The following is a 143,077-nucleotide window of genomic DNA, read 5'->3' as shown; positions in this document are numbered from 1 at the left end:
TTATTTCAATCTTATCTCACACTTCATGTTTTGCATAAATCTTGTTTGATTGTTCTCTAGGTCCTTGTAGACGGGCATGTTTAAAGTACAATCTCTTGATATCTTGGAGTAATTCCAAGATAACATACACCTTAAGACGTACTTCTCTCACCTGAATGAACACATTTTAATCTTCGTATTCTCTATTGGATTATTTTATTTCCATATTTTTTTAAAAATATTTATTTATTCCATATTTGTACTTAATCACAAGTCCATTATCCTAAACTCACATGCCACTAATCTCTCTTCTCGAATATTTTACATGCCACTAATCTCTCGAATAAAGAATAAAGATATTAACAGAGAAGTTTGACTTCATGGAGCGCACATACTATATGCATGGCTGTTTTAGTTATGCAGTTTGTGAGCTGCATGAAGTAAAATTGTTATTTTAAAATTTTTATACCCCTCAATTAACCTCTTAGATCACCAAATGTGTATCCTCTCACGTATATGTAAGGTGGGGTCCACTAATTTACGGCTTAGATTAACTCAAAAACGGTGCCTATTAAGACAGAGCAGGACCAGTGTTACTTGTGCTGTGAGATTCGTGCAAAGTTAAAAGAACAATCTGAATCCACTAACTTTTCAACGGGTCTTCAATTTTGTTCAACTGGTCGGTGTATCATAAATTACGGGGTCCATGTTCCTCGTTATTTTTGCATTATTTCATGAAACTTATTATTGAAATATATAAAAAAGATTGATAAATAAAGTATTTATCAAATTCTTTGTCTATATACCATATTTCTTCCTCCATTTGCATCGTTCATTTTAAATTTAGTTCATGTATACATTATAATTTTTTTTCTCAAATAATTTATTTCCTACCGTATATTAAATGCTAATGGTTACAAGTTTAATTCCGTAACTTTCGTTAAATTGGTTCAGTCGAATTTGGAAAAATATGAAAAACATCAATTGGTTTTAAAATTCGAGAAGATTAGTTAATTATTCTAATGCCATTTACAAATAGCTAAGAGAATAATTAGAATATAGAATCAAGTTCTATAACCACCCTTTAAATCTTTGGATGGGAGCTAGAATAGCTAGAATAGCGAAATTTGAGAATAATAAATAAGATTAGAGAAAAAATATTGATTTTCATATTAGTGTGAAAATGGTACTATCCAAATTAGTAAAAATATTGTTTGCATTGTACATTTAAAATAGTGAATAGCTGTAAGTGAGAAATAATAGTGTTAACAGGGTAGGGGTGCAAATGGATCGGATAGTGGTAAAACCATATCCATATCCGTTTTTTTATTTTCCGGATACGGATACAGATCGAAAATTAACCGGATACGGATAGGGATATCAACATTTTATAATTGTAAATAACATTAATTTTTTCATAATATATATTAAACTATATTGTATATATCTACTATTCGGATACGGATAATTGAAATTTAAAACCATATCCGTATCCGTATCCGCACGGATATTCAGATATTGGATATCAGTATCAAATTTTCGGATACTGATTCGGATACGGTCGGATAATATCCGATCTATTTGCACCCCTATAACAAGGTGCTAATCAAGAAGAAATACAGACAATTGGAATCGCAAATGAATTAGCACAGTGTGAGATAACAAAAGTGGTGTCAACTTTATCATTTCAGAATTGTGTTGTTGGAAATTTGAGAAAGAAACATTTTTTTCTATCCCTTTACATTTCCAAATAACAACTATTTCAATATTTACAATGAATAGAGAATAGCAGCTATTTTACTTATTACGAATAACAAAAATGTTGTTTGAATGTACATTACTATTTTGAACAACTCCTATTCTATAATAGCCTCAATGCGGAAGGTCATTCATATGTATAAATACTTCGAAGTAGATGACTCTTTATTAGTCTTGTCTTAAAAAAGATAATTAAATGATAATGTTTGGATCATTGCAATGTTCTCTTTCAATTAGATTCAGATGCACATTCAGGGCGTGTTCAGCGGACGAAGTGGAATAGGAATATGAACCGGATTGCAAAAATTTTGAACTAAAAATTACTGTTCATGTGGGAAAAAAAATTTCAGTCTAAGTGAATTTTTTTCCCACGTGAACAGTAATTTTTGGGTTGCCGTCGAACAGGCCCTCAGTGTATGATAGTTAACTGATCTTCACTTAAAAAAATCGTACTTGTACGTAATTTTCTATATAATTTTGAGTAAAATACTATAGATATTATAATGTAAAATTGACGCAAACGAATAATTTATAATAGTGAGTTCATTCACGTTTAACATCTATAGTTTGAAGAATAATTATAACAAACCCCCCACTTCCATCCCCCCATTTTCCCCGCACTCTCTCTCTTTTCCTTAACTGCCATATATCCCCCCACTAATTTCCCTAAAAGTTTCATTTTATTCCCCCACTAATTTCCCTAAAAGTTTCCTTTTATCCCCCCACTAATTATAAGAACCCCCCACTCCCATCCCCGCATTAATTATGCATTCCTCTAATAACAATTCCCGCGTTAATTATTGCTTTAAAAACAATCTGCGCATTAATTATACTGTTATCTAATAACAATCACTGTTAATAAATGCTTATCTGTTAATTGATGTTCAAAAAAATATTTATCATTATTTCTGAAAAGTATTTACCCTTGTAACATAGAGTATTTATCCATGTAACATAGAGTATTTATCATTATGTCTGAAAGTATTTATCATTGATGTTTTACTGTAAGTTGCAATTATGTCTGAGAAATATTTATCTATGCAATACAAAGTATTTATTCATGTAACATAAAATATTTATCATTATACATGAGAGTATTTATCATTATGCATGAGAGTATTTATCATTGATGTTTTACTGAAAGTTGCAGGTATGCCTGAGAAATATTTATCCATGAAACATAAAGTATTTATCCATATAATGTCAAGTATTACCCATGTAACATAAAGTATTTATCATTATGTCTCAGAGTATTTATCATTGGGTGAGAGGATTTTTTATTTAATGGTCCCCAGTTGTGCGGGGACGATTCAAAAAAAAAAAGAAATTTTGTGCGGGAACAATTAATGGATTGATTTATTCTTTCATAAATAGAGATCATTGCATAGGGTTTAATACCTGACAAATTCAAGGTAAATACTTTAATGCTTCAAGTTAAATACCCGCAGTTTTTTAAACGCTCATTAATGATTGGGCGGTCCCCCCATGTTTTTTTTGGCAGTATCTGCGGGGATAAACCTGCGGGGATTGTTATCACTGTCCTAGTTTGAAAGACTGACTCTACTCCTGCTCAAAGTCCTCACTGAGTTTAATTCCTTGAAGTAACTCAAAATTTTAGTCTGGATCCGGATCAACTGATTATAATCCAAACCAATCTAGTTCGAAATAAAATGCATGAGGATGCTTTAATGCCCGTGTCAAAACAGATGCGACGGTTCAGATTCAAACTCAAAATTTGAGGTACCTTGGGGATGAGATTGAATCGTCTGTCCCCAGAGTCACTGTTGGTGGACCTTCTAAACCCTAAATCCGGCCCCACCCTGCAGTGACTGAGGGGGCAGGTGATCTGCTTCCCTTGGGGATATGAATTTAGTCCTCCACTCCTAACGTTCAATTCAATCATTTCATCATTTGTCTTACTTGCCATTGGCAAATGGCAAAGCGAAGTGGCCCGCCAACAGTTTTCTCAAACAAGAATGTTCCATTCCAATGCATTGTCACAATTCGTTTATTCAAATAGGAATTCAATTATGACTTTAATTATGACTTTGAAATATATTCGTCGATTTGGAGCAATCAAGCAAAACTGTGTGTAATCCTGTCTTGCATTTATTTTTCATTCGTTCGACATCTTCTAGACTCCAAAGGTCACATCATTATAATGAATGATATTTAATGTGCTAGAAAATTTTCCAATCGAATTTAAATAATTTAATCGTACTTAATTTTATTTTTATTTTTATAGACCTAACGACACTATCCAACAAATTTTTTTAAACCATAAATAAAAAAAATAATATTTTATCAAACTAATTTGATTGCTTTGGCTTTTACAAAAATCATTAGAACTGAAATATCTTTTCGGTCCGAGTTATTTTCACATATTTCGATAAAAAAATGATGATAATACTTGTGAAAAACTGAAAATACCTCGGACCGAAATGATATTTCGGACCAAATTTTTTTTTTCAGATCTAAATAACATTTCGGTTCTTATGATTTATGACCAAAACAATCGAGTTCATTTGATAAAATATTGTTTTTTATTTATAGTTTTTTTTTTTAAATCTATACAACAATAATTAGAGCTTAAGTGGAAGGGACTCAATCATCATGTCACTTAATTGACGGTGAATGCTCAATTGGCATGTTGTGATCTTTTGCTCGTCATTATCCCCTGGCAAAATGTTTTTTTTTTTTTTACCAAAATAATTTCAATAGCATCCATCTTTTATGGTAATAATAAAGTGTGAGCAATTTTTCTTATTAATGGACTCTGGTACATCCAGTATTTTTTAAAGATTATTTAAAAAAAAATGAATTTGTGGTTTTTCTGTAGAGAGACGGAACTCGTGTCACTATATTAAGTCCACAGTTCTAGTCTCGTGTGTCAGTTAAATCCCAGTCCGGCTGCAAATTAAGGAATAACGTTATATGGAAAAATTGTCCAGTGATTGACAAATGAAACAAAGTTAAAATTAATTAGATAGTAAATCGCTTTAAAATATTAACACTGTATAACAAAAAAAAATTCCAAATAAAAAGATAACATTGAATTCATGTAAAAACTAATGGTAAACAAAATATCAAAAGTTAAGTAATATGATAATTCTATTTCGCCTGTGAAAAATAAATTATGCCATCATGAACTTAAGCTTATTTACACAATTGATTAGTTTAACTCAAAAAAAATATTAAATCGGTTTCAAGAGACAAATTTAAATTGTTAAAACTTTCAAATTTAATAAATGATTTGTTTATATACTAAATTTAATATTTTTTAATTTTATTTAATATAAAGTTAAGCAGTCAAAAAATAATGAAATGTTAATACATTAAAATAACTTATAAATTTTTTTACTGTACTAAATAAATTTTTATAATTTATAATTTTAACGTATCTTCAATTCTTCGTGAAATATAACGATTTAATTTCATTGTGTGAAATTAATTCAATAAATTTTAAATTTAATTTCAAGATCTTAATAAGTTTAAATACATACTTCAATTTTATTTTATTTTAAAACACCTCAGAAGTTTCTAAGGCATAACTAATTCCCAGACTATTTCCATAGATTTAATTTTCATTTGGTAGCAAATATAAGGTTTGGGTGCTATGGATAGCATATGGTCATTCGTGCTACGGTTTCAAAAACCTATCGTAAAAACTGCAAACTTCAATTTAAGTAGCTTAATAAATTGTATAAAAAAATAAACTTGTAAAATACTAATTTTTACTATTTTTATGATTTATGAAAAATGACAAAAAATAACCTAAAAATAAAAGAAAATTGTCAATATTTTAGATCATTTTTTGCAATCTTTCATAAATCATAAAAAATAGTAAAAAATTTCAAAAATAGTGAAAATTAGTATTTTACAAGTTTATTGTATAACTAATTTATTGAGCTACTAAAATTAATATTTAAAATTTATACAATAATTTTTTAAAGCTGTAGCAACCTTATACTATCCATAACACCAAGTCTTACTTCAAATATAATGCAAATGTAACCCGTAGAAAAACCGTACGGGAACCATCTTGAACCGGACCGGATTCGATCCGGCCCAGAGAAGGCATCGGGGAACCGGTAGAAGCATATTCTATCTCGAGTGCGGAGACACGTGTCCCTTTGCTAAAGTCTCATCACCGCAAAGCTTTTATATAAAAACGCACCTTGTATTTCTCTATTGCATTATTATTCATTAGGGTTTTTTGCGCCGTCTAATACAAGAGAAAAAAAAGGAACTAAAGAAAAGAGCAGCTATGGAGACTACCTTTATCATGATCAAGCCCGATGGTGTGCAAAGAGGCCTCGTAAGCTCTATCTCTCGCTCTCTATTTTTATCTCTAGTTGGCATCTTCTATTAAATTGACTGGGATCGGGGGTGTTTTAGCTTTGAAGTGTTCTTTTTTTTTAATTTGTGATTGATTTATTGTTTATGTCACAGATCGGAGACATCATTTCTAGATTCGAGAAGAAGGGTTTCTACCTGAAAGGTATACATTAGGATTTTTTTTTTTTTTCATATTTGATTTTGCTTGTTGTCTGTAGATGTCGTAGATAAAATCTGTCAAAGTCTTTGCTATTGATTTGGTTCTGATTGCGAAAATTTTCATGTCTAATTTAATCTCTTTTTAGTTTACAAAAAATATTTAAGAAATGAAGATCATAGGAATCATCTTAGTTTTCAATAGTTCAAATTTTTTCACACGGCCCTTATTTATTGGTTTACACAAGGAAAATACAAATTTTATGGAATTAAGGAGGAGAAATTATTAAGAGTTGCGCCTTATCAGTTATCAGTGATTTGCTGAGGAAGAGTTACAGGTGGGTCCTGGCACCATTTTTTGTATCAGTAATTAGAGGGCTTTTATATATTAGTGGTCCAGTGGTTTTTTTTTCTCTGATTTAATTGTCAATGTGTACCCATCTAAGCAAATTAAGGTAGGTGAAATTGGGACCCTCAGTTCTAAGTTTGTAGGCCCAAATTGCATTAGGTGTCTCTTTACTCTGTGTATACAATTAAGTGATTTGTTTGCTGTGCAATAGGTTAAAATAAAATTGCCTCTATACACCTGTGCAATTAGAATATTTAAACTTTTATGGATTTGAAAAGATGCAAATGTAATACAATTACCTGTCAATGATTTCAGCAATGAAGCTCATTACCGTGGAGAGGTCCTTTGCCGAGAAGCACTACGCTGACCTGTCAAGCAAGCCGTTCTTTGGTGGTCTGGTAGAGTACATCGTTTCAGGACCTGTTGTAGCCATGGTTTGGGAGGGCAAGGGTGTTGTCACCACTGGCCGCCTCATGATTGGTGCTACCAAACCCTCGGAATCTGTGCCCGGCTCTATCCGTGGTGACTATGCCGTTGAGGTTGGCAGGTAATATGTTATTGTAGTATATTTGTCAAATGACTCCATGGTTTATGAAATTTTTGTGGACTATTTTGTGTCGTGTAAACTAACTCCTTAGAGCTGGTACATAACAGTTCAGAAAGCTGGTTAACTGGTGTGGTTTTATTGCATTCTAAATTGACATTTTTGCGCTGAATCTATTATTGCATCTATGTTCATTGATTGTGCAGTTTGTTACCTGGAATCCCATAGCATAAAGTTGCTTCTAATAATATTGCAATTTGTAGTTTTTCATCTTTTCGAAATTTTTTTTTTTTTTTTTTGAATTTGTAGTTTTTGCATCTCTTAGAAATCCATAGTTCTATTATCAAATGTGCTTAACATTTTGTACTTGTACAGAAATGTGATCCACGGCAGTGATTCAGTGGAGAGTGCCCGGAAGGAGATCGCTCTTTGGTTTCCCGAAGGACTTTCTGAATGGAGGAGCGAGATGCACCCTTGGATCTATGAGGCCTAAGATCTGAGATATTTATTTTATGAAAATTTATATTTTTGAAGTATGTTGTTGAGTTGTTTTTTTCTTCCCTTTTTTTATTTTTTTGACATGCGCCATGCTGTGTGTGTTGCGTTGTGCAAGGCTGCTGAATAACGGTTGAACCTTATTTTTGTTAGAATGCTATGTTTCCTAAAGTGTGTTAAAATGGTTGCTTTTGTTATAAATTTTTTTTTTGGTCTTTTAGGCTAATAATATCATCTTTTAGCTTCTGAGACTTGATAAATTTGTAGAATTTGACAGATTTTCACCTGTATTTTACCCCCTAGCTAGCAGATCGTGCTCTGAAATTTGGGACTCGTGTATAATTTCAGTGATTTTTCTCAGATTCTCACATTCAAATCCCGATTGTAGAGAAGGTATTTTTTTTTTTAGTTTTCCTCTCCTTTTAAACAGTCTTCATATCAGTGAATCCAAATAAATAATGAGAATTTTCACGGGAAAATACCAACTCTAGCTGTTTCAAATATGGCCATATGGGTGAGTTCTTTAGAGTTACATGTTTGCTTCTGCAAAACTGTCGCATCAGAATTCAGAAGTGGTCTCCGCGTAATGTTTTATCAGTCTGTGTTAGTTCTACATGGCAGAACGACAGAGCTGATCAAGTTCGAATAAAGAAATTCAGCTGCTATCTGAGTGTGCTGTTCTGGTGATGTTCAATATTAATTGTGTTGCTTGAATTGAACAACAGTCAACAACACATTGCATTAAAAAGATACACGGGACGTGAACCATATTTAATCGCTTACAGTTGGAAGTTGCAATAAGTCGCGCTGTATTATTATCAAATATCACGAGTTATTTTTCTTTAGCTTTTCTAGATAATAGGCCATCTTCACAGCTCAAATGCCTCCATCACACCTTCATTATTCAGATTTTTATAAAAATATGTAAATCTCAACGAGATAAATGGTGTGGAATGCAACATAAAACTTTATAACATTCTAACTTGAATCAATGGTGTGGAATGCAACATTAAAAATATATTCCACATTAAATAAAAAGGTCGTTAATTTGGTCATCTAGATCAAAATGAGAACGATCCATTTTAATGATTGTGCTTTGATATTCGAATTTTAGAATTCAAGCTACTAAATGTGTAAAAATGAAAAAACACAGACGGAGGCACAAAATGTGAAAACATTTGAAGCATTCTATCTACACATCAATTTGCCATATCATGCTTTGTCCTCCAGCTATTCTGATATCTACAAACAACAATCTACTTTTTTTCGGAGCTGAACTACTAACAAGTTTTTTTTGTTTTGTTTTTATAAACAGAAGTGGATAATACAAGCCACAAATCGGAACGCAATAACTCCAAGCTGTACTCTAATTCACATTCACAGAGCATATTTACTGTAGACACAATCATATAAAAACCCAATATTAACTAAGATTCTATAATGGTGCTCTTCTATGCTTAAGCGGTAACAGGAAGGAAAATGGTACTAGAGCCAATAACCCCATAAATTGTCTACGGTGTTACCAAACTCCCTCATTTGTTTATTATGATATACTTAACCATAGCACCGAATGGGGTCATTGCATCCCTTGGCAGTGGACTGCTTTAAGCCGAAGCGGCCACCTTTCGCAAGGTACTGCTGGTGGTACTCTTCAGCACGGTAGAATTTCTTTGCTGGAAGAATCTCAGTCACGATCTGGCGGTTGAGTGTCTTTTGGAACCTCTCCAGTGATTCCCTCACGGCTCTCTCCTGCTCCTCAGTGTAGTAGTATATCCCTGACCTGTACTGCGTCCCAACGTCATTTCCCTGCATGTGAATTATTGAACCTTAGTTCTCAACATATAAGATGGAAAAAGTTTGAAGTGGGGGCCTATAAAATCACAATATCCCTAAAATTGAGACATATTACGAGTGCCCCTCTGGATAGTTATTTTCAAAGTACAGAAAAACCGTATTTAACCCCCTTTATGTTTATTTTGTATAGAACAAAGTAGCACTATAACAGTAAGGGTGGTTTTTTTAAGAAGTGCCAATATACAAGGGTTATCTGGTATTCCATTTTTTTCAGGGTATCTAGTACATCTTTTTTAAGAAGGCACGGCTTCTATATGGAAGTTTTGTAAGTTTTGAATTCTCCCTTACCCCAATAGATGTAAAAAACATTATGGTTTAATCTGAGGCTATTCAACAGACACCACATACTCCGAATTTTTTTTAGTTACCACCCTAATAAATCTGAAATTAAATGATTACCACCCGGTTAGCCAGAATTTCAATTCTACCACCCTCGAGACTGGGTCCACGCACGGATCTCAATCGGTTTGCAGACTCTACGCACGGATTTTTTTTTTTTTTTTCTGTTTTACAATTTAGATTACTGAATTTATTACAAAACAGAAAACAAAATCCGTGCGCAGACTCGGTCTGCGAGGATGGTAGAAATGAAATTCTGGCTAACCAGGTGGTAATCATTTAATTTCAATTTATTAGGGTGGTAACTAAAAAAAAACGGTCACATACTTTCAAGAACGTGGCAAAAAATATCAAGAACTAACAAAATAAACCTTTTCAGTCGTCTGACAGATGGGTACCATCATAAACAAAATTAGGTAAATAAGGTTGGTTTCATATACAAAGTATCATCTGAACCATAAAAAAATATTAGATGCAATTTTCAAACAAGACATGGTAGCCCAAAGGGAAAGGTGTTGACTAGTTGACAGGAAATGTTGATTAGTTAGCTGTGACATAGTCAGAAACAAAGTGTACCAGGATAATATAAACATTATTCTGGGAACAACTAACATTTTCAAAATATTATAAATATATTACCACCAATATTTTTAATATATACATGATTAGACAAAACGCTATCGTATGTAGACAAGCCCAAATTGAATTTGACAAATTAGATTATTACCTAGTCCACCTATCATTGTCACAACACCCTATTTCTATTGCTTCTGAACGAGTTTTCTCTACCTCTTCAACTTACACTCAGATTAAAAAATTATATATAATTTTTGGTGTCTAACATAGCCGCAACGAGGATTATCAACAAGGAACATAATAAAACACTAAAATCCTGCAGGACCAATACAAAATATGCATTATGGAACCCTTTTGTCATGTCTAGACATGTTTGCCCCTGTAAAACTCTGAATACGTTTATAGAATACGAAATACATAAGAAATCAACTACGTTCTCATAAAATATAAAAATTATCCTGGTCACAACAGTAATTTTGTATATGGGCACTCTATATCCATATCAATAACAAACAATTATAGCAGCAATGTACATTTGACTTCTCTAGTGTTTATATAATTGCACAACCTCCCAAAAAATAAAGAATGCATGGAGACCTCTCATTACATCCCAGATTTCTCCTAGAGATTCCCAAACTTAAATGAAGGTTTGACAATAACAAGAAAACATTCTGACCTGGCGATTAGGCGTAGTGGGGTCATGCCGAGCCCAGAAAGCATCAAGCAAATCATCATATTTGCACTCGCTAGGATTGTACTGAACACGGACAATTTCATTGTGGTTCGTCATGCCAGTGCAGACATCCTCGTATGTTGGTTCGTGCAAGTTGCCCTGACTGTAACCAACTTCGGTCTTGGTCACACCAGGAACCCTTTGGAATACTAGCTCAACACCCCAGAAACAACCTTCAAGACCAAATCTTAGATTTAGGCACATTGCCACTTGAATTCATAGCTATGTAAAAATTTACAATAAGTTAAGGTGCATAAATGTCTAAAACATCAGTTCAAATAGATAACACTGCACACAAGCAAAAGGGAAACAAAATCAATTCCAGTTGAAGTTTTAGTTTAGCAACACTTTTTTGGAATTTCAGCATATATAAATCATTAATCTTTGATGTCCAAAAGTTATTTGAAATAATTTTTTTCACTAACTAATCACAAACTATTCTATAATTTTGGTTAAAAGCCTTAGAAGCCCGTTCCATTAACTTGAAACATAGAGTTAAGTTACACAAACTGTTCTATAATAACAAAACTAGAAGTTACATTATGAGATGTTCGATCTCCATGAAGCAAGAAGTATCATTACTGATACAGATACCTAACCATTAAAACTTATCATATCCAGGGGTTTAATTCACAACAGAAGGTCGTTAAAAAGTTAAAAACTTTAATCATATATTTCGTCTGAAATTCAACTTCACTACTACTACCCATACTATCTCGAATTGCAATTGCAGTAATAACTCGATAGCTAAAAATTATCAATCTGGAATCAAGATCCATACCAGCCCCGAATTGTGCGAACTCATTTCCTGGTGCTGGTACATCATCATCAGGTCCCTGAGCAATCGCAGCGGAGGCCTCGTCTGATATTCCGCTACGTGTTCCGAAGGAAAGGCCGAGCTTTCCAAGCCAGCTCATGGCAGCAAAGCGGGAGCCGTACAAGGGGGTAGTAAGGGTTTTTAGGGTTTTGTCGGATTTGGAAGGGAAAGGGAAACAACTAGAGCCTGATTTTGATTTTGATTTTGATAATAGACCTATGCGAGGGAAAGAGAGAGCAGAGAGGAAGGTAGTAGGAGGTGAAGTTAAGATAGGCATTGTTTTATTTTATTTGAGAGCAAGGAAAAAAGAGAGTTAGCGTGTGCGAGAAGGGTTTTTCCTCTCGACGGTTGTGTCTGTCTCTTGTTTGGTTGGTACTTGGTACGAGAGGATTAGATTGGAAAATAGGCAGGCTGTGGCGGTGACTTAAGTTTTGGTTACCAGGGGGTGAGCGTACTCCACTACTATTTATTTTACTTTCTTCAGTGATTGTTTTAACTCCAAAACTCGTTCTATTGTCCACTCAAACCTGGATTTTTTTTTTTTAAAACCATAAATAAAAAAATAAATTTTGCCAAATCAATTTGATTGCTTTGTTTTTTACAAAAATCATAACAATCGAGATGCCATATCTGTCCCCCTTTTTTTTCGGACCGAACTATCATTTCGGTCCCAGCCGTTTTCACAAATTTTGAGAAAAAAATACGTTAAAATATTGTGAAAATACCTGAGACCGAATTGTCATTTTGATCTCAAAAAAAAAATTCGGGACTGAAATATCATTTCAGTTCTTATGGTTTTTTGTAAAAAATAAATAAATAATCGTGTTGGTTCATCAAAATCTTTTATCTAATTATGGTTTATAAAAAATATTCCCCAGACTTCTGGGAACTTGTTTATTTATTTATTTCTTTCTTTCTTTTGAGAAAACAGAAAAATCAAAATTAATCTTCTGGAATTAAAGTTGATAACATATAAAAGGTACATCAGTGATTCTTTAACTGATTCAATTGGTAAAGGTATATAGGATATGATTTTTTTAACAACTTTGGCAACTTTAATAATATTTCTTATTATGTCAAAAAAATTTTAAAAAAGAAGAAGTTATAGACATACTTTTTTTAATAAATTAGATTCGTATCAGTTTCATGCAATTATTTTTATAATTCATAAATGTAGTTAAGTATAGACGATTACAAATTTAATATTATTCGATGAACGGTAAAATTTACATAGAATTTTATTATTTTTGTATATATAATGTGTATAAAATATAAATTATATCTCAGTAGTCGGATTTTAGAATTATAAATTATTTTTAACAATTATCGTCATTATGAAAGCTAAGCTAATGTCCATAAATCTCATCCATTTCTAAACAATGCTTCTGATTCTTTTTAAATCTGAATCTGCAATGAAGTTCATTGTACATGAAAAAATAACATTCATTTTAGACGAGGGTTCAAAAGCCTTTATTTTTTGTGCTTTCATCGTGCCTTCATTTTTAAGAACTTTAATAACTCAAAATTTTAAACTTAAAGGTCAAAATAAAACGGTTGAATATGATCTACAACATTTTATTTATGCGCATGTAAAAAATTGTGATATTTGAACTTTGTTTTGATTGTCATCAAGAGCTTGTAAAAACATACTAATGTGGATAAGTTATAAACATTGATTTTTCAAATGATCGATTCACATAAAAATGAAATCGAAATGTGATATTTTTTTTATGAACACAGAGAGAAAATAACATAAATTACATATGACGTTTTATTTTGTCGTTTATGATTTTAATTTTAATTTATTAACGTTTTTAAAAATGAAGGCATTTCAACCCTCTTTTTTTATGCATTCGTTATCAACATCTTATAAATATTTATACTTATCATAAAAATTAATAACATCTGAATTTCCATGCAGTTATATTTAATCATAAATATTAAACACATCTGAATTCATATGTACATATATTTTTTTACACAGACCTTTTGTAATGATCATAAGAAAATTCAAGTTAAAATTTTGTTTTCTCAATAAATCAAAATATAATATTTAGAATTTTCATTCTATTGATATAAAGGCACAAGTACTTTTGGAAAGAAACGCAAACACAAACACATTGAAGTGCAGTGTAGATAAGAAATTAAGGATGCGACAATATAAGACCCCCTGGCTTGAACTGTACCCCAAGCTTCAGTTGCGTTTTGTATCCTCTTATCTCACCCTGACCACGCTTTTCTTCGCTCATGATTCTCTCACCTCTCATCTCGCTCTGCGTGCTGTGTGCTTCTGATTAGCGTCACATGCAAATTCTCTTTTCTCTGTGATAATAGGTTTAACATAGAGTTTCAAATTAGATCAGCCTCATGTGACAACGCCGTTTTTTGCTTCACACAGCGCATGCTGTATAAACAAATTCAAAATGAAAAAAAATATATGACTCAGCGCTGTCAATACCTTCACCCAAAAAAGACTTTCTGATCTCAATTTACAGAAATTATTTAGCAACAACGGATTCCGTCTTAAAATGTATTTTAACATATTTTCAGAAAAGATTCCTAATGTGAATTACAAGGAATTTGGTCAAATGTTATTAACAAGTTTCTCCATCTTTTCTGATGTGCAAATATATTCGGAACCAACACCACGACAATGAAAAATAAAAGTGGGGACCTTGACTATCAATCAATGAAAATAACATACACATTCGTTTCACACAACGACAATATGGTCATAGTTTACTTGATAGCTCGCTTTTACACAACAGCTTAATACAGACTTTTATTCCTATATAAAAAAAGAGGAAGGTTCAAATGCCTTCATTTTTATTTTTAAAAACTTTAATAACTCAAAATTCAAATCTTAAAATTCAAAATAAAACCATTAGATATGAACTACATTTTATTTATGCACGTGAAAAAAATTATGGCATTTTAACTTTCTTTTGATTGTCATCTTGAACTTGTAAAATGTATACTAATGTGAATAATTTATAGATGTTGATTTTTTAACTTATTGATTCACATAAAAGCAAAATCAAAATGTAATTATTTTTATGAACACAGAGAGAAAATAACATAGATCACATCTAACGGTTTTATTTTGAATTTTAAGATTTAAATTTTGAGTTATTAAAGTTTTTAAAAATGGAGGCAATATAACGACACAAAAAATGAAAGCATTTGAACCCTCCTTTTTGAACCCTCCTAAAAAAAGAGAGAAGAGGCGCGAACTTCATCATGCAAACCCAAAAACTAGCGATTGAAACCCACCAAAACACAAGGATTAAAGATGCTTAACAATCTGTCTCGACCAAATCCCATAATTTTTTTAAGCTAACAGAATCCAATAGATATTTATAATACTTTGTAAGCACCATCAAAAGCAGAATGATAACAGCACAACTATTTGGAATGAAATCTGCAAAAGCACCAACCTGTTTCTCCTAATCCAACCATTGATGTTCATCGAGATTCAAGCATCAAAAAAATCGAATGGTTGGATGAGAAAAAGCAGGATTTGAAAAGCAACAGATTCTCTTCCCAACAATATGGCATGTCAAAACTTCTCTCAATCAAAAGTAAGGAATCCAAATGTCAAATACTATATTATCAAAGTTTACACCGAAAATTGCAGCCAATCAGCCTGTACTTCAACAATAGTTGTGCTTTTGATACCATTAAATGAAATCATCACTCATGCAAAGCAATGCATGTGATTGAAACACAATCACCATGTAACATAATAAAATCATAAGTAAATTCCACTAGTAAAGAGTCGCAAGCAGCACCAAGGGACAAGCTCATTGTCTAATCAAAACATACAGACTAACATTGCTAGGCATCACATCCAAGTTGCAGTAAATAAAAACATAAAATTAAATAACTGATCATGACTGGATGGGCTTTATCTTGAAGTGCAAAGAAATCAGAGAGAAAACGAAACACTTGAGGTCCTGCAAAACAGAAAACCAGATGTTAAGCGAAGGTACTCACCGCCATGTTCACCAATGAAAAGATGGGAGCCTCAAACTGGCTGAATTTATAAACTTCTGTATATAAAAAACCTATTTTTTTTCTAAAATTATGAAGAGAACCTCAATAGCATGATATAAACCAACCCATAAAGCTGAATTATAAGGTGGCAATCTGGCTATTTATTCATGAACTATTAACCAAAACAATTAACCAAACTTACAGAATCCAGAGTATGACCAAGTTTCCACAGAAACAAATACAAAATCAGGTCAATATTAAATTAATTATATACAGAAAAAGGAACGATTACCATCAGTTAGCTACTTGAACTCACTAAAACAAACAACTTCTCACTCAGCTTGTAAGGCAGAGACCATTGCAAACTCAGCCTAAAACTGGGAACCGACTAAAACTATGATTTAGACAGAAGAAAGAAAGAAACCTGGACGAGAAAGTAAAAGACACAAAGGCCCTCAGGGTCCTTGGAGGTCTGGACATCAACAAGGGACCCGATTTTCGAGGTGGTGAAGGAGATGTGCTCGTTTCCCATCACTATCTCCAGCTCCTGCCGACCGACTCTGTCAGGCTCTGGCCAGTTGTTGTCATCTTCCTTCAATATCTATATTATTTTTTTGAAAAAAAAACAAAAACAATCTCATTTGTTAGTTGTTCTCAGCATTTTCATTTGTTCACTGACTCGAGTGTTACTTTAGTTGACAAACTAATGGCGAACTCAACCAGATTTAAGGCTTCAAACCATCAGCTTGGGATCGAGCACCAATTTTGCAACCACATCAACTCATTTTAGCAAATAGTATCAGTTAGATTATACTGGTATTCGATTGACATATGCTGAAGCATAATCAACAGTTTTTTAAGTATCCATTAAATTGATTTGATCCTATTATCTTCAATTTTGCAGCTGAGAAAAAGCATGCTAAAAACTAAAAAATTTTGAATTCAAACAAACTAGCATAACAGTGACTGAATAATAGTGAAAGTGAAAGTGTGAAACTGAATGTGTTAATTCTTACACCTGGAAAAGGGCATCATAATTGAAACAAAAGATAATGAAACAAGCCTTTTCAGCTTTCTAACATATAATTTTCAGTTCTAGAAGCAATGATACTTAGTATGTGAGGTACTTTTGCAGAATTTTTTTCCTCAAGTGTTAAAAATATATGACATACATCAAAGGGGTTCAGAAAAATATCGAACTTCAAAGATAGTATGTCTGGGAAATCATGACCACTAACAGTTACATGTTTGATCAAACACTTGATTTATAAGTCTGTTATACTACTGTTTAACCAAGTCTTATTGGTTCTTAATTGCAGCCTTTATGGCAGAAACAACAAATTTGAGCTAGTCTACGAGAATCGAACCCTAAAAGCTCAACTGTCGGCTTAAGCGTCACTTAAGGACAAATAAATTATATTTTCTAATGGAATTAATAGGGCTTAGTTGGTCAGACTTGACAAATCAACTATACATTCTGAAATAAAATGTAAAAACCCCAAATAAAAAAATAGAAACCCTAGAAAGGCATGCAGGAAGTAGGTGGGATTAAATATTAGGGTTTCAACCTCGCTCTCAGTAATGATGCGGCGGCACTCGCGAAGAACGGAGGGGGAAACGAAAACCTCCTTGCGAATCATGGTGTCGTTTTTGTAGTTGGAGTTGTTCGCGTAGCGCAGCTTCCCGTCGGGGCGGAACTCGAATTCCAAGAACTCGTGGCCAAACTTCCCCTTGTGACCCACATAGTACCTCAGATAGAACTCCTCGCTTTCATTGCTACTCCCTGCCATTAGCTCGCCTCTTTCTCTCTTCCGATTCCTGCCTCTTTTATTTTTTCTCTCTTTTTTCCTTTCTCGGTCGGGGTTGGAGGGTTTTGAAACGATTGCGAAGAAACCTCATATACAAACCAGGTTTGGGTAAATATGTTAACAGAGCAGTTTATCTTCATGCAGCGCACTAACCATCTCCAGCTCTGTTTTGATTCTATACTCTGTGCGCTGCATGAAGCTAAAACGAATCTATTAAAATTCTTACCTAAAATCGGGCCGACATTGATAGGATATATACGGGCCGAGTGACTTGTGATGATAAATATAGTGATCGGCCCGGATAAAAGCCCTTTTCAAACCTGGGCCGATATATTTGGTGCATAGTAAATAAGCAGTATTTCTACATATGCGCTTTCTGTAAACCTCATGAAAATATTATGGTGACAAAAATCTTCTTGAGTGATATATAAGATTTTTTTGTTCACTAAATTTCTAAGAAACATTTTTAAGCATTCGTGGGATAGAAAACCGAGATATTTTTTTATAACACTTAAATCGATTGATATTGTTATTAAAAAAAAGGTTTGACGCTAATTATTTCAAAAGTACAAACAAATATGCTATTATATATTGGAAGTAGGGGTGTAAACGGATCGGATAATATCCGATTTCGTCTGAATCCGAATCCGGAAAAGTACTTAAATTATCCGATCCATATCCGTATCCGAGACTATCTGTATTTGTATCCGTATCCGAAAAATTATAACGGATACGGATACGGTAAGGCATTTTACTATCCGTATCCGACCATTTATACTTTAAACCACAACAAATGTGATATATATTTTTAAATTGATTTATTAAATTGCATATTGTACGAATAATTTATTAAATTGCATATAGATATATATTTTGATGAACAATATAACATTATGACATAATTAGTGACTAATATTTTAATAATATAATAGATGTTTTGTAACTAACAAGCTAATTATGAAAAATATCCGTATCCGTATCCGTATCCGAGACTATCCGTATCTGTATCCGTATCCGAAAAATTATAACGGATACGGATACGGTAAGACCACTATCCGATCCGTATCCGACCGTTTACATCCCTAATTGGAAGTCCCAATAACTATTATTGAATAAACAATACAATGGGTCCTCACCGTCAGTACTTCCTTCCAAATTGAAGAGCTTATTTATTCAACTCCACAGTTTCAGTGATGTGTCTTCTGATGTAAATAAGAGTTATATAGTCAATAAAAATAGTTATTTTGGATGTAATATGTTTGCTTATAAAAGGCCAGTGCTTTTATAAATGAAATAAACCATTTTTTTAGTTTTACTTTTCTTATCTTGTCACCACAATTTTTTTAGTTTTACTCCTCTTTCGAGCATGAGATCGAAAAAGTTTCAGTGTGATATATAAGATTATTTTGTTTGCAAAATTTCTAAGAAAGGTCTTAACTCTTAAGCATTCAGGGGATAGAAAATCGAGATGATTTATAACACTTAAATCAATTGATATTGTCACGTTAATTATCTCAAAATACAAACAAAGTATGCAGAAAATTGACAATACTTGCAATACGGATAGATTAATTAACTTGCATATACAAAATAATTTACTATTCGAAATAATGATATTCATTGTTATTCATAATTATTAACAAACTGAGAGGTTGGAGTATGCATACTTCAATATTTTCTCTTATTTATATTGTTAACTGATATAATATTGAAATTTTTATCCATTTTCTATTGCACTTGATTTAATTTAAAAATAAACAAAATTTGGTTTCAATTTATTGTTACTCCTTAATGCATACTCCAAATAATTAAAAAACCATTGAAAAAAAATATATTGTGTATTATCTCTTAAGAACAACTCATTTTTTTTTTAATCTAATAATTTCTCACTATTTTTTAGATTTTAGTCTAGGGCAAGAGAAGAGCAATTTTTTTTTCTATAAACAAGATCACAAGATCACAAGATCAAGTGTTAGAATGAAAAATTAAACTAATTATTTCAATTATATTCTATAACGAGATATAATGCGGAAGAGTTTGAGAGAATATATCACCTTGAACAAGAGTAGTTTGTTGACCATCACCAAAATTTGCTTTTCCCATCATGAATTGCCAAGGAGATGTGTTAAAAACAATGAAGAAAGTTAGGAGCAACTTGCTAATATTTTCATCAAAAGATTGGACTCGAGTTCATTCAAAAATATCACAAGCAAGGTAGGATTGATCGATATCTATAATTCTAGCTTGAAGTAGAGTGTTGAGAAATAGACTCATCATTGATCAAGGGTCACGGCTCTCTTTGTTCTCTCATCTCTTTACTATTGACTCAAAATTAAATAAAGAGTTGTAATTTATTAAAACAACCACATATTAGATTGATCCGAACAACAATTTTTTTTTTATTATTATTATTTTACAAATCACAGCAACTTTTTAAGATATAAGATTTATTAACAATTTCATTCAATTAATAAATGGAACAACTAAAAATTCATTTTATTAAATATAACAGTTAGATTACATTCATCTCATTAAATACAATTTATTTAGTTATAAGAATAAATATTTATATTTCATAAATAATAATTAATAAACATTTTTTTTCTAATTATATATTTTAAATGTTTGTTTTTATAAATGTTTATTTTTTTAAAGATTTTCCACAATTAATCCCATGATACAAACAAACACTCATTTTCTCATATTCTCATAGTTAATCCCGTGCATTCCGTTCCCGTGGGTTCCCCATTTTTCAAAAGTGAATTCACATTCCCATTCCGTAATCCCGTGACATCCGAACACGCCCTAAACGCAGAAGAGTAGGCGGTATAACTTTACCAATAAATACCATTAAGTGTAACAATACCAACGATACAAAAATTAGCCGTTAGACTTTGTAATATAAATAGAACTTAAAACTTATAAAGAAAAACTACAATACACATCATTACAGAAATGCATTTTCATCATAAATCATTCTCTTCCTCTTCTCTATTTTTCTCTAAAAATCAACAAGATGTGAGCCAATTAGAACAATCATGTTATGTTTGCTATAAGCACCAATTTTTTTTCTTTGATCTAGGCATTTACCGTTTTCAAATGTAGCATCCTAACATTTAAGGATGAAATACCAATGTCGATCTAATTAATAATAGCATAACATGCTATTAAATGCTCTTTTAAATATAACATCTCATGTTTATTGATATTCAATTAATTATTTTTTCTATTCCATTAATGACATCCAATATTATTAATTAATTCCAAATAATTTCTCCATAATTATTTTCTCATGTTTCTTCTTGTGATAAAATTTATAACATTTCATACATGATATAAATTTAATATAGTTCATCATTGTCATCTTCATTTTCATGATATTTATTTTAGTTTACTATTAGGTGTCATGTAAGTTTCATGTCATATTGGCAGCAGAATTTAAAAAAAAAAAAAAAAAATCAACAAAGGGAGGTGCTATTTTGAGAGCACAATTTTGATTATTTAGAACTGAGAGAATTTTCTTTTCTTTATAACCAATTTGTTCCTAGATTATCTGTTTCTTACCTTTGCACAATTAATAATGAATAATATACCTAATCAATAAAGAAAGATACAAGAGAAATATTGTAATGACATCTAAAAGGAAACTTCAAAAATATTTTATTTTTCCTTTTTCTCTGACTCATCCAATGTATATAAGATATTTGAATTATTTGCTCATCTTATCTATGAATACTCGGCGATCGTATATACTTGTGCTTTTGTCAATAGAGTTGTAGAAGAATGAAAAAAAAAAAAAGAATAAGAAAATTAAGGACAACTTGAATATTCCTAAATTTGGTTTTGAAAAACTTGATGATTTGAATGTATATAATATTGGATTTATGAGCTTTCAGTTTCTCTCTAAAAAAATATATATCTCTTATATAACAATTACTCTTACTTGTATATAACATATTGAAAATTTGAAATTTTTTAGTGATGATTAGCATCACGATTCTGTATCGGACAAAATTTCAATATAATTCTAAAAGAGAAACACATATTCCCACGCACACAGTAACAGACAGTTCAATTTGGCTCATATTCCAAGTCCGTTCTCAATTCCATGTGTCCGCCAAATAGGGCCTTATAATATATAATATATGTACTATTCACCGATGCAACACCATAAAAGAAGAACAATTGAATAACACAATTGAAACGGCCAAATCTTCACCATACAAATAGAGGTACATTTTTCACTAGCAAATATAGCAATACAAATAATTAAAGCACTGCCTCTTACCTAGCTAAGCATTAAGCAAAGTGATTACAACAAAAACAGCAAGCAGAAGGCCATAGAAGCCAATTCTGATGCCCGTACCGCTATTATAATATGGTCTGCCATAAGGCTGGTATGAGCTGTACGGCGTTGTTTGTGAGGGAGTCGTTGTTGTCGACCCCTCAGGTGTGGTTGGTGTAAATGAGCTACCAGGTGTGGTTGGTGTAAATGAACTGCCAGGAGTGGTGGAAGCAGAGGCAGAGACGGTGACAGCAAGCTTCATGCCTTCAGAGCAGTGGCCTGAGGTACCACAGATGAAGTACCGGGTGCCTGGAGCGGTCAAAGTGATTCTGGTATTTTGGTTCCCAAATGACTGTATGGCATTTGATGCTGAGCAAGCACTGTAGTCTGACTCACTCACCTCATTAACTGTGTGCAATCCACCATATTGGAACACTGCAGAAATCAGACATGATACAATATCATAAAAGAAACACAAAAATTAATTATGTGAGCTTATCTGTGCTCTACCTACATATATAAAAGCATGAGTCTGAATTTTGTTTTTTTTTCCAGTCTGGCTTAACTGATGCATGTTCTTGTATTTCCAAATGATACTCTTTATATTGTCAATAGTATATTATATGGAAATGTCAAGACTAAGGATAGATTGAGACTAATACCAAGTGTGTCGCCGACATTGAATGTACTGGAAGAAGCCCAGGAGCTGTAATCGACGCCAGTAGCCCACCCTCCGGACCCACCGACCACATATTCCTTCGCCTCAGCTGCCGCCACCAAGAGAAACACAAACAAAGCTGTGGCAAAACCCATGACTGATTTCCTTCACAGAATTTTAGATGTTGATTTTATCTCATTATATAGTACTGACTTAGTAAGCTAGACTTGGAGATTGCCATTAAACAAAGTTAAATTGACAGGAAATTCTCCAGTGACTATGTTCTCCATTTAACTTTATTAACTAAAACTATGTTTCTCCAGTACAACTACATGGAGGGAACAGTGTTCAACCTATACGTAAGCATGGTTGGGTTATCTAATTTAGCACTAATAATAAAATAGCATCTGGTATTGTTTGGCACACCAAATATGATCGTGCAAGATAAAATATTTGGGTTTGTTGTTCACAAATAGCGCTACAACACTAAAAAGCGATGAAACTCAAAGTAAAATTCCTGGTTGTTAGGTTAGGCTATCCAAAAGCAAAGTTGTAGCAGAAAAAAAACAAGGGACAGGAGTGATAGGGATTCTTTTTAGAAATTAAAAATCCAAATATTTGAGAAAAGAATTGATTGTTTTTTTCTTCTAAAAATCAAGGTTCTAAATAACGTGCTATAGTACTGGTACAGTGTTTTTGGACTATAAAAACTATGATGCTATCGACGCTATAGCGTGCTATTCCGCACTATAGCGACGCTATATGCGCATAGTGTCATTTTTTTTAGTCATTCCACTATGACGCAATAAACGCTATTTAAACATGTTCTAAAAATAGATGGAACCACAACAATTATATGGTTCCACTAGCTGAAGTTTTCGGGGACCTCATCATTGGTGTGGTTTCAATATTTTTCAAACATTAAACCCTATCTTGAGTTATTGACCACATATTTGTTCAAAAACTGCTAGGTTCATCTTTGGTGCAGTTCCATCTATTTTTCTAAGAAAAAAAAACAATCAATATCATTCCTGAAATTTGATTTTTTTTATTTCTAAAAAAATCAGTGATAGGTGTGCCAAAAGCTTTCTAAAACTGCTAAATTTCTGATTTTTCTGGATCTATAGCCACATAAAACTACACACAAAAAAAGTATTTGGACATTCTTTCAGTAAATAATTAATCTAACAACTCTCTTGAAGGAAAAAAAAAATCAAGAAACCACGGTAAACTAGTATTATCCAACGTCTTATCTTGGGGCCTTTCTAGTTCTTCTTCTACACTCAAAACAATCAGAACACGGCGTCTCATAAGCATATGAACTTTTCTTGTTTTTGGAGTATCCACGGAGTCTATGAGGTGAAACTTTCAAGTCTTCGATGAGTATCTCACGCAGTTTTTCATTTTCCTCCCTCAATTCTTCAATAACTTGCTGGTGCTTGAGTAGCTGGTGTTGTTTAAAAAGAATCAACACTTCAGTTTAACATGTAAATAAGGAAAACAGCTAAATCGTACCTATGCTGGCATAAACAAAGGATAAATTTGAAATAAGACTAAAGAAATAACTCACCATCTGAAGCATGTTGTTTTCTGATCGCAAATTTCCAGTCTGACAATGATTATTGAAGATTTAATTCAGTTAATAAGAAAAAGAACCGAAAGAGACAAGACAACGAGAGCACAACATGAAAATGCCCAAAATATGATCCAGAGAACATTAAATGACTTCATAATTGAAGACAGCACATAAATATCAAGTTCTCTGTTTAGCATATCGGAATTTCAGTGATGCAAATACCATAAATATCAAGTTCACTTACCTGCTTTTCTTTTTTTTAATTGTATAATTGAAGGTAAATTGGGTATGAACTAAGTCCCTGTTTAGCACATCCGATGGCCAAATTGGGGCCTGCAGGATTCTCAATTAGATTGAGGGCTAAATGCACAATTGAGGCTAATTGGGCTAAATTAAGATAAAAGGAACCAAGTTAGAGAACCATTGCCATGTTGTTCCAGCGCCTTATCAATCAAAAAGTTTACTCATATCATGCGCAATACACGTACCATTTCCCTGGGTCCCGCAGCACGCTCAGGTTGAATAAGGGGGTTTTGCAAAAAGCCGGAAATGACCTTATCTGTGCGACTTCCGGTCAATTCGGAAATTACCCCCGTTCTTTTTTCATATGACATTCCTGTAGAGTCTTTAACAACAGAGGTAGTTGATTTGATGGCATTCATACTGGGTGGTGTGCCTTGTTCCTGTGCAGCACCTTGTATAGTGCTTTCAGAAGAGGATAAACCGGGAACATCCTTCATTTTTGTCATGATCTTAGCAACCAGCTCCTAAAAAATGATAATCGACATAATTTAATTAAGAAAATTAGTACATAAATGTAAACTAATGTTAATAATGAGCAAAAAAAAAATAATGTGATGCAGTACTTCAAAGGAAGATTGAATTCCGCGAACTACTCCTGGTTTCAAAGCAAGCCCTATAGAGGAGTATAAGAGAAAAAAGAATTAATGATAAACAATGGAAAAGAAACACACACACATGGAACAATACTGTCAGAATCTGCAAACCAGTTCTGGTTAAAAATTGCAATTTACTTCAGTACCATACCAATTACCCTGATGTTTGACTCAAAAATCCCTACTTAGTCACAGTCAAGCCTCAAGTGCAAGTGAGCATTCAAATAGACCCAGTTTACTACAAAAAAATCTACGGATTTTGTAAAATAATAAGCATTCCAATAGAACAAAATGGAATGGGCAGACATAGAATACCAGTATTAGCAAAGCTGAAAATGCTGGTTTATGACAGTATCAAAATCTTCCATAATCATGGGACAAATCAAAGACCGCAACCGTGAATTATACCTACTCCAAAACCATGACCGATACCAACCCCACAACCAACTCCGGCTTGGACATTCGTCAATCCCAATTTCTTCATCTAAAAATTGAAAACAACAGTGTTAACAAGGTCAGATTTAAAGGACATCAAGAAGAGAACAATTTGCATACTGGTTTCAAACCAGGTCATGTTCAATATAAGTAATAGCCTATATTCACATCTCGAATTCCAAAAATGGTATTTTTTTTATTGCAATTCCAAAGTCACAGGAAGATTAAGGACAAATGAGGTTAAACTGTAGATTACCTGATGACTTGTTCACATTAGGTTAAACTGCAGATTACCTGACACAAATTCAAATGAGGCTTAATTTACTCAAATTGAACACTTGAAAGGACCTGTACACTACCATACTAGTCTGATACACTTACAGGAAAAATAATGTAATCTACTTACAGAGGCATGGACATGTCTTCCAACACCAGAAAAAATATCAGTTGCACCTCTTGTTGCCACCATCACTTGTTGAAGTGCTGGTATCGCCCCTAATCAAAATAAGCAAAGAAAAATAGTTAGCCCACAATAATTAACAATAACAGTTAATTATAAATAATTTGTTTTACCAAAGTTAATTGGACTTAATAGCACGCTGAACAGCAATCAAAATGCACAATGAGATCAACTTCTTGTATAATAAAAAAATTGACTAAGTAGTAGCAGTAATCTCCTAATGGGTTTTAGAATTTCTAACCAAATGTGAAACGCAGAATCAGACAATTAAAAATTAAACCAAGAAGTGTAGCATAAGAAGATTAATTTATTGTAAAAAAATACCAAAAACTATACACTAGACTAAAACAGCAATGAAAACATAATATACTTTGGTTTGCATTACCAAAGTAAATGGGATTCCCAATCCCGATGCCGACACCACAGCCTACACCAACGCCAGTGAAGATTTGACCGACCTTCAAGCTAAACGGGTTTTCAAATTGAAAGCCCTGCTTCTGCTTCTGCTGAAGGCTCCATGGTGGCGTCCCCATTAGAGAGGCAGGAGAGCAGGAAGAGGACAGTTGATCTGTTGATGTGAACTGTGAAGAGTTGGGCTTCAAATTCAGAAGCGTACAATGTCATGGTTTCGTGAGCAACCCTAGGGACTGGACCTACTGGACTGGATATGGGCCTATTAGGAAAGGCCCATATAAACAATCTGCTTGTTTCCGTGGTGAGTTCAAACTTCAAAGGGTCAATAAAAAGCTTGAGCCAGATCTCCATCGTCTGATTCGGATCGAACAGTTATCATTAGACCTCTCGATTTTAAATACCAAGTAGCTAAAGTCCCAAACAAAACGGAAGAGTATCCTATCAGGTAATGTAAAAGATTCTCCTCATTGGACTTTGAGATTCGTGTCTAGTTAAAAAGAACGGTTCAGATCCATTAATCGTAAAAGATTCCCTATTAGATACCGGGGAGGATCTGAATTCATTGATGGTCGTCAAGTTAATACTAAGGTTGCGGTTAACTAACTCAAATTCATTTAGTCCCAGGTCGAACTTCTTTTAGCACTCCCCGATTTTTCGGTCCTTCCCCATCTCTCCTTTGTCTCCAGTCGGACCCGTTCTTCCTCTCTTCGCCGCCTCTCCGTTTTGGGAAGCACGACGAGAAGCGGCGATGGAGGACGAAGAAGAGGTGCGGCTCGAGGTAGATGCGGTCCAGGCGGTTTACGGAGACGACTGTTGCGTCATCGATGAGTTCCCTCCACATCTCACCGTGCACATCGTGCCTCGAACTGCCGAGGATTCCTCTCAACAGGTTCTTCAATCCCACTAAAAAAAGAAAGCTGTTTTGTGCTTCTTTTGTTTCTTCTAGACTAAAGAATATCGCATATTTAGTTGGGTTGGTTGAAGTCAATAGGAAATTAAATTATTTAGTGCTGTATCTCATGGGATCAGATAAAGGAAGAATGGGAAACATAAAAAGTTGGTTTCTTTGTTGTTTATTTGGTTTTGTAGATTAGCGATAGAAAGACTCCTGTTCGATGATGTTCAAGTGTGCTGAAACCTTGCTACTGCCCAGCTAATAGGTTAGTTAGCCGGGTTCAGTAGCTAGTTTGGGATGCCGGGTGTGTGTGGCTGAGACAATAGGGCACCCAGGGGTTTTGGACCAATAGGGGTTTATGCAAAGAAGGTAGTTAGTTGTAAGAACTTTATATTAATAGATGGGCAGCTAAACAGGCTTTTTCTCCACAAAAAAAAAGAAAAAGAAAAGAAAGACTCCTTTTTTTTCTGGTTGCCATTTTCTAACAGCTGCTCATTTCCATTTATCCTTTTCCAGTTCGTGGAAGCCATTATCGGGATAAGAACATCAGCACAGGTGCACACTGATACCTATAGAAATATGTTCTTACTTATGAAATTGTGAGCTTTCCTTTGTATAAAGTTTTAATAATTTGGTCTTATATTTTGCTTATAGTATCCAAAGGAACCTGCTCAGGTGTATGTAATTGAATCGAAAGGCCTTGATGTATCTCGACAGAAATATTTAATTACTCGCATGCGTCAGAAAGCTCTTGAGCTTGATGGGTGCTTGATGATAGTAGCCTTGTGTGAGGTAAACTGTTAAACTAAGGGTCTGGATTCGTATGTCACCATATTGACTGGTAGAGTTTGATAACATTCAACCTGGGACTGTTGTGGTTAACTAACTCAAATAAAGCTAAATTCGTGCATAAGGTTAGAGTTTAAATTCAGTTTTCAATTAACCAACACCAGCAAGCTGCAATTCTATTTTGGCACAAACCTTCAAATTTACCCAATTTTCTCTTTAAATTCCTCCTCAGTGGTTCAAGAAAGTAATGACCATGTCAGGAACAATTAAAAAACAAAATTAATGATGCTCTTTGTCAAGTTTATGTTTATTTGCATCTATTGGTTATTTTAACTGTGTGAATTAATGAATAGGAAGCAGTTGAGATACTGTCAGGCATGAATCACCCAGAAGGTGATTGCCCCTTGTGCCTCTATCCTCTCTTCCCTGAAAATGCCAATTTAACCCTCCATCCTTTCATGAAGCTCATGTCATGTTACCACTGCTTTCACAGGTCTGACTCCCACAGACAAATTATTTCTCGTACTATGCAATGGTAAACCTATATTTTAATGTTACCATAGAGCTATGTGAATACCAGATTAAGGTAAATATTGATATCTCCAGAAACGCCTGCTTTGACATCAATTAGAAACAAGAGAAAACTGCAAATTTCAACCAGTAACCCACTTGAACTAGATCAGCACTGGGTCATGCTAGTAGGACACCAACCAAAATTTAGATGGGGTGTTGTTGGAAACTTTGACAGTTAATAAATGTACTTGCACCTCTTGTGTGTTAGAAGGTTGAAGCATATTATAGTTAGATCAGTAATACAATTTCCAAATATGTGCCCCATATGTTGCAGTGGACTTGCGGCGATCTCACCTTAAGATCCTAATCCCCCTTCCTCCTCACTTGGGGTGCATCCCACTTGAGCAGAACATTTCACTTTCAATTACAACAATGGCTGGAAAAAATCATGATCGAAGTAATAAATATTTGATATTGAGTATATAATGTGTAAATTGTTATATTTATCTGTTGGACCAAATAAATAACGCATATTTGTATATAATATTCTTAGAACGCAATACCTGGAGATAACGGTAGATGATAATTATATTATAGTGCTGACATCAAAAGTAGAATCCAGGTGATTAAATCGCTAATGTTACAAAAAAAGAAAGGGAAAATTGTTGGTACTAATAGGAGCTGATGCCTACCCATACATCACATCCTATGAATCACAGAACCTCAATTATTTCTTCTCAATATACATCACATCCTATGAATCACAGAACCTCAATTATTTCTTCTCAAAACATTAACAAAAATAAAGCATGTCCACATATTGAATTAAGTGGAGGGGTCACGTGACAGTGCAATTATTTTACATACTTATTACCCTTTTACTGAATTATTACACTACGCTGGACCTTTAGAAGGTTTTTAAAATGTTTAGTTACTATGATGTTTTATATTATAATAAATTTTCTAACAGGTATCAGCCTGCATTCATATTGATAATTATGATTATACAAATCTATGATTCTTTTACTGAATTGTTACATTTAGGGGTGCAAACAGTCGGATAATAGATGTTTTATATTATAATAAATTTCTAACAGGTATCAGCCTGCATTCATATTGATAATTATGATTTTACAAATCTATGATTCTTTTACTGAATTGTTACATTTAGGGGTGCAAACGGATCGGATATTATCCGACCATATCCGAAAATTAGATACGGATATCCGATATCCGAATACCCGTGTGGATACAGATATGAATATGGTTTTAAATATTTATTATATGTATCCGAATAGTAGATATATGTCATGTAGTTTAATATATGTTATGAAAAAATTTATATAATTCACTATTATAAAAAAGCAGATATCCGTATCTGTCTAATATCCGATCTGTATCCGTATCCGGAAAATTAAAACGGATACGGATATGGTTTTACCACTATCCGATCCGTTTGCACCCCTAGTTACATTAGATTGGGATATAAGATTGTTTTTCAAACTGTGGTTAGTCACCAATTTATCCTTTTGCAGTGAGTGCATAATCAGGTGGTGGAAATGGATTCATGAGCAGAAGAATGAAAATGAGGCCCATGGGACAAATTCTGTTGGAGCAAGAAGCCAGAGAGGTATCCTTATGTGCATCCTCTGTTGGGGTCTGGGTACCTGTTTGGTCACTAGGCACCTCTTTTGTACTGATTTTAGGATAAAGCTTTAATTTGGGTATTAAATTTGCAAGTACAAGCTGATTTACTTCTTCAATCATCTCTGGTACTGGTATTGGTAAATGTTGGTTGAAATTTCGGATCAACCCAATATAAAAAGTGTTCTTTTGTTGAGACTCTGCATTCTGCAGTTCCATTTTGAATCTTTCACCGACCCTTTAAACCTCGAATCCGCTAAAAATATTATGTATGTAGTTGTTTAATAATTTATTTACATGCAGTAAACAGAAAAACTTTTCTTGTCCAGCTCAGGTGGACAACCAACAGTAAATCGACATGAAGAAAATAAGGGAAACTGCCCAGTTTGTAGGAAGGAATTCGACAAAAAGGATATTGAGCATGTGCTTCATTACATGGGCTCAAACCCTACCATACAGGTATGAATGGATGGTGGTATACTGGTATTGGTTGGTCTCATGTTCATTTAGCAACAATTTAATATTTAGTTCAAATTGACCCACAATTGTCCTGCTGCTTGTATCTAGTACTATATTGTGCATTTCTGTTTTCTATTTGTTACTACAGGATTAATGCTTCATTAAACCTTGACCTAATTGTAGCCAATATTAAACACACAAACAACACAAATAATAAATAACACTCATATTGCTTTCCAGTTGGGTGAAGAAAGAGACCAAATAGAAGAAGCAGAAAAAGAGCTTCTCCAGTCAAAATCTGAAGATGACCGTAGAAAACAATTCGATGATTTACTAAAACTTCAACAAGAGAAAAAGGGTATAATCGAGCCCAAAAAAGACTTAGTCGTACAGCCTGGTATGTACATCACTCTTCCCACGCCCCAACCTGCTACAGATGCAGATGCAGCTGAAGAAGAAGAAGAAATTGGTGTGGTTGACAGCATGGCAAATGGCACAGAGCGAACCAATGAGGTTGCTGCACCTCACAACAAGCAAAAAAATGCAAATGTCAGAAGGAAGCACAGAATGCGCGGTTCAAGAAAACAACAGCACCACCCAAGAAAACAGTGGGTGCAAAAGGAAGTTGGCAACAGTAGTACTTCCGAGCAATAGCATGTATTGTATACTAATATTTTGGTTTATATTATAGTGGAATAACATATTAAGGTACATTTTTCATTGTTGTACCTTTTTATAATTTGATTTGTTTATTTTGTATTGCTCTCCTGCATGAAAGCTGATTATCCTTTTCTCCAGAAGAACATTTTACATCTATTTGACAAAAGTCACTTTGTAATATTTTGAAATTTTACATCTATCCGGTGTGTGCGGTGTGTTTTATTCAATTACAAATCAATTTATTATAACAACCTTTAATCCTAATTTTTTTCCCATCATCATAATTCAGTGTCTAAACTCTCCTATCCCTGTGTAGTTGATTCCCATTGGATTTTATTTCTAGTCTACTCCAATTTATTTGAGAATAAAGGCTTTGAAAAAAAAAAAAAAGACGCATGGACCTTTTCATGGGATTAACTCCAGCATTTCAAGTTCTATAAACTTTAAGATTCCAATATTTTACACACTGACGAGATCAGTGGATTCTGATTGTGGTTGCACCATTCAAAAGTTGTCTTCTTTCGCCTTTTTTTCCCACTTTTGATATCATATAATTAAAAGTTGGTATCCTAATTTACAAGTGATGTTATTTGCTATGTTGTTATCTACAAAGATGCTAGCATGATTCGATTTATGTGAAGCTCTTCTCTTCTCCACCAGCAAACCCCACTTAGAAAATTTTACTTGGTTTGTCTTTAATTTTGTATTGGATGGATCTGATAAAATAAAATAAAATAAACAAAGATCACATGTAAATTAAGCAAACACCTTATCAACCGCAGATGGATCTTTCTCTATAAAGCAAAGATAGCGACCGTTGCTTGCACCTCCATTTTCAAAGGTAGAGAAAATCTGTAATCATTTCGACCTACCGTTTTTTACAGCATATATAATTGGAAACAAACAAACAAACAATTGACTGCGATCGATGTTATCATGTTAATATATTTTTCACGTGTAAATAAACGAGATGTTGTAATAAATGGACTGCAGTAGTAATTATAATTTGTATCTAGCAACCGACTTATCTGTACAGATGCATTTTTTTTTTTACCTCACAATTTTACAAAAGATGCAGCGTTTCTTCATTGACGAAAATCATGAATCCGCCACTGATCCCAGGCTTATTAATCCGAAAGTAAGATTAAAAAAAAAACTATTTACATTCTTAATTTAAAACTTAATTATTATTCCTAGATATTATTCTAGAAGAGAGGGACCCAAACCCAACATCAAAATGGTCCGAACCGAAAAAGGACCACGAAACGTAAAACTCAATTAAAAAATGAAGTCCCAATCATTTTAAGACGGGGGAGAAGAGGCACAATCCGAGCCATACACATCTCTGTGGTCTCAACTCAATGTAGTTTCGAGTTTGGACAGGAACCAAAAAGACAAAACCCCATATTTATGTCATGTAAGAGACAACCTTACTTGCAACCTCTTACTCACAACTGACAACTGACAACTGACCACCACCTCTCTCTCTCTCTCAAATTTACAAATTAGCCCTTGTTTGCATTTTTGTCAAAGTATTTCTTTTTATTTTAGAAAATATTGTAGTTTAATTTTGAATGGGAAAACACAATTCCGGTATATGGTCACTTTTTCTGCATTGTTCCAACATAGTCAAAATAAACAAAAAATAATAATACGAGCACAAATCTATATTCAAATTAATATTTCAATAACTTATATTTCCTTGAATAGAAAAATCAATTAATATTCGGAGACTAGGCCGTTGGGCTAACTTAGCAAATTATTTTTGAAGGAGGGCTGTTTGGTAAATTTACCGTTCTATGTTCCTGTGGGACAGGAACTGGGACAGCTATTGACATACTGGGACAGCTATTGACATTCACTGCTTTGGCATCATTCAAGATTTTCTATCATAAAAATGAATCTTATCTCTTTATCCTTTTTCTTATCTAAGATCCTAGAGGTACTCAACTACTCAGAGAACTATATCAAACCTTCCATGCTTCTTTCTGTGGTTTATGTATCACCGAACTGAACCACCTTATATTCTTTTTTGACGGTTACTTTCAACAAATATCTGTACAGTATCATTTTTTTTTATTTTTAGCTATCCCTTAATTTGTAGGTTAATACTAATTGTTCCAATAAATCTTGTCAAGTAATGCATTAATTTTGAGACGTCACTATAGAGTTTACAGTGTACCTCATCATATAATTAGCCACAAACTTGTCTTTCCATGAGAAGTATCACTACCCCTAATTCCATTTTTAACAAATAGCTTTCAAAGACCCCTTTCTGAACCAATCATTTAATTATTATAGAATCAGAACCATACAAATGTACACATATTGTTCTCACTATTGCTGAATTAGAAACACCAAAACACAAAAACTGAAATTACTCATTTAGAACAGAAACTGCTACTATTTACTGATATGAAGTTCCTACTAGATAATAGCAGAGAGGATTGTGCTGGGCATGAAATTTACAATTTACAACTTACAAGGATACATATACTCATTTACAGGGAAATAAAAAGTAAATAGGAACAGAGGATAGCAGCTATTCCATACCACATCGTCAAGTTGACTTATACAGGCTACAATACACTTGTACATTATCCATCATTCCCTCTACCTAACCACTTGTTGCACAACATGCCTCACATATGGAGACAACATACATCATATAGCAGCATAGCATGATCTAGATATAATTCATCACATGATCTAGATATAATTCATCAGATAAGCTCATCAACATAGATTCTTTGATTAACTTGCATATTTAACAACTCAGCTATTAGCATAAAGATCAGAACCATCTAAACTTTGACATCAAAGAATCTAACATAAGACATACCTATACAAAACTATAATGCAAATATACTGCTTGTTCTTTCATAGAACTTTAATTGCACCAGTTGTGCTATGAGAAGACATTGTGGAGAGACTGAGTGAAATGCTGAGCTCTAAATTAGTGCTTTCAACTGTAGGATTGTCAAATTGGCGTGAGACTCTAACAGGTGGGGCCAGGGGTAGTGGTGGTCCTTTGTTCGCACTGGAGATGTCCTGCTAATATTTTGACAAAATCAGCAACAAATTGAACCTCATCATTTTCAATGTTATTGTACACATGACAGCAGGTAACTAATGGTCAAGATTTATAACTATTTCTGTAAGTTTCTTAGAATGTCTGAAATTAATTGCCAAATCAGGCTTAGGTAATAAATTGAAGATTGATTGCAGAATTCAAGGTTATATAGGAATAAATGCAGTATTAGTTGTTCAATAAGGTACGATTGATAAGTTTGGGCTCACACTATTTGGGAAATGCAATATAACAACCAGGTACGTACCAGTCACAATGCCAATATAATTGTTATCTACTGATCAAAATTGTATATAGCAATTACCTTTGACGAACTGCTATATAGTGATGGGCCGTTTCCAAAATTTGGGATTTGTATACCTCCAGATGCCACCTACAGAAATTTAAATGAGTGAGATAAGCGATGCTATTGTCATTCATACAGAAAAAAATAAATTAATATAGAAAGGAGATTTGAGGGTCAGATCTAATTTGCAACTATGGCACGATTTGAGTCACTCAATTCGAATCGCACAAATCAAAAGATGCCCCTATAAGCCACAGCTTTATCTGGCGAATTCGAATTGGTGGTTCACATTGCATGCCATGTTTGTGCCATAGTTGCCTGTAGCAGCAGATCCAGGCCCTAATTAGAATATACAATGAAATACCATATTATTGCAGGGACTGATTGGGAAGTTTTCTTCACGGATTATTTCACTGGGCTTCTTTGCAAATCCAGTTGATGCCTCAGGAACTGCCACCTAAAATATCAGAATAAAAAGATAGTAAAGCATTTAGTTTACACAGGAATAAGAAAATATATGACATATATCTAAAGTGTCAGATTCCAAAAATATAAAATTAAAAATAAAACAAGATATATCTAACATATCTCAAATTTATTTCTTATTTGATTAAAGATTCCAAACAAGCCCTTATTCTAAAGATATAATAAAATATGACAATATCAGAAAGAAAGAAAGAAAAAAATGATCAACCTTTCTGGTTAGTTGAACATCAAAAAGGCTGGATCGGCGCTTCTTCTTGGAGGGGTTGCTCTGCCTGAGAAAATATTTCTGCGCATGGCTGGCCACCTGAGTAGGCGTCCGTGTGGTCACAAAATTTCTAGAGATTCCTCTCCAGTCACCTTTACCCAACCTCTCCAGTCCAGCCAGAAACGTTCTGTGCTCTTCCTCTGTCCATGGAATCCCTTAATAAACAAATCAATTTCAATTTGTTAGAATTAAAACACAAATAAGTATGTCTTGCAACAGATGCCTACCAATATGATTTTAATAAATTTGTATTTAATTGTTCAAATACTTGACAATTAGATGTGCCAATTAAACAAAGAAATACAACTTTCAAATCTGAAACTAACAGATACCTAATCTCTACCAGTAAATAATGTGTTAAGTCATAAGTAAACAATATATAGGTAGATTATATGATTGCTTTATTACATGCATCAAATCAATATAGAAACCAGAGATTTTTGCTAATTAACCGAAGAAATATTTTGACGAATGATTATATGATTGCTTTATTACATGCATCAAATCAATATAGAAACCAGAGATTTTTGCTAATTAACCGAAGAAATATTTTGACGAATACAAAAAGCAAAAATAAATATATTTACTGGAGATGATCTATTGATCTACCTCTCTTCCTCTCCTGTCCAGCAGAACGCCGCTTCTTCGTAGAAGATTTGAGAAGACCTCCATCTGAATGATAACCGCTGTTCTCCCCACCACCGTTCTCTCCAGTTGATCCAACAGCACAAGACACGAGATTGCCCATACTGGCGCACTTTCTCATGACCTCCTCCTCTTCTCTTTCTTCGACTTCCTCAATTTCCTTGAAAATTTGCACACCAAACAGCTTCAACCCCTTCTCCATTGATAGAGGAAGCAAAGCTAGCAAGCACCTTCCTTTTTTTCTGTTTTCAGTTTACGGATATTTTTCGATAATTTAGTTTCTTGTTTGGTTGAATAGATAGAAAGTGGGTTGAGAGGATGTTGCGTTTTTTGTCTGGTTTTCGATTTGGTTTCTTCTTTATAAGGTTTTCTAGAAGGACGAAGAGGAAGAGCCACTGATGTTGGTAATAATAACGAGTTTGCCCTTGTGAGTACGGACAAGGCGGTTTGGATTGGATTCTGTCACCGGCTCACCGGATGGTGACAGTAAGCTTTTTTTTTTTATTATTATTCTTTGTGAGATAACAATTTTATTTCCTTTTTCAACGTATCTATAATAATTAATAAACGTTTTATAGAGCTATGTTATATAGAGACTTACCTCTTATAGAGTAAACTGAAATAGTATTAATGCACATTCCGTTTTTATGTATATCTAGTTAATATTTTGAAAATATTATTTAAATTTTAAAAAAAAAACTAAAATTATAAATTTTGTAATTCAACTTTTTTTAAATAGCACGTTTATCAAATTTTGGGTTGATTTGAAAGAAAGTTAATTATAGAGGTGAAAAAGGAGCGGATATTGGTAAAATTATATTCATATTTATTTTTTATTTTTCGGATACGAATATGGATCGGATATCAGTTGATTTATACGGATACGAATACAGATCGGATCGGATATAATTAAAATAGTATAAAAATATTAAAGTTCGTAATATTTATCTAATTATAATAGTGAATAACAATATTTTTTTCATAATATATATTAGAATATATGACATATATCTACTATTCGGATACAGATAATTAAAACGTAAAACCATATCAGTATTCATATCACACACGGATATTCAAATACGGATCGAATACAAATCGAATATTATCCATACTGTTTTCACCCCTACAATTAAAGATTCCATCAAACAATTATTTAAGTTCTTGTACAGTGGAGTTTGAATGACTTTATGGTGAATGATTAATAAAATCTTATCTTGACTCGAATTCGAAAAACACCTTATCTATATAATAGATAATAGGTAACAAATCTATAACTTAAAACTTAATTTAATAATTATTTTCAAAATATAAAGTGAATGTACCATAAAATTTTGATACGAGCTAGAATTGTTCAAGCATAGATTTCAATCACAATATTGTATCTGAAAAGAAAATAGTATATGTTCTCCTTGTTTTAAATGCATGCTCTGCCGGGAACTAATTTTCCATGCACAACATAAATATTGTACTAAAATTTTAATATGAATAGTACAAAATTTTGGTTACATTTATACAATCCTTTTAATTCATTATCATTAAAATCCAGACACATACAAAGATTATAACCCGACATTATATACAAAAAAATATCTTCAATAATTATTTCAACATTTAATTTATTTTTGAGTTGATCCTTAAATGTATCACATGTCTTTTTTTGGCCCTATCTATAACATTCAATTAAAAAAAAAAAAAAATCATCCATCCACAGTTAGTCTAGAGCAGTGTTGTAAAAAGCATTGTAAAAAACATCTGTTTAGGCTAATTAATCAGTCGATTAGTCATTGGCGGTAACCAAACTGTCATAGATTTTTCAAATGAATCAAATTATTCTATTGTCAAAGTTCGTATAATTAGATTTTTTAAGAAATATATTTATATGCATTTCATCATAAATATTATCACGTGGATGCTAAGGTAGATTTTCTCCGGTGTTCAAGATAGGATCAATTTGATACAGATAAAATAATTTATGGATGAAAAAAATATTTTAATATTTTAGAAACTAAAAGTAATAATAAGTGATATTTCGATGACATATCCATCAAATGAAGATTTTAGAAACTAAAAGTAATAATATTTTAATATTTTAGAAACTAAAAGTAATAATAATTTATGGATGAAAATAATAAGTGATAATAATTTATGGATAAAAACGTTAATAAATCAAAATTTAGATTATAAACGTTAAAATAAAACCGTTAGATGTGATCTATGTTATTTCCTCATTGTGGTAAAAAAATAAAAAAATATCACATTTCAATTTTGTTCTCATGTGAATCAATGATTTGAAAAATCAACGTCTATAAATTATCCACATTAGTACGTTTTTACAAGCTATTGATGACAACTAAAATAAATTTAAAATATCACAATTTTTTACACGTGCATAGATAAAATAATGTAGATCATATCCAACAGTTTTAATTTGACTTTTAAATTTTAAATCTTAAATTATTAAAGATCTTAAAAATAAAGATAAAACACAAAAAATTGAGACATTTGAACCTTCCTCTTATTTAAATTACTAATTTGTCTCTTGTCAAACAAGTAATTGTCAGTAATGGAAAAGAAATAGGGAATCCCATCCAAAATTTTACAGTTATATTTTTTTTCCATAAATTATCCACTTGGATTAACGGCTCTATATTTTATTCCTGGCGAACAAATCGGGTGCACAGATCTGACTTCATTAATCTCTAGCCACTATAATGGCCAAAAATAACGAAACTGCCATCAGTTCGCAGGAGTAGAACTGTAGAACGCAATGACATATCAACTGTCCTCCTATTTTAACTTATTTTACAAAAACCTTTGTATAATAAAAAGAGTGAGTCTATGGCACTATGCATATTACGATTTGGCACTGTGTTATGGTTCTATATTCGAGTTTTCAAATTCTAACGGTCGATCCGAACCGTTTATCTTGTTCTCCATATTAATATGTGTTTGGAGATCAAATTTTACATTTTTTGAAAATTTTTTTACTATTCTTTTTTATTAATTGAAAATCACTGTTTTTGTATGGTCCAGAATTTTCAGATCAAGTGATTTTCTAAATATCTAAAAAAATAGTAAAAAAATTTCAAAAAATGTAAAATTTGGTCTCCAAACACATATTAATATGGAGAACAAGATGAACGGTTCGGATCGACCGTTAGGATTTGAAAACTCGAATATAGAGCCGTAACACGGTAACAACCCGTGATATGCATAGTACCATAGACTCACTCTAATAAAAATCTAAGGACCCGCGTAGCAGTTTCCGGACTCTAGTTCTCCAGTCTCCGTACTATAATTATTTAAGAGCGTAATAACTTCATTATTATTATTTTTAAAATATTAATATCTATATACATAAAAATATTTATCTTTATGCTCAAAGATATTTATATTTATATTTATAAGTTAAATAATTTTTACATAAATAATGATCTTGCCAATCAAACTCTCCAAATGTCCTCGCAATGTCTCCACAACATAGCTACCATAACTGTCGGGAGACCCTGTCGGGAGACCACAAAATCTCCAGCGTCGAAATTTTTTCTTCTAAAATATTAATACATATGCATGAAAGTCTTTATGCTTATGCACGAAAGTATTTATACCTATTAGATGAACAAATAATTGTCTCCCCAATAAAATATCTCAAACATTCATGCACCATAAATATCTGTGGAGGGCGCTCAATGGGGGGGGGGGGGGGGGGGGGGGGGTGCATACACGTTTCTAAAAGTATTAATATTGCCATACCTATCTGTGGGGACCACAAAACTTGATTTTTTTTTTTTTTTTTTTTTTAACATATGGCGCTGGATGACGTCTAAAAATAATAAAATATTTATACCTATGCACTGAAATATTTATATGTATATATAATGCACAAAGTTTAACCTTCAAGCATTAGATCATATCAAGTATTAATATTTTATTTTTCAAGTACTAATATCTTATTTTGCAAATATTTATACCTATGCACTGAAGTATATATTCCTATGAGAGTAACTATTTTTTTTAGAAGAAGATTGACGCAGGGACTATTGGGAAGATTAATGTGGGAATACGGGGTCTCCACTACTTTATTAGAAGAAGATTGACATGGATACTATTGGAGAATTGAGAAAGAGATGGTTATAACAAGTTATGCATCAAAGTATTAATATCTTTTTTTTTTAAGTATTAATATTTTATCTTTTGAATATTTATACCTATGAATATTGACACGGAGATAAATGCAGAATTGAAAAAGAAGAACTATATAATTAGTGGGGACCATAGTACAACTTTTCTCTAATATTATTACCCAAACAAAGAGAGAACTAGAGTAGAGGGATTCATATAATTATTCTAAATCTAATAAGGTGATTATTGCCATATCGCATGGGTTCACCCTTTAAATGCTTCATATTAGTGTAAGAGTAGATTAAATTGCAAAATATTATTTTTATATTAAAATAATATGTGATTGGAGATCAAATTTTATATCTTTTGAAACATTTTACTATTTTTTAGATATATATAAAATAATTATTTTGGATGGTCCAAATCTTTCGAAAACAGTAATTTTGTATTTATCTAAAATATAGAAGAAGAAAATTCCAAAAAGAATATACAATTTATTGAAAGTGGAGGTTGGTTTGATCTAAACAGACTTGAAGAGTATAAAAAAAAAATGCCAAGTTCAACATCTAGTATCCTCTTTTTGCATTGAAGTAAAAAGAAAAAAGAAAAAAGAAAAAAAGAAAAAAAGAAAAAAAGAAAAAAAGGAACATTTTACAATTTCTTGGAAGATACTTGTCACAAAAAATAATAAATAATAATAATAATAATAATAAACAGGCTGTACAGAGCACAACATTTTGTGCTTGCCATGACAAATATGAAAGATAAAGAAACTTTACAAAGTAGAGCTTGACTTTAAAGAAACAGATAAAGAAATTAAAATAATATTTGAAGGATGCAAACTCAAACTCAAATCCTAACCACCGTCCATTTTTTTTTAAATTATTAACAAGTCATGAAGCAAAAGGGAATTCACGTGGGCAGACAGGGCAGCCAAATTAAAGACAATAAAAGGTGAATATTAATTATATGGTTCTCAAATAAAAATATTAATACAAATTGGCTAAGAAATTATGTCTTTTTTGTTGACCTCATTTTCATAAACTAAAGGATTTAATTAAAATAAACTTTTTATGAAATGTTTTTTTTTTATTCTCTCAGGTTATCAGAGTAGAATTACTAAATCTAAACCATTCTTAAGCTCTTACGAATCTTAAAGCGGACCCTCTATATCTAAATAGGCACCGTATTTTTTATTCGGCCGGAATTAAATCCAAGTCACTATTTTCCAATTGTACCCGGCTGGAATAAAAAAATAATTTTTTTTACAAGTTATTTTATGCATTCATTTTTTATTTTTTTTACCGCTTCACTTTGAATTAAATAGATTTTTAGATGAAAAATCTCTAAAGTTTATATTAATATATAATGTTTAAAAAAGGCGTAAAACCAATTAATATACATCAAAATTAAAAAAAAATCAGTCTTTGAAAAATCTTCAGACTTGTATATAAAAAGACTAGAAAATCACTAATTAAGATATTTTAGTGATGTACAGTACATGCCATTAAAATATAACAAATCAAGTTGTGCCACTAAAAAAGATGCACCTTTTTTCTTTTTTTTTCTTTCCATAATGCTGTAATGACGATGGTAGTAGATATTTGTATTAATTATTGAGAGGAATATGATCAAATCAGATGGTCCAAATTATATTAAAAAATATTCCTAAAAAATAACGGTGTTATCTGGAAATTGGATTTTTATCAAACCATTTAAACAATGACACAAGTTACCATATCACCAATAATTGATTTAAACCATCTAATTTAATCTACATATCAAAATAATATAAGAAATCAATTGTATATTCTCTAAGATTATTTTATTATATTTTCTGGATAAGGAGGAACTCGTATATTTTAAAAACGTTACAAAAATGTTATTTATATAAAAAATAGCGGATGAAATCCTGAAAATATATAATTTGATTTCATAAAAAAATTTCATACAAAATTAATCGATTGCGCCGAACTTTTTACTTGTAGCATAAAAAAAAATAAAAATAAACCAAAACACCCTAGATTTTGGAAATGAGGAGGGTTCCAATGCCTCATTTTTTTCATACCTCATCATACCTCATATTTTATATTTTCGTTTTCAAAGTCCAAATTGTTGATCCGAACCGTTCAACAAAATATTTATACTAAAATATGCATGGAGATGGAATTTTATATTTTTTGAAATTTTTTTGCTATTTTTTAAGATAGGTACAAAATCACTGTTTTTGAACCGTTCAAAAAATAGTGATTTTCTACATATCTTAAAAATTAGTAAAAAAATTTCATCCCTAACCATATTTTAGTATGGATATCATGTTGAACGGTTCGGATCGACAATTTAGACTTTGAATATGAAGAGAATGAAAATATAAAATATGAGGTATGATGATATATAACAAAAATGAGGCATTGGAACCCTCCTCTTTGGAAATTTCCATATTTACCCGGGCCACACAGCCAATCTGCGACCCCCGCCGCAGATTGGCTTAGAGATCCCCCGAAAACACAAAAAATGTACTATAATATTGAATATATTTAAGTTCTGGAGGACCTCTAAGTCAATCGGTGTCCCCCATTGTTGAAAATAAAGAAGAAACATAGAAGAATTGATCTCAGACACTCATCATAGATCAAGAGGCCAAGAATAAAGAAAATAGGAAATAGGCTTTTATAGAAATAAAATAAACGGTAACGTGTACCGTATAGACATAAATAGCAAAATAGTACAAACGGTAACTTAGATAGAATTTTAGTATAAATAGATGTAGGAACTGTTGTAATAAATATAACATATATATTCCAGAAATATAATCTCCTCAGAAATCATAAAATCAACATGGTATCAGAGCTACAGGCTCGATTCTGATAATATCCAATAATCCGACAAAGCTCCAAGCTTCCGATAACCCCTCAATCATACTCATAAGCAGAAATTCTCCACAAGCAGTGCACAAATGGATCAATGGGGGCAGCAATCTTACGAGGCTACCAACCCATCGAAACTCACTTCGCAATTGCTAAATGGTACGAATTATATATCATGGGCCAAATCAGTCTCTATTACCCTTAGTGGTAGGGACAAAATTGATTTCATCACAGGAGATAAGGCAAAACCAAAACCGTTAGACCCAAATAAACCAACTGAGGCCGAAAAACTAATAATCCGAAAATGGCAAAAAGAAGACCATACAGTTATGTCTCTGTTATACGGGTCCATGGAGCAACAAGTCATTGACTTGTTTCTCCAAGATTGTAACACCTCACAAGAACTATGGGAAGAAATTCGGGCTTTTTACGGGCAACAACAAAATCATTCTCATGTTTATCGCCTCCATCTAGAAATTCAACAAGAAAAAAAAGGAATCAGAACCCATATGGAATACCTAGCTTCTCACAAAAAGAAATACGATGAACTCAACGTTTATAGACAATTCACAACAAATGCTAAAGAACTCAAAAAACGAAAAGAGGAGGATCAAATCTTTTCATACCTCACCAGCCTTGATTCAAGCTACGAGGTCATTCGGTCACAAATCATTCGAGCACCCGAGCTCCCTACCTTCTCCGAGGTAGTCAACCAAATTCAGCGTGAGGATTCACTTCGGGAGGCTATGGGGGGTCCACAAGCCAGCCATGGCGAGGGACACGACCCCCACGGCCACGCCGTAAGATTTCCCCAAAATCACCGAAACCCTAGTTCTCAAAATCATCAAAATTGGTCGAATTCAAGAGGTGAGAAGTGCTCTCATTGCAAGAAGGAGGGTCACAAGGCCGAGAAGTGTTATTTTCTTCATCCAAACCTTCGGCCGAAGTGGTGGACGGAGATGGATTCGAAGAGAGGCGGAGGAGGAGGTTGGAACGAAGAGAAAAAGAAAGAGAAAGAAGGAGGCTTGCGTGGGGGCTTCTCTGCCTCAACCGAAATACCACATTTAATTAAACCAAATGAAAAGTTTAATAAACCAAATGATTTGAGTGAACCGGGTTCAAGCAAGCAAGGAGCTGGCGGGTCAAGCAGGTCAGGGGATCAAATGTAGCAGATTCTTCAACAATTATCCGCGTTGCTTGCTCAAAATTCTGCTAGCTCATGTGGTATTGTATCTCACTCAAATAATTTTAATTTATTTAACCAAATAATTGTTGATAGTGGTGCAACCGATCACATGTTTGGAAATGAAAATTTCCTTGAAAATTTGACAATACCAAAAAATGACCAATATGTGACCGTAGCAAATGGTATGAAAGAAAAAATCAATTGTTTAGGGGAAATTGTTTTGAGCAACAAAAAAATTAGTAACGTGTTATTTTTAAAAACATTTCCTATAAATTTACTTTCGGTTAGAAAATTAACACAAGAATTTAACTGTAATGTAATATTCTCGTATAAAAATGTAATATTTCAGGACCGGGTAACCGGGGACAAGATTGGTGAAGGATTTCTTAGAAATGGACATTATCTTTTGGACTTAGAAAAATTAAAATTTTGTGCTTCCGCAAGCTCAATTAATTATGATAGATGGCACAAGAGACTTGGGCATCCCTCCAACAAGATCTTAAATAGTGTTTTAAATTTTTCAAATTCTAGTTGTATTAATTGTGATATATGTAAGTTGGCAAAACAAACGAGACTTCCCTTTTCACTTTCCACTAGTAGAAGTGAAGCCTCGTTTGATTTAGTCCACTCCGATGTATGGGGTCCGGCCCCAATTAATTCGTATAATGGATTTAAGTATTTTGTGATATTTATTGATGATTTTTCTAAAGCTATATGGTTGTATTTACTTAAATCAAAAGATGAGGTTTTTTTGTGTTTTAGAGAATTTCTATGTCTTATAGAAACTTAATTCAACGCTAAACTTAAAATTTTTAGGTCGGATAATGGAACGGAATTTGTAAATAAAAATTTTATTAGTCTTTTTAAAGAAAAAAGAATTATACATCAAACAACTTGCATAAACACTCCCGAACAAAATGGAGTGTCGGAAAGAAAAAATAGACATTTATTAGAAATAACACGTGCATTACTATTTCAAAATAATGTTCCAAAAATATATTGGTCGGATGCCATCCTTTGTGCTACACATCTAATTAATAGATTACCTAGTGTTACTTTAGAAAATAAGAGTCCAACCGAAATTCTTTACCAACAAAAAAAGAATCTAGATCATTTAAGAGTTTTTGGTTGTGTATGTTTTGTTCACATTAAAAGAAAAGACAAGTTTGATTTTATGTCAACAAAAGCTATTTTTTTAGGGTATTCACCATATAAAAAAGGCTATAAGTGCTATGACCCAATTAATAAAAAAATATTTATATCTAGAGATGTGATATTTTGTGAAGATGAACCATATTTTAAAAAGAGTGAGATTAATGATAAACCACTTAAAAATGATCAAGTTAGACCAATAGCACCTCTCTTAGATGATTTAGATTTCATACCAAATGAGGACTACGAAAATGAATCAAATAATCATGAAGAAGCAATAAATAATAATAATAATAACAATAATGAGGAGGAAGAAAATAATAATAATAATAATAGTGAGGAAGAAGAAACTACAATGACAAGAAAATCCTCAAGAATAACTCAACCATCAACTAGACTTAGGGATTTTGTAACCTATACGGTACAATATCCGATAGAAGAATTTGTATCATACAAAAATATTTCATCCGAATACAATGCATTTCTTACTTCTATTGAAAAAGAAATTGAGCCAAATAATTACCAAGAAGCAATGACAAACCCGGTATGGTGCAAGGCCATGGAAGAAGAATTAAAAGCCCTTGAGAAAAATGAAACTTGGGTAATTGTTTCATTACCAAAAAATAAAAAACCCGTTGGATGCAAATGGGTATATAAAACCAAGTTCAATAGTGATGGTTCCATAGAACGGTATAAAGCAAGATTAGTGGCCAAAGGATATACTCAAACCTATGGTATAGATTATAACAAAACCTTTGCACCGGTAGCAAAAATGAATACCGTTAGAATTTTATTTTCTATTGCGGTAAACAATGATTGGAACCTATACCAAATGGATGTAAAAAATGCTTTTCTTCAAGGAACACTTGAAGAGGAGGTGTACATGATGTTACGTTATGAAATTTTTACAATTAAATTCGAATGATTTAAAAGAAAGAATCGATAAATCATGTTAATAAAATGGAAGTTTAAACCTTAATTAAGGTTCCCCTAAATAAGTAAGTTAATTGTGAATTGAAACCGCGTCGAAATTTCGAGATTTCGGAATTTTATAGCCCCAGTGCGGATTAGGTTGACCGCAGTGCGGGTGGAAGCCATCCGCAGTGGCTCAGGCTTTTTCTGGAATTTTGTCAAAAAAAATGACTAAGTAGTGAGTGCGGGTGAGGGATCCGCAGTGCGGATGAGTTTAGCCGCACTCATGAATTTCTGTATTGCACTGAATTTTCCTGAAATCGGCTAAGTAGTGAGTGCGGATGAGGGTGAACCGTAGTGCGGATCAGGTTCATCCGCAGTAGGCTCGGACTTTTCCTGGATTCGGCTGACAACCGACTAAGTCTCGAGTGCGGATTAGGTAACCCGCAGTGCGGATTGGCTAATCCGCATTCAGGGTAATTTTAACCCTAAAACCCAAATTAAACCTTCTCTCTCTCTCACTTCACCATTATCCCCATTTCTAAGTTATTTTCGGTTAAGAGAGAAGGAAAAGATCCCGTGAGTTTCCGTTTCTTCCAGACTCCCGATTGTTGCGAGAAATCGAGTTTGGAACCGAGAAAGCAGCCGAGGATCTCTCAGAACCCTTCTATTTGGTATTTCTTTCTCTCCTTTTTACTTTCGAAACCTCGAATTTTCTCGATTTCTCGGATTCTCGTTTTAAACCCGAGATTTGTGCTCGAATTGCTCGAGGACTAGTTCCTCTACACTTCTTACTAGTTTGTTTGTCATTCTTTTTCCCGATTTCTTCCGATTTATGAAATCTGATTTCTAGGGTTTCGTGCCAAAATTGAAAGTTGGCATAATCGTGATTTGATTTGCCTAACCCGACCAATTAGACTTGTAATCGGTAGGGTTGCCTCCTGATCGTGAATTTTTAGAACATTTAACGGCCGATTTGAGGTTTTGACCAAATTAGGGTTAACCAAACGGTGGATTGAATTGAACCGAGAACCAAAGTAGTGAAACGGTGATTGATGGTCACCAAATGGAGTTTGTATGGTCCCGAGGACCTAGATGAATTTTGTGTGGTTTTAGAGGATTTTGGTAAGAAATAATGAACCGAACGAATTGATACCAAAAACATCGAAATTGATTAGGGAAGGTATAAGCCCTAGAAGTAACTCGAGTAAACCTCTCGACCCTGAACCAATGTTAAACCTAGTATACGTATGATATAGGTGTAGGCTCGGTCGAGCAAGAACTTGCGAGACCATACGAGACGTCCGATCCTTAGCTTAAGCGGTACGCTCGTCAAAAAGGTGCGGGATTCTTGGACTTGTTTGATACTTTATTTTCAGGAATTAAACTGTTTATTCGTTTGTCATGTTGAATGATTAATTGTTGCATATTTTGGAATTCATACTGCATATTGATTCTTGCATAAATGAGAAGGATTGAATGGTTTTAGTTAAGGTTGATTGGCATGTTGGTACGGTTATTAATTGTTTAGTTCTATGAATTGTTCTTGTTGTGAATGAATTTGCCAGGCCGACCTGTTTAGGTGGCTGGTTAAGGTAACGGTGGCCTATCCGTTGACCGGTGTTTATGAATTTGCCAGGCCGACCTGTTTAGGTGGCTGGATAGGGTGACGCTGCTGACTTATGCGTTTGACCTGTTAGAATTTGCCAGACCGACCTGTTTAGGTGGCTGGATAGGGTGACGCTGCTGACTTATGCGTTTGACCTGTTATGGATTTGCCAGACCGACCTGTTAAGGTGGCTGGATAAGGTGACGGTGAGCTATCCGTTGACCATGTGTTATGATTTTGTGAGACTAACCTGTATGTGTGGCTTTGAGATATATTTGCTTGAGATTTAGCAAAGTTGACCTGTATAGGTAACTTTGATTCCGTGTGTTGCATTTGTGTCAAGTTGACCTGTATTGGTGACTTGTAACCGAACCTTAGGAAATGGTTAAGCCAAACAGCAATTGCAGATGGGTGTCCGATAAAGGTTCAGCTTGGTTGGCCATCTGTAGGCGCTTGTAACCCTACAGATGTGGGTTTGATAACGGTTCAGCTCGAAAGAACATCTGTAATTGCTACCAGCCCTAATGAACTGAGTTAGGAATCGAGTTAAGCCAAAATATATGTTGTGTGTTGAAAACCATCTTGGAAATTCCGTAAACTGTGTTTCAGGTTGATTAACTGTTGTCGAGTAGGGGCATTCTGTTATTTATGTTTTCTTATATACTGTTGCATTGTTATTGTTTGGGTTTCATTGTTGAATATAGAGTTTGATTGCAAGTCCAATAATTCATATGTGGCAAAATTCGCACTGAGAATTTATTCTCACCCCCACCTTCCCCGTTATTTTACAGGTATTGGTGCGATGGATTCCGGAGAGGCACGAGAGTAGTAGGCCTTAGTAGCTTACCAGTATACGACCCTAGATATGTTTTGTTGTATAGATTTAGGGTAGGCCTCGTGGTTGGTATCCGGATGAGATACTTATATTGTATTATTTACTGTCCAGACTGTGTACTCTGATTATATATATTAGAAACTTGTTTTGAATTGCGTGTTGTTGGTTTAAATTTTGATTAGCCTTGTAAGCATACACGGCGTTGTATGCTTACGGCGGGGGACTGTTACTACCCGTGGCCGCGGGGTGTGACACATGACACTACCACTCGGCCATAAAATGAAAAACAATTCTAATATAATTTGTAGGTTAAACAAATCAATCTACGGATTGAAGCAATCTCCTCGGGCATGGTATGGCAAACTTAGCTCATATTTAAATTCATGTAATTTTAAGATAAGTAGTGCCGACCACTCCTTGTTTACCAAAAATGAAGGAAAAAATATAACCCTTGTGTTGGTATATGTAGATGACCTAATAATTACCGGAAATAATTTAGAGGAAATTAGAAAAATCAAATCCCAACTAAAAGAAAAATTTGACATTAAAGATCTAGGATACTTAAAATATTTTTTAGGAATAGAAGTAGCATTTTCGGATAAAGGCATCTTCATTTCACAACGTAAATATACTTTAGACTTGCTAAAAGAAACTGGTAAACTAGGTTGCAAACCGGTCTCTACACCAATTGATACAAAATATAAATTAAATACCGAGGATGGTGAATCATTAGAAGACATAAACCAATTTCAAAGACTTGTAGGAAAATTAATTTATCTCACGGTAACACGTCCGGATATTTCCTTTTCCGTAAGTCAAATTAGTAAATTTATGCATTCACCAAGAACGCCTCATTTGGAGGCCGTAAATAGAATATTGAGATATTTAAAAAGAAATCCCGGAAAAGGCATAAAAATGAAAAAAATAATTCTAATGAAATATGTGGCTATTCCGATGCAGATTGGGCCGGTAGCTTTGATAGAAAATCCACCACCGGCTTTTGCACATTTGTAGGCGGAAATCTAGTCACATGGAAAAGTAAGAAACAAAATGTCGTGGCTCGATCTAGCGCGGAGGCGGAGTACCGAGCCATGGCATCCACCGCGAGTGAACTAATATGGATCAAACAACTACTTAGAGATATGAGCATCAAATTTGATCAACCTATGAAGATGTATTGCGACAATAATTCCGCTCGACATATTGCATCAAATCCGGTGTTTCATGAAATAACAAAACACATAGAAGTGGATTGCCACTTTATTAGAGAAAAAGTTCAAGCCAAAGAAATAGAAACACCGTTTGTGAGAAGTAAAGATCAATTAGCGGATGTTTTTACCAAAGGTTTGGATCCGACACATTTTGAGGTTATCACTAGCAAGCTCGGATTGTATGACATATACATTCCTAGCTTGAGGGGGAGTGTTGAAAATAAAGAAGAAACATAGAAGAATTGATCTCAGACACTCATCATAGATCAAGAGGTCAAGAATAAAGAAAATAGGAAATAGGCTTTTATAGAAATAAAATAAACGGTAACGTGTACCGTATAGACATAAATAGCAAAATAGTACAAACGGTAACTTAGATAGAATTTTAGTATAAATAGATGTAGGAACTGTTGTAATAAATATAACATATATATTGCAGAAATATAATCTCCTCAGAAATCATAAAATCAACACCCATAAATGGGCCACATATTAGTTGTGCGACCCGGATAAAATGAAAATCTCCGAAATCTAGAGTGTTTTTGTTTGTTTGTTATGCTATTAATAAAAATTTCAGTCGATTGCGGTATAACGTCACAACTTTCAATTATTTTGAAAAGATGCGCAACTTACTGAATCATTCCCCATCTAAAGAACTTGATTGTAAATTCGTTGCGTGTTGCAATTGAACTTAAAGGGACCATTGCAATTAGTCAGAAGGTCACAATTCCGATTGAAAGGGAATAAAAAAAAATGAGGATCATGTTTGGCTGGATTTTTATTTTTAGAAATTCATTAAAATTAATATAGATAAATGGATATATTGCCTCTTAAGGAACCAAATTAAATAATTAATGGTTCGTTTTTTTTGGGCATGTTTAAAGAGACCGAATTATTTATAATTCAGTTTCTTAGAAAATATACGCATAAATGTACTTCAATATAGAAATTCCAAATATTACAGAACCGAAGTAATTTGTATTTTACATTTTTTGTGATAATTTAATATTTTACAGTTTTATTTAAAACGTGAAGTGAGCAACCTTAATAAAAAATAAGTGGTATACCATTAATTGAAAAAAAATTAGGAGATGTAGAGTAACAAAATTAAATTCAAAGAAATAACAAAATAAATTAATTTGTTGTTGAGAACAATTAATTTATTTAAGTCAATATAAATTAATTTATAGACTGAAAAAATCCATCAAAAACCCACATAAAAATTCAGAATTTAAATATGCGGAACTTTTGATAGGATACACATACTTTTTATTATTTTTAAAATTTAGAAAATATGTGAGGAGATCTGTGAAGTTTTCAGGGTGAAACCAGAAAATTCTTTTCGGAACAAAAAAAAAAGATTGTTTCAAGTCTCAAAAGTTGAGTGAAGTCAACAACAACAACAACAACAATAATTAATAGTAATAATATTGAAAAGAATGTTATACATTTCAAAAAGTTTGGACCAAAATTAATAGTTAATTTATGAAATTAAATATGAACTAAACCATATTGGTTGCATAAAATATGGTTCAAAATTATGCACTCTCTTTGAAAGGGTTTGACTGAATTGGTGCCAACAAAGTGGTGCAACCAACAGGTGCTTTGGGTTATAAATATGTTTACAATAATTCATTTCGATTTGATTATTCTGCATTGTTGCACACTTACGTATCCCACAAATAGAGAGAGAGAGAGAGAGGATTGTCGGTTGACGCAAGCACTCCAATTCACATTTGTTTTTCAATTTGTTCGTGTGGATATTGATAAAGATGTAGTTATTATTATTGCATAAGTCTGTCACACAAAGAAGAAAAGAAGATCACGACCAATGCTTGAAGTCTTTGTTGCGCTACTAGTGGTAAACTCTATATTGAATTTAGTTTTACATATGAATTATGTTTTAGATAGTGATTAATTGATTGAATTGCAATTGAACTATACCCTTGTACTCTATCCGAAACCTTACAATAAAAACAAAAAAATACATAATAATACAATATTTATAGACTAATATATAAATATAAACATACCAAAACTTAAAATAAGTGCAATGTAAATTAACCGAATCAATAATTTAGGTTTTTTTTTTCTTTACATTTGTGTTATTTTTTATAAGACAAGAGAAGAGAATAAAGAAAACAACTTATTATTGTATTCTTATTCTGAGCTTTACATGTATCTCTATTTATAGAAGAAATTTAAAAACTAACCGTTATACTATTAATTACAACTACCAACCACTAACTACTAACCACTAACACTATCTCCTAACTTATTTATTATAAATTATAATACACTACTCCCTAAACTAGCCGTGTGGTCTACTATGTGTTGTGTGGCAGTCAATAAATCATTTTTTTTATTATGTTTTTTATATAATTGTCTAAAAAAACTCAGTCAATAATTATATTTTTTTCTATGGAATCTAAATTCTCATACAACCCATCTATTTTCTATATTATTTTTAGTGAATTTCTAAAAATAAAAAAATTCTAAAGTTTTGCAATTTTAAATCCAGTATTTCCTCAATAAATAAATCACATATTATAATTAAGCTAACAAACGATTCCCTTTCGCATGACGTGGTCGCAACAGAGTGAGACCAATGAGCTTAACAGATCTCATCATCCAAAGAAATTTAATAATGAATTAAAAATTATAGTGGATTAGTCCCTAATATTTTTTTAATCACTTGATAAGACGGTGGATTCGTCCTTTGATCTCGTCTTATTTTCAACTGTTTCTCTTTCTTTTCTTTTCTTTTCTTTTCTTTTGTTTCATATATTTTATTTTCTTGCAAATGGAAAATAATTACAAGTAAATTAATACAGTGTACCATTGACACTGTGACATAGAAAAGCACACCAGCCAATGGTCTTGTCTTTTTAATTTCTCTTGATTTTATTGGTTAAATGAAGCCAGTGGCGTCTTGGAATTAATTAATTAATATTTAATAATTTCATCTTTTAATCAATTGATGTGAAATTATTGGATGACAGAAATAAATTCGATAATTTCAATACAACTAGGTGGATTTTTGGTAACTTCTTGACGACAGGATGTAATATATAAATAATATAATTTTAAAGTAAAAAAAAGAGAATAAATTCGGGCAATTAGTTTCTCATCATCATTTGTTTTTTTTTTTTTTTGTTAATTGTACACAGTCATAGTTGCTTTTGAAAATAATTAATATTACAAAGTATGTTTTCAGCAAGTTTAATCTATCTTTTTGTCTATTTTTTTTTCACATTTACAATTTTTTTTTGGTGCTATATTTGAACCATCATAGCTTCAATTTGATATAACAAGATGTGTTCGGGCATAATATTAGTTTGTTTTGTCAATATATTATTTTTTTCACAATATTTAGATGAAAAACGTTAAGAAATATACTAAGTTGGCTTCTTCTATATTTAGAAAAAAAAAATTTATTAGATATTTAAAAAAAAAATAGTAATTTGTGTATATTTTGATCCTAATAAAAAAAATACTTCCAAAGCCTGCAAATTTCTAATATCAATCTTAAATCTCAAAGAAGCAAAAATTTAATATTGAACACACGAGAAACTTCAAAATTTTAAAATGGTTCCTTTGAATAATTAAATGTTTTCATAAAACCATTTGTTAGTAATCTATTTTTTTCTTCAAAAAGGGCGAATGTTGCATTTTATTTAATGAAGTAGATTTGAAGTAATACAGTTGACTAGAATAATTTTTTTAGAATTATTGGTTATTCAAATATTGATAATTTATTTCTCTTTCACAACTTTACAGCTTCTGTGAAGATTTTTTTTCTTAAAAAAATATATATATTTGAAATATAGTTTTGAGTATATAACCCACAGGTGTCAATCAAATAGTGTCCCAATGCCTGACAATTTTTTTTTTTTTTGATAACTATGTAGCGACTACCAGAAGTACAAGGAAAAATAGATGTATTTACAACTTCAGAAAAATAAAATAAAATAAAACATCAAATCTCCTTTCTCAACCAATTCCAACAGATCTTCGACAACACTTCAACCACATTTCGACGGACGACCAAAAATACGAGCATTCCGTTGTTTCCACACACCCTAGAGAACTGCCATAATTCGGGTCAACCATACCCGTTTAGACTCCCCAACCACCACCTTGTACCGGCTGACAAAAATTGATATTGTTATTTTTGACCTAGAAAAATCATTTGTTGCGGGAGACACTCGAATTGGTTTTATTGGTTTTTTTTTTAAATGAGGATATTATTTCGATAAGATAAAAGCTAGTTAAAAAGATCCCTCGTGTACTCCTTATTATGCGGTTCATGGATCTGCTATGGCAAATTCAATGATGCTACGCATGTTGTCAGGTGTTCTGTCATATCCATAGTAACATATGAATTATTCGTATTTGGTTTGGCGAGGTCAAATATTCGTAATTTGGAAATGATTCCAAATTATCCGGATCAGAGATCTCAGTTGGTCAGTCCTGTAAGAGAGCAAACAACAAAATAACAAAAAAAAAATGTTATGGAAATTTTTTTTTTGTAAAATTTGCAAATTATTTGAATTTAATTCGGTCAAAGTTTAACCAACCGAATAATTCGGCGTTTGGTTCGGCATTACCAAAAAAGATGAATTATTCAGATTTAATTCGCGAATCTTGTGACTATGGTCATATCAAAACAGAGTAACAAAATCGTCCCCTCTTTGCAAGAGTTCACACCACCTGATATATCTCAAAATTTGACTATTTGAGTTGATATGTGAAAAATTCAAACCGTTCACATTATTTAAAACATGAATTTTGATGCAACCCAGCTAAAAAATAGTGATATTATATCTATTTAAAATAATAGTAAAAAAATTCAAAAAAAATATAAAATTTGGTATCCAAGCACAGTTACTATCAAGATCATGTTAATTGATTTGAATTGACTGTTTAAACTTTAAAAACATAAATAAAAGATGTAAAACACGATGAAACTGAAAAATTAAGTTATTCAAAGAATATACACTCGCTTTACAACAGAGTTGCATAATAAATGTTGAGTTTGTTTCCGTATGATAATGATAAAATTTATATCTTGATGCTTATAACATAAAAAATATATAAAAATGTCTCTTATTAATCATGCAGGAGCGAATCTACCGAAATGTGCTTAGTCATTCTCATAATTAAAATTTTTTTAATCATATATATTTTGAAAGTAAATTGAATTTTTATTTTTTTTAAAGTTTTTATATAGTTTAGCCGCTCTCATATATTAACACATGTGTGGTTGTAGCACAGTGGTCATAATTCTAATTCTAATTTGTTATTGTGGAAATTGAAAGGAGTTTTCCAAATTTGGAGATGCATTTTGGACTTGTGTAGCAAAATATAAATAAGCATTGGGCTTGGTTTTGGTTTTCCTTTCTTAATTTACAGGCCTCGTTAGGTTTAGCGGACCCAATTAATGGATTTTTTTCTTTCTTTCTTTCTTTCTTTTTTCTTCTTGCTCCAATTCACACTACAGGATCGGTTGTAGATCCAATAAGATCCTGCCTCACATCCACATAATTGGATCTTGTCCACATTAGTCGATGCTGAATTCATAAATAATGGTCTTTCTTCTTGTCTTTTTATTTCTTTACTTTTCTTTTCACTTTTTACTTTGCAATTTAATTACATTTTTCTTGTTTAGCTCAACAATTTTGGGCACATGATCTTCTTCTTTCTTCTTTAGTTACAACTTACAACAACCCATGTATTTGCTTCAATCAAATCAAATCAAATATGAGCTCGATTTTTATTTTTCCTCAAAAAATCGAATTCGTTGAACAAAAATGAACCGTTCAATATTATTATCATATGAAAATATATCTGAAGACTAAATTTTATATTTTTTGGAACTTTTTTTTACTATTTTTTTGTAGGGCTGCAAACGAATCGAACCAAATCGAACTTATCCCAGTTTGAGTTTGAGTTTGAATAAGATTCGAACCGAACTGGTTTGATTTGTTTCAGAACGAACTAATTTTGAATCGAATTAATTACAAACTACAAAATTTTCGAATCGAAGTCAATTGAATTATGAACTACAATTTTTTTTGCCAACCCTAGTTATACCGGTGGTTTATGCATTAGTTTTCTTTGTGCGGAACAAAATTCACACGGTTTCCTTTTACCTTTTACGAATTCACACTGATGGATTATGGACCAGCTCAAGATTCTCTTACCTTTTACGCTGCTGGATTGATTAAAATTACGGCACATACCTAGTCAAATGAAACTTGTTCCATTGTTATTTTGTTACGCTGCTGAAACATTTTTTTATTATAAGTTACTATTATATTAACAATTTTTAGCTATGATATAAGTTGGGTTCCTGCATTATTAAAGATTGATGGTTGAATCCATTAGTTGCATTATTTAAGATTCGAATCTAAATAGTTCGCGAATCAATTTCGAACGAATCATACCCATTTTGAGTATGATTTGAATAAGATTCGAAACGAACTAGTTTGATTTGTTTTAGAACGAACTAATTTTGAATCAAATTAATTGTGCACTTTTTTTTAATCAAACTCAAATCGAATCATGAACTACGAACTTTTTGTGCAGTCCTATTTTTTTAAGACAATTAGAAAATCACTTGATCTAAAAATTCTGGACCATCCGAAAGTAGCGATTTTCTACGAACCTAAAAAAATAGTAAAAAAGTTCCAAAAAAAATAAAATTTAGTCTCCAAGTATATTTTCATATGATAATAATGTTGAGCGGTTCGGATTGACTATTTAGATTTTGAAGACGAAGATATGAATCCAATGCACAGAATAATTTGTGCATTGCAGAGTACTATAGCCTCAGTTTATATTGATTAAAATAAATTAGTTGTCACTAAATTAATTGTCAATAATTTAAATTATTTTCTTATTGAATTTTCAGTAAAAAATTAAGTTAGAATGTTGCATTATTTAGCTTGAAACGCTGAAGTGCTGAACTATAAATTCAACGTTCCTAAGCTGAATAAAACATTGAATTATGTAGAATTTGTGATATAAAATGAGTAGACCGTTGAAACAGAATTACTTCACACGTAATATGTTTACATGTAACATTTTTGAATTTTTAAATTAATATAGTATAAAGTCGAGAGGTATGAAAAAAATTATAAATAAATTTTGAAACATTTTTATACCTCATGTCTCACGGGCTGTTAAATTGGTTTTCTGTGGCGTCACCTGCTTAGATAACGCACATTAATTCGTTTTAAGCAATTTTTAAGATTATAAATTAAATGATCCATCACGCATTATGATAATGGTACACAGAAACTTCGTATTTATTAGCAATTGAGAAGCGAAGATTTCTAATTTCTTTCCACGTATTTTAATTTGGAGGGGTCTAAGGACTAGAAAGTTCAAGAAGCTTGCCACTAGGGTTCGAATCCCTCAAGTAACCCAAAATTTAAGTTTATATCCTGACCGTCCGATAAGAATCCGGGCCAATTCGATCCAAAGTGGAATGCATGAGTTTCTTCAATATTCGTGCCAAAGCAAATTGGACGGTTCAGATCCAAACTCAAAATTTAGATTACTTGATGTGAGATGAATTCTTGCTGCCATATCTCTCGGGAGTCATCCTTTCTTTAACTCTAGTAGGAGTTTATTTATTTACTTGCTGCCACCGCTATGGGAAGTTTCAAACTTTCAATATCACGGTAGAAGAGCTGTGAGATCTTCTGTATGTGTAAGTGATTCTCCATTTTTTTTTTCAATTTTTTTTGCTAGATCATACAAGAACTGTTGCCCTTCTGTATCGGTAAATGGAGATAATTTTGTTTTTACATACAAAGTGCTTAAAAATTAAATACCGTCCAATCGATTTCGCCCCAAATTCTTTTATTCATTTAATTAGCAGAAAACTAGAGATCACTTTGTGCTGAATTGTAATATTTAATGTACTTGCAAATTTGCATTCTTGGCTAGAGAAGTCTTTGAGTATGTAATGTGTTGCTAAATCTCCTCCATTATTACTTTCAAAAAAAAAAAAAAAAGATTTTGTGGGTTAATTTTTTTTTAAATTTTTTGAAAAGTGCAAGGAAAACGGGTAATATAAATCATATTAAAATGTGGGAATTTCATGTATATCCCTCAAAAACTTCAAAATTACATATTCCCCCCCCCCCTCTAAACTTTGAAATTATGTATTTTCTCTCTAAACTTTTAATACCCCCAAATTTACCCATTTATTGTCTTTTATAAACTCATTTTAAATATATGAAATACCCATTTTACTCTTAATTGAAAGCATAAAAAAATTGTGGCTTGTTTAAGAAAAATGTCTTTCTTATATTTTATCAGTCTTCGAGAGCAAAATGGGTATTTTATAATGGGTAAAGGGTACAATAGGTGTCCGTTTTTCGAGGGCAAAATGGGTACTTTATAAAGGGTAAAGGGTATAATGGGTTTCTTATAAGACCGTCATTTTTCTTAAACAAGATACAACTTTTATTATGCTTTTAATTAAGGGTAAAATGGGTATTTTATAAATATAAAATGATTTTTAATATAAAATGCAATAGAGTGTGTAAATTTGTGAGTTTTGAAAGTTTAGAGGGGCAAATACATAATTTTGAAGTTTTTGAGGGGTATGCATGAAATTCCCCCTATTAAAATATTGTGTGTTAAAATGCTCTGGAGAAATATATAGCACTGATCCTAATTATCATGATATTCATGTATTCACAGTACTTGTATGTCATTCTTCGACGGGTAACTCCGATAATTATATCTCACACACATTTCCTTTGAATCAATATATATCCACAAAAATCTAAAGAGAGAGATCAAAGAAAATACCTTTCTTTATTACTTGTTCTATTTAATCTGATTGGTTAGAACTTAGAACTTAGAACTTAGAACATATCTTTGTTTCCAAATGTTGTTAGATATTCATATGAGATATATACAAAATGAAATTATAACTATTTTGTTGAAATTTGAACTTTAATTGAAAGCATTCATCTGCCTGGCAACAAAATATGCAAAAATAACAGCAAGGAATGTGAATAGTATAATGTTTTCTTTTTATCTAGATATAGAAAGGTCGAGTACTAGTGCTAGAATAGTAACTCTAATGCGAGGGAAGTTCTGAGGTGCCTTTTTCAACTACAAATTTCATCACATCCTCCTCTGATAATATTCTGTACAATATCATCACACCTTTCCATTTGATTATTTTCTGAGGACTTTCTTTTCTCCTGTATTTTGACGCCATCTAATGTGGGTCTATTAGGTGTATGGTTTAAATGTTATCAAATCCGGTTACTCTTTGAGTTTCATTCTGGTTTGTTGTCCAATTATGAAATAAGTTGTCTCTAGTTTAATGCTCTATGGAAGACAAATTTGAGAAATAAGTTCTCTCTCTACATTTGCAAGGTTTTGTCAAAAAGTGGATCGTATTTGGACAAAACAATAAAACAGATTAAAACATATGGTGTTACCCAATCACTATGTCTGGTACAGTGGTACATGTCATACCAATTCATCTTTAATAAAAAGGAGCCATAACTAAATGTTGTCATATCATAGGCAACCAATTAACACTATAAATAATCTGTATGTTACATGCTCTACTGAAATCAATTAGAAAATGGAATAGGCAACCATTTATTACTACGATTAAGCTCTGGAGTATTATTTCCATCTAGAGAGCAGATTCAAACACATATTAAGCAATCCTAAGGCTCTTAACAAAGCTCTTTCCGCCAAAATTGCATCCAGTAGAGATGAATTCCAAGAAGTCTCTAAAGCTGCTCTCTCGGTACCTTTTTGGGTGTTGTTCGTCCACCAGCTCTTTCAAAGCTCCCACCTTCTCATCCATAGAGAATCCATGGATGCTTGCCATGGAGATCCTTTCCTCAGAACCAAGCACAGCTTGGTGCACCAAGCTTCTGTATGTCCCATTACTAAGCACCTCCATGTGGTCCCCCAAATGCACGTGCAATGCCCCAGATTGGATGTGCACTGGTTGCCACGTTGCACCATTGTTGTGGCTTATTTCTAGTCCGTCACAAGTTTGAAAAATGATGGTTATGAAGCCGTAATCAGAGTGTGCTGGTAGACCAAGTTTGAAATTCTGAGATGTGTTTTTATTGGGGTAGTAATTTAGGGCCATAAGTTGCATTCCGTTCTCTAATTTTTCAGTTTGATAATTCGAGCCCAGACCTAGACTCTCTAGAATTGCATCTAGTAATTGCACAGCTACTCGCTGTATTTCTTTTGAGTAAGCACCCATGTTTTCCCTGAAAAAAGAGAAGGAAGTATATATAACATTCATGTACACTGACACATAAGAACTATTAAATGAAAAAAAAAAAAAACAAACAGAAATATCAGGAGACAAATTATTACTGGCACAACACTGTGGTGACACATAAGAACTTTAATATGAAACTCGAAAAGAATTATCAGGAGATAACTAATTACTGGCACAACACTTCAGTAGCTAGTACAATTATCTGAAAATTATGAAATACCAACAAACTAAATTAGTACCTGTAATGGGGTGGATTTTGTGGCCAAAATGGAATCCAATCCTTGAGTGGGTTGGCATAGTGCTTCAAAAGAAGCCTTGACAAGTTGTTTCCTTGTAAGGCTGCTTCATATCTCACTGGCTTTGTTATATCAGAAGACTCAAACTCTGATTTCTTTTCAGCTGCCTGGTGGAAAAAGGCTGAAGCTGCCTCCAATGCACCACTAATAACTGATTTACTGATTCCATGGTTCACCACCTGCTTTCCATATACTGGGTTAGAATCAGGTAAAACATTGTTTCTTTTTAACTGAAATATGTACAGCTTTATGTTGTTTTTTTAATATGCATATTTTTGTGTGTTTTTTATTGGAGATTTTAATCGATATGTTTTGTTTGTCCTTATTTTCTGTTTGATGTCTCCAAGAAGATATGAAGGTTTCTCTTTTGTTTTTTATTTAAATATGTCTCCAAAGAGATTTGAAAGAGGTTGATGTATTTTTATTACCATTTTTTTAAGTAATATAAATATATTTCTATTATTAAATATGATAGGGGATGGTTGTTGATTTGTCTGTGTGTCGGGTCCATATATGCTGCTATTCATGCCCTGATAGTAGGGTCCTGCCATCATATATTAGGAAAGTAAAACAGTTAAAACAAAAAAGAACATAAATCTGTTGGGGCAGTCGGTGAGGTTTAGGGGGTTTGAGATTTATTGTTGGACACCTGAAGACATAATGCCACTGTCATTTTGTCAGATTTACCTATCTAAAAGTCAATTTCTCTCTACATTTGTCACAAGTGTAAAACATCTTTATTTTATTTCTGAACTTTTTTTTTTTTTCTGCGAAGATCAAAATTCCCCCCCTCTATTCTTGCTGAGCTAATTTAAATGAGTGAGAAAGATGACACTTTGGCATTCGGATAGAATTTAAGATTATGAAGGGATTTTTTTTTTCACATTTCACAGCAGTTGTGGTTATTTCTCCCTTCACAAGGATATTGCAATGATTTAAGACAAGCTTTTTTTGCAAGAGCTTGGTAGATAAGGACTGCCTAGTTTACACCTTATCCTTTCCAGATGTTACACCTTATCCTTCAGGTTTTAATTATTTCTTTATTTCATATGAAACCATCTCTTTTGTCAAAATAAAACTATCTACTCTGCTATGAACCTTTTGTCAAAATAACGAGTCTATTTTGGTGCTTGCAATAAATTTTAGAGTTGAAGGAGCATAAGTAACACAGAATAAAACCTACTCTAAAACATTGTTTTATCATCTATAACAGGAATCAAATATGGCTGATGATGATGCCGTATTTAAGATAAGAAGAAATGCATACGTGGAAGCAACCGAGCTTTTGACAAGCCTTCTTGATATCTTCAATTATTACCGACCTGGTGGGCAGAGTACTTTTCTGTTTGAGAAGACCGAAATCTATGACAGGTATTTGGTTCGTTACAGCTTCATTGGGAATGTCGGTGCTTCTCAGTTGCGCAACTGACATCCCACCAATCAATGAATTTACACTCATAGAAAGAGAGTTGTATACTGAGAGGTAGGTATGTTTCTATTCTTTGGTTTTTGACATCCACTTGTTGCTTGGAACTCATCTATTTATAGGCTACCTCTGGGGGGTTGAATTTGGTCCCATTGGGCCAAGTTGTCTAATATTTTGTCTGGAAACCTTAGAAAGGGGGTTCTCTGTTACAGTGAGTGTGGATTTCTGGGTATAGGCACAGCCTATGGTACCTGTGTGGGACAGGTTGTTCATTGTACAATTTAACTATCTTAAAAAAAAAAAAAATGATTTTTCGTAGGAGTTTAATTTGACTCGCCATGCAACTCCCGCAACTCGGCAATGCGCAAAGGATCTGGATTCCAACAGTGCAATTCAAAGAACCTGGCAGGTGATGCGTACCCAAGATTTATGTGATATTGTGATGTATACTGGTGGAAACTAGACCAGAAAATATGGTGTATACTTTAGAGTGTTGGGAGTGGGGGCCAAACTCCACCGGTGTGGTGTTTATGTCATGTGGTATCTATCTCAAATCTTCAGTAGTGTGTTGTCTGATTTGGGACTAGTTGATTTTGGTTTTTAACCTTTTTTTAATGGTTGTGGAGTTTAAATGTTTGACCAGGGTTAAGTTCTGCAATTTTTGTTATTGTACTGGCTAGCTATATGATTGTTTAAATTAAGTTTCAGTTTATAGTTGGAATATTCGCATGTTTGAGCTAGATCAAGATCATTTTTGGGCAAGATCTCTTAAAGTATTTACTGCATTTTGAAACATTTATGATTCTGATTCGGCTTGTCATTGATGAATTCATGCTTTCTTCAGCTTGGTTCGTGTTAATTCAATTCATTTTTTAACTCGTTTCAAGAAGAAGATGAAGTTGGAATAAGTATTTGGTCTACTGATAAAAGACAATGTCCACCGAGTGTGAAGTTATGATTTCAAAATTTGAATGCGAGAAATTATTTGTTGTAATAAAAAAGTTATGAGCCAACTCATAACTAAGTGTGAAGTTATGAGTTCAAAATTCAAAATTTGAATGCGAGAAATTCTAGATGGATTCTATTTTATTAATTTCTGATGATAAATATGAAGGCGCTATCTCTTCGTTTATTTTTTTGCGGCGGGTTCTGCACATGGCCCCATGCTCCTGAGAAAAATTATTTCTTTTTGTGGAAAGCGAAGTGCATGGGCATTAATGTATATTATTTCTTCTTGAGAAAAAAAATACCTAATTCTTCCTCTAAATTTTAAAAACTTACAAATTTACCCATTATATTTTCTTTTGTATTGAAACTCTTTCTAAATTTATAAAATATTCATTTTATCCTTTATTAAAAACATAAAAAAATTAGCCTATTTAAAAAAAAATACCGATCTTATATTTGATCAGTTTTCCAGACAAATGATTTATTTTTATTTTTTTTACTTTTGACGTATACACAATGACATTTAGTTATGCATAAGAAGTAAAGAAATGAACTATTTGTCCTCAAAAATCGATCAGTTATAAGACTGGTATTTTTTTTTAAACATGCTCCATATTTTTTATATTTTTAATAAAAGGTAAAATTAAATAGATATTTTATAAATTTAGAATGATTTTTAATATAAAGACAATAAAATGAGTAAATTTGTGAATTTTTGAAGTTTTGAAAGAAAATGCGTACCTTTCAAGTTAAGAGGGGTAAATATGTAATTTTGAAGTTGTTCCCCTCTTTTCTTCTCTCTTTTTTATCCTTTTCGATGCGTCTTAAAACCAACGAACCTAGATTTCCCTTTTGCTGCGGCTACCGGTGGTATTGTAAAACCACTTAGAATACCAGTTTTATTGTTTTAGATTTGAGATATGCTAAAGATAGCATACAGAAAAAACTAATCTGTTAGAGCTCTTCTGCCACGTGGCCCATGTACACTGATAATATAAGAATAAGATATTCTACTTAGAAGAAAAAAATTGTTATTTTATTATATATAATGTTAAGTTTAAGATGTATAAAATGAAGCAAGCAAGATATATTGAAATGTTAATATATACAATAAATTATCAAATTGAGTAATTACAGCGACAATTTTATGAATTTATGTATTCCAATATAAATCTAGATAAATAGAAATTATCAACTTGATTACAAAGGTTACTTCCAATATTTCGGGATTTCATTAAAAACTTGTCAGACAGGTATCTAATATGACTTTGGAAATCAACGGTCTTCTAAGTCTTGTATGTCCTCGGGTTATACAAAATAACTCAAACTCGTAATTCGCTCATAACTTACTTTAACTCGCTCACTTAGAACTCTGAGTCAGTTTCAATTCTAATTGATTGACTCATTTAATAAATAAGCTGAGTATCAGCAAACTCCAACTCGCTCATTAACAACTCGAGTTACACAAAATTCGTTGCAATAAATCCATACCCTTCTAAATGACTAATAAGCTGCTTTTTGGATTGTTTGTTTTGTTAGTTGTCTTATTAATTATGTTTTAATTGTTTGTGTTTAGATAAATTCTTATAAGCCATTTGAATTGTTTGTGTTTAGATAAATTCTTATAAGCCATTTGAATTGTTTGTGTTTAGATAAACTCTTACTAGTATATAACTATACTAAAGAAATTGATTGGTCAAACGAGTTACAAATGAGTTGTGAGCCAACTCGAGTTGGTAATGAGCTCAATTCGAGTTGGCTTTACAACTCGTTATCACCATCCCAACTCGAGTTGAATCGGTCGTTAACTAAATGAGCCGAGCACGAGTTGGGGATAACTCCCTCAAATTCGGCTCATTTACAGCCATGTGTCTTCTCACGGAATCAGTTTGATATTTGATTAGAGCCGTTCAATATGTATCAAGATTCGTATGAATCTTATCTGTAGATCGAACAGTGTTGATCAAACATCAAACCGCTCACCCCAGACCGTCTCTGTCCGAAGATTTCCCTTGCTCCAGAAGAGAAAAATTGGAGAGGGAGCGGAGGTGAAGAACTACTGTTCGGAGGGGAGAGTGGTACCGCGTAGCCTTGATTTTCTCCGAATTTTGTCACCCCAAATTGGGGTGTAGAAACTAAGGGTAGCCTCCCCTCTCGTCCTCTCCCATTTCTTCTCTTTAATGAGGGTTTCCCCTTCGTTACTGAAGCACAGCCTTAGCGGCAGAGGTAGAGTATAACAGGAGTAGGCAATCTTCCACTCTTGAAAAAAAAAAAATTAATTTGGATCTAGTTCTATAATGGACCTTGTCTATTCCTAAAATTTAATTTGTCTACACCTGGTTCAAACTAAATCCCAAGTTCCAATCCACTAGTTCTAAGTCCAAACCCACTAGAGTTCGAACCCGTCTCCTTTTAGTTTATGAAAAAAAAATCGCCAACTACGTGGAGAAAGAGAGAGAGAGAGAGAGAGAGAGAGAGACGAAACTAATGTGATATTGGCAGAGGAGAAAAGTAGCGCATAGAGGGAGGAGAAAAAGGGATTTTGGTGGAGGCCAAATTGTCGTGCTTACTGCTGAGACGATTTTGGCATATGTTTCTTTTGAATTCCAAATTGGTCCTATTATTTGACAAAACCTTGTTTTGTTTGTTACAAATTATTTTATTTTGCCCAAATTGTTTCTACTTCACTTCTGACAAATTCTTAAATAATTTGTTACAACTTTTGTACTAAACCGGTAAACTCACATATTGATTAAGTCCTAATTATTTTTACACCCCAATTGATATAATTTTTGTTGCATAATATTTACATGACAGAAATTATCATTATTATTCTGTATTTTCTATTGATTTTGATTATGATCCTTCATTCAAATTTGTTTTTTCTTATTACTATTTTTTTATAGACATTAGGCTAGTAATAATTCATATCCGGTATTTTTAAGAACAATACAAGTGGTATATTAAGAAATGCTTTCAGCCTAATTTGTTTTGATAAACTTGACTCAATTAGTAATTTGGAAATATAAATGACAATAAAATAATTAAATTTGTGAGTTTTTGAAGTTTCCAGAGAAAATATATATTTTGGAAGTTTAAAGGGGCAAATACGTAACTTTGAAGTTTTTGAGGGGTATACGTGAAATTTCTCCCGTTTTCCTTTCTTTCTTATCCTTTTCGATGCGTCTTAAAACCAAGAAACCTTAAATTCCCCTTTTGCTAGCAGTGGTATTGTAAAACCACTTAAAATACCAGTTTTACTGTTTTAGTTATATAGCATACATAGAGCTCATCTGCCACGTGGCCCATGTATACTGATGATATAAAAGCGTCTACTTAGAAGGAAAAAAATGTGTTAATTTTGTTTTTGGTGAGCCGTGAGTGGTCCATGTTTTTACTTTTTTTGAACAAAAATTAAAAGAGCCGTACTTGAGCGGTGGAATATGCAAGGCGAAACGAGGTGACAACAAAAGAGAAAATATGACGTCTCTAGATGAGCACGTTCTATTGTTCTGGGTGCCGGACTGAAGTAACGAATCAATTGCGGGTATTTTTTTCTCTTCGGTGATGGAAAGACGAGTAGTTTATCGTCTGTGTACAGTAGGTATATCTTATGTTTTTTACTTTGATGTTTGTGATTTGTTTTGTGCGGCTTCCTGCCTCCTCTTTTTCCTTCTCTCTATTTACTGGTGACTGTCCTGATCTGGTTGATTCAGTTCTTAGTCCAGTTTGATTCAGTACCTTGTCGGTTGACTGGTGACTGACTGGTCCAGTTTTGATTCAGTACCTGCTCAGCTGCGATATGTATACAGAGGAATCAATCACTAGGCTTCTATCATTCCAATCAAGTAAGGATGATCAAATATGTGCCCGCAAGATGCACATACTCCTTGTGTGTTTTTTGTTTGTTTACAGCTGTATGTTTTTACAGACACTCGTTGTCTAATATTATGTAACAGCTCGTTTGTATCTCTTTTAATCAATGCAATTACTTACGGACTTTTCACAAAAAAAAGGTGTTATTTATTATACATAATGTTAAGTTTAGATGTATAAAATAAAGTGAGCAATATATATTGAAATGTTAATATATATAATAAAAAATAAATTAACAAATTGAGTAAATAAAGCGACAACTTTATGAATTTATGTATTCCAATATAAAATAGAAAATTATCAACTTCATTAATGATTTCATAGGTTACTTCCAATCTTTCAGCATTTCATTAAAAATCTTGTCAGACATACATCTAATCTGACTTTGGAAATTAACGGTCTTCTAAATTTTGTATGTCTTCTGACGAAATTGGTCCTCCGATGTTTGATTGGAGTCGTTGCATAAATCTTTAATCGCACAGTGAGCAGTGTTGACCAGACATTAAACCCGCCCTCCCACGTCTCAATCCCCTAATGTAACTCAATTTTTGAGTTTTGGATTGGGACCATTTGATTCGAATTTATCGTTCGGAATCACTTCGGAATTCAGAATCGTCTCTCAGAATACGTGTGCTCCTTAGATAGATTGTCACGGATTCGAATCGGACGGTCTCAATCTAAAACCTAAAAATTGAATTACTTCACTAGATTTGAATCCAACTCCTTCCCTCTGACTTTAGATCCAGTGAAGTAACTCAATCTTTGAGTTTTACATCTGGTCCATCCGATTTGAATTTGCGATAATCTATCTGTAGTGGAGCGCACGCATACCGAGAGATAAGTCCGACTCACGAAACAATCTCGAGCGACGGATTCAAATCGAACGGTTCCGATAAAAAACTCAAAGATTGGATCCACCAACACCTCCACCTCCACTCCATCTGAAGTACATCTGTTCTTCTTGCTTTGAGAAATTTATTGCTTTAATTAGGTCCCTTTAATTATTCTCCTGTTAATGATGAGACAAACTAAATCTTATGGAAAGAAAGAAATCACAAGATTTTTCATAGTATTATGAGGACGTTTAGGAATCCTTTGAATATTATTCAAGAAACATATATAATTACACCAACAATTTTTCTCACTTTGACTTTTTCTTATATATTCTTTCTCCATCTTGTATAATTGTAAACGCTTTTTTTTCCAACAAAAGGCGAAAATAGCCATTGACTTAAGAAAATCAACTTTGATTAATTAAATTAATAACATAATTAGTTGCTTGAATATAATAATCCCCCCCACCCACCCACCCACCCACCCACCCACACACACATCCTATTGTTTTTTTTGGAAAAATTTGACAGTGGCGTTAGAAATTTAACAACAAAACTGAAGTATAATCTGATAATAACATAAAATAAATTATAATAAAACTTTGTTACTCGGGTCGTGCAAAGCACCGTTCTTAAGAAGCAACAAACTCGGATAATCTTGGTTGCAATTCCAGCAAATATATATATTTTGTAAAATATAATCTCAAATATATATATTATATTATTATTCGAAGGAATAATATGAGTGGATATACAGAGATGATAAGGAATATGTATTGTATAGGAATAATATTTTCCTTTGGATATTATGTAAGAGTCAATAGATGGGACAGTAAAGAGTATAGATTAGAAAAAGATAAGTTCAAACTGAAGAGTAGTAGATGCATTTATATATAGAGGTGTAAGTAACGGCTAATAGGAGGAAAGGATGTGAATATGCCAACCGGATTACAATTTTTCAAACATTGAGATAGGATGAGATAGGATAAGTCATAAGTGTAACATGTTAACAGTTGCTAAGTAAAAATAATTTGAGTAAAGGCTACGGTGCTATGGGTTGCATAGAGGGCTACAATGTTACAGCTCAATGTTCGAGTTTTTTTTTTTTTGGAAAAACTTTTACGTTTTGTTCATGTTCTTGTATGTCTTCTTTTATTCTCTTCTTCATTTCTCTCATCCTCCCTCTAGTTCTGGGGTAATCTATTTTATTTCTACTTATTATAAGAAAACTAGGAAATGAATAAATATTGTTTTTCTTATTGTTACTGGCTTAGTTTAATTTACACAATGTTTGTTGATCTATATGATTAATTTTATGCAATATTTATTTTTCTATATATATTAAATAATTTCTATACAAAAGTGCAAAACTTAATAAAAAATGAATAAGCAAAAATTATTAAAGAAATATAAAGTTCTAAATTAAACCTCTTAAAAAATATTAAGAAAAGTTTGGAATTTAGGACGACCGAATTTCGTTTATACTGGAGGTTTAATTTAAATATTAATTTCAGTGATCAAAATATTAGTTTGACATTATTGTTCAAAGGAATGTACTAATAAAAGATGAGGCGTAAGAAGATGGGCGTAGGTATATATATTTTTCTCCCTCATTTTGAACCCAAAATAAATCAAAGTAAGAATATATTCATATATTTAAGTTATACATAAAAAAAAAGCAAAACATTAATAAAATTAACTACGAAGTCGATAAGAACATAGATTACTTTCATATAGAAATATAGGAATATAGGGTGCACAAAGTCGAGGAATAACTGCCTCTTCTGAGTTTTGAATTTTTATAATAACAAACATACAAAACAATATGAAGGTCAGGAGCGGACCCACATAAGTCGAGGGGCAACTGCCTCTTCTAAATTTTGAATTTTTATAGAAATTTATAGGTCCGAAATGATTTTCTCTTTTATAATTTTTTTTGTCTCTTCTGGAATTCTAATTTGTAATTTTTATTAAATTTATAATTAAAATTAAAATATATTTTTTAAATTATGTTTGATAATTAAAATTAGATGTTAGAGCATTGAAAATTATAAGTTAGAACATTAAAAATTATAAGTTAGAGTATTGATTTTTTTTATCTAGCATTCAATTAGCTACTGATCTGAGTTTGAACCTAATTAGTTATTTAAACATGTTTCGTTACTTTCTTAACCCACGAAAAAAATCCTGAATCCAGTCTGATGAAGGCATCAAGGAAAGAAGAGTAGAGAATAAAGGACCCATAAAATTTTTTGTTTAATTTTTTTTAAGGAAAAGACAATTCATTTCAAAATAAATTATACTTTAGAAAAAAAAAGACATGTGAAATTTCTCTTTTTGTGAGCCAAATACAGTTCCTTGGGTATTCTCGCCGTACGGAATAAAAACCTAGGAATAGGAATAGAAATAGGAATAGAAATAAAAATAGGATCAAGTAATCAACGATCAGCACAAATTTCATTGGACCGTTTCAATATAAAAGTTCCTTCTTTTTTCTAAGTTTTTGAATTGCATCACATGTACCTGTACATGTACATCGAATACAGGGGGAATCTGTATCCTCTCCGGTATTGCAGAGGATCATCTTCACTTGAGAGATTAAATCTTAATTGGTTTAGGATTCGGGTCGTAACAGGAGGCAGTATTTTTTGACTTTGAGATCGTGCCAAGTTAAAAGAATGGTTCAGATCTAGTAATTGTAAAAGATTCCCTTGTCAGGTATTAGAGAGGATGTGTATGAAGTAATTGTAAAAGATTCCCTAATTAGGTATTGGAGAGGATGTGATTTCATACAGGGGCGGAGCTAATATGAGTCAGTTGTCTATCTCTGAATTTTAAAAAATACTTGTAAATCTGTATAAAATTTGATTATTGTCTACTTCTATTTCGGTCCATTGCCTACTCCTGTCATGATTCTCTCTAGATATAACTTGGTTCAACATTTTTTGTGCGTCAATTGAATTTATTAATTTTGTTGATTTGGAAAAAAAAAAAAAAAGAGAACGGAGATCTTTGGAGAAGAAAAGTTGTTTGGAGAAGAAAGTTAATTGAATACTTCTTCTGAAGTACATTTGGTGTATCGATCCATTGAGCATTAAAATTAAAAATAATAGTTGGTTCACATTGAACCAGAGTCATGAGAAGTTGTTTGGACCATAAAAAGTTATTTGAGTTGTCACATCAATCAAGATAATTATGCCTTGTTATTTTGACGTTTTTAACATGTAGTCAATTTATTTTTTTAAGTTATAAAGAAAATTATCTAAATCACAAATTATAGTGAAAATTTTAATTTTAATTTTTTTTCAGTTATGATTCAATAGGCAGATCAGCTAAATCATTCCACTGCAAGTGTGGCACCCATTAAAGAAGAAGAACTCCACTGAGTCGGTACTCGGTAGCTTAGTTCATAGTATTCTGATTTAGTAGGTGTTATGGTGTGTAATATATTAGTATTGCTATGCTTTTGAAATATGTATTTTGACATCGCAGTAGGTCTAGTGTTTGTCGAAATCGAATCGTCTGCCCCCTGGGGGCAGGAAATTCCTGCCTCTAGAGTCTCTGCTGGGTGGGACCGGTTACTGTTTAAGAGTTTAACTATTGTTACTGTTTTTAAATGGGCCCCACCCGCAGAGACTCTGGGGGCAGACGATTCGGTCTCGTGTTTGTCTACTATATATGCTTTTCAAAACTTTCCCAAGGTTTAAATGCATATCAGCATTTTTTTTTTCTTTTTGTTTGTAATCGGATATTATATTTCTTTAATAAAACAGGCTAACAAGTTTTTTTTATAAAAATAAAATAAAAAATAAAACCTCAACTAAGTTGAGGTACCACGATGGGTATGTTCATTTTGGTACCGGAAATTTTCTGATTCTATTAAAAGGTGATCAGATAAAAACAAAGATGCTGACAAAGGATCCAAACCTATGTTGCATGGATACGGATACGGGTGTCGTATCGGATACGATACAAATATGGCGATACGGAAATTTTCAAAAATCAAGGATACGATACGCTTATTATATTATTAATTCAACACTTGTATTATATAAATTAAAATATAAAAATTCTAGGTATACATTAAATATAATAGCTACTAGAATAAAACAACAAAGTTGATGTACTGCATATGTTTTATTATTTATTGTGTGATATATATTTGTGTGTTCTCATTAACGTATTATATATATTATACAGAATGTTGCAGCCATGCAACTTCATCCTTCTATATATGTACATATGTGTACAGAGACAGATTTAGGATTCTCGTCATGGGGACAAAAAATTATCGAATTGGGTTTAAATAGCTAATCGGATTTAAATCCATTAACTAACTAATTGGGTACTTGATAAAAAAAAATAATGGTTTGACTTATATTTTCCAATACACTGACTTGTAATTTCTGATACTCTAACTTATAATTCTAATTATCAATTATAATTCAATAAATTTATTTTGATTTTAACCCTAAATTTAACCCAAACTACAAATTAAACATCCAAAGGGAGACAAAAAATTTCTAGAAGGAACAAAGTCGATCAGAACCAATAAATCATTACTAAAACTCAAAATCCAGAGAAAGACGACTACCCCCTGGCTCCACATAGATCCGCCCTTGCACAGCACATAATTGTCAATGAATATTTCCCTGAAACATTTATTGCACTGACTTTATAAGTTTAACAGAATATTATTAACATACCAGCCTTAACTACACTATGTTCAATACATTTGATTGAAATGTTGAATTTACTATTTGTATTTTTTTAGAAAATATTTCCAAGTTTCAATCATATTACACCTACAAATTAATATCTCTATTTTTAAAGTTCAAATAGTTGATAGTTACTATAATGAAAATATACTTAAACGATCAAATTTGTATTTTTTAAATAAGTAGAAAATCACTGCTTTCCAAATGATCCAAAATATTTAATTTGGTGTGTGGGTGGGTTTGGGGGGGGGGGGGGGGGGGGGGGGGGGGGGGGGTGTTGATTCAGACATCCTCTCTAAAAAAAAAAATAGTAAGTTTCTTTTGGAAGTTGTTTGACAAACATGTTCAGATATAGATTGTATATGCATTCGTTTTTATTTTTCGCTTAAGAACACAAATCAAATATGAATGAATACATATTTAACTTAAATATTAAAAGAATATGAATTAATATACAAATATAATTAAAATATTAAAGAAAACTTGCAAAAATCTCAATGCATCTAAAATATTTAAATATGAAATATTATTTTTACTTACGTCTATAAACAAATAAAAATGTTATAAATAAACTAACATTCATATCAGATACCCAATCACAAGAGTGAACAACACAGCCTGGTAATTTGTTAACTGTAAGATACATACCTTACTAATCAAGTATTTTTATTTTGAAAAATGTGGCACAAATAATTATTCATATCTGTATCCATTTTTAAAATACATACCTTACTTATTCCATACGAATATATGATATGCACTTTATGCTCAATATTTTAATTTTTTTTTTTTTAAAAGGTTGACTAGTGGCACTTTATACACAAGTTGCGAGTCCATGGTTTGCTTGTTTTGCTGCACACAGAATATAAAGAGCTCGTCACATCATTTTCTAAAAAGGACATGCTGTTTTAAACTTATTCCTGATGGCTACAAAAGTCCTTAAAATTAAAGAGGGTGCAAAAAAATGAGAAAAAGAGAATCAGTTCCCTCCCAAATGCACTGCACAAATGAAAATCAGCTATGAACCCTCCTTTTTCATTATATTGCGCCATTTGTCCTTGAGATCAATCGGTAATCTAGTTTTATGAAATACATTTCGGTGACAATCTAAAATTGCGCTCCAAGGAATTCTCCCATCAGCTGTGACCCCAACTTTTTGCATCCCTTCCTGCATAATAACAGAATAGCCTCCTCAAATTTGATACAGACAAGAATATATTCTTTAACTTGAATAGTGCTCAAGATATATATATATATTTGGAGGTGGGGGAGGTTGCAATTCTTAATTCCTGATAAAGCCTCAAAACTTAACTTAGACAATATAAAGGTTTGTCTGGTACTGACATAGAAATCAAAGATTACAACCTGAAGGCACATAAATGTCAAACAAATAAGAAAAATGATTAATCTTAGTAGTGATGATTACAAAAACATACTCTAAGAGCTTTTTCCTCTTCAACTGACCAGGGAAGCATGTTACGTCTACGAGGAGCTACAACCTTATTTGAACTGAGATGGAACAGCAAAACATATCAACTTCAGTTACAAAAATTGTGTACTAAAAAATATTGAAATTGCACTAGAAGAATGAAAGAAAACAAAAATCAACTTCAGTTACATAAAGCGTGCTCATGTGGGTTCATCTTTTCTTTTTCACTTATACTATTCTCAGTTGAGGTTCTAAAGACTTGTTTGAACCAGCATTAATACTCCACCAGTATTGGTCACGACACACCAGAAAGTACCAGTCAGATTATAAGCTTCTTTGGTTAGGTCCAAGAATTGCAAATGTGGACAGGCATAACAGTATTGTAATTACAATTGTTGGCTTGGTCTACAATTAATGGAAGGTATTACAAGTAATCAAAGGTATCAACAAAAATGTTCAACTAAGACAAAAATTTTACTCAACAAACTACTTCAACAGTTAATATGATGAAAAAATAAAAGCAAAACAGGACTCTTACTAACGAGGTGTCGGTCTGTGCCTCTTTCTATTTGCATCTGCATTAATTTTATCTTCTCTTCTCTCATTCCCCGTCTCTTCATTCATCGGCACTGCTGCAGGGCTCCCAGACGTGGCCCCTGGACCTGACTTAACATACATATATTTATCTAGCTGTGAATATCCCGAGTCAGCCTCACGTTTCTTAGCGTCCTCGCGTCTCTTACAAAGCATATCCCTATCTTCTGACGCATTTCTGCCATTAGATTTGACCCGTTTCTCCTTCCTCTTACCATTTTTGTCCACTCTTCTTCTGCTGTCTCCGGAGTCCGATTCTGAGCTCGAAGAAGCATCCCCAGAGCCAACAAAAGTAGCATCACCATTTTCACCCTCCGCTGTATCATCATCACTAGATACAACCTTTTTGCCCTCTCTCTTACCAGTTATGTTCTTTTCAACTTTTTGTTTTCCTCTCTCGCCCTTTTCTTGGTTTTGATTTTCCTTCATTTTGAGGAAGGAGGAAAGACTCTTCCTAGCAAGGGAAAAGACCTTTTTAGCTCTAGCACATGCACAACAGGGGCAGTAAAACCGGCCTTCTTTGTCAAAGCTGCTTGGGGTGGTCATAATGCAGCTCTCATGCACAGTTATTCCACAGCCTTTTCTAGAACAAGTCAACAATTGACCTCCCTTGTTACATACAATGCACTGGTTCTGTTCTGAGAAGGGTATCGGAGAGCCCATAAATCTCTCATAATCACTCTGGTCATCTAGAAAATCGGCATTGGACCTCAAATTATTATTATTTTCATTGCTGGAGGGTTCAATTGGAATGCTTGTCTCTGGGATAGGTTCTTTAGGCTGTAATAATAGAACACTAGTATAATTACAGAAATAAGTAGCAAATAATTTATTATATCATGTATATAAGAAAGAAAACAGTTCATATGAGCTCCTAAAGATCCACACACCCCACCCCCCGAAAAAAAAAGGGGATCATGAATAACATAACTTTAAAGATCAAATCACCTAAACACCTTTGGAAAATATGATCTGAACCTCTCCTCTCATAAATTCTCTAAAATACCCAAATTAACCTTAACCCGTTGATGATGATAAATAAACACCTTTTGCATAAAATGGAGCAATTCAGCAAGCGGGGATACAGGGCATATCTCTTCTGCTTTGTCAGGACATAATGATATTGAAATTTTTATGTGCTACAAAATGCATGATTTACAGCTAAAAATAACATCAGAGTAGCATGTAAAGTACCTCTTCGACTGATGTCTTTGACACAGCATCTCTCCTCTTCAGAATAAACTGGTCAATGTCATCACTTAAAGGCTCACTCCTCGCTGCTTCTAAATCAGATACATTTCCTATCTGGCACAATAATTAATGCGTAAATAGAAGTAAAAAATATATGTAGCTCTCCTCTTCAAAATGTATGAAGCCTCTTTTTACATCAATCAAACAAATAAGCTGAAGTGATCCTTAAAAGCCACATTATGGCTAAATAACTAAATAAGTCCCCCAAGATATTTATTTGCTAATTTTGAGGTGTTCAACTTGAAAAGTAAAAGAACGAAGAAAAGAAAAAGAGTACCACTGTTGTGGGATTATTTTCTTGCAAAGGTTCAGTGGCTATCTTATCAGTATTAAGGGCATTCTGAGAAGGCAAGTTTTGTGAGGCATCATTATGCGTAGCCCCTGCCGTACCAGCTGACCTAGGGCTGGTAATCATCTCCTGTTCTTTGTCCACAATATTATCTTCTTGCCTATGACTTGAAGAAGAGCCGTTTTCCCTTGTGGAATGCAGTTTAGCATTAGCTCCTGAAACAGATTCTTTCAACTGAAATAAAAAGGAAAGAAGAATGAATGAAGCAAGGTTATAGTCAGAAGAAAAATTCATTTTGTCAACACAAGGTATTTACCTGGTACATGAATAAAGACCCACTATTTACGAACTAAAGCGGTGGATATGCTGGTCTAGATATCAATTTGACTTTTTTTAGGTTTAATTGCAGAAATGCGTATTACCCCAAACTAATCTCGGTTATTTTGATAGCACTTATGGTGGTGTGTTGAATCTCAACTTGTCTGACTTGTACATTAGATGTGGTCAAAACATTATTACTGCCTGTTACCGTGCATTCAGAAAAGGCACCAGTATATTTCACCTAACACAAAAAAACAGCTAACTTCATTACCAGATCAATAAAGGGTTTTGGCAATGCAGATCTCTTCTGTGAAATAAACTGTCTTATGTGATCGCTAACTGGTGCAATTCTACCTTCTGAGGGTTGACATGGATCTGTAGGCTGACAAATAACATAAGAAAAAAAAAAAAAAAAAAAATCAGCTATACCAAATAATCAGTTAAAGAATTACCCTTTTTAAATTTAATTTGCAATTGCAAGTAGCTCTTAAGATACGAGCCATGCTCTCACCTCTAACAACCCCCCCCCCGCAATTACTGATATTATAGTAGTTGGTTGGGGACATCTCATCCCTATTGTAATCGGTACGCCTAGAATACTCTCATGCACTCAATATAACATGAAAATTCTCCTTCTAGCTCTCTCTCTACCACTTTTTTAAGTCTTTTTCAAAATAAAAAAAATTCTTGGGCAGTTTTATTCTCTGTAATGAATGAATGAATGAATGAATGCTAAATAGATACAATTTTCAATGAACATGCAATGCTCATGATGTCAGGAAAGCTCAACATTCAGATACATCATTTTGGAATTTAGATTTTAATTTGAACTCAACAGTGCAGTTGGGACAGATACTAGACACAACAACTCTAATCATTATTGCTCTTAAACAAGAATGAATAAGAAAGAATATTAAATGAAATTGCCAAAAAAAAAAAAAAACAGTAAAAGGGTTTTTATTCATGTACCCATGTCAAGTTCTGACAAAGAAACTCCACACTGGATTGTGGTATCTCTGTAGTCCCGCTCGTATTATCCTTGGTACCTACAATACCTCTACTCGCTAATTCCTCAAGATATCTCAACGCAACTCTCTCTTGTACCTGTTCAGGAGCATTCGTGTAGAAATCGGGAACTCTATTGATCAACTCTGAAATAGAATCGAAGTCGAATAGAAAAAAAAAAATCAAAATCGAAAATCCGACCAAAATAAATAAAAGATGTATATATATTTCGAGTTAGGAAAACCTTTGAGGAGAGGAAGCTCAGCTTTGGAGTCGGCTAGGGTTTCAATGATGTAGTACCATCCGAGAGAATCGGGCGAAGTAGAAGAGGAAGAAGCCATGAACAGCGGGGGACTCGCGAGGAAAGGAACTTTGGAAATTGGAAGGGGTTTTTCGTTTTCTGAAATATGATTTTGCTCGCCGCATGTATTTTCACCACGGGCCGTATTGGGCCGGATTGGCCCAGATTATGATCGGACAGTGTGTATCTAAACAAAAATATTATGGATTCAGTTCGGATACCAAAGTAATTCAAAATTTGAGTTTGGCTCTGGACCGTCCGATCAGAATCTATATATATTTAGAAGCCGAACAGGGTCACAATTTTTATCGGACGGTTCTAATCCAAACTTAAATTTTGAGGGATTCAGATCCATTACGAATTCGAATCAAGGTCAAAATTAGATAGATCCAAACCATTCAACGTGAATTCATATGCATTTTGAAATGACACACTGACACAGCGACACTCCTTGTGTTATAATAACTCGGGTTGTAATCGGCTTGGATTTTGTTTAATTAGGTGAAAATTAATTCATTCCAATTGGTATGAGTTACAAACTTAAAATATATTAATCACAATTCTAATTTCATAAGTTTCTTTTTTTTTTTTAAACTCTGATAGTGGCTATCAGATTACATATTTGTACCGAATTACAACAACTACAGAAACTTCCGAACAAAAAGAAATATTAGTGAAACAACAACTAAAGAACTACTAGAATTCAACTAATATTTAATAGTAACAAAGCCATAACATTGCTTCTTTTCTCGCATGATCAGCAGCAACACCTGGGTCCATACCCCTTCGTTCAAATATATTGCAGTTCCTATTTTTCCAAATGAACCAACAACCCGCAAAGAAGATCACCCCCCACTTCTTGACCTTCTTTGAACCAGCATTAATACTCCACCAGTATTGGTCACGACAGACCAGAAAGTACCAGTCAGATTATAAGCTTCTTTGGTTAGGTCCAAGAATTGCAAATGTGGACAGGCATAACAGTATTGTAATTACAATTGTTGGCTTGGTCTACAATTAATGGAAGGTATTACAAGTAATCCAAGGTATCAACAAAAATGTCCAACTAAGACAAAAATTTTACTCAACAAACTACTTAACCGTTAATATGATGAAAAAATAAAAGCACAACAGGACCCTTACTAATGAGGTGTCGGTCTGTGCCTCTTTCTATTTGCATCTGCATTAATTTTATCTTCTCTTCTCTCATTCCCCGTCTCTTCATTCATCGGCACTGCTGCAGGGCTCCCAGACGTGGCCCCTGGACCTGACTTAACATACATATATTTATCTAGCTGTGAATATGCCGAGTCAGCCTCACGTTTCTTAGCGTCCTCGCGTCTCTTACAAAGCATATCCCTATCTTCTGACGCATTTCTGCCATTAGATTTGACCCGTTTCTCCTTCCTCTTACCATTTTTGTCCACTCTTCTTCTGCTGTCTCCGGAGTCCGATTCTGAGCTCGAAGAAGCATCCCCAGAGCCAACAAAAGTAGCATCACCATTTTCACCCTCCGCTGTATCATCATCACTAGATACAACCTTTTTGCCCTCTCTCTTACCAGTTATGTTCTTTTCAACTTTTTGTTTTCCTCTCTCGCCCTTTTCTTGGTTTTGATTTTCCTTCATTTTGAGGAAGGAGGAAAGACTCTTCCTAGCAAGGGAAAAGACCTTTGTAGCTCTGGCACATGCACAACAGGGGCAGTAAAACCGGCCTTCTTTGTCAAAGCTGCTTGGGGTGGTCATAATGCAGCTCTCATGCACAGTTATTCCACAGCCTTTTCTAGAACAAGTCAACAATTGACCTCCCTTGTTACATACAATGCACTGGTTCTGTTCTGAGAAGGGTATCGGAGAGCCCATAAATCTCTCATAATCACTCTGGTCATCTAGAAAATCGGCATTGGACCTCAAATTATTATTATTTTCATTGCTGGAGGGTTCAATTGGAATGCTTGTCTCTGGGATAGGTTCTTTAGGCTGTAATAATAGAACACTAGTATAATTACAGAAATAAGTAGCAAATAATTTATTATATCATGTATATAAGAAAGAAAACAGTTCATATGAGCTCCTAAAGATCCACACACCCCACCCCCCGAAAAAAAAAGGGGATCATGAATAACATAACTTTAAAGATCAAATCACCTAAACACCTTTGGAAAATATGATCTGAACCTCTCCTCTCATAAATTCTCTAAAATACCCAAATTAACCTTAACCCGTTGATGATGATAAATAAACACCTTTTGCATAAAATGGAGCAATTCAGCAAGCGGGGATACAGGGCATATCTCTTCTGCTTTGTCAGGACATAATGATATTGAAATTTTTATGTGCTACAAAATGCATGATTTACAGCTAAAAATAACATCAGAGTAGCATGTAAAGTACCTCTTCGACTGATGTCTTTGACACAGCATCTCTCCTCTTCAGAATAAACTGGTCAATGTCATCACTTAAAGGCTCACTCCTCGCTGCTTCTAAATCAGATACATTTCCTATCTGGCACAATAATTAATGCGTAAATAGAAGTAAAAAATATATGTAGCTCTCCTCTTCAAAATGTATGAAGCCTCTTTTTACATCAATCAAACAAATAAGCTGAAGTGATCCTTAAAAGCCACATTATGGCTAAATAACTAAATAAGTCCCCCAAGATATTTATTTGCTAATTTTGAGGTGTTCAACTTGAAAAGTAAAAGAACGAAGAAAAGAAAAAGAGTACCACTGTTGTGGGATTATTTTCTTGCAAAGGTTCAGTGGCTATCTTATCAGTATTAAGGGCATTCTGAGAAGGCAAGTTTTGTGAGGCATCATTATGCGTAGCCCCTGCCGTACCAGCTGACCTAGGGCTGGTAATCATCTCCTGTTCTTTGTCCACAATATTATCTTCTTGCCTATGACTTGAAGAAGAGCCGTTTTCCCTTGTGGAATGCAGTTTAGCATTAGCTCCTGAAACAGATTCTTTCAACTGAAATAAAAAGGAAAGAAGAATGAATGAAGCAAGGTTATAGTCAGAAGAAAAATTCATTTTGTCAACACAAGGTATTTACCTGGTACATGAATAAAGACCCACTATTTACGAACTAAAGCGGTGGATATGCTGGTCTAGATATCAATTTGACTTTTTTTAGGTTTAATTGCAGAAATGCGTATTACCCCAAACTAATCTCGGTTATTTTGATAGCACTTATGGTGGTGTGTTGAATCTCAACTTGTCTGACTTGTACATTAGATGTGGTCAAAACATTATTACTGCCTGTTACCGTGCATTCAGAAAAGGCACCAGTATATTTCACCTAACACAAAAAAACAGCTAACTTCATTACCAGATCAATAAAGGGTTTTGGCAATGCAGATCTCTTCTGTGAAATAAACTGTCTTATGTGATCGCTAACTGGTGCAATTCTACCTTCTGAGGGTTGACATGGATCTGTAGGCTGACAAATAACATAAGAAAAAAAAAAAAAAAAAAAATCAGCTATACCAACTAATCAGTTAAAGAATTACCCTTTTTAAATTTAATTTGCAATTGCAAGTAGCTCTTAAGATACGAGCCCTGCTCTCACCTCTAACAACCCCCCCCCCCCCCCCCCCCAAGTACTGATATTATAGTAGTTGGTGATAAATTATATGGGGACATCTCATCCCTATTGTAATCAGTACGCCTAGAATACTCTCATGCACTCAATATAACATGAAGATTCTCCTTCTAGCTCTCTCTCTACCACTTTTTTCAGTCTTTTTCAAAATAAAAAAAAAATTTCTTGGGCAGTTTTATTCTCTGTAATGAATGAATGCTAAATAGATACAATTTTCAATGAACATGCAATGCTCATGATGTCAGGAAAGCTCAACATTCAGATACATCATTTTGGAATTTAGATTTTAATTTGAACTCAACAGTGCAGTTGGGACAGATACTGGACACAACAACTCTAATCATTATTGCTCTTAAACAAGAATGAATAAGAAAGAATATTAAATGAAATTGCCAAAAAAAAAAAAAAAAAAAAAACAGGAAAAGGGTTTTTATCCATGTACCCTTGTCAAGTTCTGACAAAGAAACTCCACACTGGATTGTGGTATCTCTGTAGTCCCGCTCGTATTATCCTTGGTACCTACAATACCTCTACTCGCTAATTCCTCAAGATATCTCAACGCAACTCTCTCTTGTACCTGTTCAGGAGCATTCGTGTAGAAATTGGGAACTCTATTGATCAACTCTGAAATAGAATCGAAGTCGAATAGAAAAAAAAATCAAAATCGAAAATCCGACCAAAATAAATAAAAGATGTATATATATTTCCAGTTAGGAAAACCTTTGAGGAGAGGAAGCTCAGCTTTGGAGTCGGCTAGGGTTTCAATGATGTAGTACCATCCGAGAGAATCGGGCGAAGTAGAAGAGGAAGAAGCCATGAACAGCGGGGGACTCGCGAGGAAAGGAACTTTGGAAATTGGAAGGGGTTTTTCGTTTTCTGAAATATGATTTTGCTCGCCGCATGTATTTTTACCACGGGCCGTATTGGGCCGGTTGGGCCGGATTGGCCCAGATTATGATCGAACAGTCTCTATCTAAACAAAAATATTATGGACTCAGTTCCGATACCAAAGTAATTCAAAATTTGAGTTTGGCTCTGGACCGTCCGATCAGAATCTATATATATTTAGAAGCCGAACAGGGTCACAATTTTTATCGGACGGTCCTAATCCAAACTTAAATTTTGAGGGATTCAGATCCATTACGAACTCGAATCAAGGTCAAAATTAGTTAAATCCAAACCATTCAACGTGAATTCATATGCATTTTGAAATGACACGCCGACACGACGACACTCCTTATGTTATAATAACTCGGGTTGTAATCGTTAGATATGTATCATTAGAACATTCTTCTTCGTGACTAATTTTCTACAAGCTAAAAACTTATAATATTTTTTTGGGGACACACTTGCTTTGACCGAAACACCAATGTCTAATATAATGAAAGCAAAAAAATTCAATATGTATACAAACTTTATGTCCCAAAATAAAATTCCAAGTAGAATCAATATGTATACTAAATTTGCAACTTTTAAACATCTAATTGTTACTCTGTAAGTAAAAAGAAAATCAATGACATCTAAACCAATCTATAATATCTCGCCGGAGGAAAACATTACAAGGCATACTGGAACCCAAAAAATAAATTCAAAAAACTACATCAAAGTTAATCCAATCCAAAGAAACACAAAAAAAAACACAAAAAAGGGTAAAAAAAAAAATTGTGGCACAGTGTAGAATCACATGACTAAATTTTGTGCATTTGCCACAAGACCCAAAGCATTAGAACTCTTATTATTCCTCAAAAGCACCCTTAATTGAGCCCTTTGACACTCTAAATTAGATTCCAAATCAAACCTTGCTTCCTTTGCTTGAACCCTAATTGCCTTTGGAAATTCCACAAACCCCTTGATTCCTCTTTTAATATGAGGGTTCTCTGCTTCCTTCTCCTTCCTCTGATTCATGATCCTATCCTCTTGGCCACTCTGGTCAGTGGGGCCCACTTCCTCGGTTTTTCTCACCGCCTCTTCCAAGTAAATGAATTCTGTAATCTCTCTTATCTTCTCTTCCAGTAACAATTTAGCCTCTGAGAGCTTCAACTGCACTCTCTCTTCTCTCCATAATTCGGCAATTCTTAGCATCCTTCGTTCTTCATCGATGTCATTTAGCACTTTCTCGACTTCGACTCGGTTGCATGCAACTTCACCTTCAAGCAACTTCAACTGCTGCTCTGCCTCTTCTCTTGCCCTCCTCTCCTCTGTCAACTCCATAACTAGAACCTGGTTAAATGACTCGACTTTGCGCCTCATTTTACGCTCATATTCGAGCTCGGCTTTGAGACAATCGATCTCATTTTGGGTTCCTTTGTTCTGCATTGTTAGAGAGGAATGCACCTGGTGAGAAATGAATGGATTGTAGGAGAGAGATTGATCATTGTAATGTGGGTTGTTATAAAGCTTAAAGGAGGTGAAATCGGGCCCAAATTTAAGATTCGTTTGATGCATCAGAGAAGACATGTTTCCTCTTTGTGCATGCATGTATGATATATCAATAATAGTACAGAGATATGTTTTGCTTTTTCAGAATCCGCTCTTTTGGAAAGAAGAGGAAAGAGAGCAGCTACATGCTACAGTGAGGGATTACATTGGTAGTTTTGGTATCGGTTAGCAAATTATCTTATCAAATCCGACCCGATTAGCACTTCACAAACAAACGATGCGCTTAGTCACAGTCTGTAATGCCACTTAATATATATATATATATATATATATATGTATATATATATATATAGGAATATGCTAGCATGCTATGCATAGCATAGAGCCCTTCCATGCAACGGCTCGGATTTTGAGTTTTCAAAATCCTAACGGTCGATCCGAACCGTTCATCTTGTTCTCCATATTAATATGTGTTTGGAGACCAAATTTTATATTTTTTGAAAATTTTTTACTATTTCTTTAGATTTTTTGAAAATCACTGTTTTTTTATGGTTCAGATTTGCTGAAAACAGTGATTTTCAATAAATCTAAAGAAATAGTAAAAAAATTTCAAAAAATATAAAATTTGGTCTCCAAACACATATTAATATGGAGAACAAGATGAACGGTTCGGATCGACCGTTAGGATTTTGAAAACTCGAAATCCGAGCCGTTGCATGGAGGGGCTCAATGCTATGCATAGCATGCTAGCATATTCCTATATATATATATATGGTTACTTGCAATCTAAAAATGTGTCAGGACATCAGAACACAGAAAACTTGTAACAACGAAATTGAATTCAATTTAAGCAACTATCCAACAATCTCATACCACCCGTTTGAGATCCATTAGCTGAATGGTCCCGGTAAGAAGGGAACTTTTGGGTTGTAAAAGGTGGATAAGTACTAATGTGTTCACCCCTTCATTGCATGAGGTTAATCATTCCGGTAGCTTTTGCTTTTCATGTTTCTTTGCATGTGCCATTAAATCAGAACAAAAGTATTCATGCGCATGTTATCAAAGGTCGACACCACCTTTTCTCAGTTCTCCCGGTCTCATGTTAAGTTGAACAGTCTCGAAACCATCCGATTCACATCAACATTCACGCATTCACGCAGACAACTTCAAGATTTGTGCGCACGTCCACATAATGCAGATCGTGGTTCCGACCGAACATGTCAGACTCGTGCGGTCTCATGTTAAGTTGAACAGTCTCTAAACCGTCCGATTCACATCAATATTCACGCAGACAACTTCAAGATTCATGCGCACGTCCACACAATGCAGATCGTGGTTCCGACCGGACATGTCAGATTTGTGCGCACGTCATACAGACAACATCAAGATTCGCACGTTTGCACAATGCAGATCGGGGTTCCAACTGGACATGGACCGAATTTTATACCCATCAAAACTGCCTCCAACTCGACAAAGAAATGTCAAAAAAAAAAAAAAACTCGACAAAGAAAGATTGACAGAAATGGTTGCATGGTTGGTGGGTTAATTAGAAAATTTGTAACTAAAAAAAGAAAATCAAATGATAAGGTACTTCATATTGATTCGAGTGATTGTTATTTGATTAAAATCATTTTATTTAATTATAATTAGGAATGCTAAAAATATTTTAATCTTCAACAATGTAGATGATATAATATACTAACGCGCATGTTTCACAAAAAGAGCCAACCATCATCACCACCCAATTCTTAATTGCATAAAGCCTACGGGCAATTCCTCAAAAAAAAAAAAAAAAAAAAACTTAATTGCGTCCATATTAACCCAATATATTTAGCCAACAAAACCTAATTCTTAATTTCAGCTGTTCTCCATTTTGTGCAAAACTGGATTGCTCCAGTTGTGGTTTATCAAATTATTTACTAACCAACAGTCGACCATTACGAGGTAGCATTGAAACCTACACCACTTTTCTGGCATGTAAAAAACCTACATTGGATTTTATAAATGAAAATAGACTATATTTATTAACAAACATTGATGTAAACTCATGAACCAACAGTACAACACGATGCACACGAAAATAGCAACATAGCATACAACAAACAGAATACCAAGAAAGCACTAGAAATTTTATCTTAAAACAACCAACCCACAACAGATGCAATTCTCGAATCACATTCCGCAACCTATGACCCGGTCACCTGCTCGATCTTTTGTTGTGCCGACTCCTTAATATCCCGTGCCTTCGTCGCGAGCCTTTCCCTCGCATGATCAAGCTGGCCGGCACCAGGTGGGGATTTGCCAGTCAAATACCGGTACATCCATGTCAGTACCGACAAGGCTGCCAAACCAAATCCACCAGAGGAAGCAAAACCAAGCACAAGAAGCGTGACGGATATAGCAGCCGGTACCAGCACCGGACTGAAAATAACCAAGAGCGGTGTGGCGACTACTAGTGCTATTACTGTACCGGTCAGAGTCAAGCCCGATATTAACAGCATTGAGCCACCGATTATGCCGGCGGTTACGCCCTTCAAGGCGGATTTCATCATCGGCTCATTTTTGGGCAGTATTTGCTGCTGTTGGCCTAACCTATAGCTAAGAGGGTCTGCCATGTCTGAGCTTAGCTAGGTTTTTCCTTTTTTGAAGTGCTTTTGGGGATTTTGATCAACTTGGGCGAGGAAGATATTATAAGGGAAGAAGGGGTTTGACACGTCGAGAGATACGTGGCAAGGGAATACTGTGAAGAGGCGAGAAAGGGACACGTGTGTCGGTGTGTGTGTGTGTGAGAGAGAGAGAGAGGATCCAAGGCAGCAAATTTTGGATTGGTCTGCATGGAGGAACAGTGGTGCATGGTTTTTGTGTATATCGAATGCAAATAAATGACTGGTTAGAGCGATATGGGTTTGCCTTGGTTGGGCCTTAATTGGGCTGGGTTGTGCTGGGCTGGGCTTTTCGTTTAAGGTAAGAAATTGTCATAATGTTCTTGTTTCAAAGCCTTAGATAAAATAGGCTAACCAGGTAGCAATTTCGATCTTATTTTGGGCTTTATAAATAAGGGTGTGATATTTTGATGATATATAAGCTTAAGAATTTTTACAATTATAAAAATAATTTTAAATTTTAAATTTGACGTTTAGAAATATGATATATATAATATTTATATGATGTACTTAAAAATTTAGAGAATTTGATATAAGATTTATTGTTTATCAAATAACTTAAAATTATAAGAGTTTTTTTTTAACGGTATTTAATGGAATATTGAATGACACTAAAATTGTATGAAATTTAATACATAACGAAAATATGTCTATTATTTTATGTATTTTTAAAAGTTTGAAAATTAATATAGAAATATACAGTTAAAATTATTAAAATATTCGTTGTCAAGAAATTCTCTTGATATTTCCTTCTAATTGAATAATCTTTTTCTTTTTTTTTATATTAGACACTTGGAATTGAGAATTTGAAGAGATATGTATGGTGTAAATATTAATAATAACTACAAATAATAAATAATAAAAACAAAACCCCGAGAAAATAGTAAATAAGGCAAGGTTCTACAAATGATGTATCCCAAGGTTCTTCAAACTGAACTATAATAATACATGATGGATCTGCTTTGAGATTAGTGCCCAGTTAAAAGAACAGTCCGGGTTTACTTATTGCATCTCAGGTACATGAGGGATCCGAATTCTCTACCATTCCATAGCAAGGACAGAGCTAAATTTAATGCCATCCAATCTTCATCAAATAATTCCGAATCAACTCATGATGGACCGCTCGAAATGAAAAAAAAAGAAAAGAAAAAGAAAAGTAAAACACGTCCTATTATTTAGAGTATGTTTGGATGAAATGAAAATAGCTATAATAGAGAGCTATTCGGAATAGTTAGAATAACTACTATTTTTTATTCCTTGTAAATGTTGGAATAGCTACTATTCGAAAGTGCTTTCTTTTCGGATTTTCACTAATACAGTCTCAAAATTATAAAATTGACACCACTTCTATTATCTCCACGTCGTGACAATTCATTTGAGATCCCACTTGCATATTTTTCCTCTTAATTAGTATCTTGTTAACACTATTCTTCATCGATTACAGCTATTCACTATTCCAAATTTACAATACAAACAAAATTTTTACTAATCCAAATAGCATTATTTTTATACTAATTTGAAAATCACTATTTATTTTCTATTCTCATTTGCTATTCTTAAATTCCACTATTCTAGCTATTTTAACTTTCATCCAAAAGTACCCTAATCCACAACAATATTAAACCGTCTGATTTTTTATGGGCAGCGCATCATCCACTATTATTTTTCTAATAATTTTGAGATGTTACGCTACCATTCTACCGCTCTTTTTGGTTGTGAGGCCAAGAAGGAGATGGGTCCAATATTCCATGCATCAAAAGGCGATTGATAGTCTACCGGTACCATACTACCATAATTCCTGTCCAGCGTGAAAGATATTGGATTTGTTCGGCCATTAAATGCACAGTAGGAATTATCGGTATCGGGATCGGGATCGATTCCGGCCAATACCAATATGAAATCAGACTATCGGTTCAGGATCGGAATTTTTTTTTCTTTATAATTTGCTACGTGAAGATTGGCTCATGATTGGATCAGACTCGACCGATACCGATACGTATCAGCCGATCTGTATCGATATCGGCCGATATTTCCTACTATGATTAAATGGTGTCTCTGCCCCGTTTGAACACCCCTATTCCTGGCTGCCTTTAGATAGAATGCATTTTTGGTCCAGGGGTGGAAAGGTGAGGTGACATCGCTTACTACCATACAGCCTGTAAATATCATGCTGCATGCATCTATGGTGTATCGGATCCTAGTAGGGTGATTCACTCGAAAATCTAATGTACTCAGGAGCGGACTCAGCATAGACCCGGAGGTAGCCGCGTCTCCTCTCTTCTCGGATTTTGAGTTTTAGTGGTGATCTATTAATACTGATTGATTTTGTCCTCTCTGAATATTTGATTTATAATTCGGCTTAAATTTAGTGTTAAAATCAAAATAAATTTCTTAAATTATATAATTGGTAATTAAAATTATAAGTTAAATCATTATAAATTATAAGTCAAAACATTGAAAAATATAAGTCAAAGCAAAGTATTGTTTTTTTTTTATCGAGTAACCAAGTAGTTAATGGGTTTAAATCCGATAAGCTATTTAAATCCAATTTGATATTTTTTTACCCTGACGATCCTGATTGTACTATAGTCTGTAGATCGGCATACACTATGAACCCAAGAAAAACTATGGATACACTGGTAACAGTACAGAGTAATCGGCTACTTCAGTTCAGGTTATTCAGATATGCTCATAGATCTAATAAAATACCAAACCATGCATCTGTGATCAAATCCAGCTATAAGCCAAAAGGCCAAACAAGTGAAAAGGCTACTTAAACAGCTGGAGATGCAATTGGCATTTATTCTCCCACTCAAATTAGCTTGTCGTTGAGCTCATCTCTTCGCTTCTCAGCTACCCCTCACCTACCAAAAGTGAGAAAACAAAAACCTAATCTTCTACTCGTTTTTTCTTTATCTTCCTTTTGCTGACATGATTGGTGGCTGCTGTTGATTCTCTGCCACCGATATATCCCCATGTACTGCATGGCATTTAGTGCATGCTTGTCGTCTCTTCCGTCTCATAACGTTCATCAGTCGACAATACTGTCATTTTTGCATTTTTTTTTTTCCTCAAGGGGCCATCTGATCGGTGGTGCAACTTGTTAGATTTTTTAGTTAGATTTTTGCTTACTTGTTAGAAAGGCTTGTTTAATCTTTTCGGTTATCCATATGGTTCTTACACATTTCACAAATAAACAACCGTAGTTCGCACTAATCTCGCTAGAGACACTGTAAGAATACATCCAGAGTACCTATGTAGACCAAACCAAGCTTTCTATCTTTTCTCACAAAAACTCGAGACATGTTCACGACAAAAAGCAAAACTGATTTTATCTACAAATCAATCCCCCCTTCCAATTCTTACCTGAAATATAGCTAGCTATATATATTTTATATATTTTCATCTTATACAAAAAAAGGGTCAAAAACCCACTTTACCAATACAAAAAAATGACCTTTCTGCCAGTACACGTCAATTTTAATGAACCGACCCAGCCCGTCTACAAACAGTCTCCAGTACCTCCACAAACAAAGCTGAGAACCCAGTAATGGCCTGAAACACACCCGGCAGACCCGTTTGGATATTATTGAGGGTCATCGACCTAGTCACCTCTATAGCCTTAGAATGCCTTGTCATCTCATCCTCTACTTTCCTTCTAACCAGTGCAAGCTCAGCCTTTTTCTCGGCAAGCGGGTCCCGGGCATCAAAGACTTGCCCATCAACCTCACGCCCACTACCCGGTAGTGCAAGCCCAATCATAGAATATGAGTGGTAATACTTCTTTTCTATACCTCTTAGTGCCTTGGCCTTCTTCTCCAACTCTTTTGATAAATTATCTGCCCGTTTTTTCACCTTCAACTCCTCAGCTTGTTTACTGTAAATAACATGTATCACATTCATGAAGGATTTAATGGCCTCTGATGCGACAGTGTCAGGAAGACGATCCAGTGCTTGTTTCCACTCGTCACAAAATGCAGTTAGTTCAAGGGAAATAGGGGTTGAGTGGTCTTTCTTGGCATCGTCAGTGGTGACCTGAAACAGGGTTAGCTTGAGCCAGCTGTAAAGGGAGCGAATATACTCGCGCTGGTACTTGATCAAACGGCCAAAGGCAGAGTGCCAGCTGGCGACGGCAGCCTCAAGGTCACGAGTTGCCATGCGCTGGAGGTCAGAGGTTGGCTCGCCAGTTGCACAGTTTACCAGGCCGCGAACTTGTTGCACTATGTTGTTTTGTATCTCATGAAACTGGTGCATTGATCTCCACATCTTCAAAAGCCTAAGTAATCAGGATTATTATAAGCACTCACTTGGGTAATAAAGCATTGAATAGCCTGGAGTAACCATTAATAAACTTAATTTTTTTGTATCAGAAATTAAATTCTAGAAGGTCACAAGTTCTTCGAGGTTATTTTGGTAATTTACAAGCTCAGTTCTTCTTGCATTTACAATTGTCTAATTAACACAAACTTACCTCGGCACATTCACACAACCAAATCAAAAAAGAAGTCTTCCAACAGTACATCCTATAAATTTGGATAAGAAAAGGAAATTCGCATGGGCTGTAACAGTAAAAGGACATATAAAAACAACTTACGCATAACAGAGCTCAACAAGTTGAGGTGCCAGCTCATTGTCCCGAACAGTGAGGATGGCAGAAGAGGTGGTAGTAACAGCTTGAGATGTGACGATAATTAGGGATTGAAGCCTCTTTATGGCAGTTTTAGTTTTGTCCAGCTTGACATCATCTTTTCCTCTGTACTCCTGACTCTGTAGTGTAGATAACTTCTTCTCATGCTCTATCTTGACACTCTCTTTCGCCTGATTTAACATATTTGCATAAACTCATAAATTAATATGAAATAATCTATAAAAAAAACGTCTCACGGCATCTAATGTTTGGTACTAAAAACATATTGCAGGGTTTTCTTTATTTTAATAATAAAATATTTAGAGTCAGATGACATTTAAAAATCTCAAGGAAGATACAATTGTAATATTAAGTCCTAGCAAAGTTATCACAAACAGCCCCTCTTCAAAGCCCAAGTAAAAGAATAGTGCATCATGTTCAGAAGATGTACTGATATTGGTATGAAAAAACCACACAACTTGAGCACTTGTTGCTCCTACCCTTTTCATTAACTTATTCCACAGGATCAGATTCCTTCATGGTTAAAAGCAACCAAATCCAACTATCAATAACAAATTAGGTTGAGCTAACAACCTCAAACCCCACCCCTCCAAATCATTAAAAAAATCGATGGAGGACAAAAAAGAATTTCATTTTCATCTGCATAAACATGGAGCTTAATTCCTGGGGGCCACAGTAGCTAGTTCATTCAGCAATAAACCGTTTCTTGAAGAACAAAGAGAGACAGGTGGGGTGCCTTTATAGATCAATTGGATGGCCTACTTGTGAATAAATATTTGAAAGAATCCCATTTAAAGCATCCCCACCACACCACATGCATGCCTCATCTGTAGCCTCTGAGATATGAAGTAAATAAAATATAATAAAACTGTACACCTCTTTCTTCTAGTTGTAACTTTACCAATTAACTAAACCCAGAGCTCCTTGAAAGATAAAGAAAAATAAAACTTCCATGTATGAACGAATAAAATCCCAAATATCATCCATACTAAAACTTCATACTGAAGATTTGGACAGCTTAAAAAATAGAGAAATTCAAGCTTCAACGAAACTGAAAGTTTCAGTTTGATAATTCACCACAGACACTTCTGTGAATAATTACCAAAAAATTGTATTATCACAGCTAGATAACACCTAGAATGACAATATACTCCGTTTTCTACAGCATGTCCACATTTCATAAAAACCCAACCATCAATACAGTACGTCCTGCATGCCAGCTGCCACAACCAAACCAGCTAATGAGCTATACTGGTACATCCTCTGATGTTCATAGAAGTGCAGGATCGATTTAATGTATTACAATGCCAGCTAAAACCAACCAAGAGAAGCATACAAGCTAAAGGACGATATCAAGATGCCTATCCTTCTATTACTAATTTACTATAGTGAAATTAGACAAAAGGGACCCCACATTTCTGAAATTTTACACCAACAAAAGAAAAGATGCATGGAGACCATATACTCCACTTTCTTGATTACGGACAATAAAATTACCAGAAACAGAGCCAAGCTCAATTATTGTAAGACATCATGACCCAATCACTATATAGGAACTGATTCCATACTCTATACCAGCATTTTATTGACTTTACAAGACAATAAACAACATTGCATACCCTATGATTAAACAATACTAAATTTTCACTGTAATTGCAATTGAAACAAAAATGAGTTGTCTAGGATCTACATATAAAAAATTCATACCAAGCAGGGAATGAATTTCTGCAATAATAAATTATTATAAATATAAACATAAAATTTCTGTGAAAATAATATTAAAAATTTACCTTGACCTCCTCATAGAGCTTCTTCTCCCAAGCAAGGAGCCTCTCCAAGGTGGACCCATGACTTGTGCTGCCTCCCGAGTCCTGCATAGCGCCCGTATCAAGTTGGTACCTTACTGCCAATGGTGGTTTCGAGCTCCATGTAGATGATAATGCACTAAGCACACTATTTGAATGGTACACAGTCTCTGCAGCAAGAAACCGATCTTAACATGAGAAATCTATTTGTTTTCAGCTCGCTGATGCAGCACCACAAATAATTCCAGACACAAACATCACTTTGACAAATCCCAATCAAGCAAAAAATAACTATTACTCACTCTTGAGCTGACTAAAGCTCCGGTCAAGCTGAGCCCGACCCGTTTCTAGAAGCTCTGACACAGCACTGCCAGCCTCCGCCGCCTTGACGAAGTACTCCTCGATTGAGGCTGCAATCTCAGCCAACGTTCGGTGGTGCACAGCAGCACCAGGTCCAACGGTCAGTGCTGATGAAGGTGGCACAATTTCTGATGTAGGAGCTGATCTGCCCATCTCTTGTACAGATTGAACACCGTACCCGTATCCGTATCCATACGCCTCTGAGCGTGATCTCGTCTCATCATAGCCATCGGATCTAGATCTGGTGGAAGAGCTCGATGTGGACGTGTATCTCTCATCCCATTCCCGACACGACGTCATGTCGTCATTGTCTTCTTGTCGCTTGAGCTGATCATTGTACATGTATTGATCCTCTTGTTCTTCAAACTCGTCTTCTCCTTCTCCTTCTCCTTCTTCCTCTTCATGATCATCAGAGAACTCATCTTCTTCTCTGAGATCGTGTTGATACTGTTGCTGATGTTGATTTGCGGCTTCCATCTCGGCTTTTCTTCTCTCAAAGAACTCTGAATCAGGAGGAGAAGGTGGATAGAAGTTCTCCCAATCCCAAGACGACATTGACGGAGTTGAAGCGAGATTAGTTCGACTTGCGTAGTTGATATCTCCTCGTTTTCGTGTAGAAGGCGCGGGGCTTGAATCCGAGAGTATATGGGGTACTTTGAATGAATGAGGTGGTGGATTTCGATTTGGATTTGGATTTGTATTAGGCGGCTGGCGGGAAGAACTAGTAGTTTCAATTCGAATATGTGGGAGCTGGGTGGCGGAGATGGTAGGTGAAGCATTGGAGTAATGAGGTGCTAGAGGTGGCGGCGGTGGCTGAGGAGTGGGAGGAGGGAGTGAGGAGGAAGCAGAGATGGTGGTGGTAGCAGCTGTTTGGTGTTTGTGATTGAGGAGGAGGACAGGAGGGGTGGAGTCGGAGATGGAGAGGAAAGGTTCCCCAGCGGCGAAGCGGGAGAGGGAGGCGGCGGCGAGACGCATGGAACGAAGGTAGTCGGCGTGGGCGGAGGCGAGGAGCTGGCGAGAGTGCACTGCCTCTTTCATGAGGCGGCGGCGCTCCTTGCACCGTCGGACGGTGTCTTCGTTCTCGATCCGCGACGCTGCGCACCCCATTGGAGCAGAGTGGGGTGGTATGAGGAGTTAGGAGTGAGGAGAAATGGGAATATGGGGAAAGTGACGGGGATCCAAACGAGTGGGTTTAAAAAAGGAGGTTAAAAAGGCTTAAACCTCTCGCTCAACTCTAATCTCATCTTTGTTTTATTTATTTTCTTTTAAAATATACTTACTGGCTAGTTGCTGTTGCTCTCAGTTTCGACCATTTAAGGTCTCGTTCAATCGTACGGACAATGTTGAAGATCTGTAGTGAAGCGTAGATCTGGACTGTCCGTTCGGGTCGCAGATCCGGACTGTAGTCCTGCTCCTGTTGGAATGCGTATCCTCTGCCTTTCAAGTTTCACGCGCTTTGAATTTGTATTGTAAACGACCGCGCAGTTAAAATTTTAAATGTTTTAGTTACTTAGTTTGGCTTTTAGAGGTTATTTGTTTTCATGTTATATTTTTTTTTTTAAATTATGAGTTGGAGTCAAGTTATTCAACATATTTTTAAATTTTTATGTATATTATAAAAGATTTTCCCACTTTATAAATTTCGAATCTATGACTTTTCACATAGAAGTCATGTGTCTTTGTCATTAAACTAAAGACAAATTATTTCTTTCATGTTATATTGTTATGCATTATATTTATTTGGCTTTAGTTTCGCTTTGTTTCAGTTTATTTAACGAGTCAACTTGTGAGTTGTGACTCTAATTATTATATTTAAAGTTACAAGTATTTAGACCTAACCTAATGCATAAATGCTAATTATTTTATTATTATTTTTTAAATGATCATAAGAAAGTTTGAAGATTTTATTGAGTAAATAAATATACAATTTTAAGTTTTATTTCTTATATTGTTATACATTATATTTATTCGGCTTTAGTCTCGCTTTGTTTTAGTTTTTTTAATGAGTCATTTTTGTGACTATATTTAAAATTACAAGTATTTATACCTAATGAATAGAATGTTGATTATTTTTTTTTCTCTTGTTTTAAATGATCATAAGAAAGTTTGAAGATTTTATTTAGAAATAAATATACAATTTTAAGTTTTATAAATATAAATATTTTTATAAATATAAATATTTTTATAAATATACTATTTTATTTCTTACAATGTAAAATATAAATATTTTATTATAAACAAGTTTTAAAAATATATGAGTAAAGCTAGCGTGTGACATGCTCACCAAGAAAGTTTGGTGAGCATAACTCCAAAAGTATATCGGATCGACGTTAAATGTCAAATCCAAACCGTTGAAATCCATGAACTTCATGAGTGATGCATATATATGCAAAAAAATTTAAAGATTCAAGTTTATTTGTTACACGGTCAAGTGGTCAAAGAAATGAACATTTTATTATAAGTTATTTTATATATTCAATTTTTATTATTTCTTTGACCACTTGACCGTGTAGCAAATAAATTCGAAACTTTCAAAATTTTGCATGTATATGCATCACTCATGAAGTACATTGATTTCAACGGTTTGGATTTGGCATTTGACATCAATCCGATATACTTTTGGAGTTATGCTCACCAAACTTTCTTGGTGAGCATGTCACACGCTAGCTTTACTCAAAATATATATATAAACACGTTCGAAGTGATGTTAAAGAGTGCACATAAATTTATGCAGTTACAACTCTATTTTAAATATTACTTACTAACATCACCGGATATAACATAAGCAGCATCCATATTATTACTTGGGCAAAGTTAGGATGTGATGTGTTCATCAAAAGAGATTGATGAATACAACTTCAAAAGTTTATCAGATTTTTTTTCAAATGATGAATTCAAACTGTTAAAATTCATCTATTTCAATAGTAATACATGTACATACAAAATTTTAAAAGTTTCGAATGTATTTAATACAAAGACAAGCGGTAAAAAAATAATTAAAAATGAACATATAAAACAACTCATAAAATAACTTATAAAAGTTCACATAATTATGCATCACTTATGAACACAGTCACAAGATTTATGAATTATTCGTGAATTACTTGCGAACAATTAAATTTGTTGGTGATGGCGAACCGAACGCTGAATTATTCGCAAACTTTTTCTAAATTATTCCCGAATTTTTTTTTTGCCCCCTTGTGGGACTGAGATCTCTGATTCGGATAAAATTATATCTAAATTATTTCTGAATTGCGAATTTTGACTACGCCAAACTGAATCCAAACAATTCATTTGTCACTATGCTCCTGAAGTAGATATATTTTAACGATTTAAATTCGTCGTTTGAAGATAATCCGATAGACATTTAAAGTTGTGCTAACCAACATCTCTTGATAAACACATCACACCCTAACTTTGCTCAACTTTATAACCTCACTCGATGAACAAATCACACTCTAATTTTGCTCAACTTTATAACTTAAAAACACTTTTGTTCTATCAAGAAAGATAGCAAGCACATCAAAAAAATTATTCGCTAAAGAGGGATTGGCGATGGTTGGTGAATTGGAAGAAAAGGCGCATATTGAAAGAAAAGGCGCACAAACAAAAACACAAAAAAAAGGTTGAACAAAGCTATCTCTTAATTAAGCTACCAAAAAAGGTTATTGCAAATAGTATCTACTGTCTACCGTTGCGGTGAGATAACGACTAAAACTACCTCTTCTTAAAAAAATGGATTATCAGCGAACCCTATTTTGTAATCATCATCAGAAATAGGACTGAGAATTTAATCCACAGTTCGTAGTTTGCTTGTATTCGATACAAAAATTAACTCCAATTTGTCTCGATTAATAATTTTTTGCTAGGTAGAGTTTCAATTCGAATTAAAAAAAACAGTTGGATTTCCTTGGTCATTAAATCCCCTGCCAGGCTGCTGCTACCAAGACCGGTAGTGGTGAATTGTCATGAATTTAAGATCATTATTGTTCCAATTATTTCGGGCGGTGTTAGATAGTTGCTGATTAAGTTATGTATTCAATCTTATTTTTTATATTTTACATTTTGTCTGACAATTTAAGTTATGATTTAAATTAATCTGTCTAAAGAAATAAACTGTTGAAAATAAATCTCTATCTATGATAATGGACCCTACCGGCAGAATAAGTGTGAAATAAGTTAATTTACTTAGAGAATTAAAGTAACTTACACTAATTTAATTTAAATCAGATTCTATTCTATTTTACTCTTATTTTACTATAATTTAACAACTTAAGTACGTAATAAAATATTTACTTCACCTCTTATTCTATATTCAAATATGACTTAAGGTGTGCAAATAATGAATTTGCTTCTATCAAATTCTTTAATTTGCATTTTATTTTTTCACGTAAAGAATAAGGTTCGTAAAGTCCTATTTTTTTTTTAAAGTTTGATGGCATTGACCCATTCTGCCATTCAATGCAAGGAACGCGATTTTTTTTTTTTTAGAAAAAATCAAAATTAATTTTACTATAAACATAAATATTGTTTTCTTATAACTATATGTTCTTTTATATATATATATATATATATATATATATATATATATATATATATATATATATATATATATATATATATATATATATAGTATTGACAACTATTTTATGTCCGTAGAAGATATAAACTATATTTTGCCAACATGTTATTATGTTAATTAGGACTTTTTTTTTGATAAAGTCTGTAAAATCCCACTAGTTTTCATTGAAACTATTAGAGTTCATGTTGTTACACACTAAAAAAAAATAGAGAAAGTAACGACTACAAAAAGTACTATAACAGCACACAGAAGCCCCATCATAGCACATAACAACATGCTAGCATAATCAGTTTCTAAAATGATACACTGAAGCATAAAAAACTCACAGAGCAACAAAAAGCAAGATGAAATACATCATCACATCACAAAGCTAGACCATAAAACCATAAAATCAATTCATTCCAGAGCAAGTAGGAGCTCGATACCAAGCATCTCATCTTCCTTAGTTACCTCCTCTTCCACGTGCCAGATGTCTTCCTCAGCCCATATTAGACTCAAATTTGCCCCTGTAGGGCTCAAACCTGCCCCTAGAGTAATCAAAGCCTGACAAGGCATAGAAACAACATTCATTGGCATAATTAGGGGTAAAGAAGATAAAAGACCACTATTAAGTTTAGAACACCAAAAAGTTGCTAATGATATGACCTTAGAACCAACTGCCTGCAAAGATGGAATATTAGTATTTTGAAAACATAATTTATTTCTTTCTAACCATATTGTCGATAAAACAACTCCTCTAACAAGTTCTACTAAAAATGGTTCTTTTAGAGGAATAAAAGCCTCTATAAACCAGATATCTGACATAGTGGATCCAGAAAAGATAAAATTATTATGAGCTGCAATCCATGTCCATATATGTAAAGCAAAAGTGCATGAAATAAAGAGGTGATCTATTGTTACAAAAACACCACAAAAAGGACAAGAAGTATCTCCAGACCAACCTCATTTACAAATATTATATTTCGTAAGAATACTATTTCTTTTCACTAACTATAGAAACACCTTAATTTTAAGTGGCAATTTTGATGTTCAAATAGAAGCAAATTTAGTATTGACAATTCCACCATATTCTAGCCACTTATAAAAATAATGTACATAAAAGATATAACCTGAAGACCATCTCCACAACAAAGAATCGGTTGTAGAAGGATCAGGTGTATAATATTGGAGCTGAGTGTGAAGATCATTCCACTCAGTCCAAAGTACTCCTGTCCATTGTCTTGTAAATTGAATATGAAGAATCCCATTAGAGAGAGCCTCTATTACTAACATATTAGGATCACATATAATAAAAAATAGATAAGGATAAGAAAGAGAAAGAGGGAAGTCTGAAATCCACCTATCTTTTCAAAATAAAATAGTGGAACCATTGCCTAATTGTTTTAAAAAGCTCAAATTCACAATATGAGAACCTTTAAGAATTCCTTTCCATAAAGGTAAAGAAAGGGAAGAGTAATCTGTGGGACCATAGTTAATATGATATATTTTCAAAGACCCTTGATTTGAGGATCTTGAAATTGAACCCACCATTTTGCAAGTAAGAATTGACTAATTCTTGAAAGATTAAGGACACCCAAACCCTCTTGATTCTTACTGTTACAAACAGCATTCTAAGAAACCAAACAATATTTTTTTTCCTTACAGAATCACCTCCATACTAAAGGAATCTCTTTCTTATTTTGTCTATTCTCATTTTAATCTTAGAAGAAATTATAAACATAGATAACCAATAAATATGTATTGATGATAAAACAGAATTTAAAAGAGTAATTCTCCCTCCAACAGAGAGAAGTTTCTCTTTCCACCCTTGAATTCTATTTTCAATTTTATCAATAATAATTTGTCAATCAACAAGGGAAGGTTTTAACTAGGACTTAATACATTACATTTAGTGACAGATGCAAAAAGGTTTCAATAAAGATCAACACTATATTATGTAGATTGCATATGATAAATTTATTTCATATCTATAACTTTCAAATCAATTTTGATTTATCTTCACAATCTGTAACAAAAATTGGGAAAAAAAACAATACAATGCAAAGTTCATTTAGTTTAAAAAATAAAATAAAACTGTTTTAATTTTTTTTAACAAAACAAGCACTATATGTGGGGCTATAAAAAAAAACTCCACTGAGAATCGGGGGAGCAAAAAAGTTCACATTTATAATGGTTCAAAAATGGCTCCACCGATTTTAGTGGAAAAAAATGTTCTTTTGTGAGTGATTTTTTTTATAATTTTACCGCAAACTATACTTGTTCCATTAAAGAGATTAAAAACAATTATATTTTAAAAAATATCCTAGATCCGCCCCGTTACATTTGATTACAGAGGAAAAGCTTAACCCGTATCAAGTAAGAATTAAATAATGAGCCGACATGTGGCATTGATCTGTTTTCACACAGGCGATGCTTATTACTTTGGGGAAATTAGATCCATGCCACCCCAAAACTTCAAATTTAGAAATACGCCACTCCAAAGTTTTGATTTTGTTAAATGTCCCTCCAAATCTCACTTATTAAGATCCATGCCACCAATACAATATGAATGTATAATTTTAATTTAACAATTTACATAATACTTGAAGTTACCAAAATAACCTTGATCCAAAACCCTCCTCTCCACTCCGACGATTACTCTTCTTTCGACACAGACCAGTTCATTAGAGCAAACTGCATCAATTTGAGAACTACAATATACTCACAGGAACTACAATATACAACTATGGCTGCTATGATACACTATAGTTAGGCATGCCCAGAACTGGATTCAGTAAAATTCACCAAAGAAACAACACTTATGCTCTAGTTTTCAGCATCCATGAATTGGTACAGAATCTAAATGTCACTAACTGGCACTTCCTACTTCCTTCTTTTAGATCACCTCATCTCTTGCAAGCTCTCTCCACTTCAACACTCCTATATACCTCTTGTGCACCTCGACTGCCCAATGTAATAGAATTTTTTTGGATTACCTTGTTATCTTGTCATGGTAGCGCCACTCATAATCTGCCACTGCACCAGAAAAACCATAGCTGGACTTAGGCACCTCATACTCGGCAATTAAGGAGACAGACGACAACAACTTCTTTCTGACTGGGAAGAGAGGAGATGAAGAGAGGATGCACAAATGGAAAGAACAACGGGTGAGGGTAATGTTTAACCATTTCTTTTGTTCAGATCCGACCCATTAAGAGTGTAGAAATGAAAGGGTGAGGATATTTGTGGAATATATGAAAATACCACTCAAAATACAACAAATTATGTTTATTTTTAATTAGAAATATATTATAATTTGGTAATGGTGTCATGAATCTTAATAAGTAAGATTTGAAGTGGCATTTAACAAAATCAAAATTTTGAGATGAGACATTTCTAAATTTAAAGTTTTGAGGTGACATGAATCTAATTTTCTCTATTACTTTTTGTCGTGAAAAAGTAGAAGTGCGTGCGCTGCTTTTGTAAAAACCGGATTTGACCGACCCCCTTGGGATCTCAATCTAATTAACAAAGTTCAGCATTAGCATCACATCGCATCGGATTCCATTTTCAGTTTTATTCTGAGAATAGGGTTTTCACAGAGAATTGAGAATTCGTGTTTCCACGTGGCAGCTGGGATCGTGAGAGAAGGTGGTGCATGCATTTAATGCATTGTTATCAATATATTGTTTTAACATTTTTATTGGATCGATAAGCAGGGACTCCTCCAGCATGAATTGTAAATGTAAAATATTTTATATTGGAGAGAAAGTCAGACCGAATAATTTATACTCGAAAATATTTTATTACAGAAAATGTAAAATTCGGTGCCTATTTAGATATAGAAGTCCGTCTTGAGATTTGTGTTAGATTAAAAGTGACGACTCAGATCTCATTATATTCAACATAACGGGGAAAGTTTGGGCTGCACATACATACATGATACATGCCATGTTTGAAAATAGAAAAAGGCAATCGCAAAAAAACAAAATTTGACGAAGTTTCCATGAGCTACAGCTATAAGACTGAGTGCATTAACTAAGAAACCATGTGCTATTGTGCCCTTGACTCATGACCTGATCACCTCTTTTCGTCGTCTTCACATCCTTTTTTCATCTCCCCTCGTGCCTTCATCTTTCTTTCTTTCTTTCTTTTTCTCAAAAGGCAGTCGAACAGTCAGAAAATTTTTCAGATCTATGTTTGTTTGTTCACGCATAAATCGTGATTCAAAGGACGGACTTCAGAATTTCATTTGATCAATATATAGTACAAGTTTCTCTGTCCGAATTAATGTACAAAGTAAATGCATTTAGGTTAAATCATAATTGCAGCTAAATTTGTTTCCCTAGCTGGATGTAAATATTCTTTATGATTTCGTACACACACAAAAAAAAAAAAAAAAAAAAAAAAAAAAAAAAAAACTAATTTTGTTAGAACGTCTTAGGAAAGGAATGAAATTTGTTTCTCTAATACCAGAAAATAGTTGATACACTGCAAAAGTGCAAAACACAGCTAAGAAACCTGACAGAAAACAAAGTTTTGCAAAAACAACCCTGTAAAAGTAACAAGTTTTCATCCAGCCTACTCTTCAGTGGTAGAAATGGTCCCGTGCGTGCCCAAGCATAGGGATTGTACCCTGTATGCCCCCCTCCATAATAATGAATTAATGATAAGAGAATTTCCTGATATGACCTTTGCATCAGAATTCAGAGGGCAACACCAACACCAACATACAAGTTTCATATTTTTTTTATTCCCTGTCCAAAAATGTGTAACAGAAATAATTAGTGTACCTAATACCTATGCTTCATAAACATTTTGCATTTCCACCCCTCCTTTCCGACCAAATATTCCATAAAACTGCCCCTCTGATTACTTCTACCAAGTTTGAATCTTTCATAGGACACAAGTGTCAATTTCCTTTCCTATAATTCTCAAATATTACTACACTAAAATTGAAACCAAGCCAGGTTCACTGTTCTTCAGGCGTATCAAAGGAACCAATTTGATTTCAATTTATAAAACTTGTGCCTTCAATTTATATTTCATTTCAAATTCGGCCCAATTGAATTCCCAATTTGTCTAATACATAAAAGCCCAATTTTAAGGTTTGCACTATATCAAGTTTCTATATATAATGCCGGTCCAGATTTCAATTCCTCTTAATATTAATTTTCTAGCCTAATATTGTCAGTCTCTCCATCCAATAACCGTCAGATTTCAAATTTAAACTTTCATCAAGATGTGCGCAGACACTTTGCAATTCAGACACGTGTTTCGGCCTTATTAGGTTTGGCTATACGGGTCCGATTTGCAAGTTAGGTGTACCTGCTGCAATTAATGCTAACGGCCGTTAGCTCTCTCTCCGTTAAGCAAAGAAAAGAAAACAACCCACTTTTCTTCTTTCTCTTTGTTAATCAAATGATTTTTTTTTCTCTCCAGAATTGATTCAAATTAAATCGCTCCAATGAAATTAAAATTATATGGAGAAAAATCATGCATTAGTCTTTACAATTTCAGAGTAAAAAAATATTAAAAAAAGTTGAGTTACAAAAAATCTCACCAACATCATCCCACTTGACACCGTGGCTTAATCAACAATTGTTGTATGATCATTTCAATTAGCGGGTCTTCGCCTAAACCGGATCTATTAGCCGTTTTAACTGAACGGGTTGGAGTTGAGACTTGAGATTGATGAGATACCTCCATCATAATTTACGTGATTGTTTGCAACTACTATAAGAGAAGGCATTGTCTGAGTTGTAGGCTTAGTTGGTTTAATAGTTTGGTTCGGTTTGTTTTTTAAAACTGAATTATAACTTCGGTTTGGTTCAGTTTGAAAATTTTCAAAACCGAAATAACTGAACTGACTGAACTTTTATATATTATGAATTTGGTCCAGGCCACCCCGGTTTATTTCTTAATACCCCGATTTATTTCTTAATTAATTGTTTTACATAGTTCGGTTTATTTCTTAATATCCCTAATTATTTCTTAATACTTTGGTTTATTTATTAATATACTTTGGTTTATTATAAACCAATTGCTTTAAATAAAAAAAAAACTAATTTTGGTTTGAACCGAACAAACCGAAATAAAACTTTGGTTCGGTTCGGTTTAGTTGCAATGCTATATCGGTTCGGTTCAGTTCTATTTTTGAAACTGAATTATAGCTTTGGTTTGCCTAGTGTGGTTCGATTTCAACTGAATCGAACCGATGAACACTCCTGATTCTCGGTTACTTCTTTTATTTTTTTTATTTTTATTCTACTTTTGAAATTATTTTGTTTTGTTTTTGTTTTGAAGATTAATGGGTTTGGTACCCACAAAACGATTATATGAAAAAAGGAAAAAGTATTTACAACACCTCTAGATGTGTGTATTAGGAAATTATTTTGTTTAGATGAAGTAATGAGGTTTATAAATCGATCTATGATCAATCATCTTTTATTTCCATTTTATGAAAAGGGAAGAAATTTGACATAAAAAAAAGTTCATTCCGGTCTGGTATCCGGACAAGAAACTTGCCTCAATTTTCTGTTATTGTAACTAAACTCTTTGAATTAACTTTATGATCTCACATATGAATAAATTGATTTGGGCCTGGCCTTTTCTTTCCTTCTATTTTCTTTTGGGATTTGAGGTGGGCTTTTAAAAATTTTGATTTACTTTAGAAGGGACGGGTCCCACTGTCAGTCTTTATCTTACTACCACAAGTTTCTTAGATTAATGCATCAATAATTACAAAAACAAATAATATTTTTAAAAACAACAAACTTAATTAAACAATAAACATTATAACAAAACCTTTATATTTTCTCAAATAACATTATTATAAAAAACAATAGTATTTTTTTATTTGATCAAGACGACATCATCCATTTAGAAAAAGGAAAAAGAAAAAAAAAAGATATCAATAAAATCTTTTGAAAAACCTCATTACATTTATTGAATAAAAATTATTTGTACTTATTCAGTTGTTCTTGTTAATATTGTAGATAATTCGCATGAACAATAAAAAAAGTGTGACGGTTTTACTTTTGTAGATCCGAAAAAAGATTGTTTGCATCCTTGTACATTTTTTTTTTCATGTGCTTCATCTACTCAGATGAGGTATAAAAGGAGAGGATAGACAATGCCTCTTCATAAAAAACTCCATTAGCCGCTGTACTAATTTTTTTTATCAGAACTATACATAGACATACCAACATGCAAAAGCTATCTCTGAAAAAATATAAAAAAATAACAAAATAGCAATTATTAGATACAAAGTGAGAAAAATCTGAAAATTCAAAATTAAAAAAGAGGACTTTATTAACATCTATAACCTTGAGATTCTCCTATTTTTAATTTGCTCATTGATAGTCATTTATATGTTGGATATGTATTGTAAATATAAATTTATTATTTTCTAGTTAGAATAAATATTGTATCTATTTTCATTTACTCCAATATCTTATAATAATAACTTCCTAAATTTTGAGTAGACCAAGTTTAATGCTAATTATTGGTATAACGAATCTGAACAAACATGTGTTTTTTAAAAATAGTATTACTCCCAACCTCTAAAGAAATTTGAATAGTTTGTTCGCATGCATCATATATAATAGTTGGTAGTTCACACAATTTGTTCATTGATAGTCATGGATATATTGTGTAAACATAAATCTATCATTTTCATATAGTTGGTATGTTGAAATTTGAAACAGATATTCCTACCGTGGGGTCAAATTTATTCAAAGGTCATTTCCAATTTGGTCACTAAAATAATGCCATCCACATTCCAGGCCTCTTTGTGTGGGTTATAAGTTCTAACATTAAAAAAAAAAAAAAAAAATGTTTTAATATGACACAAATCACGATACAGATTCCCCTATATTTGAAATAGTCTTCGAAGCGAATTCGGTTTGGCTGAGAGTATTTTATAACATGAAAGACTAGTTTAATAAATTTTAAATAGGTTAAATTTGCTTTCATTAAAAATAAATTCTACTAAATAGTCTAAATTGAATGACATGCTATGAAAGAAAGTCTCCGGCGAGAGAAACAGATGTAGAGCAAGTTCTTTCCAAAAAAAAAGAAAAATATATGAATTAAATCATGTAATATGCATAATTAGGGGTTGTACAAAATTGCTTGAACTCGCTTATTTACAACTCAAGTCAGCTTTAACTCGAGTTGGCTAACTCGTTTAATAAATGAGCTAAGTTTGAGCATAGCCTAACTCGCTCATTTATAACTCAAGTTACATAACATGAGTTTGCTAGTGCTTATGTACTAAGTTGTTGTATGAAAAATTGTTAGATTCTAAGTTATTGTTTTGCTTTGAGTTAACCTATTATCTATGTGTTAGATTGTTTGTATTTAGATAAATTATTACTAGATCATTTCAATTGTTTGTGTATAGGTAAACACATACTAGTGTATAACAATACTTTAGAATTTGACTGATTAAACGAGCTATAAACGAGTTGCGAGTCAACTCGAGTTGATAAAGAGCTGAATTCGAGTTGGCTCTACAGCTCGTTATTACCATTCCAACTTGAGTTAACTCGCACATTTATTAAATGAGCTAAGTACGAGTTAGGAGTAACTCGCTCAAACTCAATTCATTTACAGCTCTATGCATAACTCACTCATATCGGTCTATATTACGAATTAATAATTTTGTTTTTCAAAATCTAAATAGTCGATTTGAATTGTTGGACATAATCATGTGAAAATGTACTTACAAACTAAAATTTACATTTTTTTTTTAAATTACACCTTTTTAAATAGATATAAAATTACTACTTTTAAACGGTCTGGAATTTTTGGGTCATGAAATTTTCTACCTATTTAAAAAATTGTGAAAAATATTTAGATAAAAAGAGAGTAAATTTTAGATTGCAAGTTGCTGACACAGTTTTTTAAAAAAATTGTATGTCCATGTTTTAGTAATATTGTTGATTCGAACTAATCATAAACAAAATTAGAAGAGGATTACCCTCACTTTATTGTTTGAGATTAAATCTCAACCTGTTTGGAATTCGGATCACCATAGGAGACAGTATTATTGGACTTTGGAATTTGTGCCAAATTAAAAAGAACGGTTCAGTTCTAGTAATTGTAAAAGATTTTCTTATTAGGTATTGGAGAGGATGTGATTTTGGTGTGTGTGTGTATGAAACTGCATAAGCGTCATTTCTTAGTATGAATGAATTAATAAACAAACAAAAAATATGAAAAATCTGGTGAGTATGAAACTGCGTGCACGCATAATTGAGTCTAAAAAAATAAAATAAGAGAGTAATTATTCTAGAACTACCTCCAACTACTTCATGAAAATAAAATGAGAGAGCGAATGAATTAATGCTGATGGAAGTGGACTCACTTATCCAAAGAATAATTCAAACTTTTTAAATCATGAATAAATTAAAAGAGCGGTCCGTTTATTATTATTTTATTAAATGTTATACTTGGTCATCATCTGATACACGTCACATGCATCATACTTTTGGACTACATTGAAAAATAATTCAACGCTTAATAATTTGTCTTATCTTTTTTTTTTATTATTATTATTTTAGTCTTATCTTCTTCATAGTTTACTCCGGACTAATGGGAGATGTATACATTTTGGATTTTGCATTCAATACTATACATTTTAGATTGAAGCACATTAGGGCCTATTCAGATGTAATTCCGAAAATACTGTTCACGTGGGAAAAAGAAAATTTACTCAGACTGAATTTTTTTTTTCCCACGTGAACAGTAAATTTTAGTTCAATTTTTTTCTATTCCCGTTCCTATTCACATTCCCACTGTGCAGCCGAACAGGGCCTTAAAGATTTTGATGAGTTTAATAACTTGCTTGAGCTTAAACAAAGATAGATCTATAGTTTTAGCAAAAAAATACTTAATCATTTTTTTATGGTTGTGTATATTATAATTTAATTAAATTATTATTTGAATTTAATATGTTCAACTTTAAATAAAATGTTAAATGCGTGTTTGAAATTTAGTAGTTAGAATTCAACTTTATAGTTGTAGAGAATTGGATTTAAATTTTACTTTCGCAATGTATTTAACGTTTGAGCTCTTCAGTCTAAAATTTCTTGTTCTATTTATGATTCCAAACAAATTTCAGTTATGAAATGAGATATATAATAGACAAAGGCTAAATCACGATAAAAAATAAAAAAAAGTTAGTTAGACAAATCATTGGAAGAGAAGAATAGTGAGGAAAAATGAAATTTGGAATAGGCTTCAATTTCTCACTATCTGGTTGTGTTCGGTTAATGGTAGAAGAGTGAAATAGTGAAATAATAAAATAACATAGATAAACGAGCTAAATCTATCTCTTGAAAAAAGCTAATTCACTTTTTCTATATAATAGAGAATTAACTTATAGAGGAATAAATGAGGGACCAAAATGCAAAAAATATAGATTCGACTACAAAAATTCAAACTCAATTTCACTATTCTCAATTTTTCAATTCCACTCATTTTTTTTTTTTCTTATTTAACGATAATAGATCATCTTTTTCTTAGTTGTTTCCACGATGATATGTTCAAAAGAGTTGCTTCCATAAATATTAATTTTAGGCGTGCGTCCAACCATTCTACGTCACATCAAAATCACGATTAAAAAAAGTTAGCCCGTTCAGGTTGGGAACGCAAATAAAATTGTTAGCGCAAAATCTTAAATGAAATTTATATATTTTTTATAACAAAAAATTGAAATGGTATCGCTTCCAAGCACGCATCCTTAGGAAGTCCTTTCTCACGCATCATTTTAACGAATATATACTCAGAAAACATAAACATATATTGGTTTTTTTTTTTAAATTAGTAATTTTAAATGCCCACTAACAATTATATTAATAAAAAAATATAATTATAACAAATCAAATAACTTTTATTTTTATTTTTTTATTCCCATAAAACTTTATAAATTACTATAATATTTTAGTCCTACTTGTATACACAAGATATGTTATCTTGTTAAATTATAACTTTGCAAATAGAAAACGCTTAGTTCCGACAGCAGCGATTTCTCTTCTAACAGAATAGTTACTGCTCTGCTTAGTTAAACAAATGAGTGAGATTAAATTAATAGGAAGTTCATTAACACTCTCTTTATAAAACCTCAGTCATTTAATTTAAAGTTCAAAGTAATGGTCGTATTAGTGGGTAAAGATATTGACAAAGCAGTTTTCTTTTTCATGCAGTGCACGAGTAGAGTGAAAAAGACGTGTTCTGTTGTGATTAACACGTTATGACTTTGGTCGCATACCGTGCTGTGATGTGTCATAACTAAAATGTCAAATGGTGGTCACAGCATGCGAATGATCACATCATGTCCAAACATGCTGTGACCAAACGCGACTCGTGTAACTAACTTGACCATTTGATTATAATTTAAGTTAGTTTATTCAAGATTCACCATTCGATCAAAATCGAACAGTCATAATTACATGTGACTCATGTGACCACGTACCGTGTCGTGACTAGATCTTTAACGTGACGTGTCGTGTTAAATTTTCAGAAAATAGTCATAGCACGCGAATAATCACGGTATGTAACCGACACAATTGTTGTGCCTTAAATTGTACACTGTAACGGAGCTGATCGTGCCATTTTTGCCACTCTATTTTATCTCTACTGGCCGTGCTGCTTGAAGCAAAAATTGCTCGGCCAATATCTAGACTCCTTTCGTTGAATGCAAGTAAGAATTCATCACTAAAATATATAATGGTCATTTGTTAATTTATTGCTACTATTTTATGCTACATCTAGTTCGACCTAATCCAATTTTCCTACAACTGACCGTTTCAAAGGATTGATAGTATGTCCTTACATGGAATCAATGAAACAAAGCAAGAATAATTTAAACAAAGTTGATGTCATAGTTTTACTCAGTAGCTAGGTTGAATGAACAAATTTTAAATATTCATCATTGGCTACTTCAAGTTTACAGTATTCTTAAACTATGAAAATTTCCAAAATAAAATAGGGTCAATTATTGACCCTTATTCACTTAGAAGTGAATCCATTTGTATTTGGGGATACTTAATTATTGCCTACGCAAGACAACATAATCACGGCTCTAAACCTAATCTTGGGAATAAGAGATGTCTGATTTAACAAATCCATTTTATATTCGAACCCAGAGATTTTATAGATTTAATCCATCCATCAAGCGGGGCATTCTTTTTTAGTGATCCATATCTAGTTATATAAAACATTAAAAACCGAAATTTTTATTAATACCCAAAATATTTAGTTAATTTCAAATTATACCCATGCTTGGTAGGATTATAATAAAAGAATTTTAGAACAAAAATATTAATTAATTAATTAATTTCAATAAATCTGAAGTGGTCACATCAGTGAATTTGAGATGCTATTGAATTTATTGTGTGTTAAGCAGAAAGGTTATGAACATGCATGAAGATTGTAAATTTGTAATCGCTAAAAAAATTAACTTTTGAATTCTTTCAAAAACTTTTCTAGCTCCTGTTGAATATAGAAAGCCTAGAATTCTCGATGCGAATAAAAATGGAGTACCGAGTTTCGAAGATGCGTTGAAAATTTTGTAATATTAGATTTTACTTCTCTCTTTTCTTGTTTTGTTCTCACGCACAAGTGGGAGAGATGGCACAGGAAGTTTCCAGATATACAACAAATAATGAAATATTGAAGGATAAATTGTTTCCTTGTAAGTCTAAACGGGGCCCATTTACGATCTCAAAGTAACGAAAAAGTAAACTTAATCAGACGGGTAACAAGTCATTTGGACAGTAATGTTCCAAATGGCTTCGGACATTTTATAGTTGATAATATTCTTGCAGTTTGTTGAAAGTTTAAAAGGCCATTAACAACTAAATAATATTTCTTAGGATATGAGAGGGATCAGTTTTCCAAAACGATATCTCATTTTCTCTGTCATAGAGTGGACTACAAGCACGAAACATGAATGAGACTTGGTTTGCTTCTTAAGCTAATAAATTGAATTTGGAACACACAAAGACATGTGAAGGAATTGGCTAGGAAAGATTTCATCAACTTGCATCTAATACATAGCTGTAATTTCATATACATCATGCGTAATAGCAATCATTTACAGCCAAGCATATTAAACAGATCAACAAATGAAAGAACCAAGGAATCAAACAACAGTACACCAATTAATTTCCTTCCCAGCACCAGCTTGAGTCCAAATCCCACTGAATCAAATGGATCCGGGGACGTATAGCACCTGGTATCTGGGTTCGGAAATTAACGAACCCGACCCGACTAACTAACTGTGAGCTGAGACAGACCCATACTCGGGTGCGGTGACATCGGTGACAGAGGCGGGAGGGTAAAAATCCCCTTCAAATCAAATCCTTCCCAGCTGAGCGGCGTCAAATCTTGACCGTCGGTTTTCTCCTTCTTCAACTTCCTCTCCGTTCCAATTTCCATCTCTATCTTTCTCTTTGGAGGAAGAGGGATCGGAGGTATAACCCGGAACTGGCACTCTGATCCCGATTCGGATTCGGATTCGGATTTCAATCCGGACAAGGATCCCGCTTCGTTGGGGAAGTTGAGTATAGCCTTGGACCCTCGAAGCTTGAAGGCAGCCTTGTCATAGGCTCGTGCCGCCTCAATAGCGGAGTCGAAGGTACCAAGCCAGACCCGAGACCCGCGACGGTTCGGGTCACGGATCTCAGCCGCATACTTACCCCACGGCCGCTGTCTAACACCTCGGTACTTCCTCGATTCGTCGAGGATTTGAGTTGTTTCAAGGATCAGGTTGGATGATTGCTGTTCGGATTCGCTAAAGAGGTGAGAGCGGATAAGGTCGAGAGAGGAGAGGCTGTCAGATGAGGAGGCCATGAGAAAGAGAAGTGCAGGGGCTGTTGATTGATAGATTCCTGTTTTGAGTGCTAGAGAGAGTGAGCAGACGCATATAAATAGATGAAAAGAGACCGGGTCTTCGAGGAGGGTTCCTGGATTGAGGAACGAAGCACGGGTGGGTCCCTTTGACCCTTGTGATGAAGTTAAATAACCGGAAATAGGATGGTTATCTTAGGTTTCTACGCTTATTTACTTTTTCTTACTTGTGTTGGTTTTCTATACGGGATATCAGTTTCCGAGATGGACACGTGTAATAGGTTATGACAACGTGGTATGTAGTGTGTGAGTAAGGTGCAAGGGAAATCCGGAATTTCACTTCTCCATTGTGGTGGGACTGGGACTGTAACTTGCTGTGTGCCTGTGTTAATTAACAGTTTAACACTGAAAGCGGCGTAAAGTTTGGTTTATATGTAACGACAACTTACACTTCCAAACAGTGCGGGTCAATGACAGAATATGCTATTGAGAGAGTTTAACTGAATCGGGAAAACACACATAAAAGCCGAAGTTGTCATAACTTTTTGACCGCATAAAATCGATGGATATCGCACGGGGAAAACTAGGACTATATTTTTTTAGGGAAAAAAAAAAATTCAGACTATGGGAATATGGGATGCTCATCTGCCCAATTTTTTTTTAATATCCAAAATTAAAAAACAGAATTACAACTTAGTTGAAGATTTTTAAAAATGTCCAGATTGTCGAAATTTTTAATCAGGTCATTGAGATTTTCGACAACCGGGGTTTTTTTTCTTCTTCTCTGAATTCGTTGATAATTTAATAATTGATTTAGTAGAAAAAAACAAGCTCGAATGAAGGCTAATTTAATTTATTCTACATTTGTTGATAATTTGACGTATTATGCATTATGTTTAGATGTTGAATCCAATATGAATTGTGTTTAATTATGTTTTAGTTTAAATTAGTGCGAGTTACGTTAATTATGACAAAAAAAATATACAAATAAGATATAAATACTACAAAACATAAAGTACCAAATATAAATAAAACAAACATAAAATATCAAACATAGTATATCAAGAGTAGAACTAGGGTGTTCTTAAGCTCATCAAAGTGTTTGGTGAGCTTAACTCCAAAATCCATCAAATTGGTTTCAAATGACAAATTCGAACCGTTGAAATCCGCCTACCTTACGAGTGATGCGTCTACATGTGAAAATTTTAAACATTCGAATTAATTTAGTATAAAGTCAGGCGGTCAAAACAAGATGAACGGTTCGGATCGACCTTTTGAACTTTAAAATCGTAAAATATGAGCATGAAGTAAAATAGTCGCTTTACTTCGCAACTCACCGTAGCCCATCTCTCTCTCTTGATATATATATATATATATATATATATATATATAGAGTTAGGCTGGGGTGCTATGGATAACATAGTGGCCTCTATGCTACGGCTCAATATTCGAGTTTTCAAAATCCAAACGGTCGATCCGAACCGTTCATCTTATTCTCCATATTAATATCTGCTTGGAGACCAAATTTTATAATTTTCTGAATTTTTTTACTATTTATTAAGCCACTTTGAAAATCGCTAATCCAACGGTTTTACTGTTTTGTGCAGCCACCGTTGGATCAACAATTTTTGTAAAATACTTAATAAATAGTAAAAAAATTCAGAAAAATGTAAAATTTGGTCTCCAAGCAGATATTAATATGGAGAATAAGATGAACGGTTCGGATCGACCGTTTGGATTTTGAAAATTCAAATATTGAGCCGTAGCATAGAGGCCACTATGCTATCCATAGCACCCCAGCCTAACTCTCTCTCTCTCTCTCTCTATATATATATATATAGAGTACGGCTAACGCGCTTCCTCTAGCATATGGGTCGAAATGCTTCCGGTGGAAATTTAAAATTTCAAAATCCAAAAAGTCGATCTGAACCGTTCATCTTCTTCTCCATATTAATATCTGCTTGGAGACCAAATTTTACATTTTTCTGAAATTTTTTACTATTTATTAAGCCACTTTGAAAATCGCTGATCCAATGGTTTTACTGTTTGGTTAAGCCACCGTTGGATCAGCGATTTTCAAAGTGGCTTAATAAATAGTAAAAAATTTCAGAAAAATATAAAATTTGGTCTCCAAGCAGATATTAATATGGAGAAGGAGATGAACGGTTCAGATCGACTTTTTGGATTTTGAAATTTCAAATTTCTACCGGAAGCATTTCGGCCCATATGCTAGAGGAAGCGTGTTAGCCGTACTCTATATATATATATATATATATAGAGAGAGAGAGAGAGAGAGAGAGAGATGGGCTATGGTGCATTGCAATGCATAGGCCATGGTGTGCATTGGACCATAAATCACCAATTCAAAGTCCAAATGACCGATCCAAACCGTTCATCTTGTTCTCCATATTAATATGTGCTTGGAGACCAAATTTTATATTTTTTGGAATTTGTTTACTATTTATTAAGCCACTTTGAAAATCGCTGATCCAACGGTGACTGTTTGGAACAGTAAAATCAGAAGCCACCGTTGGATCAACGATTTTCAAAGTGGCTTAATAAATAGTAAAAAAATTCCAAAAAATATAAAATTTGGTCTCCAAGCACATATTAATATGGAGAACAAGATGAACGGTTTGGATCGGTCATTTGGACTTTGAATCGGTGATTTATGGTCCAATGCACACCATGGCCTATGCATTGCAATGCACCATAGCCCATCTCTCTCTCTCTCTCTATATATATATATAGTTAGGCCGGGGTGCTATGGATAGCATAGAGGCCTCTATGCTACGGCTCAATATTGGAGTTTTCAAAATCCAAACGGTCGAACCGAACCATTCATCTTATTCTCCATATTAATATCTGATTGGAGACCAAATTTTACATTTTTCTGAATTTCTTTATTATTTATTAAGTATTTTACAAAATTGTTGATCCAATGGTGGCTGCACAAAACAGTAAAACCGTTGGATTAGCGATTTTAAAAGTGGCTTAATAAATAGTAAAAAAATTCAGAAAATTATAAAATTTGGTCTCCAAGCAGATATTAATATGGAGAATAAGATGAACGGTTCGGATCGACCATTTGGATTTTGAAAACTCGAATATTGAGCCGTAGCATAGAGGCCACTATGCTATCCATAGCACCCCAGCCTAACTCTATATATATATATATATATATATATATATATATATTTAAATTAGTAATTTTAAATGCCCACTAACAATTATATTAATAAAAAGATATCGTTATAACAAATCAAATAACTTAAATTTTTTTTTTATTCCCATAAAGCTTTATAAATTACTATAATATTTTAGTCCTACTAGCATACACAAGATATGTTCTCTTGTTAAATTATTACTTTGCAAATAGAAAACGCTTAGTTCCTACAGCAGCGATTTCTCTTCTAACAGAATAGCTACTGCTCTGCTTAGTTAAATAAATGAGTGAGATTAAATTAATAGGAAGTTTATTAACACTCTCTTTATAAAACCTCAGTCATTTAATTTAAAGTTCAAAGGAATGGTCGTATTAGTGGGTAAAGATATTGATAAAGCAGTTTTCTTTTTCATGCAGCTCACGAGTAGAGTGAAAAAGATGTGTTGTGTTGTGACTAACACGTTATATGACATTGGTCGCATACCGTGTTGTGACGTGCTATAACTAAAATGTCAAAGGGTGGTCACAGCACGTGAATGGTCACGTCATGCCCAAACATGCTGTAACCAAACGTGACTCGTGTAACTTACTTGACCATTTGATTATAATTTATATTAGTTTATTCAAGATTCACCATTCGATCAAAATCTAACAGTCCTAATTACATGTGACCACGTACCATGTCGTGACTAGATCTTTAACGTGACGTGTCGTGTTAAATTTTCAGAAAATAGTCATAGCACGCGAATAATCACGATATGTAACCGACACGATTGTTGTGCCTTAAATTGTACACTGTAACGGAGCTGGTCGTGCCATTTTTGCCACTCTACGCACGAGTAAATATGAAACACTATTTTAGCTCTACTGGCCGTGCTGCTTGAAGCAAAAATTGCTCGGCCAATATCTAGACTCCTATCATTGAATGCAAGTAAGAATTCATCACTAAAATATATAATGGTCATTTGTTAATTTATTGCTACTATTTTATGCTACATCTAGTTCGACCTAATCCAATTTTCCTACAACTGACCGTTTCAAAGGATTGATAGTATGTCCTTACATGGAATCAATGAAACAAAGCAAGAATAATCTAAACAAAGTTGATGTCATAGTTTTACTCAGTAGCTAGGTTGAATGAACAAATTTTAAATATTCATCATTGGCTACTTCAAGTTTACAGTATTCTTAAACTTTGAAAATTTCCAAAATAAAATAGGGTCAATTATTGACCCTTGGGTATGTTTGGATGTACTAAGAATAGTGAAAATAGCGTTGTTTCAATCCATCCAAACATACTCAATTGCTATTCAGAACAACGAGAATAGCGCTGTTCCACTATTCTTACAAAAAGTCGGAATAGCAATTGGTGCTCTCTCAAATGTTCAATCCCTCCATCGTTATTCTAAAAGTTCAATTCAAACAATATTTTCACTATGATACATTCTAGTGTCATATTATGACTATTGTTATCGTTATAAAGGTAATCTTCATCACTCTATGATTTATATGCATATGCATAACTTAAATTGATAATAAAATTATATTTACTTAAATAAGATCATTAATTGACAAATAACATTCCTTATATGATATAAAAAAATAAAAAAATGAAAACATCTAATTAATTATCAATTAATCCAAATATTCCTTAAATGATATTTTAAAAAAGAAATAAATTACGACCAAAAGAAGGCATATGGAAAAGCAAGTACGTGTGACGAGTACATATCTAAATAAATTTAGACTTCTACATGTAAAAAACATCAAAAATATGCATAAAATAAAAAAAAGATAGACTATCTTATTGGATTGCTGATATTGAATATGAAATTTCATCTTTAAATCACAGTCTTTGGCGAATGAGGACTTTCACGTGCTTAATATAAGAATAGAGATACGTGTTATAGTTGTTAATTTGATAATGTCAATTTACAGTCGATTCAATCACATTGATTTAGGTTGCTGATCAACAAGTGCTACAAGCTCTAATAGTGAATTCACTGTTGATAGGACCATGTGTCCAAAGTCCTTATAAAACGAGTCTTGGGCCAAAAAAATAGTTTGGAGTTGGAAACTCTTGGCAAGACCAACACCCTCATGCAAATAAGCGGCCTCGTAAGGCCACACCTCATAAAAAGCCCGGCCCAAGATCGGCTTACGATCACCACTGTTAGCAGCCATACAAAGCGGGTGCAACTTAGTCACTGCTTTCTATGCAAATGTCACAGTGCTGTATGCGAACACTGCATCCCGAATATGCGAGTGTCATCGCTCCTTGTGGGAGCGTGATCACTTCTATGTGAACTTCCTTGACCATTCTGACAACCAGGAATGTCAGAATGGGAAGGGGCTATTTATGGTGAACAATTCACTTAGTAGGGACTGACATTTTTCCCCAAGCGAGATATCATACAGGTTAGAGTCCGAGTATCTCACAACTACCATTTCGATTCCGACCTCACACTCTCATTCCACTTCGAATCATCTCCTCGAGACGAGACAAGCCCTAAACACACGCATACTTGTTAATCCCGCATTACGGCACTACTTTCTTCCTAAGACATTGTATGTATCAGCTGTCAAAAGACATTGTATGTATCAGCCAAGCTTCTAAATAGCGTTTATAGCGGTATAGCGGGGAGACAAAAAAAAAGTTTTAGCGAATAGCGGAGCTATAGCGAAAGCTATTATAACTAGCGTTTTTTTTATTTCAAAAAAATATATTTTATATTTCTACTAATAGTAAAAATGTCTCATCAAGAAAAAAAATATCAAATTAATTCAGAAGTTCTAATATTCATATTAAACCAATACAAAGTTCAAATTGTCATTCAAAATATCCCTAATTCAAAAACTATCGATATATTTTATATTCAAAATATACCACTACCATATATTAATGCATGATACAAAATTTAATTGATATAGCGGTATAGCCCGCACATGTTCCATTGTATTGATATAACTTAATAAAGTAAAAAAAAAAAAAAACCAATCTAGATATTATGGCCCATTAAAATTGCAAAATCATAACCCATATAGCATAGCGGACCGCTATAGCGGTCGTAGCTTGATTAGTGCAGTTTTAGCCCGTAGCTTAGCTTTCTGGGTCCAAACCTGCTATAGCGGCGCTATAGCTAGCTATTTAGAAGCTTGGTATCAGTTGTCAATCAGAGGCAGAGTCAGACTTCCAAAGTATGATGAACAAATGTAAACAAAGTTCAATCATACAAATTTTTCATACTAAAAATGAATGTCAATTTTACACTACTCATCATTTTGCTTTAAATTTTCCAATCTCATCTGTTTCTCACGGAAAAAAAGCATGCCAAACTAAATTTTTAAACACACAAAGGCATATATGATGGAATTGGCTAGGAGAGATTTCATAAATTGCATCTGATATATAACTGTAATCTTATATACATCCTGCATAAGTGCAGCTACAGTTGAGCATATCAAAGTATCAAACAGATCAACAAATAAAAGAACCAAGGAATCAAACAACAGTGCACTAATTAATTTCCTTCCCAGCCCCAGCTTGAGTCCAAATCCCACTGAATCAAATGGATCCGGGGACGTATAGCACCTGGTATCTGGGTTCGGAAATTAACGAACCCGACCCGATTAGCTAACAGTGAGCTGAGACAGACCCATACTCGGGTACGGTGACATCGGCGACAGAGGCGGGAGGGTAAAAATCCCCTTCAAATCAAACCCTTCCCAGCTGAGCGGCGTCAAATCTTGACCGTCGGTTTTCTCCTTCTTCAACTTCCTCTCCGTTCCAATTTCCATTTCTATCTTTCTCTTTGGAGGAAGAGGGATCGGAGGTATAACCCGGAACTGGCACTCTGATCCCAATTCGGATTCGGATTCGGATTTCAATCCGGACAAGGATCCCGCTTCGTTGGGGAAGTTGAGTATAGCCTTGGACCCTCGAAGCTTGAAGGCAGCCTTGTCATAGGCTCGTGCCGCCTCAATAGCGGAGTCGAAGGTACCAAGCCAGACCCGAGACCCGCGACGGTTCGGGTCACGGATCTCAGCCGCATACTTACCCCACGGCCGCTGTCTAACACCCCTGTACTTCCTCGATTCGTCGAGGATTTGAGTTGTTTCAAGGATCAGGTTGGATGATTGCTGTTCGGATTCGCTAAAGAGGTGAGAGCGGATAAGGTCGAGAGAGAAGAGGCTGTCAGATGAGGAGGCCATGAGGAAGAGAAGTGCAGGGGCTGTTGATTGATAGATTCCTGTTTTGAGTGCTAGAGAGAGTGAGCAGACGCATATAAATAGATGAAAAGAGACCGGGTCTTCGAGGAGGGTTCCTGGATTGAGGAACGAAGCACGGGTGGGTCCCTTTGACCCTTGTGATGAAGTTAAATAACCGGAAATATGATGGTTATCTTAGGTTTCTACGCTTATTTACTTTTCTTGTGTTGGTTTTCTATACGGGATATCAGTTTCCGAGATGGACACGTGCAAGGGAAGTCCGGAATTTGACTTCTCGATTGTGGTGGGGGTGGGACTGTAAATTGCTGTGTGCCTGTGTGTGCCTGTGTTAATTAACAGTTTTAACACTGAAAGCGGCGTAAACTTTGGTTTATATGTAACGACTACTTACACTTCCAAACAGTGCGGGTCAATGACAGAATATGCTACTGAGAGAGTTTAACTGAATCGGGAAAACACACATGAAAGCCGAAGTTGTGATAACTTTTTGACCGCATAAAATTGATGGATATCGCACGGGGAAAACTAGGACAATATTTTTTTAGGAAAAAAAAAAGAGAGAAAAGGTAATGTTTCCGGGGACTGTCCTCCGAAAATTTCTGTGTATAAAAGTATTTTTTTTAGTTTAGTTCTGACGTGTTTTCAACTGTCACAACTGTCATAATTTCAAGTACAATATGTATGTATATAGGATAATATGTGTATGTTTACAGGACAATATGTGTATTTTTATTTACAGGATAATATGTGTATGTTCACAGAAGGTGGTTCCCAACAGCTATCACGTGTTTTCAACAGCTTGAACGTGTTTTTCTTCTTCTCTGAATTAGTTTATAATTTAATATTTTGATTGTGTGATCTCTCCTTAATAGCCTGTAATATAGTTTTGAATGAATAATTGATTTAGTAGAAAAAAACAAGTTTGAATGAAGGTTAATTTAATTTATTCTACATTTGTTGATAATTTGACGTATTATGCATTATGTTTAGATGTTGAATTCAATATGAATTGTGTTTAATTATGTTTTAGTTCTACCAGCTTCCCTAATCAGGTGTAACGGCCTTAGCCTTAGCCTCTCTGCTCGTATGTACTACGGTATCCCAGACCTCGTCACCCTTAATGACTGGCGGGAGTGTAAATAAGATGGGCTTTTCTAATTAATTCACTTACATAGTCGGACTGAATCTGTGACCCGCTACCATTGGCCTCTACATCATGTAGCATCTCTGTACCATACCGTCATCATCCTGGAGACAGAGGCAGAGACGATGACTCAAGGGATGAAATTCTATTGAAATCATCCAGACTGAAAAATAGCCCCTCTTTCTTCATGAGCTCAAACTCCGGAGGCTCCTACTGTAATAGGCTACTTTCATTTTTATTACGTTTTGGTGCTTATGTCGAATATAAATCATTTCAAGGCACTATAAATTATCCGTATTCCATCATTTTGTGACAAATATGAATGAGCATATAAATTAAAAAAAATTACTAATAGATCACATATTTATTACTAAATATCTGAATATGGACGCATGGAACATACAATATTCATTTTTCTTATGCACTTAAACTAGTGTTAGTTCGTGAGTTGTCACGGAAATATATTATAAGAAAAAAAAATCATACAGAATAACATACTTTCAAAAAAAGAATTGACCAATAAAAAAATAATTATTCAACAATAAAAAAAATAGACCAACATATTCTCGTACAAATGAACGCTCATTCTTTAATGATACACCTATAAGCTTTCTTTTTTGTAGTACATACTAGTATTTTTTTTTTAACGGAGAAACAACTGGAAATTATTTTTATCAAAATAAGTTGGATTATTTGTTGTTGTCATATTATGACTATTGTTATCGTTATAAAGGTAATCTTCATCACTCTATGATCTGTATGCATATGCATAACTTAAATTGATAATAAAATTATGTTTACTTAAATAAGATCATTAACTGACAAATAACATTCCTTATATGATATAAAAAAATAAAAAAAATACAACATTACTAATTAATTATCAATTAATCCAAATATTCCTTAAATGATATTTTAAAAAAGAAATAAATTACGACCAAAAGAAGGCATATGGAAAAGCAAGTACGTGTGACGAGTACATATCTAAATAAATTTAAACTTCTACATGTAAAAAACATCAAAAATATGCATAAAATAAAAAAAGATAGACTATCTTATTGGATTGCTGATATTGAATATGAAATTTCATCTTTCAATCACAGTCTTTGGCGAATGAGGACTTACACGTGCTTAATATAAGAATAGAGATACGTGTTATACTTGTTAATTTGATAATGTCAATTTACAGTCGATTCAATCACATTGATTTAGGTTGCTGATCAACAAGTGGTACAAGCTCTAATAGTGAATTCACTGTTGATAGGATCATGTGCCCAAAGTCCTTATAAAACGAGTCTTGGGCCAAAAAAATAGTTTGGAGTTGGAAACTCTTGGCAAGACCAACTCCAAGAATAAACAAAAGGCCCAAGACTAAAAGACAAATCGGACCTATTTACCAAATCCGGCCTAAGAGACGCGACGTCTCGGCCAAGAGGCCGCCGAGGCCCGAGAGCCACCCTTGTGCAAATAAGCGGCCTCGTAAGGCCACACCTCATAAAAAGCCCCGCCCAGGATTGGCTTACGGTCACCACTGTTAGCAGCCATACAAAACAGGTGCAACTTAGTCACCGCTTTCTATGCAAATGTCACGGTGCTGTATACGGACACTACATCTCGAATATGTGAGCGTGATCGCTTCTATGCGAACCCCCTTGACCATTCTGACAACCCGGAGTGTCAGAATGGGAAAGGGCTATTTCAGGTGAACAGTTGACTTAGTAGGAGCTAACATTTTTCTCCAAACGAGACAATGAGACATCATACAGGTTAGAGTCCGAGTATCTCACAACTACCATCCTGATTCCGACCTCACACTCTCATTCCCCTTCGAATCATCTCCTCGAGACGAGACGAGCCCTAAACACACGCATACCCGTTAATCCTGCATTACGACACTACTTTCTTCCTAAGATATTGTATGTATCAGCTGTCAATCAGAGGCGAAGTCAGACTTCCAAAATATGATGAACAAATTTAAACTGAGTTCAATCATACAAAATTTTCATACTACAAATGAATGTCAATTTTACACTACTCATATCATTTTGCTTTTAATTTTTATTAAAAATAAAATAAAAATACAATTTTTTTAAAATAAATGAGATCAATTGATTTCATTTCTTTTAGATGACAGAGTCATTTCTTTTACATTACTCTATCATCGTTCTCATCCATCCTTTAAATGTGATATTTGCTTTGGGTGATCCAAATATGCCATCTTTAGTCATCCGAATATGATTAACAGTATAAGATTAAGGGCATGTTCGTATCTTTTGAGATTGTACGAAATGAGATTTTATAAGTTAAAAAAAAAAATCATATAATTTGCGAGAACTCATAATCATGAATACGTACGAAAATGAGCTGAAATAAAGTTTGAATTTGAAGTTGTGTTTTTTTTTTTCAGAAAATTATACTGATATGAAAAAGATTGAGAAGAAAATATAGAGAGGTTTGAAAAAGAAATAAAAATGGATTTGAAAATTAAAAAAAAACTTAGTCCAATCTCATCTATTTCTCACGGAAAAAAAGCATGCCAAACTAAATTTTTAAACACACAAAGGCATATATGATGGAATTGGCTAGGAGAGATTTCATAAATTGCATCTGATATATAACTGTAATCTTATATACATCCTGCACAAGTGCAGTTACAGTTGAGCATATCAAAGTATCAAACAGATCAACAAATAAAAGAACCAAGGAATCAAACAACAGTGCACTAATTAATTTCCTTCCCAGCCCCAGCTTGAGTCCAAATCCCACTGAATCAAATGGATCCGGGGACGTATAGCACCTGGTATCTGGGTTCGGAAATTAACGAACCCGACCCGATTAGCTAACAGTGAGCTGAGACAGACCCATACTCGGGTACGGTGACATCGGCGACAGAGGCGGGAGGGTAAAAATCCCCTTCAAATCAAACCCTTCCCAGCTGAGCGGCGTCAAATCTTGACCGTCGGTTTTCTCCTTCTTCAACTTTCTCTCCGTTCCAATCTCCATCTCTATCTTTCTCTTTGGAGGAAGAGGGATCGGAGGAATAACCCGGAACTGGCACTCTGATCCCGATTTGGATTCGGATTTCAATCCGCACAAGGATCCCGCTTCGTTGGGGAAGTTGAGAATAGCCTTGGATCCTCGAAGCTTGAAGGCAGCCTTGTCATAGGCCCGTGCCGCCTCAATAGCGGAGTCGAAGGTACCAAGCCAGACCCGAGACCCGCGACGGTTCGGGTCACGGATCTCAGCCGCATACTTACCCCAGGGCCGCTGTCTAACACCTCTGTACTTCCTCGATTCGTCGAGGATTTGAGTTGTTTCAAGGATCAGGTTGGATGATTGCTGTTCGGATTCGCTAAAGAGGTGAGAGCGGATAAGGTCGAGAGAGGAGAGGCTGTCAGATGAGGAGGCCATGAGAAAGAGAAGTGCAGTGGCTGTTGATTGATAGATTTATGACTTGAGTGGTAAAGAGAGTGAGAGGTCGAATATAAATAGAGGGAGAGAGACCGGGACTTCGTCACTTCAAGGAGAGGATATGAATTCGTCTTCGAGGAGGGTTCCTGGATAGAGGAACGAAGCACAGGTGGTCTTTGCTGATGGAATTAAATAACTGGAAATAGGATTACTCTCTTCTGTTTCTACGATTATTTACATTTTATGCCTCGTGTTGATTTTTTTCTATAGGATATGATTTCGTAGTTGGACATGTGTAATAAGTATAACAACGTGGGATGCAATATGTGAAGATGTAAGGAGGTCTGGAATTGGACTTATGAATTGTGGTGAGGCTGTCCAGCTGTAACTTGCGAAACAGCGGCATGAAGTCAGGTTTATCTGTAACGACTACTAGCACTTCTAAGCAGGACGGGTCACTGACAGAGTGTTATTCAGAGATTTGAACTGAATGAAAATCACATTATAATATCTGTGAGATAATTTTTTCATTATGCTAGCCACATAATATATGGAAGGAGATCCCAGTGCACCCCTGCCGTTGGATTTCGAATCCGTTGGGTTTCAGGGGGACCGATGAAACACTAATCGGAAAGGAGTTATCTATTCGATCCACGTTGAAGCTTTTATGCCGCTCTCTCATCTACAAATCATAGTTTCAGAACTTTCCAGGTTTTATTAGGCAAAGCAAGGCAAACTGCAACTTAGCTGAAGAAATTCCGCATAGGATTAAATTTCAAAGGTAATTATTTTTGTTCTTAAAGTTTCACCCATGTACTATTTTGGTATTTTAATATGAGTGAGTCTATGGTACTATGCATATTACGATTTGGCACCGTGCTACGGCTCTATATTTGAGTTTTCAAATCCTAACGGTCGATCCGAACCGTTCATCTTGTTCTCCATATTAATATGTGTTTGGAGACCAAATTTTACATTTTTTTGAAATTTTTTTGAAATTTTTTTACTATTTTTTTAGATTTATTGAAAATCACTGTTTTTGGATGGTCCGGAATTTTCAGATCAAGTGATTTTCTAAATATCTAAAAAAATAGTAGAAAAATTTCAAAAAATGTAAAATTTAGACTCCAAACACATATTAATATGGAGAACAAGATGAACGGTTCGGATCGACCGTTAGGATTTGAAAACTCGAATATAGAGCCGTAGCACGGTAACAACCCGTAATATGCATAGTACCATAGACTCAATCTTTTAATATTTTTAATTTATAACACATTAATCCTACCATCATAACTGATAAAAAAACGAGGCGATAATCTACATTGGCATGCATCCATGTGATTCTGCATGGGTATTAATGAAGACCTTAGTAAATATTATATTTAATTAATTTGTCATGGAACGAACAACAATATTAGTATTAGTTTAATTGATATTTGATGCCATGAATAATTATATTTATATTGTTTGACGACTAACCCGCAGTAATCTTAATGCTAGAAATAATGTTACGATATATGGCAATGTAATTTTACAATAAATGTTAAACATAGAACCAACTAGATACAAATTATAAATTTTGAAGATCAAAATAATGTTTTCGGAACTTTGAAAATCAAAATTATAAAGAGCGATAGCTTAAGGATTAAAATGATGTTTTTTTGGAAGTTTGAGGACTAAATGTAAATGATAAATGATAAATGATCAGTGATGTATAGTTCAAGAATCATTTACATAATTTATACTTCTTAAAATTTGTTAAACTCTCTTTGGATAGTGCTAAGATAATATCTCTGTTTCAATCAACTGATCTGTATTTTCTTTTTAAATGCTAATTAACTAAAAATGTTGGGCCAATAGTGCTTAATAGTGGCACAAGGATTCCACCAGAAGTCAGAAAGCATGCTTGATCATGCTACCTACATAGCATCTTAAAATAAAAGGCACCGTTAAGTCAAAGATTCTCAAAGGAAGTAAAATTTATGTGGACTTTGAAAATGGTTAGTTTGACATTTTGACTGATTTCGTCTTGCTTGTTCATATTTTCGATTTTTAAAATGCACCATTTTGGTGGATAGTCACAATAATGACCACAAATATGTATCAAGTACTTTATTGTCATAATTCTTGTGAACTTATCACCATCAGGTTTTATTTATTAACAACTCTCCAAATTAAAATTTTAACATGACGATGCCGCAACTTTTTTATATTATTAAACTATATGCAAGGTGTAGCATTACATCAACATCATTTATTTAATTATTTTGCATTTCTAATTGATGTATACATGTATAATATTTTGACTGTAAGTTTGAACAACGCACATCTTAATATATTCTTGCTTTGAACAAGAGATGATAGCATTAGCAATGAATAAAATTGTTGAATACTTAGGTCGGAAACCTTGCTTCATCACGGGTAGTTAGCTATACTTAGGTGACAATGAACTGGCTCAATTTGATGTAGGTTATAACTCAGCTTGTTAATATTGGTTGTATGCAATCTTTTACTTACTTTATTTGACATAATTTGTAAAACATACATTAATTGAATTTAACTCTTTACATTAGTGTTATCAGAACCGAACCGGACCGGCGGTTTAACTGAAAAAAACCGGAACCGATCACCTATCCGGTTTGGTTATGTTGTTGGATCGTTTATGTAGTTGAACCGAAAAAACTAGCTTAATTAACCGATTTTTATTGAAAACCGCGAACCAATTTGTTAAAAAAAAAACAATTTATGCTTGTTGTACATTTTTTCACATGCATCCAATGAAAAAGATGCCCTCTAAAAGTGTGAGAGTAACTTTTTAGGTCACATGTTCATAAGACTCTATAAATCACATGCTCTGAAGACTAAAAGTGTGAAAATGTGAGAGTAAATTTTCAAATAGTCAATGGCATATATATATATATATATTTATCTCTAATAGGACACTCATGTTTTAAATATTATAAAGACCTAATCAAGTACAAAGGCCCTGTAATTATTCATATACATATTATAATAAGCGATGGGCTACGGTGAGCCATGGAGTAAAATGAGTTGGTGCTCCATGTTACTATATTTTTATTTTAAAAATTCAAACGACCGATCCGAACCGCTAAACATGATCTCCATATTTAAATGTGTTTGAAGACCAAATTTTATATTTTTTGAAATTTTTTTACTATTTATTAAGCAATTTTGAAAATCGCTGATCTGATGGTCCAGAAATTTTTACTGTTCACATCAACACAATAATTTTCAAAATTGCTTAATAAATAGTAAAAAAAAAATTCAAAAAATATAAAATTTGGTGTCCAAACACATTTAAATATGGAGATCACATCTAACGGTTCAGATCGATCGTTTGGACTTTCAAAATGAAAATACGACGTGGAGTACAAATGTGTTTTACTCCATGGCTCACCGTAGCTCATCTCTTATAATAATATATATACCTTGAAATAATAATTATTAATTTTATTATTTATATTATTTGATTTGTTCTTCAAGGCACTAAATTTTTTTATTGAAAAACATGAACTTATTTAAGGTTATATATAAATTTGAACTTCTCTAAATATATTTATATATTTTTATAAAACGTGATACTAAAATCCTAAATTCATATATCTTATTAGTTTTTAGTAAACTTATCAAACAAATTTAGAATGAAATGCTCTATTTTCTCTTCTTAAAAAAATTACTTTGTTATTTTCGATAAATTTATTTTTATAGCACGTTAGTTAATGTGTATGTTTGAATTTTCATTATATAAAAACTGATTATATTTACAATAGTACATATATCGTATAATATATAAGTATTTAAAAGATCAGCAGTCTAACTGACCGATCCACTGGTCCAACTAATGAATTGTTGAATCGAAGATTTTCGGGCTCAACGTCCGGTCCGGTTCTAATAACATTGGTTTACGTGGTTGAGTGAGTTTGTAGCTTCAAGACCTTAATTGCAATATTAATGTGAAGAATCAAAGATAGATTGAACATCTTAATTACAAGATTAATATGAAAAAAAATCAAGATTCATGAAGATCTTAATTGCAAGACTTGATTGAAGAACTAAAGAAATCAACAAGATTTTACAAACCTATAAATTTGTAATAATTAAATAGAAAAGTAATGTATATTTGAGAATTGTTGATTTCTAAGAGCAATCTATCGAAATAGAACAAACTGTATGGAACATATTAATGTTCTCGTGCGTTTTTTAGGGAGTGCGTATCCTCTGAGATATCTCATATTTTGCGTGACCGATGTGTCCGGTTCCTATTCGGGGATAGCATAGGGGGCAAGTATTATTTGAGCTTTGAGATTCGTGCAGAACGTAGTTGAACTGTTGAGATTTTCCAAAAAGTCACGCAGCATATGAGATAGAGGATGCGTATTCCTTTTTAGGGGTCTAAATTAAGGAAACTCCAAAAACATTTTGGAGAAGAAATATCCGAAGTTACGGGGGGTTTATCCTAATAATCACATGGAGCAGCTTTTATCTTTTATTTTCAACCGTCAATGCTCTCGTGCGCTATTTTTGGCGCTACCTATTTTAGTATCTTATCTGTGTCCGGCTGGAAGCAGATAGGAAAGTGCCAATGAAAAGAATGGTTGAAAATTGTCAACGAAACCAGCAACTTCAAAATTGATATCTGATCTTTTATTAATTGTTTCTCTGTAGAATTTCGTGTAACGAGTTGTTGGGAGATGGACATTGTGAAAATTTGCACCAACTATTCTTGATAATAATTAGGTTATGAATTGTCATGTTAAGCACTACGGGTCTCCTTTGTTTTCTTTTGTTAAGACAGAACTGATGTGATTGTAAGTTAATTTTTTCTTTAGTGAAATGGGCTTTAGCTTTTTTATCAAAAATGAATTGTCATGTAAGCAAAATCTCAACGCTTCGTATGGAATGGAAGGTGGTCCGGTGTCAAGTTAGAACCATTTGATCTGTATTAAGATTCGTAATGGTCAAGTGTGCACAAATTTAAATGTAAATATAAGGAATCAAATCTCTTACCAGCAAGATCTATCCGTCCATTCATCTATAATCTGAACGGTCATAATTAAAGTAAGAGTTTGTCTTCTCAAAATTTAATACTCTTCTTGTTTTAATTATAATCGTTCAGATCATAAATAGATAGATGAATGAATGGACGAATGAAATTGTTGATAGAAATTTCATGTGAGCCGGAAATTTGATTTCTGAGTATAACAACTACGATCTGATATTGGACGGCCCTTCACTCTGTCTCGTACCGCCACAAAAGATTCATCCGTATCACTCCAGGTACATGAGGTGCAAGTGGTGATATTGGACCGTTCATTTCACTTCGCACGAATCTCAAAGCAGGCCCCTTACAACCTCAACAGTCACATGATTGAGTTTGGTCTTGATGGAATTAATCTGGACCGTCAATTTTTTTTCAATTGCACACTTTAAATATGCAAGTATAAAGAGCCCAAAATTTTATGACAAGGGCTAAATATGTTCTGAAACATTTTGAATTAACAGGCCCAAAAAGGTTCTAATTGTTGCATTTTTTTGAAGAGATTTCAACAGAAACTACACTGTCCGTCAACTTGTGATAATTTAACACTTGCATGTTAATAATGCTATCAAACATATTTTGATAAAAATGATGTGCAGTCAACAAATTTATCAATTTATTTTCATAACATAAATTCATTTTTATCAATTTATTTTCTTTTTTGAGTTAACAAATTCAAGCACCTATTTTCTAATACTTTATTGTCAATTGTACATTTAATTAGATTATAATATTAGAAGGCTGATTAAAGTTGATGTTTCTTTTTTGGTGTAAAGTATCAATTGAAGAATAGCAATTCAGTAAACAATAGAAAAAGGAAATAACCTGGAAAGAGGGTAAAGATAGAGACCTTATACAAACGTGCCTTAATTAATAATTATATATATATATATATTTAATTTTTATAGTTGATTTGAAAGCACGTGCAAGGTGCAACCCCTTTTTGTCAAAGATAAATTATTTTTCTCTCCGGTTTCTCCTGAAAATTGATTCAAAGCTGAGCTACCCCAAGTGGCCAAACCAAATCCAATCAATTCCAAAGTCAAATTCAACTATGACCGCGACCGAGGACTAAGAACAGTAACATCCATTTTTTGCTATTGCATCACCAACCCCTTTTTTTTTTATTATTACACCTTTTTTGTGGTGCCAATCGAGTAATAATGCACCTCGAAAGCGACTTCCATTAACAAAAAGAAGAAGCATTTGCGGCCTCTTTTGGATACCTTGAGAGCTGAGTATGATAAGCGGCGTGCAAATGCGTTTGGATTGACCATTTTCATGATTGCAAGTTAGGTTGTAAAGTAAAATAAAACGAGAGGATATATTGATTGATTATTCCTCTATATATCCATATTATTATTAGAGGAGGGTTCAAATGCACTCAAATTTTTGTGCACCCAAATACACCTTATTTTTTTTCTCCGTCTTTAAAGTTCGAATAGTCAATCCAAACCGTTAGATGTGATCTACATTTTAAGATGTGCTTGGAGACCAAATTTTATATTTTTTGGAATTTTTTTACTATTTATTAAGCCACTTTGAAAATTGCTGATCCAATGGTCCAGAAAAATGTAAAATCAGCGATTTTCAAAGTGGCTTAATAAATAGTAAAAAAATTCCAAAAAATGTAAAATTTGGTCTCCAAGCACATCTTAATATGTAGATCGCATCTAACGGTTCGGATTGACTATTCAGACTTTGAAAACGGAGAAAAAGAATTTGAAAGATATGGTGCATTTGGGTGCACAAAAATTTGGGTGCATTTGAACCCTCCTCTTATTATTAATATGATAATATCACATTATCTGACCGGTCAACTCGAATACGTCCTCATTTAATTTGACTGAATACTAAAGCGATCAATTTAAATAACAACCGAATAAAGTGAATAATAAAGCATTTGTCATGAATAATGAAATAAAAAAATCCATATTAATACTATTAATCTGAATAATACAACAATCGGCATCAATAATAAGATAATTATCTAGTCTTCCTGTGATAATTTTCAGTCTCTTACTAAACTCACTTTTTTCTTATAACTTCTGTAGTTTTCATTTTTTTACTAATTTATAGTTTTTTTTATTGTTTATGTGTAGACTTGGTATGTTAGGTATAAATATATAATATGTTATATTTTATCTGTTCAATTTTGTTTATATTTTTAACGATATGTGAGAAATATTACGATTATAAAATTACGAACATCTTGTGCTCATCTTTTTCTTTCGAATGAGATTTATATTGAAATACTTTTGGATTATATTCACTCAGGTTTTTTCTTATTCTTCTTGATATGTAATGTATAAAGACATAATAGACTAGATATAAATAATTGAAAACTTTAAGTATTTAGACTTGATCGATTAAGTATAAGATTTAAAAGTATATAGGTATAAATATTAGATATAAATACTTGATATACTAGTTATAAATAATTGATATGGTATTTACTTGATATTTTTTGAACATGCTGAAAAATCTTATAAATAGTATTTATTGAAGATTTTAATTCAAATTAAAATCCAACTAACCACCCGTACAATATTCATAAGGAACAGTGTTTTAAAATGCGGCCGCATGGGCCGCATATGCCTATGCAGTCGGTAGCCGTGTTCAGAATGGTCATGCAATCATTCCATGCGGTTTTGAGAATGCGGGCGCATATACCTATGCAGTCGGTAGCCGTGCTCAGAATGGCCATGTAGTCCTCCCATGCAGTTTTGAGCATGCGGCCGCATATGCGGTCCGAATATGCGGCCATGCGGACTGAAAACGGTCATGCGGTCCAAATATGCGGCATGCAGTCCTCCCATGCAGTTTTGTACTGTTTGCTTGTTGACTTGTTGACTTGTTGACTTGTTGCCTTATCGTACTTTTTAAGTTTAACTAGTGTTATCAACTTGTTATGGACTTTATATTTAACTTGATGTTTGTGTTAAACTGAATTTATACATAATCTGGTTGTAGTTGGCGTATTTGTTTGTGCTTTTGTGCTTGATTAATTTGATAATTTGATTGTATTTTAATTAAAATTTATGTGAAAAAACTATTGTTGGTTATGTCATTATGTGAAAATAAATTCAAATATATGAATATAAATATATATATATATATATCTATATATATACGTCAATTTTTATTTTAAAATTCGCATATATAAATCCACATGAAAATCCGCATATGCGTCCGCACACCGCATATGCGATATGCAGTGGCCTTCCGCATACATGAAGAAAACCGCATTTTAACACTATAAAGGTGTAAGTGGATCCCTCTTCTAAATAGTTTATATGTTCAATCGTCAGAAATACTTTGCATGATAGGTATAAATACTTGGAGTAAAGCTAGGGTGTGATGTGCTCACCAAGAGAGTTTGGTGAGCACAACTCCAGAAGTTCATCTGATTGACTTTAAACGCCAAATCCAAACCGTTGAAATCCATATACTTCATGAGTGATGCATGTGCATGCAAAATTTTGAAAGTTTTGAGTTTATTTGTTACACGGTCAAGCGGTCAAAAAAATAATAAAAATTGACTATATAAAATAACTTATAAATTAAATTAATAAAATGTTCATTTTTTTGACCGCTTGACCGTGTACTAAATGAATTCGAAACTTTCAAAATTTTGCATGCACATGCATCACTCATGAAACACATGGATTTCAACGGTTTGGATTCGGCATTTGAAGTCGATCCAATGAACTTCTGGAGTTGTGCTCACCAAACTCTCTTGGTGAGCACATCACACCCTAGCTTTACTCTAAATACTTGATATATTATGTATCAATATCAACACTTGTATGTATATGTATAGTATCAATACTTATACACACCGACTGTAAATTTATTGGCGACTTTCTAGATCGAAGGTGGTTCCGGTAAAAGATAGTTAGAATTGAAAAAAATTTAGAAGACAATTAATCGTAGTAGGATTTGAGGTTCTAAATTTGAATCCCATTATGTTTGTAATAGAAGTTTATCTTCTTACATAAATAATTTCGATCATGGTGGCAATGTCGACTAACTTATTGAGCTTTTAGAACAGTTGGTGGGTTTATTTGATGACATTGAATTGTGGATTTTAATTTAACTATAAGTCATGGAAGGAAAATATTTATGGTTACTTTTCATTTTGATCCATATTGAATAATTAATTACGCCTTAGAGTAAAGTGTTGCTACATAACAAATCTTAAAAAAAAGCAAATCTTTTCCTTAAAACATCGAATAAGCAAATCTTTTTTTTGCATCTGATGTGTTACGTCTGCATAATTTCAATCTCAAAATAAATTACATTATTTAATAATTCAGTTGCAATTAAATTTCATTTTTGTTCCTGAATCAGAGAGCTACATCAGCAACTTGACGTCTTAATCTCGACTTAAACAAAGGAATTAGCGTCATGTGCCGTTTACACAGTCGGCAAATGAAAAGTAAAATATTCCTCTCGTTAAATAAATTCAGAAATTATAAAAAAAAAAAAAAAAAAAAAGTGCATCCCTCTTTGTATGGCTTGGTCTTTACGCAAACTCCAGGATTAAACTTTGAGTGAGTCTATGGTACTATGTATATCACGGGTTGTTATCGTGCTATGGCTCTATATTTGAGTTTTCAAATCTTAATGGTCGATCCGAACCGTTCATCTTGTTCTCCATATGAATATGTGTTTGGAGACCAAATTTTACATTCTTTGAAATTTTTTTACTATTTTTTTAGATATTTAGAAAATCACTTGATCTGAAAATTCTGGACCATCCAAAAACAGCGCTTTTCAATAAATCTAAAAAAATAGTAAAAAAATTTAAAAAAAATGTAAAATTTGGTCTCCAAAAACATATTAATATGGAGACTAAGATGAACGGTTTGGATCGACCGTTAAGATTTGAAAATCGAATATAGAGCCGTAGCACGGTGCCAAATCGTAATATGCATAGTACCATAGACTCACTCTTAAACTTTTATTGAATATAAGTGCAGACTGCTTAATAATATAATATAAAGTGTAGACTGATGAACAGGATCAGGTAGTGGTGCCATCAACAATGGTCAGCTATATTTTCTATTGATTAATCCCTGTAGGCTTTTGTGTGGGAGGTTAATTGTACCTCTTTTGCTCACAGTGACAAATGAATTATTCGAGTTTGGTTCGGCGAGGTCAAAAATTCGTGATTCGGCAATAATTCGGATATAATTCGAAAATTATTTCGGATCAGAGATCTCTTTTGCTCACAGTGCTGCAAGAGAGCAAAAAAAAAAAATGTTATGGAAAAAATTTGCAAATAATTCGTAAAATTCGGAAATTTTTTATAAAATTTGTGAATTATTCGGATTTAATTCGGTCAACTGAATAATTCGGTGTTCTGTTCGACATTATCCAAAAAACAAATTATTTAAGTTTAATTTGCCAATTTTGTGACTACGCTTTTGCTTTCTTCAGTGATCCGCTTCGTTAATACCGCTGACAATTGCACAATATTGTAGAGATGCATGTGGTAAATTCCTGGTATTTTTTCGCAAGCCAAAAAGAGATCTGTTATACTGGAGGTCACAATTTAAGGAATCAGATCTCCTGTCCCCCTGGGGTGCAGGAAATTTCTGCTCCCAGAGTCACTGCGGGGTGGGCCCGATTACTGTTAAAGGGTTTAGGATTAAAGTGGTTTTGGATTTAGAGTTATATGGGGGCCCACTCTGCAGTGACTCTGGGGGCAGACGATTCGATTCCACAATTTAAACTGATTTGCGTTGTCCACAGAGAAAAAAACAACAAATCTTTTTTTTTTTTTTTAATTCAAATGCCCTTAGGCTAAAAAAAAAAAAAGCGAATCGGTAGATTTCAGTATAACATAGACATTTAAACCATTATTTAGTTACAAATTTGATAAACGAAGAGGGAGGCTATGGTAATATGCGAGTTATGGTTTGGTTCGTATCATGAAATTAAATCATTTTAAATAGTTGACCAGAATCACTCAATATGATTTCTATATAAAAATATACTAGCACAACAAATATTATAGTTTTAGAATTTTTTATTAATTTTTAGGTAGTTAGAAAAACATCAAAATTAAATGAAGTAAAGTCTAATTCCATCCCTACACAGCTCCAATTGTTGTTCATTGCTTAATCGTCCATTCATCTCAAAGTTTTGCGTATGCCTTCTCACCCAATTTGCTACCATGTGAGGTTGTATTCAATCCATATTTAAAAAATTAAATAAGAATATCCGATATTTAAATATCTATGTGGATATGAATACTGATATGGTTTTTCGTTTTAATTATTCATATCCAAATAGTAAACGTACATTATATATTTTAATATATATTATGAAAAAAATATTATTATTCACCATTATAATTAGATAAATATTATGAAATTTATTATTTTTATATTATTTTAATAAATATCTAATTTGATTCGTATCCATATCTAACTGATATTCGATCCATATTCGTATCTATTAAATTAAAAATAAATATAAATATAGTTTTACCACTTTCCACACCGTACTCGCTCCGTTTCCACTCTAACTGCATGAAATTCGTATCCTCTCTGCATTAACTCAAAAGGAAATTTTTTGAGTTAATGCATCTTGATCATCCAATCTGTTTTAAAATTCGTATGAACTAAATCTTTACTAATATTAAAAGACCTCTATAATGATGAGATTCACTAACTCAAAAGATTTAAAATATTTTTGAATTAATGCAGATGATACGCATTCATGCATCTAGGCATCTACCCCGTTCTCCACTCATTCACGCCACATTGTCCTTTTCGAACCACTTGAATTATAGATATCACTTCTTTGTTGCTCTCTGCCTTGAGCCACGCTAACATTAACATTAACATAACAAGAGGCGGTCCTGTATACAAGTTCCATCCCAAACCTTCTCAAAATTAATGTTTCGCTTGGTGCTCAACTTGGACCCGAGCTTTGATGTTCAATTTTCAGAATAAGATATAATTGTGTAATTATTTTAAATAAAGATATATTTTTATAATTTTTTGTTGTTGTCAAAAACATGATAAAATAAAATATTTTTATAATAATATGGCTCCACCACTGTCAATAATCTAAAATTGTAAGTTGTCAAAAAGAGATCTGTTATACTGGAGCCTGGTGGTCACAGTTTAAATTGATTTGCGTTGTCCACAGAGAAAAAAACAACATTTTTTGTTTTTTTGATTCAAATGCTCTTACGCTTTAAAAAAAAAAAGCGAATCGGCAGATTTTAGTATAACATAGACATTTAATATGTGTTTGGAGACCAAATTTTACATTTTTTGAAAAATTTTTACTATTTTTTTAGATATTTAGAAAATCACTTGATCTGAAAATTCTGGACCATCCAAAAACAGTGATTTTCAATAAATCTAAAAAAATAGTAAAAAAATTTCAAAAAATGTAAAATTTGGTCTCCAAACACATATTAATATGGAGAACAAGATGAACGGTTCGGATCGACCGTTAGGATTTGAAAACTCAAATATAGAGCCGTAGCACGGTAACAAATCGTAATATGCATAGTACCATAGACTCACTCTTTAAACTATTATTTAGTTACTAATTTGATAAACGAAGAGGGAGGCTATGGTGATATGCGAGTTATGGTTTGGTTCGTACTATAAATTTAAATCTCAGTTTTTAAATTTTAAATAGTTGACCATAATTACTCAATATGATATCTCGAAAATATACTAGCACAACAACAATTATATTTTTATAATTTTTTACTAATTTTTAGGTAGTTAGAAATTCACTTTATTTAAAAATTATATTGATTTTCCATCTATGTAAAAAAGTAGTACACATTTTTAAAAAATATATAAATTTTGAAATCAAAGTATATTTTTGTATGGAGATCACGTTTTAACTGTTCATATCAACTGTTTAAACTTTACTAATAGAGATACGAGTCCATAGCACAAACAGATTCGTTATATACATATCATCTTAGCTTCATAAACGAAAATAAAAATACGATGAAAAAACCTATTTTATACTAACTTTTGGTTTTTATTTTTCACTCTTTTATTGCTTTTTCAGTAACATTATTCTAGTTAATATTTGAATGGAGTTACCAATACTAAATTTAAAACTACTTTTAGTTTTTGAAATTAAATCAATCTAATCAAGTCTGTAATGCATATTATCTTAGACTGTGCTCTAAAAAATTTATGAGAGCCAGGAAGGAAAAAGGAAGAAGAGGAAAGAGGAACAACATAAAGAGTTTGCCTCAACTACATCTCAATTTAAAGATTACAAAATTTGAATTATTTTGTATAAAGAGAGTTGCCCCCTTTTTCACTCATATCTCCCCAAAAATGTAATGTTCGACCAAGTAAATGTGAACCGATCAAATCCGATCAACCCTCTCCTAGAAACGGATATTATTTAAAACTCAAAGGGTGCTTAGCTACTCTTATTTAACTTTTTTAATTATATATATTAAAATTTAATTTAATTTACGTTAAGTTTTACATAATTCGATCACCTCATAAAATATCAAATTTGTGCTTATAATCTAGCCATTAAATTTCTATATTGTAGTTATAAAATTTTAAGTTCAAATTTCACTTCCTAAATACGCTGGACATTTTTACATTTTAGAGAAATGTTCTGGTCTTTGGAGCCATCATACCTGTGTTGGGTTTTTGACGATTCAAACCCATTAATTTAGCTTAAGGTGCGGAAAGAGTAAAACAAAATTTTTTACATCTACCTTAAGCTACGGATTAAATGAATCAAGAAGATCCATTTAATCCTATTTACAGATCTACTACATAATTGATTTTCTAAAGCTTTAAATCTATTTATCAATTAAATAAATTAATATAACATGTTTATACCTTGTTTCCAAATCACAGTTGGAATGCAGACCGAGCGAGAAGAGCTACACCAGGGAAGGAATCGACTCGGAGTATCACACGTGTGATACCTCTATCGGTTATCCACCAGAACTAACCGGAGAGCAGTTTATTTCTTCTGCCAGAAATACCGTAAACCGCGGAATTCTGCAGAAACACTATTCACTGAAAAAGGGACAGATTAAATATATTTAAGACTCCAAGTTATTCCGTTTCACTTAAAAGCAAAACAAGAAATACCGCAGAGTTTGCAAAATTAGATTTTTCCGAATCTCGTAATAAACGAAACCGGGGAAGAGAGAAAAACCGATTAACGAAGTAATCAGATTAACACGTGAATTAGTGAGTTTTCTCTCTACCCTCACCCCTCTATTTATAGTGTTTTGAGGAGGTTCGCAAAAGACCGAAATACCCCTCAAAACAAATATATTTACCAAAATACCTTGACACCTCATGCTTTAATATGTGAAATGACCAAAATACCCCTTCCACACTCTTCTCCATGCTTCTACACCCTAAGGTGTCATGCAAGGTGGCATAGGTGTGAAATGACCATTTTGCCCTTGGCCCATTAAGGCATGAATAGTAAAAGGCTTTGATTTTGGGCTTTGACTTTGGGCTTTTAATTTTAATTAAGGCTTTGATTATTTTTGGGCTTTTAAACCCATAATTCAAATCCATAATTAACAAATTAAAATCCAAATCAAATATATATAATTGTCATATACAATTATATTTCTTTTCGGTTGTTGTTCGGTAACTTTTATACAACGTAACGTGTACGTTTATAAATTAACCGTTGTTTCTGCTTGTCATTCTAAATGACATTTATAATTTAATTATATCACGTATAATTAATTATAACCATCTTAATATTAATTATAATCAATTTATAATTAATCAGTAAGATTCTCCGAGTAGCTCATATATGGTGTGACCCAATAGGATCTGTGTTATGTTGGTAAACAGAGTTAAAACTGTTTTAACTTCTATAATCATGAGTGGTATCTGGCAACATATCATGACCATCCAATTACACAGATGATGCTGTACTGTACAATATCACGATCCAGTAAACTATTTACTTGTGTCTGTTCTTCTGTCTCATAGCTATCAGATCAGTTTCAAGGTAGATGTGTGTTGATGCGCGCAAAAGCGTATGCACAAAGTTTCAGTACAATGATGTACTTTTTAAAACCTTTAACACACGTTTGAGTTAAATTGCAAGTGGACAATTATATCAAAGTAGTATTTGAGATGTCGAACCGCAGGGAGTACGATAAAAACTTAGTTTAAACTTTAGTAATAAATTTCAGAAAATAAAATAAAGTAAAGTGCAATAAAAGTAAATTGGGGGGGTTTTGTTCTAACAATTCCTAAGGTTGGGTTCAATACCCAAAAGAAAGGAGTTTGAAACAATAATTGTAAATAAAAGTAAAAGAAAGGAATTGATTTGCTTTCAAGATTTAGAGATCTAGGGGTCTTTGGTCTACAATCCCTTGCTAACTCTATTTATTCGGTATTTGTTTGAATGCATGTATGATTTGATAAGGTTTCTAACCTAAAGTGTTAAAAAGGGTCACGGTCGTGAATTAATAACGTTCCTAGATAATTTCGGACTTCACGGTCGTTCTTCACCCTAATTATCTAGATCCATTAAGCTCTTGTTAGCCTATATTGACTAATTACTTAATCAATATAGGTGTCCTAAGTAGGGGTTTGACTTCACGGTCGTTCTTCACCAAACCCTAACCCTTAATTTCTATAGTTCCGGTTATAGGTATCAAAGTACGGTCGCTTCTAACCTAAAATCTAAGATATTTGTGTTCATAATTTGGTACTCTCCTCTCATCCTAACTTCTTTGGATCTTTTGCTTAACAAACCGATTCCAAAGCGGGACTACCGCGATTTCAAGTACTAAACTATGTAATCAACACAAATGATAAATCACAGAAATTAACAATCAAATCCCATAAAACAATCATAATAAAAATAAATAACCGAATAAAATAGAATCAAACAAGTTCATGCATTGACCTAGACCCCTAGAGAGAGATCTACTCCCTCATGGAGAGATCCATTACAAAAATTGGCAAAGTAAGAAGAAAGGAAATAAAAGAAGTAATTACACCCTTTAACAAATCAAAAACCTCTATCTTGCCGACTTCTTGCTCAGGAAACCCTTCTTCTCTTTGCTTGAAAGCTTTCCTTTTCTCCAGAATTTATCGCTAAGTATTGTGTATAGAGAGAATGAAAGAGGAAGAGATGTGTCCTTGAATGGAGAATGAACACCCTCTTTTATAGCTAAAGACCATGCCCAATTAAGAGCCTAGAAAGTGGAGTTAGTGGGTGCTATATTTGGATTGTTTCCCAGGATGCCTTGTCCATATTTGGCTGTAAAACGCGTCCATGAAGTGCCAAAAATAGAAACCGTGTTGAAATCATGTAAATATGGCTTTTCTGCGGCTCCAGTGCAGATGGCCGATCCGCACTGCGGGTGGTCTCATCCGCATTGACTCTAAGTTTCCTTATTTAATTTCTGCGAATTAGCTGAATGCGGATGGCAGTGCGGATGGCTGACCCGCACTGCGGGTGGATTCTGCATCTCTGAAGGTCCTGAAATCGGCTAAGTATTGAGTGCGGATGGGCTCATCCGCACTGCGGATGGAAGTTCATCCGCACTAGGCTCGGACTTTTTCCTGCGCAGCGCTTGAATGTTGGAAATGCGGCTAAGTACTCAGTGCGGCTGCTCTGATCCGCACTATGGGTGATTTGATCGGCACTAGAGGGTATTTTCGCCATTTTCCATCATTTCCTGCAACGAAAAGCTAAATAACCGCAGTAACTTGATTCCAGGTGTATTTAAATCATTTTATATTAAAAATACAAGATATTTGAGGTTATTTTATGATAAAATCTAGATCAAATGTGTTTATAATTTATGCTTATCATGTGTCATCCTTGCTAACTGAATCTTTTCTTGATCTTGAGTAGATTATCAAATATAATTACTCTTGTAATTATACCGCATGCAGATAATCTAACTCTACCAAGGGGCCCAGTGATGCTATAGCTCGTATAGAGATACGAGGGACAAATAGTATTCTTGGCAGACTATCACTTCCTCAGGTAAGCTATACATATGGAAATGCTACCGTTATGACTGCTTTTTACGGACAGCGGTGGATAACAATCACACATACACATTTCTCAGTGGGAACGATAAATACCTCATACTGTAGAACGTGACACTGAATGAAAACATAAATGACACGAACACAATTCTATTTAATGTCTTATTCGGGGTCTGTCAAATACCATGTTCCTAGAACATGTATCTATGTGATTAAAATGACATCTCGTGTCAAGTGGTTTGTAAAACTTAACCATCTTTTAATCCACATACTAACCTTATAGCGGTAATTAGTGTTCCTGCTAATTACCTTGGTCAGTGACCTTTTAAGAGTATATATCATCTATATTATGGAGTTTCACAATTTCAGTCATGAACTCGAAATGATCCATAAATGCAATAATACTCAAGGCAACAAAATGATATAAACATTCAATTCATGAACAAAGCTTTATGATAATTTATCGTATTATTGACTTCTAGATTATTACAAACTAACAATCTGAACGTGTCCCCCAAATAGTTTAACAGAAAAAACTTTCAAATATTGTCTAACTTCTATTTCCAGCGCTAATATCCAAGGAGAGTGCTATACTAAGTGCACAAATTGTGATTTCGAAAGCTAAGAGAATTTTTTACACTACAATACCTAATTTATCCTTAGTTTTTAAATTCTTAATAATCTCACATTTTTTTAATTCTATATATGTCTTCATTCATTAATACTTAGAAGTATGCAGAAAAGAAACAATTAAATTTATTTATATACTAATAAGGAAGTTTGATTCACAATTTTGTTAATACGCTGAAATAGTGAAATGATTACACATAGATATTAACTTTAAATCTTTACACACTAAATTATTCTTTTTCTTTTTGTCAGTTTTCCAAAATTATCACATCATTGTCAAACCTCCATTTGGCACACAAAATAATGCAATCACAGCCGGTGGTAAGTGATATGAGTCCGGCTAGTATGACATCGGTGTCATATGACACCAATTACAAAATTGATTTGATAGACTTCAAATGACTAATCAAAACCGTTCAAATCGATTTACTTTATGAGTGATGCGTTTCAATACAATTTTTTTATATTTTATAGTTATTTTAATATCAAATCAAGCTGTTAAAAATGTTGAAAAATGAATGCATTAAAATTAACTTAAAAACTCACACATTTGACCGCTTTACTTGATACTAAATAAATTCGAAAAATTATAGATTTTGCATGTAACACACAACTAATGAAATAGATGGGTTTGAACGGTTTAGATTCACCTTTTGAAGTCGATTCAATAGGTTTTGAAGTTGGTGTTATATAGACTGAAATGACACTGATGTCATACTAGCCAGACTCAGTAATAATCCATAATTAATATTTGTTTTACAAATATTGATACAATCAATAATCGATCCATATTAAGTAATTACTTGTCAAGGAATTGATTAATAATAAAAAAATATATATGATTCATCCTAATTATATAATTGAACTATGCGGTCAGCTTTGAATGATACGGCAGGACTTGTGATCCATAATAGTATAATCATGGCATCAGGAAACCTAAACATCATAAATAAAAAATCGTTTCTAGGTGGACCTTGAAAACATTACTCTCGTATAGTATATATGGAGTCATTCATGGATAGCTTCATCTATCCTGACGGTTGGCTACTTGATTAATTGGAACAATTCTAAATAACTACCATATACTACGTAGAATATGACAACAGAGGTCTGAGTTCATGGACACGTGCCTTGATCCGATAACTTGGAATTCATATCATCAAAGATAACCAAATATTTATATTTAGATTTGAATTGTCTGATCAGACTCCGCATAAATATTAAAGGAACCTCATGCTTCCCATCGATGGTTATTCATATTATAATTGATTATTTATGTTTACTTATCTGAAAAATTTCAGCAATCTAAGTATGTAGTTTTTTTGAAGTTTCAATGTTATCATCGGTAGCATACTTTAAAAAAAAAGTTTACATTTAAAGGACTTAAAACTTTGGCCTATATATTTTCTTCCTTGTGCACTCGTGCAAGCTCATGTATAAGCAACATGTGTAATCTTTAATTTATTGTTGTTATACAATACCTTCATAGGTATTTGCCAAAAATAAAATAAAAAATTAAGGATGTAAATATTTGTGTATTAACAAAATTGTGAATCAAACTTCTTTATTAGTATATAACTGAATTTAATGGTTTCCTTTCATGTACACTTACAAGTATTAATAAATCAAGACATATATAGAATTAAAAATATGTGAAATTATTAAGAATTTAAAACTAAGGGTAAATTAGGCATTATAGTGCAAAAAATTCTCCCAACTCTCAAAATCACAATTTGTGCACTTAATATAGCACTACCCAATATCCAAACATTTAAAGTTATCCTTATAACATTTTGAAATGTTACTCGCAAACATTTAAATCTCTATCTGAAAGCATTTCTAGATAGTTTTAATTCTCAACTAGTT

General features: G+C 33.4%; 15 protein-coding genes, 3 long non-coding RNA genes and 1 pseudogene across 24 annotated transcripts; 4 read left to right on the top strand and 15 right to left on the bottom strand.

Moving 5' to 3' along the window:
• The first annotated feature begins 5,917 nt into the window (after nucleotides 1-5,917).
• NDPK1 (nucleoside diphosphate kinase) lies at nucleotides 5,918-7,820 on the top strand. Its single transcript, XM_078299766.1, has 4 exons — nucleotides 5,918-6,055; nucleotides 6,190-6,238; nucleotides 6,896-7,127; nucleotides 7,500-7,820. The coding sequence occupies exons 1-4, from the start codon at nucleotides 6,005-6,007 to the stop codon at nucleotides 7,615-7,617; spliced, it is 450 nt and encodes a 149-aa protein (XP_078155892.1). The 5' UTR covers nucleotides 5,918-6,004; the 3' UTR covers nucleotides 7,618-7,820.
• A 968-nt stretch (nucleotides 7,821-8,788) lies between these two features.
• On the bottom strand, nucleotides 8,789-12,307 carry LOC144551676 (peptide methionine sulfoxide reductase A1-like). The gene is made up of 3 exons (XM_078299741.1): nucleotides 11,903-12,307; nucleotides 11,065-11,294; nucleotides 8,789-9,425 (listed from the first exon to the last, which is right to left on the bottom strand). Exons 1-3 carry the CDS (start codon nucleotides 12,213-12,215, stop codon nucleotides 9,174-9,176), a joined length of 795 nt encoding a protein of 264 aa, XP_078155867.1. The 5' UTR covers nucleotides 12,216-12,307; the 3' UTR covers nucleotides 8,789-9,173.
• A 3,382-nt stretch (nucleotides 12,308-15,689) lies between these two features.
• Nucleotides 15,690-17,869, bottom strand: MAGO (mago nashi family protein). Its single transcript, XM_078299765.1, has 3 exons — nucleotides 17,503-17,869; nucleotides 16,359-16,535; nucleotides 15,690-15,894 (listed from the first exon to the last, which is right to left on the bottom strand). Exons 1-3 carry the CDS (start codon nucleotides 17,722-17,724, stop codon nucleotides 15,829-15,831), a joined length of 465 nt encoding a protein of 154 aa, XP_078155891.1. The 5' UTR covers nucleotides 17,725-17,869; the 3' UTR covers nucleotides 15,690-15,828.
• Nucleotides 17,870-21,940: 4,071 nt separating this feature from the next.
• On the bottom strand, nucleotides 21,941-23,009 carry LOC144551695 (mavicyanin-like). The gene is made up of 2 exons (XM_078299764.1): nucleotides 22,690-23,009; nucleotides 21,941-22,462 (listed from the first exon to the last, which is right to left on the bottom strand). Exons 1-2 carry the CDS (start codon nucleotides 22,838-22,840, stop codon nucleotides 22,035-22,037), a joined length of 579 nt encoding a protein of 192 aa, XP_078155890.1. The 5' UTR covers nucleotides 22,841-23,009; the 3' UTR covers nucleotides 21,941-22,034.
• A 704-nt stretch (nucleotides 23,010-23,713) lies between these two features.
• LOC144551693 (dynamin) lies at nucleotides 23,714-26,656 on the bottom strand. 2 transcript variants are annotated; one of them, XM_078299762.1, is made up of 7 exons: nucleotides 26,438-26,656; nucleotides 25,999-26,087; nucleotides 25,566-25,641; nucleotides 25,128-25,177; nucleotides 24,750-25,028; nucleotides 24,256-24,294; nucleotides 23,714-24,132 (listed from the first exon to the last, which is right to left on the bottom strand). In XM_078299762.1, exons 1-7 carry the CDS (start codon nucleotides 26,583-26,585, stop codon nucleotides 23,935-23,937), a joined length of 879 nt encoding a protein of 292 aa, XP_078155888.1. In that variant the 5' UTR covers nucleotides 26,586-26,656; the 3' UTR covers nucleotides 23,714-23,934. The 2 variants fall into 2 exon arrangements, with proteins under 2 accessions (XP_078155888.1, XP_078155889.1); XM_078299763.1 differs by having other exon boundaries at nucleotides 24,816-25,028; nucleotides 26,438-26,649.
• Nucleotides 26,657-27,101: 445 nt separating this feature from the next.
• On the top strand, nucleotides 27,102-31,623 carry LOC144551691 (RWD domain-containing protein). The gene is made up of 7 exons (XM_078299761.1): nucleotides 27,102-27,355; nucleotides 27,878-27,916; nucleotides 28,016-28,153; nucleotides 28,504-28,643; nucleotides 30,199-30,293; nucleotides 30,642-30,766; nucleotides 31,007-31,623. The coding sequence occupies exons 1-7, from the start codon at nucleotides 27,215-27,217 to the stop codon at nucleotides 31,418-31,420; spliced, it is 1,092 nt and encodes a 363-aa protein (XP_078155887.1). The 5' UTR covers nucleotides 27,102-27,214; the 3' UTR covers nucleotides 31,421-31,623.
• Nucleotides 28,673-30,191, bottom strand: LOC144551692 (uncharacterized). Its single transcript, XR_013510857.1, has 2 exons — nucleotides 29,434-30,191; nucleotides 28,673-29,385 (listed from the first exon to the last, which is right to left on the bottom strand). It is a non-coding gene; the product is annotated as an uncharacterized LOC144551692 (long non-coding RNA).
• A 2,253-nt stretch (nucleotides 31,624-33,876) lies between the features above and the next one.
• LOC144551675 (putative transcription factor At5g61620) lies at nucleotides 33,877-36,535 on the bottom strand. Of its 3 annotated transcripts, XM_078299738.1 has the most exons (6): nucleotides 36,164-36,526; nucleotides 35,498-35,709; nucleotides 35,168-35,260; nucleotides 34,822-34,890; nucleotides 34,269-34,480; nucleotides 33,877-34,112 (listed from the first exon to the last, which is right to left on the bottom strand). In XM_078299738.1, the coding sequence occupies exons 1-5, from the start codon at nucleotides 36,399-36,401 to the stop codon at nucleotides 34,307-34,309; spliced, it is 786 nt and encodes a 261-aa protein (XP_078155864.1). In that variant the 5' UTR covers nucleotides 36,402-36,526; the 3' UTR covers nucleotides 33,877-34,112; nucleotides 34,269-34,306. The 3 variants fall into 3 exon arrangements, with proteins under 3 accessions (XP_078155864.1, XP_078155865.1, XP_078155863.1); XM_078299739.1 differs by having other exon boundaries at nucleotides 33,877-34,477; nucleotides 36,164-36,535; XM_078299737.1 differs by having other exon boundaries at nucleotides 33,877-34,480.
• A 7,789-nt stretch (nucleotides 36,536-44,324) lies between these two features.
• On the top strand, nucleotides 44,325-45,090 carry LOC144552012 (uncharacterized). Its single transcript, XR_013510919.1, has 2 exons — nucleotides 44,325-44,415; nucleotides 44,727-45,090. It is a non-coding gene; the product is annotated as an uncharacterized LOC144552012 (long non-coding RNA).
• A 12,609-nt stretch (nucleotides 45,091-57,699) lies between these two features.
• LOC144551674 (uncharacterized) lies at nucleotides 57,700-62,034 on the top strand. Its single transcript, XR_013510854.1, has 3 exons — nucleotides 57,700-57,816; nucleotides 60,787-60,891; nucleotides 61,897-62,034. It is a non-coding gene; the product is annotated as an uncharacterized LOC144551674 (long non-coding RNA).
• On the bottom strand, nucleotides 59,641-62,142 carry LOC144551673 (2-oxoglutarate-dependent dioxygenase 21, chloroplastic-like). Its single transcript, XM_078299736.1, has 3 exons — nucleotides 61,951-62,142; nucleotides 60,627-60,862; nucleotides 59,641-60,373 (listed from the first exon to the last, which is right to left on the bottom strand). Exons 1-3 carry the CDS (start codon nucleotides 62,140-62,142, stop codon nucleotides 59,800-59,802), a joined length of 1,002 nt encoding a protein of 333 aa, XP_078155862.1. The 3' UTR covers nucleotides 59,641-59,799.
• Nucleotides 62,143-73,345: 11,203 nt separating this feature from the next.
• LOC144551690 (uncharacterized) lies at nucleotides 73,346-77,792 on the bottom strand. Of its 3 annotated transcripts, XM_078299758.1 has the most exons (8): nucleotides 77,618-77,792; nucleotides 77,338-77,519; nucleotides 76,640-76,750; nucleotides 76,036-76,281; nucleotides 75,702-75,812; nucleotides 74,452-75,287; nucleotides 73,921-73,993; nucleotides 73,346-73,652 (listed from the first exon to the last, which is right to left on the bottom strand). In XM_078299758.1, exons 1-8 carry the CDS (start codon nucleotides 77,712-77,714, stop codon nucleotides 73,503-73,505), a joined length of 1,806 nt encoding a protein of 601 aa, XP_078155884.1. In that variant the 5' UTR covers nucleotides 77,715-77,792; the 3' UTR covers nucleotides 73,346-73,502. The 3 variants fall into 3 exon arrangements, with proteins under 3 accessions (XP_078155884.1, XP_078155885.1, XP_078155886.1); XM_078299759.1 differs by lacking the exon at nucleotides 76,640-76,750 and having other exon boundaries at nucleotides 77,618-77,773; XM_078299760.1 differs by lacking the exon at nucleotides 73,921-73,993 and having other exon boundaries at nucleotides 73,523-73,652; nucleotides 77,618-77,773.
• Nucleotides 77,793-78,723: 931 nt separating this feature from the next.
• LOC144551672 (uncharacterized) lies at nucleotides 78,724-82,171 on the bottom strand. The gene is made up of 6 exons (XM_078299735.1): nucleotides 81,999-82,171; nucleotides 81,721-81,902; nucleotides 81,006-81,116; nucleotides 80,402-80,647; nucleotides 80,068-80,178; nucleotides 78,724-79,653 (listed from the first exon to the last, which is right to left on the bottom strand). The coding sequence occupies exons 1-6, from the start codon at nucleotides 82,093-82,095 to the stop codon at nucleotides 78,817-78,819; spliced, it is 1,584 nt and encodes a 527-aa protein (XP_078155861.1). The 5' UTR covers nucleotides 82,096-82,171; the 3' UTR covers nucleotides 78,724-78,816.
• A 629-nt stretch (nucleotides 82,172-82,800) lies between these two features.
• On the bottom strand, nucleotides 82,801-83,866 carry LOC144551688 (protein BRANCHLESS TRICHOME-like). Its single transcript, XM_078299757.1, has one exon. It carries the CDS (start codon nucleotides 83,754-83,756, stop codon nucleotides 82,959-82,961), a length of 798 nt encoding a protein of 265 aa, XP_078155883.1. The 5' UTR covers nucleotides 83,757-83,866; the 3' UTR covers nucleotides 82,801-82,958.
• A 1,811-nt stretch (nucleotides 83,867-85,677) lies between these two features.
• LOC144551689 (oleosin 16 kDa pseudogene) lies at nucleotides 85,678-86,320 on the bottom strand (annotated as a pseudogene). Its single transcript, XR_013510856.1, has one exon. The product of XR_013510856.1 is annotated as an oleosin 16 kDa pseudogene (transcript).
• Nucleotides 86,321-89,578: 3,258 nt separating this feature from the next.
• LOC144551687 (protein ROLLING AND ERECT LEAF 2-like) lies at nucleotides 89,579-94,318 on the bottom strand. The gene is made up of 4 exons (XM_078299755.1): nucleotides 93,076-94,318; nucleotides 92,759-92,943; nucleotides 90,915-91,138; nucleotides 89,579-90,596 (listed from the first exon to the last, which is right to left on the bottom strand). The coding sequence occupies exons 1-4, from the start codon at nucleotides 94,238-94,240 to the stop codon at nucleotides 89,801-89,803; spliced, it is 2,370 nt and encodes a 789-aa protein (XP_078155881.1). The 5' UTR covers nucleotides 94,241-94,318; the 3' UTR covers nucleotides 89,579-89,800.
• A 16,395-nt stretch (nucleotides 94,319-110,713) lies between these two features.
• LOC144551686 (ethylene-responsive transcription factor 5-like) lies at nucleotides 110,714-111,675 on the bottom strand. The gene has a single exon (XM_078299754.1). The coding sequence runs from the start codon at nucleotides 111,555-111,557 to the stop codon at nucleotides 110,976-110,978; it is 582 nt and encodes a 193-aa protein (XP_078155880.1). The 5' UTR covers nucleotides 111,558-111,675; the 3' UTR covers nucleotides 110,714-110,975.
• Nucleotides 111,676-118,350: 6,675 nt separating this feature from the next.
• Nucleotides 118,351-118,932, bottom strand: LOC144551875 (ethylene-responsive transcription factor 5-like). Its single transcript, XM_078299972.1, has one exon. It carries the CDS (start codon nucleotides 118,930-118,932, stop codon nucleotides 118,351-118,353), a length of 582 nt encoding a protein of 193 aa, XP_078156098.1.
• Nucleotides 118,933-122,929: 3,997 nt separating this feature from the next.
• LOC144551874 (ethylene-responsive transcription factor ERF105-like) lies at nucleotides 122,930-123,505 on the bottom strand. The gene has a single exon (XM_078299971.1). It carries the CDS (start codon nucleotides 123,503-123,505, stop codon nucleotides 122,930-122,932), a length of 576 nt encoding a protein of 191 aa, XP_078156097.1.
• Nucleotides 123,506-143,077: the final 19,572 nt, after the last annotated feature.

Source organism: Carex rostrata, chromosome 3, assembly GCF_964058835.1.
Source record: "Carex rostrata chromosome 3, lpCarRost1.2, whole genome shotgun sequence".
NCBI lineage: Eukaryota > Viridiplantae > Streptophyta > Magnoliopsida > Poales > Cyperaceae > Carex > Carex rostrata.
Note: the sequence above shows the minus strand (reverse complement) of the source record. Positions and strands in the feature narration are given on the sequence as shown.

Coding starts and splice junctions, on each gene's coding strand:
- NDPK1 (XM_078299766.1), top strand. CDS start 6,005: ATGGAGACTACCTTTATCATGATCAAGCCCGATGGTGTGCAAAGAGGC. Junction 6,056..6,189: donor ATGGTGTGCAAAGAGGCCTC/GTAAGCTCTATC, acceptor TTTATGTCACAG/ATCGGAGACATCATTTCTAG. Junction 7,128..7,499: donor TATGCCGTTGAGGTTGGCAG/GTAATATGTTAT, acceptor GTACTTGTACAG/AAATGTGATCCACGGCAGTG.
- LOC144551676 (XM_078299741.1), bottom strand. CDS start 12,215: ATGCCTATCTTAACTTCACCTCCTACTACCTTCCTCTCTGCTCTCTCT. Junction 11,295..11,902: donor GTTCGCACAATTCGGGGCTG/GTATGGATCTTG, acceptor TTGGTCTTGAAG/GTTGTTTCTGGGGTGTTGAG. Junction 9,426..11,064: donor CCACTACGCCTAATCGCCAG/GTCAGAATGTTT, acceptor ATTCACATGCAG/GGAAATGACGTTGGGACGCA.
- MAGO (XM_078299765.1), bottom strand. CDS start 17,724: ATGGCAGGGAGTAGCAATGAAAGCGAGGAGTTCTATCTGAGGTACTAT. Junction 16,536..17,502: donor GCATCATTACTGAGAGCGAG/GTTGAAACCCTA, acceptor AAAATAATATAG/ATATTGAAGGAAGATGACAA. Junction 15,895..16,358: donor TCTTTTACTTTCTCGTCCAG/GTTTCTTTCTTT, acceptor TCTGTTTTGCAG/GACCTCAAGTGTTTCGTTTT.
- LOC144551695 (XM_078299764.1), bottom strand. CDS start 22,840: ATGGGTTTTGCCACAGCTTTGTTTGTGTTTCTCTTGGTGGCGGCAGCT. Junction 22,463..22,689: donor CAATGTCGGCGACACACTTG/GTATTAGTCTCA, acceptor TGATTTCTGCAG/TGTTCCAATATGGTGGATTG.
- LOC144551693 (XM_078299762.1), bottom strand. CDS start 26,585: ATGGGGACGCCACCATGGAGCCTTCAGCAGAAGCAGAAGCAGGGCTTT. Junction 25,178..25,565: donor CGGTCATGGTTTTGGAGTAG/GTATAATTCACG, acceptor ACTCCTCTATAG/GGCTTGCTTTGAAACCAGGA. Junction 24,295..24,749: donor CTGCGGGACCCAGGGAAATG/GTACGTGTATTG, acceptor AATCATTGTCAG/ACTGGAAATTTGCGATCAGA.
- LOC144551691 (XM_078299761.1), top strand. CDS start 27,215: ATGGAGGACGAAGAAGAGGTGCGGCTCGAGGTAGATGCGGTCCAGGCG. Junction 27,917..28,015: donor GGATAAGAACATCAGCACAG/GTGCACACTGAT, acceptor TTTTGCTTATAG/TATCCAAAGGAACCTGCTCA. Junction 30,767..31,006: donor GCTCAAACCCTACCATACAG/GTATGAATGGAT, acceptor ATTGCTTTCCAG/TTGGGTGAAGAAAGAGACCA.
- LOC144551675 (XM_078299737.1), bottom strand. CDS start 36,401: ATGGAGAAGGGGTTGAAGCTGTTTGGTGTGCAAATTTTCAAGGAAATT. Junction 35,261..35,497: donor ATGTTCAACTAACCAGAAAG/GTTGATCATTTT, acceptor CTGATATTTTAG/GTGGCAGTTCCTGAGGCATC. Junction 34,481..34,821: donor TATATAGCAGTTCGTCAAAG/GTAATTGCTATA, acceptor TCAAAATATTAG/CAGGACATCTCCAGTGCGAA.
- LOC144551673 (XM_078299736.1), bottom strand. CDS start 62,142: ATGAGTGTAAATTCATTGATTGGTGGGATGTCAGTTGCGCAACTGAGA. Junction 60,863..61,950: donor AAAAGCTCGGTTGCTTCCAC/GTATGCATTTCT, acceptor TATGGAAAGCAG/GTGGTGAACCATGGAATCAG. Junction 60,374..60,626: donor CAAAATCCACCCCATTACAG/GTACTAATTTAG, acceptor CTCTTTTTTCAG/GGAAAACATGGGTGCTTACT.
- LOC144551690 (XM_078299758.1), bottom strand. CDS start 77,714: ATGGCTTCTTCCTCTTCTACTTCGCCCGATTCTCTCGGATGGTACTAC. Junction 75,813..76,035: donor AAAATAATCCCACAACAGTG/GTACTCTTTTTC, acceptor TTATTGTGCCAG/ATAGGAAATGTATCTGATTT. Junction 73,653..73,920: donor AAGAGGAAAAAGCTCTTAGA/GTATGTTTTTGT, acceptor GTTATTATGCAG/GAAGGGATGCAAAAAGTTGG.
- LOC144551672 (XM_078299735.1), bottom strand. CDS start 82,095: ATGGCTTCTTCCTCTTCTACTTCGCCCGATTCTCTCGGATGGTACTAC. Junction 80,648..81,005: donor CAAAACCCTTTATTGATCTG/GTAATGAAGTTA, acceptor TTTTTATTTCAG/TTGAAAGAATCTGTTTCAGG. Junction 80,179..80,401: donor AAAATAATCCCACAACAGTG/GTACTCTTTTTC, acceptor TTATTGTGCCAG/ATAGGAAATGTATCTGATTT.
- LOC144551688 (XM_078299757.1), bottom strand. CDS start 83,756: ATGCATGCACAAAGAGGAAACATGTCTTCTCTGATGCATCAAACGAAT.
- LOC144551687 (XM_078299755.1), bottom strand. CDS start 94,240: ATGGGGTGCGCAGCGTCGCGGATCGAGAACGAAGACACCGTCCGACGG. Junction 92,944..93,075: donor GAGCTTTAGTCAGCTCAAGA/GTGAGTAATAGT, acceptor TTCTTGCTGCAG/AGACTGTGTACCATTCAAAT. Junction 90,597..90,914: donor CTTGTTGAGCTCTGTTATGC/GTAAGTTGTTTT, acceptor CTGATTACTTAG/GCTTTTGAAGATGTGGAGAT.
- LOC144551686 (XM_078299754.1), bottom strand. CDS start 111,557: ATGGCCTCCTCATCTGACAGCCTCTCCTCTCTCGACCTTATCCGCTCT.
- LOC144551875 (XM_078299972.1), bottom strand. CDS start 118,932: ATGGCCTCCTCATCTGACAGCCTCTTCTCTCTCGACCTTATCCGCTCT.
- LOC144551874 (XM_078299971.1), bottom strand. CDS start 123,505: ATGGCCTCCTCATCTGACAGCCTCTCCTCTCTCGACCTTATCCGCTCT.